We start from the raw sequence: 137,990 nt of genomic DNA on the forward strand, positions 1-137,990 counted from the left end.
AGAGCAACTTCAAGTCCGAAATCCCTTTTGACCCCCTTCTGTGCCTGCTGAGTGATGAGGAAGAAGAAGAAGAGATTTATTGTTAGTACCCATCTGGCTGGGTTTCCCCAGCCACTCTGGGTGGCTCCCAACAAAATTAAAAGCACAGTAAACATACGTAAGACCAGAAGGTCCATCTCAGGCCTGGTGCATCCTTTGCAACGGCTGGGATTCTGTACATGAAGCTGTGGAAAAGTAACCGGAAGCCTAATGAAATTTATTTACGAGAAAATGACAGAAACAGCCAAGTATTACTTAACTAAGTTACGTTAAAGGGAAAAGAACATTTTAGAAAAGCTGTTGGATCCTGGTAATTCCATATGTAAAGAAAGAAGAAAGGATTAAAGCTAAAAAAGCAAATGCAATTCTGGGCTGCATCAATAGGAATATAGCGTCTAGATCAAGGGAAGTAATAGTACCACTGTATTCCGCTCTGGTCAGACCTCACCTGGAATACTGTGTCCAGTTCTGGGCACCACAGTTCAAGAAGGATACTGACAAGCTGGAACGTGTCCAGAGGAGGGCAACCAAAATGGTCAAAGGCCTGGAAACGATGCCTTAGGAGGAAAGGCTTAGGGAGCTGGGTATGTTTAGCCTGGAGAAGAGAAGGTTAAGGGGTGGTATGATAGCCATGTTCAAATATATCAAAGGATGTCATCTAAAGGAGGGAGAAAGGTTGTTTTCTGCTGCTCCAGAGAAGCGGACACGGAGCAATGGATTCAAACTACAAGAAAGAAGATTCCACCTAAACATTAGGAAGAACTTCCTGACAGTAAGAGCTGTTCAACAGTGGAAATTGCTGCCAAGGAGTGTGGTGGAGTCTCCTTCTTTGGAGGTCTTGAAGCGGAGGCTTGACAGCCATCTGTCAGGAATGCTTTGATGGTGTTTCCTGCTTGGCAGGGGGTTGGACTGGATGGCCCTTGTGGTCTCTTCCAACTCTGTGATTCTATGAATTTCGGGGCGAGGTGTAGAATGTGTCTATTTACACGATGACTATTTATTTGTCAGGGAAGGCTGACATGAGAAATGGCAGCTCCTTTGTTGCAGATTTACAGTATGTAATCCCTCCTAAGAAATGCTCAGTCTCTGTTAAAGGTAAGATCAAGTGCAGTGTCGTTTGTTTGTAATATGCTTATAGATTCACAGAACTGTCCCGAGGGTCATCAAGTCCAACCTATCTAAAGGATCTTTTTCTGTTTCAAGGGGAAACTGCAAGGGGGGGCCGCTGTGACATTGCCACAGAGATCCCCAAACAGATGATGGAAGCACAGGTTATTTTATTATTAATTTCATTTCTATATTGCTTTATATTTTTAAGGGAAAAAACCCACAAAGCAGAGAGAACACAACATCAAATAAAACAGTCCAGACAAAACAGAAGGAAGTCAACTATAAAGTATGCAATCAAAGCAATATAATTGGCAGCAAACTAAATCTAATCTTAAAGATTAGAAAATAAAATGTTACAAAGGGGGTGAAGTACCGAATGCAGGTTGATGCAGCAAAGTTAACCCAAAAAATTATCTTAAAGATTTCGAAAGAAAACTTTACTAAAGGGTGTCAAATATAAAATGCATGTTTAAAACAGCACAGTTGGCAAGAGAATAGAAGGGTACCATAAGCGTCGACCGTTTCCGCTGCTGCCAATCCCGCCATTGGTGGCATAAGTAGAAGCTTTGCATCTGCACCAAGAGGCAGCCAAGATGGTCTCTGCCTCTTCAGCACTCGGGGCATTGTTTGGAGAATAGAAGTTGCTATATTCCCCTGTTCTGCACCCCGTTTCCCCCTTCGACAAAGGGGGTGTGGGGTCATGAACTGCATTGCAATGCTAATAAACGCCATTTATTCAACTCTGACTGGTGTCTGAAAATGGTTTGGCCGAACTGAAGGGGGTACCAAATGTCCGTGCTCTCCGTCAGCATTGTTTAGGGTTCCTTTTGCAGGCGGCAGAGTCACCCAGAAAGTCTTCCAGGGTCTCCTTTCTCAGTTCAGCTCACCCACGTGGAAAGAAACACCTCACACATTCCAGCTCTGCTTAAAGGGTTTATTGAAGAATTAATATTGCAGCTGATAAAATGGCTAGACTAGGGCAGAGTAACAGCCAGACCCATTCTCGCCTTCAGAGCCTGTCTAATAAAGAAGTCTGTCGCTAAGGAAACCCTGTTGCTAGGGAAGGAAACTGAGAGGAATCTGGTTGCTAGGGGCAAAAGGATGCCCGGATCCTTTCAAGTCTCTCTTTAGACCACACTAACCCCAAAGGACTTCCTGGTCTTTAATGCCGGTTGCCAAGTGGGAGAGCAGCTGGTTCTGCAGAGATCCCAAACAGTCTCCGGAACCTGGCCCAGGTGAGGAAAAAACTGGAGCGTTGCTGGCAGACATGATTCCTGCTCTGGCACCCCAGGGAGCAGCGTGAATCCCTGTTTCCTTCTTGCAGGCCGGCCTAGGCCACCTTGCGGCTGGCAGTCTCCCTTCCGCCATCATCCAGGCCCACCAGCTTCTCCGAAGCCTCCCAGAGTTTGCGGCCGATGGTGGGGTCTCGGGCGAGGGGCGAGGGCGATGCCAGGCTGCAGTCGCTGTCAAAGTACTTGCCAGAGATGCCCTCCACTTCTTCGGACACAGCGCAGTATGTGGTGCTGAAGGAGCCCTGCGTTGGCGACTGGGGAGGAGGCAAAGAAAGAGGGTCAGCCAGCTCCACAACACAGAATCGTAAAGTTGGAAGGGACCCCCAAGGGTCATCCAGTCCAACCCCCTGCAATGCAGGAATCATCACAGCGGAGGAATCTGCTTGAAAGCCTCCAAGGAGGAGTGGGCCACCCATTTCTGAGGGAGTCCCTTCAGTCGGAATCTCCTCTCCTGCCATTTGGAGCCATTTTTGGGTCCTGCCCTCTGGAGTCGCAAAAAACAGGTTTTCTCCATCTTCCTTGGGGAAGCCCTTCTGATCTTTGGAGAGGGCTCTACAACTTCTCTTCTCCAGAGTAAAAATACCCAGCTCCTGCTTCATATGCTGGGGGGGGGGGGGAGAGACGCCCTGGGTTAGAGGCCCTGCAGCAAGAATGGCAGGTGAGAGCCTGGAAAGAGGAATCCATCACACTCGGGGGCAGGTCCCCCTCACTCACTCATCTCACCCTGTGGCAACAACATGAAGGGGGGGGGGCATAACAGAAAACACGAATAGGAATAAACTGCCTCTTTTGGAAGATGGGATGCAACTTGGCTTGCAGAAGAAGGGTAGTTCAAGCTATGGTTTTTCCAGTAGTGATGTTTGGAAGTGAGAGCTGGACCATAAAGAAGGCTGATCGCCGAAGAATGGATGCTTTTGAATTATGGTGCTGGAGGAGACTCTTGAGAGCCCCATGGACTGCAAAAAGATCAAACATATCCATCCTTAAAGAAATCAGCCCTGGGTGCTCACTGGAAGGACAGATCCTGAAGCTGAGGCTCCAGTACTTTGGCCACCTCATGAGAGGACTCCCTGGAAAAGACCCTGATGTTGGGAAAGATGGAGGGCACAAGGAGAAGGGGGTGACAGAGGACGAGATGGTTGGACAGTGTTCTCGAAGCAACCAACATGAGTCTGACCAAACTGCGGGAGGCAGTGGAAGACAGGAGTGCCTGGCATACTCTGGTCCAGGGGGTCACGAAGAGTCGGACACGACTAAACGACTAAACAACAACAGAAGGCAGATGGAGAGGGGGCTGAGAGCTTAGTGTTTGGACTAGAACAGTGGTAGGCAACCTAAGGTCCGTGGGCTGGATGTGGCCCAATTGCCTTCTCAATCCAGCCCACGGACGGTCTGGGAACCAGCATGTTTTTACATGAGCAGAATGTGTCCTTTTATTTAAAATGCATCTCTGGGTTATTTCTGGGGCATAGGAATTCATTCATTATTTTTTTCCAAAATATAGTCCGGCCCACCACATGGTCTGAGGGATGGTAGACCGGCCCATGGCTTAAAAAGGTTGCTGACCCCTGGACCAGGACCTGGGAGAGACCAGAGTTCAAATTCCCCGCCCCACTTGACACTGGCTGACCTTGGGAACTGGCAAAGTCTCTGCCCTCGCTGACGTTTGCACTTCTGGTTTCCTCGGCTTTATTTATCGTACTTATTTTTACTCTTTTTCCCCACCTTTTTCTCCGAGGAGCCAAAGGTGATGTGCACGGTTCTTCTCCCCCTCCTCCTTCAACCCCCACCATGACCCTGTGGGGTAGGCTAGACCCTAAGGCTCTGAGAGGCAGCGACTGGCCGCCCCCGAGGACCAGCCTCTGTCCCGTCTCACCTTGAAGAAGAGGATGCCCATGACATGGAATAAGAGGCGAGCACACCAGCTGTAGTTCTGCATGATCTCCGTGCGGACGAGGCCTGGGTTCAGAGCATTGACAGTCACTCCTGCAAGGGAAGCAGGTGCTCAGTCACCAAGGGTCAGGGCAGGAGACACGCAGCGCCCAGCTCTGCCAACCCTGGCTGGCAACAGGACAGATCTCTGGCCGGATTATTACAGAGTGAGAGATCTTGAGCAGGGAGCAACCAGCCTGGGCTCGTGTGCAGCGCGAGAAAAGTCCATCATTCGAGCAATTTTGGGCTCCCACGATACATGGTCCAAGGGTGCTGGTGTGATCCACATGAGAAGAGCCTGCTGGATCCAGCCAAAGGAGGCCCACCTACACCAGCCTCACGTTCTCTCAGTGACCACCCAGTTGCCCCAAAGAGAAATAATCATAATTATAATTTATTATTTATACCCCAGCCACTCTGGGCAGCTCCCAACAGATTAAAAACTGAATAAAACATCAACATTAAACATGAAAAACTTCCCTAAACAGGACTGCCTTCAGGTGTCTTCTAAAAGTTTTGACATCTGATGGGAGGGCATTCCACAGGGCGGGTGCCACCACCGAGAAGGCCCTCTGCCTGGTTCCCTGTAACTTGGCTTCTCACAGTGAGGGAACTGCCAGAAGCCCCTCGGAGTTGGACCTCAGTGTCCGGGCTGAAAGATGGGGGTGGGGACGCTCCTTCAGGTCTACTGGGCCAAGGCTGTTGAGGGCTTTCAAGGTCAGCACCAACACTTTGAATTGTGCTTGGGAGTCCACAACACCACCCACCCACCCACCCTCATGGCCTTTTCCAGCAACTGGGGTTCAGAGGCATTGTGGCTTGCAAGTGGGAGGCCGAGCAGAGCCACCCGGGCTGGTAACCCTGGAGAGCCCTCTCCTCCTCCAAGAATTTGTCCAATCCTCTTTTGAAACCACCGAGGTTGATGGCCATCACTGCCTCTTGTGGCTGGGAGTTCCAGAGTTTAACTCTGTGGTGCATGAAGGACTTTCATCTGTTCTGGATCTTCCAGCATTCAGCTTCGTTTGTTGGCCACGAGTTTCTAGTGTGAAGGGAGAGGAAGGAAAAACTCTTCTCTGTCTTCATAGCCCGTTGGCAGGGGCAGGTGGTGATGAGGAGACTCCTAGCCCACTCACACCCATAAAGGGCATTGTGGTCCAAGGGCAAAGGGGTTCATCTGCAACAAAATCTTGTTGTGATATCAGTACAAGCCGAGCTGCGAACGCTGCAGCAGCGAGGTCAGCGTGCCTATGTGTAATGTTTTTCACCCTGTGGGAAATCCAACAGTCTTCCCACACATGTGATGTCATTGTAATTTACTGATGTACTTTACTTTCAGTTCTGCATCAGGAGATGCTGGACGCTTTTACAGACAGCTCTGCAATAATGAGCTGCGCAGAGACAGACTCTGTACTTTATCTACAATAAAGTAGGTTTTTAGCCTTACTGGCTTGTGCGTGTTGTTCTTCAAGCTGGGGAACAATCGCATATTATCTTTGTGCCCCTGGACTCCAGTAGCCAGAGGGCACGGAGGCTTCGTCCGCCTTGGGGGTCAGTCTCTCAACTTGCCCCCGCGGGAAGTTTTCATAACAAATCTGGCCTTCCATGTCCAGGTGGGACCCCCTGAGAGCAGCTCCACGCGCAACCAGCAGCGGCTCCGGGCTGTGAGCCACTGGGGAGCTTTGCTGAGTGCTGCCCCGAGCTTTTAATGCTAGCTTCCTCGCAGTAGTTTTTGCTTTTGTAAAAAAAAAAAAAAAAAAGTGACGGGGTGATATTTCGCAAAAGCAGACCAGAAATAAAAATTGAATTAAAAGTGTTTTCCCAAACATATCCCACAAGGCAAAGTGATGTTGGTGCGATGCTGGAGCTGGGGGGGGGGAGGGCCTACCACCGTTTCGTGGCTGGCAAGCGGGGGGGGGGGCTCTGAGCTCCCTGGAATCGGCCCAAGTCCTGCGGGGGCGGGGGGGGAACTTAATGGCCAACAGAAAGCGCAGCTCAATGTCAGCACCGACCAGTGGGGAAATGGGTCAGAGTTGTGCCGTGTGATTGACACCTAGACGGGACCACCCACCTGTCTGCGTGGTCTGCCAAGGTCAGGCTGGCTGGATGCTGTTGCCCACCTCTGAATTAATTGTGGAGTGGGATGGGGTGCCTTGAAGTCTTTATAGCTATCAATGGCTCTACCTCCTCGGCTGGAGGCAGCAATGCCCTGCCTCCCAGTTGCTAGAAACAGCAGGAGGGGAGAGTGTTGCTCCTGTGTTCAACTCCTGCTTGCAGGTTTCCCATCCTGGGCATCTGGTTGACCACTGTGAGAACAGGAGGCTGGACTCGATGGGCACTGGGCCTGATCCAGCAGCCAGACTCTTCTGATGCTCTTCCTCAGAAGGTAACGGGCTCTCCTTCCTTGGATGCTTTCTAGCAAGGGTTGGGGGGGGGCCATCTCAGAGATGCTTTAGTTGAGATGCCTGCATTGCAGGGGGTTGGACTAGATCAGGCACCCCCAACCTTCGGCCCTCTAGATGTTTTGGACTACAATTCCCATCATCCCTGACCACTGGTCCTGTTAGCTAGGGATCATGGGAGTTGCAGGCCAAAATATCTGGAGGGCCGCAGGTTGGGGATGCCTGGACTAGATGGCCGTTGGAGGTCCCTTCCTACTCAATATTTGTTGGAAGCCGCCCAGAGTGGCTGGGGAGACCCAGCCAGATGGGCAGGGTACAAATAATAAATTATTATTATATTATATTATTATCTACAATTCTAGGATTCCCACCCACGGGGCAGCCCCTCAAAGGTAAAGGTCAAGGACCCCTGGACGGTTAAGTCCAGTCAAAGGCAACTCTGGGGTTGTGGCGCTCATCTCGCTTTCAGGCCAAGGGAGCTGGCTTTTGTCCACAGACAGCTTTCCGGGTCATGTGGCCAGCAGGACTAAACTGCTTCTGGCACAACGGGACACCGTGACGGAAACCAGAGCGCATGGAAATGCCGTTTGCCTTCCCACCGCAGCGGTACCTCTTTATCTACTTGCACTAATAATAATAATAATAATAATAATATTTATTATTTGTACCCCGCCCATCTGGCTGGATTTCCCCAGCCACTCTGGGCGGCTTCCAACAGAAACCAAATACAACAATATCAAACATTAAAAACTTCCCTAAAAAGGGCTGCCTTCAGGTTTTTTCTGAATGTCAGGTAGTTGTTTATTTCCCTGACCTGTGATGGGAGGGCGTTCCACAGGGCGGGCGCCACTACCGAGAAGGCCCTCTGCCTGGTTCCCTGTAGTTTTGCTTCTCGCAGTGAGGGAACAGACAGAAGGCCCTCGGCGCTGGATCTCAGTGTCCGGGCTGAATGATGGGGGTGGAGACGCTCCTTCAGGTATACAGGACCGAGGCCGTTTAGGGCTTTAAAGGTCAGCACCAACACTTTGAATTGTGCTCGGAAACGTACTGGGAGCCAATGCAGATCTCTCAGGACCGGTGTTATGTGGTCTCGGCGGCCACTCCCAGTCACCAGTCTAGCTGCCGCATTTTGGATTAATTGCAGTTTCCGGGTCACCTTCAAAGGCAGCCCCACATAGAGCGCATTGCAGTAGTCCAAGCGGGAGATAACCAGAGCATGCACCACTTTGGTGAGACAGTCCGCGGGCAGGTAGGGTCTCAGCCTGCGTACCAGGTGGAGCTGGTAGACAGCTGCCCTGGATACAGAATTAACCTGCGCTTCCATGGACAGCTGTGAGTCCAAAATGACTCCCAGGCTGCGCACCTGGTCCTTCAGGGGCACAGTTACCCCATTCAGGACCAGGGAATCCTCCACACCTGCCCTCCTCCTGTCCCCCAAGAACAGTACTTCTGTCTTGTCAGGATTCAACCTCAATCTGTTAGCCGCCATCCATCCTCCAACCGCCTCCAGGCACTCACACAGGACCTTCACGGCCTTCACTGGTTCTGATTTGAAAGAGAGGTAGAGCTGGGTATCATCCGCATACTGATGAACACCCAGCCCAAACCCCCTGATGATCTCTCCCAGCGGCTTCATATAGATATTAAAAAGCATGGGGGAGAGGACAGAACCCTGAGGCACCCCACAAGTGAGAGCCCAGGGGTCTGAACACTCATCCCCCACCACCACTTTCTGAACACGGCCCAGGAGGAAGGAGCGGAACCACTGTATAACAGTGCCTCCAGCTCCCAACCCCTCTAGCCGGTCTAGAAGGATGTTATGGTCGATGGTGTCAAAGGCCGCTGAGAGATCCAGCAGAACTAGGAAACAGCTCTCACCTTTGTCCCTAGCCCGCCGGAGATCATCGACCAGCGCGACCAAGGCGGTTTCAGTCCCATGGTGAGGCCTGAATCCCGATTGGAAGGGATCCACTAGTGTGCTTTCAAACTGCTAGGCTGGCAGGAGCTGGGACAGAGCAAGGGGAGCTCAATCCGTCGCGGGGACTCGAACCGCCGACCTTCTGATCGGCAAGCCCAAGAGGCTCAGAGGTTTAGACCACATCGCCACCCGCATCCCCTAACCGCGAGTGGGAAGGGTGGTGGGCTGACCCGTCCCCTGCAGCCTCCGGGCCAGCTCCACCGTGAAGAGGACGTTCATGAGCTTGGTGCTGCAATAGCCCTTGTCGAAGTTCTTGGGCTGCTCCTTTCCGCTCAGGAAATGGACGTTCACCTTCCCCTTGTGGTGTCGGAAGGAGGAGACATTGACGATGCGCGAAGGGGCCGAAGACTTCATGGCATCTGCGGGGTTTGGGGGACACAAGAAGGGTGCACAAAGGGTGACAGGCTGGTAGGTAGAGAAGAATGGCAGATGAAGTTGGTGGATTATGCCGAAAAGGCTAAAATGACTGAAAGAATCAGAAATCAGGAAGACCACAATTTTAATAAGGAATGGGGAACATTGATAATTTATCTTAAAAACCACTGTAAACAGCTAAAATCTTTAGTAGGATTGGAATAACACTTGTAGTTTAATGGTGAATTTTGGACACAATGGAGAGGTAAAAGATTTGGATTATCATGAAAGATGCAGCAGGAAATGATTAATAGCAGGACCCCCAAAGGGGAGGATGGAAGTCCAGGAGATTCTCGGGAATATTGTTTCTGTGTTGTATGTTGGATATGGGACTGCAAAAATTTAATCTGAAAAACCAAATACTGTAAATAAATTTGTGTGCTGGAGCAAAGAACCTCCTCTACCTACCGGTGAATCAGGAGGGATCGAGTCTGGGCTCAGCCCCCAAGCGGCACTCGCTCCTCTTGCGGGGAAGGGTCCCCATAGCTTGGCGGTCTACACCCAAACTTTTTTGGCCCCCCCACTTGATTCCTTAAACTCATCCCCAGCAACCCCTTTGCCACCTACAAAAAACCCATTATTCTTAACATCATTTTGAAATCTGTTTTAGCGTTTTGATTTTTTGCTGTTGTGATTTCTCCTCGATTTTCTTGTTTCCTCTTCTCATAAGCTGCTCTTTTTCTTCTCTTTACAATCCAGTGGGGCCAACTAACGGAGTGCAAAGTCAGTGGGGCATGGGATTCAATACATAAACAAATAGCTTGGAAGATAACGCAATAAAATTCAAAACAGGAACCAATTGATTGCACGTTTATTTGAAATCCAATGAAATCTGCTCCGTTTAATTAATTTAACGAAATGGAGGCCCTTGATCCAGCAATGCCAGCTTTTCAAAACCTGATACTCCTTTACACCTTTGGCGACCCCCTAGCAGAACCCCACCCCTCCAGGGGACGATATCCCCGCCCCACTTTGGGAAACACTGCTCTAGATACCTCCTGAATCTCCACAAATAACCCTGGGGGGTTAAGCTATGGGGCTGGGAGGGGGAAGAGATATGTGGCCTTACCTAGAAGCAAGTTGGTGAGCAGGAAGTGGCCCAGGTAGTTGGTGGCAAACATCAGGCTCAGTCCCTCGGAGGTGACCTCGAACGGCAAACCTGGAGGGAGAGAGAAGATGGGGGGCAGACTGATGGACAGACAGCCCGAGGTGTTCCGCTCCCTGAAATGGGCACAAGTGAGGTCCTTGCCAAAAGTCTCCCCGGGGCAGACACCAGGAAAGGCACCAGCGGGGAGAGAGGCAGTGTAGTGCAATGGTTAGAGTTGGACTAGGACCGGGGAGTCGAGAATCTCCACCATTTGACCATGAAGCTCCCTGGGTGATTTTGGGGGGCCAGACACTACATCTCAGGGTTGTTGTTGTTGTGGGGATGACAATAGGAAGGGGGGGGGGGACGGATGCCGCCTGGAGCTCCGCGGAGAAGGCAGCGGGATAACAACACCAGGAGAGACCTGCTGCTGCTGCTGGATCAAGCCAAGCAGCGTCCCGGGAGCCCAGCAAACCTCTTCGCAATGGCTTTTACATGGGTAAAAGTGCATGAGTCTTTTTGGCAGCACCTGAAAGAGCAGGAAATGTATCTCCGCAGAAGCCAGCTTCTGTGCTCCGGAGAATACACCCTCTTGTCTTTCAGGCGCAGCAAGACGCTTCGCTGTTGCTTTGTGCGGTTTGCAAGAGCGACTGTTGCAGAGGGATGCTCCGCGGAGTCGGGCAGGTGAGGTGCGCCGGGGACGGTTGTCCTCCCGTGCTGCTTGTAACCAGAGGGCTGCCTGCAGTCCACACTTGCCTTGGCGCCGGACGAGCCGTGAGAAGAGGAGGAGCCTCAGGCTGGAAGGATTTCCCAACAGGAGACTCCCTCAATGTCAGAGTGGCAAATTAAAATTTAGATAGATAGATAGATAGATAGATAGATAGATAGATTAGATTTATTTATTGTCATTGTCCGTATATACACAGTATACACAACAACGAAAATCAAACACCCAAAGACCGGATTTACCATACACATTTGCACATATCTCCAACACTCTCATCCTTATTAAAACATAATCTATTAAAACATAACATAATCCAGAGTATAACATAACCTATTAAAAGCATAGCATAACCTAAAAGCCTGTCTCATTCCTTACTACTCACTGCTTACTATTTCTTACTACTGACCCTGAGATCATTATTAAGTGCAATCAAAGCTCTTGGATAGAAACTATTCAGAAGGCGTGTGGTTCGAGTTTTCATTATCCTGTATTTGCGAACATGTTGAACTAGCCAAGATTTCAGCGTCCATTAGGATGCAATCAAAACAAAAATTAAGAAAGGAATGGAAGTGTGTTGAAGAATATATCGTACAAAATTACTTCAATGGAAATTTCTGGATAAGTACTGATTGAGTTCATTAAACTAAGATGCAATGGTTTTAAGTTAGAGGTTTCATCAATCTGATGAAGAATTATGAACACAATGTTAGAGTTTCAACAAAACAGGAAATTCTTTCCAGTAGCACCTTAGAGACCAACTGAGTTAGTTCTTGGTATGAGCTTTCGTGTGCATGCACACGAAAGCTCATACCAAGAACTAACTCAGTTGGTCTCTAAGGTGCTACTGGAAAGAATTTCCTATTTTGTTTCGACTATGGCAGACCAACACGGCTACCCACCTGTAATTAGAGTTTTAAGGTAGCGAGAAGGATATCGTGCATGTGGCTGAAGGAAGTCCCATGGGTATTTGGGTAAATGGTGAGTTGGGTATAGGGTTAGAAGATGTGGGGAACCCGTATATATAATATATGTTATGTATAGTGCTGAAATTGTACCGTAACTAACATGCAATATATATAACATGTAACAGATATATATAATAGGAGATCCCAACAGGAAACCAAGAGGTGCCTTTGCTTAGGTGCTGGGGCGCCCTGCTGGCCGGCGGGGGCCTCCCGGGTTTCCAGAATCGGGGCCAATAACACTTTGGTGCAGGCAGCACAATCCTGCAGAGGCTCTGTGTCTTCCTAGAGGCCCCCTGGAGAGGGTCCGCGGGCGAGCAGGGGTCCGATCCCAGCCACTCCTCTTTCTCCTCCTTCCACCACCCGCACAGCCAGCCCTGCTCGTTACCTGCGCTCCCGGCGTTGTTGACCAGGATGTGCAGCTGCCTCTCTTCCTGCAGGAACTGCCTGGCGAAGTTCCTCACCGACGCCATGGAGCTGGTGTCCAGGATGCGCAGGTGGACGTCGGGGTTCCCCGTGGCTCTGCGGATCTCCTCCACGGCTGCCTCCCCTCTCTCTCGGCTGCGGCACGCCAGGATGGTCCGGGCATTCCTGCGCGCCAGCTCCAGAGCCACGCACTTGCCAATCCCTGCAGCAGAGCCCGGGCGCGCGAGTGTCAAGGACCAGGACCGCGCCGAAGACCCTCACCAGCGCTTCGGGGGTCTTGGCGGGGTCGCGGCTCTCCCCTTGGCCCTGGTCTGGGAACCCAACCTGACTCAGCGGGCGGCAGCAAAAGCAACCAGACTCGTCCTTCTGCCCAGATCCTGCATCCTGCTCACCTGCCACAGGGGGGTTCCCTGCGAAGGCCCCCAGGGGTCAGTGGGGTCTGGCTCTCAACCAGAAGGTCCGTGGTTTTTGAGCTGTGGGCAGGATTCTGGCACTGCGGAGGTTAGACTAGACACTAGATAGAGGACCCTCGGGGTCCCTTCCATCTCCAAGTCCGAAGGCATCAGTCACAGGCCAGCTCATGCCATCCCCAGCCCCATTATTTCGGGGGGGGGGCAGGAGGAAGGAGGGCCCAGCAATCCACACAGCTAAATCAGAAGAGGCTGCTGGATCCGGCCAAAGGGAAGCCATCCAGTTCTGCGTCCAGTTCTCACCTTGGCCAACCAGCCAGGTACCTATTATGGGAAACCTGTAAATAGGATTGCAGCGCCAGAACCCCCTCCCCTCCTGGGGTCTCCAACAACCAATACTGTACTCAGAAACTCTGCTCCCTTCAGCTGTGGCTAGCAGCCCTCGATAGCCCTCTCCTCCTCCGGGCATTTTATTATTATATTTTTTACATAACAATTTATTTATTTATTTAAATTTATGTATTTATTTATTTAAATTTATGTATTTATTTATTTAAATTTATGTATTTATTTATTTAAATTTATGTATTTATTTATTTATTTTTGTTCGTTTGTTTGTTTGAAATAATTTTTATTTGGTTTTACAAGTATAAAATTATAATAATACGAACATCCATATTTACAGATTCCTCCGAATTCTGGACTTCCCACCTTCTCCTCCATGGGTCCTCCAGGCATTTTAAAGCCTTCTAGACTGGGGACCAGGCAGGCTGCCTCCTGCTGTAGGAGCGATTTACATAGTTTAACCAGGCGCTGCATCGTTGGATCGTTGGATCTGTCCTGCTGCAACATTCTCTCTCTTTCACACACACACACAAACCTCAACTAGATCATACACGACAGGTGTCCATCCAGCCTCTGCTTCAGATAATCCTACATGGTGTGATAATAATACTATATTGGGGTGCACGTACTTCATGTGGCAAGGGAAATGCATGTCCAGGCAGACATAACCCACAAGTTCAGAACCACTAAGAACAGGGGTCCCCAAACTAAGGCCCGGGGGCCGGATGCGGCCCAATCGCCTTCTAAATGTGGCCCGCGGGCGGTCCGGGATTCAGCGTGTTTTTACGTGAGTAGAATGTGTCCTTTTATTTAAAATGCATCTCTGGGTTATTTGTGGGGCATAGGAATTCATTCATACTTTTTTTTTTTCCAAAATATAGTCCGGCCCCCCACAAGGTCTGAGGGACAGTGGACCGGCCCCCCTGCTGAAAAAGTTTGCTGACCCCTGACAGAAACATCCGAAACGGGCAGCAACTGTGTGTCGAGATTTCCACATTGCAGCAGGCGCTTGGACTATATGAAACTCGAGGGTCCCTTCCAACTCTATGATTCGATGATAAATGACCCCCCCAGAATCTTTAGCTGAGATTCCTGTCTTGCAGGAGGTTGGAATAAATGATTCTGTCAGTTCCTTCGAACTGCAGTTCTACGATTCTAGGATTCTGTTTTCCGAAGCGTTCAGTGGGACCTTAATCCCTTTGCGCAGCCGCGATAAGCAGGTAAAATCTACCAGGTTGTGGGTTGGGGGTCTGGCCCACTGGCCCCTCAGTCCCAGCACAGCTTGCGGACTCACCACTGTTGGCCCCAGTGACCACGGCGGTTTTGCCACGCAGGTCCACGGGACAAGCCGCAGGTCTCCACGCTCCCCTCCTTGCCCAGAGCACCGCGGACAGGAACAGGGTGCAAGGGACCCAGACAGGGTGCCAAAAGAGGGCGAGCAGCTCCATGGGGGCCCCGTGCGTCTCCCCGAGACAGAGCAGGTTCTGGTGCCCGGCTGCTGTTCTCTGCAGCTATTCCTCCCAGGGGCGCTCCGCCTAGGCGCTCCGCTCCATCGCCTGGAAAGAAAGGGAGTTGCCAAGGTGTGCCAACTCTGCTATTCCGGGCCAGAGTTCTGGTTTAATGATCAGCCAGCTTTTCCACTGGGCTCGGAGCCACAAACACGTTTTAAAAGACACATATCTTGCACACCACGTGCACCAAATGCCACTTGCCCTCTCATTTCTCTCCTGTCTGGATCTCAGCACAGATATCCGGACAGCCCGATTTATTAACATAGGAGCAAATGAAGAGCCAGGCTGCTGGATCAGGCCAATGTTGGAAGGGACCGCGAGGGTCATTTAGGCTAACCCCCTGCAAGGCAGGAATCTTTTGCTCAAAGTGGAGCTTGAACCCACAACCCTGAGAATAAGAGCCTCCTGAGTCCTGCTGCTCCTTCAGCCCCTGCCTCGGATGATCTGGGCACTTCTGGGCATCCCACGAGCAATTCTGGCTTGTTGCTAGGTGCCACCTCTGCCTCCAGGGGGCAAAACACACCCGTAGCCTGGCAAGTCCTCCCCTCATAGAGAAGGCTTCGCGGGGCGTCTGGAACTAATGCCCAATTTTCACCCGTTTTGAGCCCTGGTTGTTAATGCTCAGGAAATCTTTTATTTTCGCATAGAGGTGGGGCGGGCCTGATCAGCGCCCCCAGCCCATGCAGGTGTAGCATTTTGAGAGACAGCCTTTTAAAATTATTATTAAAGATTTTCTTGATTTACAAAGGTAATGCAATGTCTCTCTCGTATTTTTCCATATAAGATTTTTACAAATCGGTTGTTGTTGTTGAGACATTAGGAAGAGAAGGGGGAGAGAGGTGGACGGGATGGGGTGATGGGTGGGGTGGGGTGGCGATATTTCTGTTTTACTTAATATGTGTAGGGTTTGGTGTCAGCGTTGTCTGTGCAGGTTCTCTGTTGTTCCCTTGTGCTCCTTTGGTGGTGAGAGAGGTCGGGGTTGGCGTGGGGCGTGATTGTTCATTTGTGGTTGGCTGTGGTGATCTTTGGTCTCCTGTGTGAGTGGGGTGGGTGAGTGTTTTTGGTCAGGTTAGCCATATTGATTTGTATGCTGTCGGTAGATTTTTGTCATTGTCTTGTTGGGCTGTGTGTGTGATGAAGGGGAGCCATACCTGCGTGAAGGTGTCTTCTTCCGTTTGTCCCCGTGTCAGTTTCAGCTTACTGGTTAGTTTTTCTAGTAGGGCTGTTTCCCATACTGCTTGGTACCATTGGTCCATGCTTACTCCTGACAGGTCTTTCCAGTGTCTGGTTATGACGTTTCTGGCTGCTGAGAGTAGATGGATTATGAGTTCTTTGTGGTGTACATGGGCATTATTGTCTTGGAATATGTTCAGTAAGACCAATTCTGGGGTGATTTCTAGCACTTGCTTGGTTATCTTGCATATTTCTCGTGTGGTTGTTGTCCAGAATGGTTGGATTTTGGGGCACTTCCACCACACGTGGAGATATGTGCCTGTGGTGTTGCATCCTCTCCAGCATTTTGGTGAGGTTCCTGGGCGTATTAACGCTAGTTTTCTTGGTGTTAGGTACCACCTGTGCGTTAGTTGCAGGGCGAGTTTTTTTTATTTTCATAGAATCCTCGAGTTGGAAGAGACCACAAGGGCCATCCAGTCCAACCCCCTGCCAAGCAGGAAACACCATCAAAGCATTCCTGACAGATGGCTGTCAAGCCTCCGCTTAAAGACCTCCAAAGAAGGAGACTCCACCACACTCCTTGGCAGCAATTTCCACTGTTGAACAGCTCTTACTGTCAGGAAGTTCTTCCTAATGTTTAGGTGGAATCTTATTTCTTGTAGTTTGAATCCATTGCCCCGTGTCCGCTTCTCTGGAGCAGCAGAAAACAACCTTTCACCCTCCTCTATATGACATCCTTTTATATATTTGAACATGGCTATCATATCACCCCTTAACCTTCTCTTCTACAGGCTAAACATACCCAGCTCCCTAAGCCGTTCCTCATAAGGCATCGTTTCCAGGCCTTTGACCATTTTGGTTGCCCTCCTCTGGACACGTTCCAGCTTGCCAGTATCCTTCTTGAACTGTGGTGCCCAGAACTGGACACAGTATTCCAGGTGAGGTCTGACCAGAGCAGAATATAGTGGTACTATTACTTCCCTTGATCTAGATGCTATACTCCTATTGATGCAGCCCAGAATTGCATTGGCTTTTTTAGCTGCTGCATCACACTGTTGACTCATGTCAAGTTTATGGTCTACCAAGACTCCTAGATCCTTTTCACATGTACTGCTCTCAAGCCAGGTGTCACCCATCCTGTATTTGTGCCTTTCATTATTATTTTTTGCCCAAGCGTAGTATTTTACATTTCTCCCTGTTAAAATTCATCTTGTTTGCTTGGGCCCAGTTCTCTAATTTGTTAAGGTCATTTTGAAGTGTGATCCTGTCCTCTGGGGTATTAGCCACCCCTCCCAATTTGGTGTCATCTGCAAACTTGATCAGGATGCCCTCAAGCCCATCATCCAAGTCATTGATGAAGATGTTGAATAAGACTGAAAGAACCCTGTGGCACCCCACTAGTCACTTCTCTCCAGGATGAAGAGGAGCCATTGATGAGCACCCTTTGGGTTCAGTCAGTCAGCCAGTTACAAATCCACTGAATGGTAGCATTGTCTAGCCCGCATTTTACCAGCTTCTTTACAAGAATATCAAAATTATTGATATGGATTTAAAGAGGGGTTTGGACCACATTTTGGTCCATTGGGTGGGGTTGATTTCATAACCTATGTCGTCCTCCCATTGTTTTTTGATTGCGTCTAGGGGGTTCGTGGGATTTTGGAGTAGTATTTTGTATATTGCGGATAACATCCCTTTGCCATGTCCCTTTGTCATTAGGATGAGGTTTTCAAAGGCTGTCAGAGGTCTAGTTGCTGCTGTTTTTACTGCTGGATTGTTTAAGAGGGCATGTTGTTGGTGTTGTGCTAACCAGGGTATTTGGGTGTCTTCTAGTTTGTCCTGTATTTCCTGTGTTGACAAAGGTTTGTTGTCTTTATAAAAGTCTGTTAGGTGATATAGGTCTTTGGCTTGCCAGGTTTTTATTTGGAAGTTTTGTGCTGCATGGTGGCATGATGGGTGGTAGGCCAAGGGAATTAGTGGGGATGGGGTTGGGGATAGTTTGCCTGAGAAACAGCCTTTTGAGAGAAGGCAGGGGGAATTCAGCATCACTCTTAAAAAACAACAAGAAGAAGTCTATCTTTTTAAGTAGAAGAATGTGTGTTTGCACACGGTGAAGGCTTGGCGCAGTTGGAGTGGAATCAAGCAGCATCCAGAATTTTGTGTGTGTGTGTGTGCAATGCACGGGGTTGGACTGGATGAGCCATGGGGCCCTTCCAACTTTACAATTCTGAGTCCAATCTGGACAAGGGTGCTGGGAATTGCAGCTCGGCGACAGGTAAATTACAGTTCCCAGCAGACTTTAAAGCATTTACTTGTATGGTGCATTGGCAGGTTGCAAGGAATTTGCATAGGATGAAAGTTCAACCAGTGAAACCACTTAAGAATGGCTTAGGAATGGTGTGTAGATGTACTGGGAAAGCAAAACACCCAAGGGCATGATGTCCTTCCAGCCCATCTAGTAACATGCAAGTGAGATTAGTAAAATTCCTAGTTACGAATCCAAGTCATGTAGCCTTCAGATGGGCAAAGGGGAGCACAGAGCAGGAGGAGGAGGGCCCTCTCAGCAAGAGCCCCCCTGCAAGTAACTAACCCTGGCTCACACTGCACCTTTTATCCATGTGGAATTGGGGGGGGGGGGTTGCTGCTGCTGCTGCTGCTGCACCTTTCCCATTGCTTGCATGAATCATATGGGTTGACCCACATAACACAGAGACCTTTATCTCTCTGGGAATTGGAAGTGAGTCCCTGGGCTCCTTGCTTCATCAGCAAAGCACCCTGATATGACCTTTATCATGGCTTGCAAAACACGACATATTTCCCCTTTGCTCCTGCCTTCATGCCTCCCTCCCTGCTGCACATATCAGGGCCTCAACAGACAGAAGAAACGGAGAGCAGGCAGGCACCTTCCCTGCCCTTTTAAGCCGCTTGCGAAAAACATTTTTCTTTTTAGACAACCCAACCCAGATATCTAGAATGCTGGTTTCCTTTATATATATATATAAAAAATATCGTTGGTTTTCAATTTTTTACCATTAATTTTATTGCTTTCTCTCTTTTTTCGGTATATAATTTTTATTTATTTTTTTGTTTTACAATTTTAAATACTCATTTAACATCCTTAAGATATCGAAGACTTCCTTTCTTCTCTACGGTTCATTTTACATACTATAAATCCCTGCATATTTTACAAAAACTATTCCAATCGCTTTTCCATTATTACATCCACCCAAACTTATTTACACTGTTGAATTTCTCTTAATGCCAACAGTGTTGTCAGCTGTACACAGTTATTTACCATATATTCAATAAACATTTTCCAGTCTTCTTTAAATGTATGTTCTTCTTGTTCTCTTATGCTGTATGTTAAGTCTGCGAGTTGTGCATATTCTTTCAACTTCAGCTGTCATTCTTCTTTGGTTGGGACCTCACTCATTTTCCATTTTGGGGCTAACAAAACAGCGGCCACAGTGGTTGCATACATAAATAATCTTGGACACCTGGGAATTTCAGTATGGATTATCCCCAAGAGAAAGGACTCTGGGTTTTTTTTGGGTGGGGGGGTGGGGTGGGTGGGGGGAAAGTACTTTTAAACATTTTTTTCAATTCATTATGGATAATTTCCCAAAACTCTTTTACCCTTTTACAAGTCCACCACAAATGAAAGAATGTTCCATTGCCTCTTTACACTTATCTGATTCAGAATTATACAACTTAGCAAGTCTAGTTAGAGTTAAATACCATCTGTAAATCATTTTCAGGTAGTTCCCCTACAAAGAATAACATGCTGTAAATGTCAACTCATTTTTCCAGAGTTTTCCACAGAGGTTAACATTTATATTGTGTCCTGTATCTATTGCCCAGTGTGTCATTGAGGCTTTAACAAGCTTGACTTTTGTTTATCAGTCTAATAACAAATTATACATATTGGACAAAGGTTTTTCTTCGTTTTGTGAGCTTTGGTCTGAAAAACCATTTATTTCTATCTAATTTAAACATTACATGTAACTGATAGTATTGTAATCAATCCGTAACATTGCTCCTCACATTCTCCATTGATTTCAGTTTGGTTTCCCCCTCTGTAAAATACACCAATTCCCTGTAGGTTGCCCACTGTCTATCCATATTAACTTTCTTAATAGTAATAGCCTCAATAGGAAATAGCCATAAAGGGATTTTCCTTTCTGGATGATTTTTATATTTCCCCAAAACTCTATACAGATTCTTCCTAAGAATATGGTTCATAAAACTTTTATAAATTTTTGCCTTCCCATACCAAAGCCATGCATGCCAGCCAAATTTTAGGTCATGACCTTCTAAGTCCAGGATGCCTGCATTATCCAATGTAATCAATTCTTTAACCAACACAAACAGGCTGCCTCATAATACATTTGCAGGTCAGGTAAGGCAAAGCCTCCTCTTTCCTTTACATCTATCATAATTTTATGTTTAATTCTTGGCTTTCTCCCTGCCAGATAAATTTAGAAATATCCGTCTTCCATTCTTTGAAGCAGCCTGAATCATTTACAACTGGAAATTATTGTAATAAAAACAGCATCCTGGACAATAGGTCAATTTTAATAGCTGAGATTCTACCAAGGAGGAACACAGAGACCTTTATCTCTCTGGGAATTTCAAGTGAGTCGCTGGGCTCCTTGCTTCATCAGGAAAGCGCCTGATGTGCTCTAAGATAATGGTGGCCAACTCCCAAGAGACTGCGATCTACTCACAGAGTTAAAAACTGGCAGTGATCTACCCCCTTTTGGGGGATTGAGGTCAAAGTTGTTGAGTTTTTTCAGGGAGGAGGTAAAATGTTGAGGGTTTTTTTTAAGCAGAGCCATAGTTGTTCAGCTTCTTTGGGGGGAGCCAATGATCTACCGGTGATCTACCTCAGATGTCCAGTGATCTACCAGTAGATCACGATCTACCTGCTGGACATGCCTGCTCTAAGACGTCCTGGCTTGCCAAAAAATGGCATATTTCCCCTTTGCTCCTGCCTTCATGCCTCCCTCCCTGCTGCACATATCAGGGCCTCAACAGACAGAAGAAACGGATAGCAGGCAGGCACCTTCCTTGTCCTTTAAGCCACCTGTGAAAAACATTTTTCTTTTTAGACAACCCAACCCAGATATCTAGAATGCTGATTTTTCTTTCTTTTTAAATTATTTAAAAAATCATTTTTTGCATGTTTTCAGCAGCAATTTTTTACCATTAATTTTATTGTTTTTGTAAACCACTCAGTTTTCTTTTTCTTTTTACAATCAAGCGGTGTATAAATTTTATGAAACAAATCAATCAATAAGAATCCCAATCGGCTGACACAGAAATGACGCAAAGATGGTTGAACTGATCCACCCCGATGGCCCTGCCCTGCTTCAAACTCACCCCTGTGGAAGAAAACCAATCTGTCTTGCTATGATTACGGGAGAGGAGGCAGCCAGTGGTTTGCTGAGGTCCCGAATGCGGACCACTTCTGACACCAAAACTGTGGAAGAAAACCCAACCTTTGCGATGTGGTTTAGGGTAAAGGCCTGTCCAAGATGGTTTCTCACGACAAGGCCATTGAGCTGGAGAAAAGTCCACCAGCAGGAATCTCTTCTGAACCAATTGAGCCGACAGGTTTTTATAGCGATCACAAAGTTGGCACAGCCCAGCTAAGGGACCGCAAGGAACAAGTTTGGCAAGAAAAGCTGAAATCACCTTTGGATCAGAACCTGCTGTGATCTGACGGGCCAGAGCTCCCATCAGCCCAACCCGGCAGCCCCTAGATTATCTCCTGCACAAATGGCTTCTTCTCCACTGGGAAGGCACAGTGCGCAAGCCACCTGCCCTCAATGGAAGAAGGATTCATGAGGGGCCCCCAGGAAGGAGCTTTCACCCCAGCCAGCCAGCCAGCACCCCCTCTTCCCCCAAAAGCTCTGTTCCTGCCCTCTGTGCCTCAAGGGAAGAGTCACCCCACTGGCAAGGAAAGCTCTTGGCTGAAACCCAACTAGGCCTGCTTGTGTCTTGGGGTCCTCCCCTCCCTGCCTCAATCTGTGGGGGCAACCAGGCAGGAGGGATCGCCCTGGGGCTCCAGGAAAAGCACTGGTGCCTCTGAGCACATGCAAAGTATTTCTCTCTGCAAAGTAGCCCCCGGAGCACACCTGGGACTGGAGGCAGGGCTTCTGGGCCAGAGCATAAGGTTTCCAGGCAGGCCTGGGCCCCAGAGCCACTCCCTTTTGCAAATTAAACACACAACGGTCTGCTTGGGGTGGGTGGGTGCGGATTTGGCTGCTACCCGGAGAACCTGCGGCAGCCAACAATTATTATTTATTAAATTTATATACCACCCTGCACCCAAAGATCACAGGCCAGTTTGGAACGGAAAACCACAAAATGCGGAACAAGATAATTAAAAAACAATGACCATCGCCCCAACCCTGTGGGCAAATTTAAAAGGTCACAGTATAACAGCCAAAGGCTGGTTGGAGAGGAACGTTTTTGCCTGGCACCTGAAGATATGTAGCAAAGGGGCCAGGCGAACCTCCCTGGCGAGTGCATCCCAGAAGTGGGGCGCCACCTCCGAAAAGGCCCCGTTCTTGTGTTGCCACCCTCCGGACCTCTCCCGGAAGAGGCACACAAAGAAGGGCCTCAGGTGACAGGGTGTGGCTTGCTTCCTACGGGGAGAGCTGGATCTTGAGGCATTGCAGTCGTGAGGCAGACAACAAGAGAAACCAGGCTCCAAAAACCTCTCCGTTTATTAAGTTACAAGGAGTTCAAAGGGGTGCAATGGAAGGGGGGGTCAGGAAGGGCAGGGCCGTGCTGATCAGAGGGCAGCTCCAGGGCGCAGGCGGGGCAGGGGCTTGGGCTGCTGGAGGATGTGCTGTCGGCTGGGGGACGGCACCTGAAGGCACATGGGGTGGAGGCTCCCCAGCCCCTCCTTGGCTTCCTCCTGGTGCCCACGGGGAGCGACCTTCTCCCGGACGCCACCCACGCACCGGAGGGTCACCCCCGTGGCCAGCTGCACCGTCTCGGTCAGCAAGTTGGGCTTGACGAAAACGAAGCTGGTGGGCTGCAGGACCCTCCCAGCCGAGCTGGCTGGTTGTCCGGCTTTGCCCAGCAGGCTCCTCCGCACGGCCACCAGCCCTTCGCCATGGGCGCTGCCTGGCTCGGCCGGGCCCCTGGGGAGCTTGGGGGCTCTGCGCCCCGAGACGGTCTTCAGGGCCTCCTGCTGCTGGGACTCCATGTCTGGATCCACCACCTCGGCCGAGGGCTTGACCCAGCGCTTGGGCAGGCTGGCCGGCTCCAGGCGTGGCGCTGTGGTGATGTTGCCCGCCTGGTCGTAGAAAACGTCCCGGGTGGTGGGTGGGCGGCCCAGCTGGATCCGCAGCAGGTTGCTGCAGGAGAGCGGCAGGAGGCATGGGTGCGAGGCCTCCTCCATGGGCATCTGGGAGAGCTGGCGCAGGAGCATCTCCTTCTGTGAGCCGGCCAGCGGCTTCACGATGTCGCTCAGCCGGGACGCCTGCAGGGGCCCGTAGTAGGCCTGGGGGCCCAGCCTGCTCTTGCAGGACGGCATGGGGGACGGCAGGGGGGCGATGGACACCAGGCGGGGCAGCTCGATTCCCGACTTCAGCACCGCCTTGCTGCTGCGGGACCTGGTGGGCCGCACCTCCTTCAAGGACTCCTGGGCCAGCTTCTCTGCCTCCCACCTGGCGGTCCCCAGGGGGAAGCCCTGACCACCGATATCGGAGGGCCCTGCGGACTCCTCTCTGGCAACGGGGGACTCCTCCGGGAGTTGAGGAACTTCCTCTGGGGGTCCGGGAACCTGGAGGAGAGACGTTGGCCAGGTCAGCCGAGGGACCAGAAGATCAGCACCCCAACCTTGAACATTGTCGGCGACCTTTCAAAACGACAATATCCGTCTGAGATAAGAAGGACCCATCGCTCTACTTTCAGGAGACGCCCGAGAACTTGTCGGCCCAAACTGGAAATCTCTGGAACTCTCGCAAAGGTTGCATTGGAGAAAAAAGCTTTCAGGGAAATGGACCGAGGAAGTTAGAGCCTTAAGCCGGGAAGAGACGGTTTCATAGAGACATGGCGCTATGTCCATTACAATGGCATCCATCAGTTGCATCTGAACCTTTGGAAAGATACTTCTCCATAGGGCTCTCTGGTTTGGGGAAATTGGGTGGGGGAGGGGAGCTGCTTACTAAGGGGGGTGGGTTGTAGTCTCATGTTCCTTTTGAAAAACCAATTAAAAACATCTAAATAAAACAAGCCAAGGGGCTAGAAGAAGCCAGCCTGTTGGGCTTGGTAGGGGAAGCTGACGGGTTATAATATCATTACTGTTTATTAAATGTACACACCAGCCTTCCTCCAGAAACAACAGGGCATTTTGCAACATAAAATACAAAATTCATGGTGGTTGTCTTTTTTGCAATGTTCTGAAAGGCTAGGCTTTGCTGCTATGGCAACAGAGCTGTTTTGACAGTGAAACAGTCTCCCTTGGGACTGTGGGCTCTCCTTCCTTGGGGGTCTTAAGCAGAGGTCAGATGGCCATCGGTCAGGGATGCTGGAGCCGAGGGGTTGGACTTGATGACTCTCAGCGAACTCTTTCAACTCTATGGTTCTATGACTCTAAGGTTAGCCTCAAAACTGGGGGTTTGAAGAGCAGAATCAAGGCATCTGCCGCTAAAGCTACTTTTGCTGATCATACCCCCCCCCCCCCGCGTGAGAGCATTCTTGGGAGGATCTCAAATTCATCGGCCCAAGCAGGACGATTCCGCACCTCACCAGCCCCACTGCCCTCCTACCTCTGGCTCCTCCGGGCGTGGCATGGCTTGCAGCACAGGCACAGAGCCCTGGGCCCAGGAGTCGGTGATGCCGGCAACAGGCTCCTCGTCCTCCTGCCAGGTGGGCTCTATGGGCACCCCGGCCTCGCCCTCGTCTCGCACCAGGAAGCGCCACTCGATGATCTGCAGCATGGCGTCCCGGGCCTGGGTGATGACGTAGGGGATGCACTGGGGAGGGGGCAGAGCGGAGGGTGAGCAGGAGACGGGGGGGGGGGGGTAGAGTCCGGCAGGGTCCCCTCCAAGGCTCACGGCCTCACCCCACCCCCAGCCAGTCTGGAAACCCCAAGGAGAGAAAGAGAAAACACACACACACACACACACACACACACACACACACTGCGCTCTCCACAAACAGCCCAGCTCTGAGCATCAGGCAGGAAGCTCAGGCTGAGGGGCGAGATTTGCACCTGTGGCACATGCACACCTGGTTGGCCTCTTTCAAAAGGCCACGCCGTCAGGCTCCTTGATACGGGATGGACACCTTCAGCCTACCCCTTTCGGTGCCTGCAAATAAATGCTGGGATTCCTGCATTGCAGGGGGCTGGACTAGATGGCCCTTGGGGGCCCTTCCAACTCGGCAATTCTCTGATTCCAAGCTGTTTGCAACGGCTGGGCTAACAACCGAAACATGCCAGATGCCTATTATTCTGATTCCGATTCTGTTAGATAGAATCACAGAATGGTGGAGTTGAAAGGGACCCCGAGTCATCCGGTCAATGCAGGAATCTCCACCAGATCACACACGACAGGTGACCATCCATTGATACAGTGTATCTTGTGTTTTTCAAGTGTGCATGCACACGAAAGCTCATACCAGGAACAAACTCAGTTGGTCTCTAAGGTGCTACTGGAAAGAATTTTCGATTTTGTTTTGTGTTTTTCAAGGGTGGCTTACAGAGAGAGCTGGAGAAAAAACTAAAAGCATAGAACGATACTCATTAGGAAGCTACTAAAATGCAAATGGCATTAAAACAACATATATATATATATATAAAAGACCTATTAAGAACAGAAACAACGGCAACAATTCTGCCTTCTCCGAAGGTGAGCACAGCTGCTGGACAAAGTGGGCCATCTCTGAGAAATAAGGCAGAGGAAAATCAACCACACCCTCCATCATTTGAAAGAGAAGACTTGCCCCAAAATGCCTCCTGGCTTATATATCTGAGTTTGTAACGCTGCTCAGGCCTCCTCTCTTTCCTAGAAGGTGACGGGCCTGGAGTTGGAAAGCAAAGGGATTATGACACAAAGCCAAGGCCTTGTCACCCTGGAAGGCAGCCCTGCCCAAAACACGACTCACCTGCCGCTCCAAATAGACCTTGAAGCACGCATCCAGAACCTGATCCATCAGCCCCGCCAGGATGTCCCCCACATGATCTTCGGCTTCCTCAAAGCCCAGCAGGGAGAACCAGTCTCCTTCCGTCAAGCGCCCCGGGACAATGTCGACCTGGGGGATGGGCACCGTGGGAGGGCGCGACCTCTCCCCCCGGGACTTTGCCAGGGTCACGCGGGACGACATTTTCTGCAGGGGAAACAGAACGCACCTCTCAGAGTCGGAGGGGGGGGTGAGCAAGGAACAGCCCCCCCCGGGGACGCCCTGCGGCCCAGCTCTGCCCCTGGTCCTCAGGCACGGCGCTGGTGCCAACGAACACGACCGTGCCCTTGCCCTCCCTGATCCCCCCCAAAAGGGTGCAGGGGGACCGGAGCTGGGGTGAGAAAGGAGGGGTCTTCCTTGGAAGGAAATGGCGTGCAGCGGAGCCAAGCCAGAAGCTCTGGGTCCCAGCACCAGCTCTGGGAGGAAATGATACTCAGGACCCAAGGCTGGCATGGGCTGCAGGGACAAGGTGAAGGGTCCTGCCTGCAGGCCGGCGTAGCTTCGGGAGCCGGTTCCCCGCAGCTCACACCATTGGTCCATCCAGCCTGGGACACCTACTCTGGGGGTGGGGGCGTGGCAGCAGCTTCCCAGGATCTCCAAGGAGCAAAAGATGCACACACCATAGGATGCTTTATGAGTTCTGGGCCCTTTCCAGCTTTGGGCAAAGGAGATCACAGCTCTGTAGGGTCCCTGATGGGCGTTCTGGCCTCTTCTCACCTCTGTCACACGGACTCCCATCAGCGGAGCATGGATTTAACAGCATGAGAAGAGACCACCAGCAGCAGCAGGATCAGGCCAAAGAGGGGGCATCTAGTCCAGCACCCTGATCTCACAGTGGCCGACCAGATGCCCCAATAGGAAACCCGCAAGCAGGATTCGCACACAAGATCCCTCTCCCCTCCTGTGGTTTCCAGCAACTGGGATTCAGAAGTATTGCAGAGCAGAGGCATATTATGGCTAGCAGCCATCCATAGCCCTCTCCACCTCCACAGATTTGTCTGATCCTCGTGACGCGAGGCAGGGATTAATTTAATTAATTACATAAATTAAAAATGTCTAAGCTGCTTTTCATTTATGAAAGGAAAGCGGCTCACGCAACGATAGCATGTAGCAATTGGCAATGAAGATAACCATCAACAGAGTCACCCTTGTGACTGAAGACACCAGAAACCAATAAAGAGGGAGAGGCTGTGCAGCGTAATGGTTAGAGTGTCAGACTCTGACCTGGAAGACCAGGGATCAAGTCCCCAGTCAGCCAGGAAGCTCAGTGGGTGATGTTGGGCCAGTCTCTGACTCTCCACCTCACCTACCTTGCAGGATTGTTCCAGGGATTCAGTAAGAGGAGAGCCAGGCACACCCCACGGACCTCCTTAGACCAAAGGTATAACCAAGGAAATAAATAAGAGAGGGTTAGGGAAAGTCCGAGAGAAGAGGGAAGTTTTCCATGGGTGGTGAAAAGGTCCTCCAGCTTGGTGCCAGCCTTATCTGTGCAGGAAGAACATTTGACAGGATGAGGGCCGAGGACTTTAATGGCAGGAAACCAGAAGCAGAGCAGCCAGCAGGGGGCCGGGTGTCCCTGATGTGACAGCTCAACCTCAGGCCCAGAGAGGGAACCCAGGCGTCTGGCCGTGTCTGCTTGCTGGTCAGAACTGGAAGCGCCTGAGTGGGGATCGCAAACGAAAGACGAGAAGAAGTAAGTTCTTACAAGAAATCGCACCCGGAATCCTTGGAAAATGCAGGTCACTCACAACTGAGGCCTGTTCACCTGCACGATTTCAACTTGACGCAGCTGACAGCTGGTTTAAATCGTGGGCATTAAAGACATGGGTGGCAGAGAGCTTAAAAGAGGTTTCAACCTTGTAGTTTTGGGGGTGGGTGGGCAGGTGGCATGAAACTCATTCCGCACAGGCAACACCTCCATGTTGCAGGAGCGGCTTGAATGGGGCAGCTCAACTATGCGCACTTCTGCGTTATCTGTACCGTCCCAGAACGTAACCCACGTGCAAGATGCAAGTGACCTTTAACCTGTTACCAACTCCTCTGCCCCAACCAATTCAGCTGTGATGAAACCACCAGGACTGAAGACCCCCCCCCCGAAGCACCTGGGTCACCCTGCACCTCCTCCAGCACCTCTGAGTTTCCACCCCTTTCATTGTGCTGGCAGGGCACTGCCAAATTTTTTTACCTGCTCTCTCCTTAGGGAGGGCCACACACCTGGTGCCCACCTGAGGGAGGCTCACCTGCGGCCGCTGTGGACCGCAAACTCTGCAGAGTCCCAGAGCGGAAGCCTAGTCCACCAACCGTCAGACCATTCCAAAGAACCCACAAAGCTCATTGTTCTGAGAACAGTGAGAACAGAGAGGAGTTGAAGGGAGAAGCCGCAAGAGCACCACAGCGGCGGTTGCCATGGGGCCAGCTAACAGGACTCCCTCCAGGGGATCTGCAGTCCAGCACCCGCCATCAGCAGGACCAATGGTCAGGGAGGACAGAAGTTGCAGGCCATCGCCAGGGGAAACCCCAAGGGTGAAGGCCAAGGGGAGAGCAGGGCAGCTGGAGCTCATGCGGAAGAGACACCCAGGCAGCTGGAAGATTCAGGAGAGATGAGAGAAAGACCTTCTTCATGCAGCGGGGAGGTAAACCGCGGAACTCGCTGCCACAAGAGGCAGCGATGACCACTAATCGAGATGGCTTTAGAACAGGGTTGGACATATTCCAGGGGTTGGACTAAATCACCCTTGGTGTCCCTTCCATTTCTGCAGTTCTGTGTTACCGGGAACAAGTAAGAAACCAAGAGGAAAGGAATTTCATCAAGGAATGGGGGGAATTTGTGGGATATTTTTAAAGATTTTGTATGCATAGAAGTTCATTAGCAGGGTCAACGTAAAACAAGCAGTTAAATGTAAAGCTATAGAAATTTGTTGTTGTTGTTGTTGTTCAGTCGTTCAGTCGTGTCCGACTCTTCGTGACCCCATGGACCAGAGTACGCCAGGCACGCCTATCCTTCACTGCCTCTCGCAGTTTGGCCAAACTCATGTTAGTAGCTTCAAGAACCCTGTCCAACCATCTCATCCTCTGTCGTCCCCTTCTCCTTGTGCCCTCCATCTTTCCCAACATCAGGGTCTTTTCTAGGGATTCTTCTCTTCTCATGAGGTGGCCAAAGTACTGGAGCCTCAACTTCAGGATCTGTCCTTCTAGTGAGTACTCAGGGCTGATTTCTTTGAGAATGGATAGGTTTGATCTTCTTGCAGTCCACGGGACTCTCAAGAGTCTCCTCCAGCACCATAATTCAAAAGCATCAATTCTACGGCGATCAGCCTTCTTTATGGTCCAGCTCTCACTTCCGTACATTACTACTGGGAAAACCATAGCTTTAACTATACGGACTTTTGTCGGCAAGGTGATGTCTTTGCTTTTTAAGATGCTGTCTAGGTTTGTCATTGCTTTTCTCCCAAGAAGCAGGCGTCTTCTGATTTCATGACTGCTGTCACCATCTGCAGTGATCATGGAACCCAAGAAAGTGAAATCTCTCACTGCCTCCATTTCTTCCCCTTCTATTTGCCAGGAGGTGATGGGACCAGTGGCCATGATCTTAGTTTTTTTGATGTTGAGCTTCAGACCATATTTTGCGCTCTCTTCTTTCACCCTCATTAAAAGGTTCTTCAATTCTTCCTCACTTTCTGCCATCAAGGTAGTATCATCAGCATATCTGAGGTTGTTGATATTTTTTCCGGCAATCTTAATTCCAGTTGGGGATTCATCCAGTCCAGCCTTTCGCATGATGTATTCTGCATATAAGTTAAATAAGCAGGGAGACAATATACAGCCTTGTCGTACTCTTTTCCCAATTTTGAACCAATCAGTTGTTCCATATCCAGTTCTAACTGTAGCTTCTTGTCCCACATAGAGATTTCTCAGGAGGCAAATGAGGTGATCCGGCACTCCCATTTCTTTAAGAACTTGCCATAGTTTGCTGTGGTCGACACAGTCAAATGCTTTTGCATAATCAATGAAGCAGAAGTAGATGTTTTTCTGGAACTCTCTGGCTTTCTCCATAATCCAGCGCATGTTTGCAATTTGGTCTCTGGTTCCTCTGCCCCTTCGAAATCCAGCTTGCACTTCTGGGAGTTCTCGGTCCACATACTGCTTAAGCCTGCCTTGTAGAATTTTAAGCATAACCTTGCTAGCGTGTGAAATGAGTGCAATTGTGCGGTAGTTGGAGCATTCTTTGGCACTGCCCTTCTTTGGGATTGGGATGTAGACTGATCTTCTCCAATCCTCTGGCCACTGCTGAGTTTTCCAAACTTGCTGGCATATTGAGTGCAGCACCTTAACAGCATCCTCTTTTAAAATTTTAAATAGTTCAGCTGGAATATCATCACTTCCACTGGCCTTGTTGTTAGCAAGGCTTTCTAAGGCCCATTTAACTTCACTCTCCAGGATGTCTGGCTCAAGGTCAGCAACCACATTTCCTGGGGTGTATGAGACCTCCATATCTTTCTGGTATAATTCCTCTGTGTATTCTTGCCACCTCTTCTTGATGTCTTCTGCTTCTGTTAGGTCCTTTCCACTTTTGTCCTTAATTGTGGTAATCTTTGTACGAAATGTTCCTTTCATATCTCCAATTTTCTTGAATAAATCTCTGGTTTTTCCCATTCTGTTATTTTCCTCTATTTCTTTGCATTGCTCGTTTAGAAAGGCCCTCTTGTCTCTCCTTGCTATTCTTTGGAAATCTGCATTCAATTTCCTGTATCTTTCACGATCTCCTTCGCATTTTGCTTGTCTTCTCTCCCCCGCTATTTGTAAGGCCTCATTGGTCAGCCACTTTGCTTTCTTGCATTTCTTTTTCATTGGGATGGTTTTCGTTGCTGTCTCCTGTATAATGTTACGAGCCTCCATCCACAGTTCTTCAGGTACTCTATCCATCAAATCTAAATCCTTGAACCTGTTCTTCACTTCAACTGTGTATTCATAAGGAATTTGATTTAGATTGAATCTTACTGGCCCAGTGGTTTTTCCTACTTTCTTCAGTTTAAGCTGGAATTTTGCTATAAGAAGCTGATGATCTGAGCCACAGTCAGCTCCAGGTCTTGTTTTTGCTGAGTGTATAGAGCTTCTCCATCTTTGGCTGCAGAGAATATAATCAATCTGATTTCGATGTTGCCCATCTGGTGATGTCCATGTGTAGAGTCGTCTCTTGTGTTGTTGGAAAAGAGTGTTTGTGATGACCAGCTTGTTCTCTTGACAGAACTCTATTAGCCTTTGCCCTGCTTCATTTTGATCTCCAAGGCCAAACTTGCCAGTTGTTCCTTTTATCTCTTGACTTCCTACTTTAGCATTCCAATCCCCTATAATGAGAAGAACATCCTTCTTTCTATATTAATTTCTATATTAATAGAAATATTAGGAAGTAATTAATAGATGGACTAACGGAGGAAATGCAGTATTTTCAAATCAAATTCTAAGAATCTGCAAAAGCAGTGAAGGGAAGTCAAAATATATATGCTTAGTGGGAAAATATTTGATTTGCATGCCTCTGGATCCCAGTTGCTGGAGCCACAGGAGGGGACAGTTGCTCTGGTGTTTGTGGTTTTTCCCCATTTAGGGCATCTGGTCGGCCACAGGGAGACCCAGAGGCCTGATCCAGCCAAAGGCTCTTCTCTGCTGATGTTCTGATGTCCAAAGGATAATTTACCAGGAACGTCAGAGGAGTCTGCTGGATCAGACCGCGAGGGATCCCGGTGACCAGTCCAGCCTCCTGTTCTCCAGGGTGGCCAGACAGAGGCCCAGGGTGGGAAACCTGCAAGCCGGCCGCCGGCCCCAGAGCCACCCTCTCCCCTCCGGCGCTGCAGGGCTGCCTCTGACCTGGGGAACCAACCGGGCAGAGCCATCGGGGCCACCGGAACCTTGGAGTCGGAAGGGGCCCCGGAACCATTCCTTCCATCCTCCTGCAAGGCAGGGACCTGTGCTAAAGATCCCGGGTGGCCATTGACCATAGGACCAGAGGCCAGGCGAGGGGCCCCCAGAGGTCATCCAGCCCAACCCCCTGCCGTGCACAGCAGGGATCTCAGCTCCAGCATCCCTGGCAGGGTCAGGGAAGATCTTCCTGCCTTGCGGGCAGCGGGTTGGACTAGATGGCCCCTGGGGGTCCCTCCCGCCTCTGGCATCCCGTGCTTCTGTCCCGGCCGCCTCCTGAAGCGGGGAGTTCCGCAGCTCCGGAGACACTCACGCCCAGCATGGCGGCCCCTCCGCCCCCCCCCCGCGGGACCCGGAGCATGCGCAGTGCGCCCCTCGCGCCCCTCACCGCCAAACTCATGAAGGTCGAGGAAACTTCCTTCAGTGATGGGCGGGCTCCGCGAGCCGCCGCCGCCGCCAGCAGCCGCGTCGCCATGGCGATTCCGTCTGGTCTCCACTCGCCCGCGCCCTGCCGGCCCCCGTCGTGACGTCAGCGCGCCCGTGCGTCGTCTCCATGACAGCGAGGCAAGCGGGCGAGAGGAAGGGACGCCGGAGGGGGAGCGGCGGCGGCGGCGGCGGCGGCGGGTGAGGGGGCCGCCGCGGGCCGGGGAGGGGGTCGCGGGGGCCGGGAAGAGCCGGGACCCTGACTCGTAGCCCCGGGGCCCCAACTCGCCTGGCCACGCCCCCCCCGGAGCCGGAGCGCGCGCGCGCATGCGCCCTGCGCGGCGGTGACTTGTTCCGTCCCGGCGGGAGGCTGGCCCTGAGGAGCTAGTTGTCGGAGTGCGGGGAGGGAGGGAGCGGAGGGCCCTTGGGAAGAGGGAGGGGGCGAACCCGCCTTTCTCGCCCCAAGGAGCTCCAGCTGCTCCTCTTTGAAGCCCCAGCACACACACCCCCTGCGAGGTAGGTCGGGGCCCAGAGAGGCAGCCACGCGCCCGCGAGGTGAATTTGAACCCTAGTCTCTCTCCGACACCCCACGGGCTCTTGGCCCGACCTCAGGCACCGGCGGCGGCCGAAGAAGAGCAGCTCCCGAAGGCACGGAGGGCCGCCCGGCTGCACCTCCGAGGGCAAAGGGGGACCCGGAGGGAATCGCCAGCAGCAGGAGCCCCCTGGCCCATCTCTCTCTCTCGCTACACCAGGCATAAGCCGAGTTTGCCTATGTCTGCAGCACACCGCCCCCCCCCCCACCCATAGCTGTCAACTGGAGGCAGAGCAGAGCCAACCTGGCCAGAAGCCATCAGTGGTCCTCTCCTCCTGCATGACTTTGCCTAATCCTTTTCTAAAGCCATCCAAGTTGGTGGCCATCGCTGCTCCCTGTGGCAGGGAGTTCCAGAGGTTAACCGTGTGCTGTGTGAATAAGTTCTCTTTCCTGAGAGCTCTTTCCTGGTGTAAATTAATTTGTAGCCTGGCGGGATTACCGCAGCGTGGACTGTCCCTGAGAACCGTAGACTGAGGCTGCTGATCCCTTATTTTCAAATCCGAAACTTGACAGCTATGCCCCCGCCCCCAAATAAACCCACCCTAGAGGCTGGAAGTGTTCCTGAGGGGTGCTCAGGGTGCCGGATGTAGAGGTTTGGAGCTTTTAGAGTTAACAAGCTCAACCGGTTGTCCCACCCACAGGAGGAAGAGCGTCACCGGATGCTCTGTGTACTGTTGTACTTTGTAATGTGATACTTTCTGTTTCTGTTTTCCGGAGAACGGAGAGAAGGGAGTAGCCACCAACATGGCTTGCGACTCTCCCGGAATGTAATGATTTATGCCTTGTAAAATAAAGCTTCTAGATTAGAAAGAAGCCGGACTCTGTTGTCTGTAATATGCTGGCATGCACACCACCCGTTGCGTGAGAGAAGATAAGAAAAGAAAACTCTGCTGAATAGCACAGGAGACGGCATCAAGGAAAAGCGCTTCAGCAGGTACGCGCAGAGGAAGTGTGCCGGGCTCCGTTAGTGTGCAGAAATTGGTTTGAAGCGTTTCCAACAATCAAAAACACTTCAGGTTATGGATCCAAGCTTTTCCCGATTCTGGACTGATTCTGGAGCAGTTCCAAGGATCCAGAACGTGTGTGCCAAGCTGAGAAGTGCCTCCCTGGCTTGGACTGTGATGGAGCATCCAGGAAAGTTTGCTTTGCCAGCAGGAGCATTCAGCAGTCTGCTGAATGGCTCAGGAGCCTAAAACCTGCTGCCAGAGGTTGGAAGGCAGCAGGGAAGCCCAGATCGAGGGCTGCAAAAGCAGTTGTACCTCTCTGGTGAAACCCCCATCTGTGGAGCCGGGTAAGAAGCTACAGATTCGTGAGTACGCTACCCCTGGGCAAGATGGAGGGAGTCATAGCATTCCCAGCAAGGAGGAGGGAAGCTTTTGTTTGCAAGCACCTCCAGCCTCACAGCTTCAATGCAGAGGGCTGTTCCCTGAGAGCGTTGATGTTTTGGCCAACGCCTGTGAGGAGGAAGGTCTGGCCAGTGCTTGTGAAGCCTGGAAGAAGACCCTAGCCCAGTTTCACGGGGCTGAGGGACTGGCTGAAGTGGCTTTGGAAGGCTTGCCCCCAGCTCGGCTTATGGCTGTTGAGAAGCAACAGTGCCATGGAAAGCAGGAGGGGGGCCAGATCGCGTGGGCTTTGCTCCCAGAAAGGGAGGGGCTGTTTCCAAGTCTGAAGCCAGTGTAAAGGCTGTGTTTTGGCACGTAGCCTGCACCTGGTCTTTTGTTGACGTGCATGGCTGAAGATAAGGCCAAGGACATGACGTGTGGTACTGGCTATGAGAATCGCAACAGCTCTACCACAGCCCAGGCGGAAGAGGATGCCTATTGTTGTGATGCAGTCACCGAGGCAACGCTGAGAGAGGCCAACCCTGGTGGGCTGCGTGTGATGGTTGCCGTCGTCGTCGTTGTCGTTCCTCCTGGTGGACATGTGAGGAACTGCGAGTCTCCTACAGAGCAGTTTGAAGAACTGACTGTTGGATGCCAGAGACAGTATGTCGTGTTCAAAACAGTCAAGGGACAGATCCAAGGGACAGAACTGGCGTTTTCTTTGGTTGTTGACATAACTGTGTATCTGTTTATATCAAACCTTCTGTCCAATGTTTTTGCTGTTTGTTTTGTGATTATCACCTGTTCTGCTTGCAGGGGCCAGAAGATGCTTCTACGCGTGAAAGGCAGCCAGGACGGGCTGTTTGCTGTTAAGAAGTCTCAATCCAGAACAGGGGGAGGTGGCACTGATGGAATGTTTGCTCAGTGCACCAGTGTGCCCGTGCACCACTTATGTTTGTGTCAGTGGTACCAAAGGCTGGCACGTCGCCACTGGGACAGTGTGCTGAAGCAGCCTGAGTTCTCTGAAGGGTGCAAGTTAAGGGCATGTAACAGCTTTCTTGATTGCAGGGTTTGCAAGGTCGAGGAGTCGACATCCTGCTACCCCACGTCTGAAAGGGAAACCACGCGTCCCTTTTCCCTGGTTCATGTGGCTGTTTCTGAAGGGAAGCCAGAAGCTAACCTGGGGGGAGCGTGTTGTTCTGAGTGTTTGGCTGATGCTTTCTCTCACCACATGTGGTCTGCGTTGCTCAAGGAGGCAACTGAGGCAGCACCACTGGTTGCAGTGGAACAGCAGGTTTCTACTGGAGTAGGCTGTTCCCAGGTCCTCAGTGAGAGGGGGAGTAAGCACAGTGTGACTAACCTGCTTTCTTCACAGGTATGTGGTCTTGCAGAGAGGCAGCAAAGGATGCTGCATGCTGCCACTGAAGACATGCTCTTGGATGCAGAGTTTCCACAAGTGTTCTGGGTGGAACTGGGTGGTACCAAGGTTCTGAAAGTGTCTTTCTGTGGGTACGAACCCAGCTTGCGTAGCTGGAGGTTAGTTAGCCCAGATAGTGACCAGACCCAGGTTCTAGTCAGCAGGAGTGCTGAATTCTTTGAGCAGAATGGATTGGAACACATCCCTAGAAGCCCTGATGTTCTGGATGGTCCTGTCAGTGATGGACAGGCAGATACGCCACCTGCTGGTGGCGGTGGTGGTCCAGGTGGATCAGCCCCAAGAGGGGGTATTGCCGTGGTTTTGGCACCTGCTGGTGGCTCGGGCCGAGTTCCCGGTCATCACCAGGGTGCAGCGCAGCTAGTGGTGACTCCAAGGCAGCAGCCTGGGAGTGCACCCGCAACTCCTATGTCACGGACTAGGAGGCAGGCCACGCTTGGCGACTCTTTGTGTGGCAACTCTTCTCCAGGAGAGCCTGGCGCAGGTCTCGTCCTGGGGCAAGAGGGGGGTTCTTTGGGAGTGAAGCAGGAGCCCAAAGGCGCGCCAACGTCATCCTTGGGTGGTTCAGTTAGGATGCACAGGCGCAGCAAGTCTGTAGGTGAGATGCCTGACGTCAAGGACGTGCAGGTGGAGTCCAGTGCAACTGGAGCAGAGGGAGAATCTGAAGTGGTATCACAGCAGTATGCACGATTCACTGAAGGGATTCTGCCCGAAAGGTTCACGGCCACTAGCGTGAGTGCTTGTTTGGTTCAGTGTGAACCGGAGAGCCTCGTGAAGGTTCAATGGGTATCTCAAGGTGAGGCCCAGAAATGGCATGATGCCATGGTAGAGCAGGTAAGCTCAATGAGGTCTTTGGGTGTGTGCACAACCACGACGCTGTCAGAAGGTTGTTGGGTGTACAGACTCAAGACGGTAGCAACTGGCGAGTTGCAGTGCAAGGCTAGGTCAGTAGCCAGAGGTTTCACTCAGGAGGAGGGGGTCCATTGTTACGAGGTACTGGACGCGCTCTCTCTCAGAAGCGAAACCACGCGCATGCTGTTAGCGGTCGCGACTCAAAGCAGCTTTGAGGCAAGCCACTTTGGTTTGGATGCCTGTTTGGATTCCGACCTGGATGAGGAGAGGTACGAGGTACCTCCGCCAGGGTTCGAGGACAACGGGCCAAATCAGGTGTGGATTTTGCACGAGGCAATCACTGGCTTGAAGGAGTCAGCCAGAGATTGGTCCTCAGGCGTGCAAGAAGCTTTGAGAAAGCTAGGTGTCAGCCAGAGTTGTGCTGATAGCTGCCTGTTTCTGGCAGGAGTAAGCCCAGAGCAGGAGCTAGTTCTGCAGTCCAGTGCGGACATGCTTTACCTGGTGGAGACCAGGGGACAGGTGCAACGGTTCGCAGAGGAGCTTGGTCAGTCTTTCCAGCTCAGGAACCTAAGCCCTGTTGGTGTTTACCTAGGTGTGCAGGTAGACAGAGCCGAAGACGGTAGTGTCTTGCTCAATCAGACTGGCAAGGTAGTGCAGTCGTTGAAGAAGTTCAGAGTGTCTGAATGTGCTAGTGTCAGAACACCCATGGAGACGTGTCTAGGTGAGGACAGTCAGACCGGGGAACACTCTGAGTTCGAGAGCCCCGAGGTGTTTAGGTCAGCTCCTGGGAGGCTGTTGTTTCCTTCATGGTTGAGCAAACCTGACATAGCAGTTGCTGTGGATCTGTTCAGCAAGGTGGCTGCAAATCCCAGCATGCATGCCTGGAATGGCATGGTGAGAGTGCTCCAGAGTTTGCAGGAGACTAAGGAGTTTTGCCCGGATTTGTCAGCTACCGGTGAGCCCCAGCTCACGCGCTGGTGCGACGGCGGTTGGGCAAATTCCGAGGACAGGAAATCTGTGTCTGAAATGGTTGTACAGTGTGGAGGAGCTCTAGGCGGGCTGAAGTCCCGGTGCCAGAGCCTCATTGCTCGTTCTCGTGCAGAAGCCAGGTACAGTGCGTTGTCAGTGCTTTGCAGGGAACTGGAGTTCTATAGGTGTTTGGTCCAAGAGATCTGCGTTCAGAGTTGCCTGCCCGTGATGGTTTGGGAGGACAACCAACTCTGTTTGTTGGTGGCAGAGTCTGGACAAGTCAAGGCCAGACCCAAACACCTAGACGTTCTCTTTCGAGACGTGTGCGTTCAGACCGGCTTGGAGAAGCTGAAGTACTGTCCTGGTCAGGTGAACCAGAGGGTTGGGTTCACGAAGCCCCTGAGCTTCTAACGTCATGGGGAGTTCTGTGAGGGTTTGTGTGAGGTAAGCTGCAAGCTTACAACGCCCCTGTGTGCGGGACAAGAGGGGGTGTAGAGGTTTGGAGCTTTTAGAGTTAACAAGCTCAACCGGTTGTCCCACCCACAGGAGGAAGAGCGTCACCGGATGCTCTGTGTACTGTTGTACTTTGTAATGTGATACTTTCTGTTTCTGTTTTCCGGAGAACGGAGAGAAGGGAGTAGCCACCAACATGGCTTGCGACTCTCCCGGAATGTAATGATTTATGCCTTGTAAAATAAAGCTTCTAGATTAGAAAGAAGCCGGACTCTGTTGTCTGTAATATGCTGGCATGCACACCACCCGTTGCGTGAGAGAAGATAAGAAAAGAAAACTCTGCTGAATAGCACAGGAGACGGCAGCAAGGAAAAGCGCTTCAGCAGGTACGCGCAGAGGAAGTGTGCCGGGCTCCGTTAGTGTGCAGAAATTGGTTTGAAGCGTTTCCAACAATCAAAAACACTTCACCGGACCCAGGTTCAAATCCTCCCTCAGGCATGGATTTTGGTGGGCAGACCCTGAGCCAGTCCCACCCTCTCTGCCTCGCCTCCCTTCGCAGGGTAGCTGCGAAAACACAACAGGGAAGGGGAAGAACTGTGCATACGACCTTGAGCACCCTGCCAGCGAGCTGGTGCAGAGGGACGTTCTGGTGGATCAGGCCCTGCTGAGTTAGGGCAGGGAGGGGGCAGAGGGAGGCAGCTGGGCTTCTGCAGCTGATGAAGCCACAGGAAGGTTCCCGTCTGGGCTTGCGTGCAGCTGAGCCTGAGCCAAGAATGGGTAACGGATCCCAAGGGACAAAGTGCGGGGCACCCAGAGTCATGGCCTGTTCTCTCCCTCCCTCCCTCCCTCCTCATATGTGCGTGCAGGCGTTCATTTTTTGTTAACGCATGCATATTTAAGACAAAACCAGTGAAGAATCTTGTGCATGTCCAGCAAATTTATTATGGTGTTAGCCTTTGTGGATCCTGAATCCAGCACCTGACGCTTGATGTGTAATTCTGATGCCACACGTGAGTGTGAAAGGTTTGGGGAGGGAATGTTGGAGTGAAATGGCAGTGAAGTGGAAATTGGAACCGCCTGATATTTCAGTTGGAGCTTAAGTGTATGCAAAAGAAGCACAGGGACGCTTTGCCTGGAAGGGAGTCACAAAGATAATAAATAATAATAACAACAATAATAATAATAATAATTTATTTATACCCCGCCCATCAGGCTGGGTTTCCCCAGCCACTCTGGGCAGCTCCCAACAGAATATTAAAAACAGAATAAAACATCAAACATTAAAAAATGGAGTCTCAGGGCACCTCTCAGGGGCCAAGGCGGAAATTCCAAACTCTGCAGAAGATGTCAAACGCAATCCTGGCGGCTCAGGTGGTAGTGGTGGTCCAGGGCTGCAGAACCTGTGGAGGGGAGGACTCCCCAGACCTTCATAGAACTGAAGAGTTGGAAGGGACCCCAGGGGCCATCTAATCCAACCCCCTGCAATGCGGGAATCTCAAGCATCCATCATAGTGTGGAGAGTATCAGAGCCTAAAAGAGTTAAGTGCTCTGCTGTGACGCACTGGTCACTGTGTGGGCAGCTCACATTTGGTCTTTGCCTGTGTGTGCTGTTTTTTTTGGTTTCGTTTTCACCGACCGGACCAGTCATGGAACTGAGCACTCCGGGAGAAGATTTATTGTTTTTGTAAATAAACTCGGCTCGTTAAGAAGACAACGCTTCTGTGAATTATTGCTGTGCTGCCTTGGCAGTTACACACAAGCTTTCGCTGTGGCTTTGAACTCTGCTAATAGCCAGGAGTGGGCAGGCACAGAAAGCAAAGCAACGCAACGCAAGCCTGCCGGACCCTGGTAAACGCTACAAATTGTGGAACACCCAATTTCACAATCTAGCAGGTTATGGAAGTGATTTATAGCACAGTGTTAGCTGCAAGGCGCCCACGCAGCCAGCTGGAGAAGCCTGCTTTGATGCAGTCGGCATAAGGCACTGGAACTCGCTGGCAGAAGATGGACACAGAAGTGAAAGCAGCCATCGTTCCAGCCCAGGAAGGGAGCCAGGAGAGCTACTGAGTGAGTACGCTAAGAGCCCCAAAGGATCTGGGAGATGGATGGCAATAAGGACAGCTTTGCTCCACCTTTTGCACCCTTGAATGGCCAAAATTGGGAAGAATGGCATCAGCGTGCAAGGTTTTGGCTTTTGGGGATGGATCTTTGGGATTGTACATTAGCCCCCCCAGCGCCTGCTCCTGATGGAGCCACGCAGGCAGAGCTAAATGCAGCTGCTGCAGCAAGACGCAAAAATCAGAAAGCGCTTTGTGCCATAGTGATGAGCTGTGATGTTTCTGAGTTACCCCACGTCCAGCAAGCTGCATGTGCACATGAGGCTTGGCAAAATTTAGTACGTGTGCACCAGAGAGAAACAGCTGGAGCAAAACTACATGCTATGAGGCATCTGTTTGAGTTGAGGCTGCAGCCTGGAGAGAGCATGAAAACATGTTGCTAGCATTTTGGCTGCATTCCATAAGCTGTGGCAACACCAAATTGAGTTTGCAGAGGACGTTATGGTGTATATTCTTTTATCCAGCCTTGATAAGAGTTTTGAACATTTATGTCTCACGTTTGAGGCTATGCCCACTGCTGACCTGATGCTGCACTATGTTTCGGGGAGACTTTCAGATGAAGAGCAAAGACGCCAGAAAGAAGCAGCTGTTTCTGTTTCTAAGAGTGGCTGTGCTCGCAAAGAATGCAGTTTGGGAAGAAGCAGTGCACGCTTATGTTGGAAGCACTGTGTTCCTCCACTGTGCACGCTTATGTTGGAAGCAGATGTTATTGCTGCAACTCTCCCTCCCACTTGGCTAGAAACAGCACCTGGCAAGAGACATCAAAGGCCAGCCAATTAAGTTCCCATGGCAACCAACCCAGAAGGGGGAGAGGAGGCCAGAGGTCGTGGCAGAGGCTTGGAAAGAGACAAGGTTTTTCAGAACTTGTCTGCTGCCATGGCAACAGTCCGGGGAGGACAGAACAGCAAAATCAAAAAAAGCTCATACCAAGAACAAACTCAGTTGGTCTCTAAGGTGCTACTGGAAAGAATTTTTGATTTTGTTTTGACTATGGCAGACCAACACGGCTACCCACCTGTAGACAGAACAGCAGTTTATCTTGGATCATCAACTCGGGAGCCTCAGACCATCTATGCCCTGGTGGACAGTTACAGAACTGCAAAGAAGTTGCTGACAAGAAGCAAGTCAACTTGGCAGATGGAAGCACCAGGACACTTTCTTCTACTGGTTCTTATTTTATGCAGTGCTTGCATGCACAGCTAAATGTTTATGTGTTACCTGGCGTGACAAGTGGTTTGTTATCAGTGTCTGCATTGCTAAGAGATGGCTTTAAGGTCTGTTTTGAAGGTGACACATGCTCTATCTCCAAAGAGGGGGTAGTGCTAGTTAGTGTGAAAAGCCGAAGCAAGGATGGGCTGTTTGTCCTAGATGGGAGGGGGCAAACAGAAAGGAGTAACCCAGATACAGCGCAAGCACAGTGTGTCAATGCTCCTGTGCATGATAGGTGTCAACATCTCTGGCATTGAAGAATGGCGTATGTATGCTGGAAATATGTGAGCAAAGTACCAGAATGTGCTCACGGGTGCAAGTTAAAGTCATGCTCTAAATTTCTCGACTGCAGAGCATGTAAACGAGCTAAAGTCAAGAAGTGTAGCTACCCAAGGTCAAAACGGGTAAGCACACGGTCTTTTGAGCTTGTTCATATGGATCTGAGTGGTCCAATGGCTACCGCCAGTCTTGGCGGATCCCATTATGCTCTAGTTCTTGTTGACGACCATTCCAGAATGTCGTGGTTGATCCCATTGAAGGACAAGAGGGAGGTGGCCTCAGTGATAAAGGAATGGGTCATTGGAATTGAGCTTCAATTTTCCCTAAAAGTGAAAAGCTTTCAAAGTGACCGAGGCGGGGAGTTCCTAGGGTCAGATCTGAGGAATTTCTTTCGAAAAAAGGGCATTAAGCACAGATTGACCTATCCTGACAGTCCACAGGAGAATGGTGTTGCAGAACGCCGCAACCGCACGTTAGGGGAAGCTGCGGACGCTATGCTTTTTGATGCTAATTTACCCCAACGCTTCTGGGTGGAAGCCTGGCGGACTGCCAATTTTTGTTTGAATAGGGCCTACAATTCTGTTGTGAGGGACACACCCTATTTTGTACTGTATGGCAAGAAGCCCAAAGTGCATTTCTTCCGAATTTTTGGTTGTGAAGCCTATGTTCTTTTTCCCAAGTCCAAGAGAAGGAAGGGAAGCCCCAAATCAAGGAAGATGATTTTCTGTGGCTATGAGCCAAATTGTAAGGGCTGGAGATTTGTGAATTCAGAAGGGGACCAGTCACGTATCTACATTAGTAGAAGTGCTGAGTGGATGGGTGGAGGCGTGTTCACGGGAATCCTGATATTCTCCTAGACAGTCTAGATATGTCTGTTGATGAGGAAGGAGAAGTACAGGAACCTGAAAGAGTACCTAGCCCGGTAACTCCAAGAGCAGTGAGACAAGAAGTAAAAAGTGAGCCTACATCACCCACATCCAGTCACGAGGTGACACGGAGACGCAGTAAGTCACTGAGTGAGATCTCTGACACGAGGTCTGACTCTGATGTAGAGAAGTCAGAGGGGGTACCTGACGTTGTGCTAAGATGGTCAGCACTCACAACAAAAGGTAAACCACCCGAACGGTTCACAGCAACCAGTGTGTGGGCTTGCATGGCTCAATGTGAGCCAGAAAGCTTTGAAGAGGTTCAGAGGTTACCTCCAGAGGAAGCTAGCAAATGGCAGGAAGCGATGGAGAAGGAATTGAACTCCATGAGATCGCTAGGAGTATATAGTACCACACCTCTGCCAGAGGGCAAGCGAGCTGTTGGCAGCCGGTGGGTATATAGACTCAAACCCACAATATCTGGTGAACCACAATATAAGGCAAGGCTAGTCGCAAGGGGTTTCACACAGAAGAAGGGGTTGCATTTTACAGAAGTTTATGCTCCCACTTCTCGCATGCTTCTAGCATCAGCTGCTCAAAGAGGTTTCGCTGTGCATCATTTTGATATAGATGTATCTAAATGCAAATTTGGAAGAAGAGTTGTATATGTTGCCCCCACCAGGTTTCGAAGAGGAAGGTACAAATCTAGTGTGGAAGCTCCACAAGTCAATTTATGGTCTGCGACAATCGGCCAGAAATTGGAATTTGTATTTCAATTATGTCTTGGAAAAAATGGGTTTCCAGAAAAGCTTGGCGGATAGCTGCCTGTATCTGAAGGGCTCTCAGGAGCAACAGGAGCTACTGCTAGTTTTTGTAGATGACATATTTCTGGCAAGGAGCCAGAAACAGGGGCAAAAATTTGCTAAAGAGTTGGGCAAATACTTTAAACACAAGAACCTAGGACCGGTAAAAAACTACCCAGGAGTACAGGTTAACAGGATTGAAGATGGTAGTTTCATGCTCAGCCAGGAAGGCAAAATTGAGCAGATACTAGGAAAGTTAAGGATGTCTGACTGCAAGGGTGCTAGAACACCCATGGAAGCAAGTTTCATAAAAGATTCCCAAGTTGGGGATAAAGCTGTTTTTGAAAGCCCCAAAGTCTTCCAGTCTGCTTTAGGAAGTTTGTTATACTTGTCCCAGTGGACTCGACTAGACACTGTGTGGGCAGCTCACATACGGGCTTTTGGTCTTTGTCTGTGTCTGCTGGTTTTTTTTGTTTCGTTTTCACCAACCGGAGCAGTCATGGAACTGAGCACTCCGGGAGAAGATTTATTGTTTTTGTAAATAAACTCAGCTCGTTAAGACGACAACGCTTCTGTGAATTATTGCTGTGCTGTCTTGGCAGTTACACACAAGCTTTCGCTGTGGCTTTGAACTCTGCTAATAGCCAGGAGTGGGCAGGCACAGAAAGCAAAGCAACGCAATGCAAGCCTGCCGGACCCTGGTAAACGCTACAGATTGTGGAACACCCAGTTTCACAATCTAGCACATAGGTGGACCTCCCTCATGGCTGAACTGCAGTTCCCATCATCCTTGACCACTGGCTGCACTGGCTGGGCCTGATGGGAGTTGTAGTCCAGTCCTGGAGGCTCTCAAGTTGTGCTGCTGCCTGTCTCGGGCTCCTTCTTCTGCCTCTTGGCCTCATGCCCCTTCCCCCCCCCTTTCTCCTCCAGTCTCCCCCAAGCAGGATGTATCGTAAAGAGAAGAGCATCTTGCTGAAGGACAGCAGCCTGGCGCTGTACAACAACATGAGCGTCCTGCCCCTCCCAGCCAAACAGCTCACCTACTTTGCCAGTGTGCATGGCAGCACCGTCAGCATGGTGAGCGCCTCCGACGACGGCCTCAGCTTCTCCCACCGCCAGCTGCAGGCCAAGGAGGGCAGCCTGAGCGTCGGGGCCTCCATCATCACCCAGGTAACGGGGCTGGCAGGGAGGGAGGGAGGAGAGCCCGTCCCCAGCCGATCAATTCCCCACAGGGCAGCTGCTCTTCTGCTGTCACTGAGAAGCCAATATCGGCACCCTGAGGCGTCAACATTGGTCAGCCCAGAACATGCTGATCGAAAGGGTGATCGGAACAGGCTGGGGCGGAGAGGAGGCTGCCTGGCCAGAAGTGCAGGGCTTTATTTAAACTCAGCCACAGATCTTTCTATCAGAGTCCCAGTCCAGAATGCACAAAAGGAACAACAGAGATGGCAGTGCCTCTGAGCCCGTGCAGAATGCCTTTCCTTCACTATTGAGCCAGTCGCTGGCACTTTTCTAGGCCTGCTTTTAGCTCTGTGGTGTGGCTTGTGGGCGTGGTGGCATCTCAGGCAGCCTCCTTGGATCTCCTTGCCTTGCTCCCCACAGACGTAGAATCATAGAACTGTAGAGGTGAAAGGGACCCCAGGGAGTCATCTAGTCCAGCCCCCTGCAATACAGGAATCTCAACTAAAGCATCCCTGGCCAATGGCTGTTCAACTGCTCTGCTTAAGCACCTCTGAGGAAGGAGAGTCCAGCACCTTCCGCTGTTGAACGGCTCTTGCCACCAGCAAGTTGAGTCCTCCTCTGTCCCTCGAGGACCTGGTGTCCTTGCATTCCAGCTTTCGTGGAGCAGGCTGGCTCCTCACCCCAGACAGGTGACATGAGGAAGTCCACGTAAGACCCCTTGCCCAGAGCTTGGGAGAGGAGAAGGTCTCTTTGGCCCCCAGGTGGACAGCTCAGTGCTTAACAGGTGATGGCAGCCTGGTTGCCTTGGCTGCATTTACTCCACAGGGAGGAAAGAGTTGGAAGGCGCTTTGCACGCACTCTGAAGCATTGCCTTCCTCATTCAATCTCTGTGCTTTGCTCTTTGGCCAAGGGGAAGCAGGCAGGGGGCGGAGAAGGGAACCCTGCGTCTTCCTGCTTCCTCTATTTGCACCCTTGTCTTCCAGGCTGCCTGGTGTGTCCTCCCTTCCCGGGTCCTCTTGGTTCTGACTTCACGGAAGGGGATCCAGGTGAGAAATGGAGCCGGGTGCCACGGAAACCACTGCCCTAGAAAGGCCCCAAGCCAGTGACCTTCCAGACCCCGTCTTCTGGGATGCGGACCAGCCCCTGGGAACTGCCTGCTGGATTCTCCAGCGCCTCTTACCTTTCTCTCTCTGCTCTTTCCCCCTTCCTCCAAGATGTACGAGTCGGACGGGTCCATCATGGTCTACTGGCATGCCCTGGAGGGCTTGGAGTCACCCCCAGGTACCCTTTCTATTCCTGGCAGGAGGATCTCTTGGGAAGGGCACCTGTTTGCGAGTGCAAAAGTGGGCTTGCCATATTTCAAACAGTGAAAATCCATTGAGCTTTCCTATCTCAAGCAGCAGCAATAGCAGGTTCCACCTTTTTTGTCCAAGACAGGAGATATTCCCCTCCCTTTAAAAAAACACAAAACATTTCAACAATAAGTACAAGTTGTCTCAGTACTGTGGAACATGCCGCCACTAGAAATTCAGTGGGCGCCTTCTGTGCCAACTTTTAAACACCTGCTGAAAGCCTTTCTGTTTTGCCAGGCCTTGTTGTTGTTTAGTCGTTTAGTTGTGTCCAACTCTTTGTGACCCCATGGACCAGAGCACGCCAGGCCCTCCTGTCTTCCACTGCCTCCCGCAGTTTGGTCCGACTCATGTTGGCAGCTTCGAGAACACTGTCCCACCATCTTGTCCTCTGTCGTCCCCTCCTCCTTGTGCCCTCCATCTTTCCCAACATCAGGGTCTTTTCCAGGGAGACTTCTCTTCTCATTGCCAGGCCTATGCAGTCCATTAAGAAGTACAACTTTCCACAGTGCTCTGATGATGTTTGTTTTTAATGTATTTTTGCTTTTAACTTTTTATTAATCTATTGCTTGTTTTATGTAAACCACTGTGAAATATTTTTTATGATGCAGCAGTATATAAATACTTGTATAGATAAACAAACATCACATTTCCAAAACAGGAGCTATAAAACACCCTCTTTTCTTAACACTGGAGACCAGTTACCAGTGGGGCAGGCTCTCCCCTCAGATACAATTTGTAGTTTGGAATCCTCCTGTCTCATATTCCTGTAGGCTCCTTCTCTTTCCCTCTAGTCCTGATGTCTTCTCTGAAGTTGTGTCTCAGCAGGTCTGAGAAGAAGCAGAGAATGGAGGGGAAGAAGAAGAGGCCTTGGAGCTGAACTTTTTAGAAGCCCATCCCTTTTCTGAATTTGCATTGATTCCTCCTGCTGGGGACGTGGCAGTGCACCTCCCTGGCACATGTCTCCTGCCCACTTGGAGGGGTGCACTTTCACCCCCAGGGAGCTCTGGGGCAAAGACCCCCAGCCAGCCAGCCCTGGGCCTCTGCAGCCGCCTGATCTCTGCATTTTTTCCTTTCCAGGGAAGGCCGTGTTTGCTCGAGGGATCGCGGCAACCGGACAGCGCTTTGTTTGTGTAGGTGAGGAAGCAGGAAGGAAATGTGGGTGGGTGGGGGGGAAGGTCAGGGGAGGAGAGCTGAGGACAGGCAAAGGCACTGCTGGGCAGGGGGGTAACCCCATTGCTGTGGGTGAGAGTAGTCGAGCCTCTGAGAAGCGCAATGCCTGGAGCCTCAGTTTGCTGTGTCAGTGGCAGCAGTTGCAGAAGGGATTGGCGTCATGGCTGAATTTCACGGAGACACGTTTGGCCAGCGGCCGGCAACCTAAGGCCCATGGGCCACAAGCAGCCCACGGGGGTCGTTTAACCTGCCCAAGAGCCACCCCCGAACCGAGCCGCCCACTCGGCGAGTCCCCAAGTGCTGCACTAAACTGGCGCAGCGCGGCACAGGGACTCGCTTCCGCGACACCGGAAATCGCATCTGCGCAGACGCCAGAAATCACGATCCGGCTGACGGAGGGATCTCCGCTGGAGTGAACCGGCCCAAGCGAGGTAAACCTTGCTGACCCCAGCGTTTGGCGGTGGGAATGGAAAGCTGGTGGCACTGTTTTGCGAAGTTAGCCAGGATCGCCAGATAACTCCAGAGACTTGTTCGCCCTGCGTGAAGGCAGATTCCCCCGGGAGAGGGCTGCAAGGAAGGTTGGTGCGGAACGGGTTGCCACGGTGAGCTCACCTGGGCAGGTGGGAGGTTGCTCCTGCGCAGGTGAAGTGACTGCTGCTTCAGAAACCCCTTGCCTGCCTTCGCTCTGCAGGGACGTCCCTGGGGTCCGTCCTCGTCTTCGATGTCCCTGCCAAAGGCACCAACATCACACTGAGCGAAGTCCTCGAGAAGCATGGCGACTCCATCACCGACATTGGCGCCGAGCTGTGCGAGCAGCCGGTAAGGAGGAGCCGGGAGCTGCCGGGTGGGTGCTGCTCCCACAGGGCCCCCAAAGCCCCCTGCTCGGGGGGAGCTGCTGCTGCTTCACCTGGGCGTGACCTCACCTTGCCTTGGTTGCTGCTATCTCCTTGGGCTCGTTGGGAAGCAGATGGAGTCCCATTTTGGCCCCAGGCGCTTTGCACCCAGTCCTTTGGCCTGAGTTAACAGCTGGCTTTATTCTCCCGGTCACCCGCAGAGTGTGCCTGGGTCAGGGGGTGCTTTGGTTGGCGCTGCCAACCCCTCTCCGCAGTCCACGCGACTGGCAAGGCCTGGTCTGAAGTCTGCACAGCTGGCTTTCCAGGTTCACTGCAGGGGCACCCTAGGAGGAGGATCATTGCAGGGTGCTTCTGTGGCAAGCCAAGAGGCCATGGGCCAAGACATGGGTCCCCTGTCTGCATCCTCCGTGCGGCAAGGGATCACACCAAAGAAGTCATAGAATCCTGGAGTTGGAAGGGACCCGAGGGACATCTAGTCCAACCCCCTGCAAGGCAGGAATCTTAGCTAAAGCATCCCTGACAGGTGGCCATGCCATGTCATGACAGAAGTCCTGCAGACTTTTAAGCACCACCCTCAGCAGTGCATGGTACCCAGCTATGCATCTCCTCCTCATGGGCTTTGCACGGGTGTGTGGCGGCCAAGCGTCGTGGGGGCAGTGAGCCGATTCTGCCCTTTCCTCCCGCTGCAGGAAGGAGTGCCTGATTTGGTGACGGCAGATGACTCTGGAGCCTTGTGCGTCTGGTTTTCTGGAGAGAAGTTCACACTGGCCAACAAGATCCCAGCTTCTGAGTAAGCGCGGAAAGAGAGGGGCCTGCTCTGGGGACAAGAATTTGGCTCTCCTGAAAGCACTCGACCCCAAGAGAGATGGAAACTAAGCCTTGACCGCTCTGGCCATGAAGGGGGGGGCAGGGGAGAAGGGAGGAGCAGAGCACACTGCCCTGAACCCAGGCCAGCCCTGCCCCACTCCAGGGCCTGAGCAGAAGCAGGCTGGCCCAACCTCTTTGCCAGTCCTGTCCAGAGGTGCCCCTGGGGGTCAAGCCTGGGGGCCCCTGCATGCCCAGCAGTTGCTCTTGCTGCCCCCCCCCCCCCCAAGCAGCAGCCTTCCCCCTGGCACAGGAGCCTCACCCAATACCCACCCCACGTCCAGGTGCACCTGCTCCTCCGTCAAGCTGTGGAACGGGGTCATCGCGGCTGGTTACGGCAACGGGCACATTCGCCTGTACGAGGCAGCAAGCGGGATCCTGCGAGCGGAAGTCCGCGCTCACGCCCGCTGGATCTATGCCCTGGACGTGGCGCCCCTCTCGGGGAAGGTGAGCCCATCCTGCGTTTGAGGAAGTCGGGATCTCTCAGGAGGGTTGAATGGTGGGGCAGGGTGGAGCCCTGCAGGTGCAGTAGATCAGGGGAGAGAGAGTCATGGAAGTGTCTGCCTTCTGGGAGAAGCACAGACCAGTTGCATCTCCTCTCCTTCCGGCTCCATCGCATGTGAAAGGCGTCCTCTGACTGGGCCACTGACAAGCCAGACAGCAGGTTTGGGCAGGAGTGAGCCTGCACCAGTGGAACTCCTTGCCCCAGGATATAGCAAAGACTAACAATTCAGTGGCTGAATGGGGGATCCGTACGACCTGTGCCAAGGGGCCAGGAGCTGTGGTGACAAAAGTGCCACCGCTCATCTCAGAGAGAGGCTCTCTCCAGCGCCTGCTTGCCTGCCCTTGGCCTCGCTGGGCTTCTGCTCCCTCTGCCTGGCAACAGCCACCCTTTGCTCATGCTCTCGGTCGCTCCACCCAGGAGAGCTGCGCCATGGCCAGGCCAGGGTTCCAGAACACAAGGGGGTTATTGGGGGTGTGTGTCATAGGGTTGTTGTTTTTATGTTGATTTTGTGGTTTTTATGTTGATCTTTTCTGTGAACCGCCCTGAGACCTCCAGGTATAGGGCAGTATATAAATTCAATAAACAAGAATAAATAAAGGGAGGCCCGAGCCCCACTGACTCCTCCTCTCCCCGCACAGCTCCTGTCGGCAGCAGAGGACTCCTTTGTGCAAGTCTGGAAACTGAGCCCCAGCCATGACACTGAGGGCATTGAGGTAAGGCTAGCTTGCCTGGTTGGATGGCCACCTGTCATGGATGCTTCAGCCGAGATTCCCGCATTTCGGGGTTGGACTAGATGACCCTTGGGTCCCTTCCAGCTCTTTAGATTCTAGGATTCCTCCAGGCACTCCTCCCAGGGGCATATCTCCAATTGCTCGCCCACCCCACACTCCGCCTTGGCCGAGGACTCCACATCGCCCCCTGGATTGTGTTCAGTGGGGATTCTCCACCACTGGATGTGGCTCCCGGGCTCCGCTGGGGGCTCATCCATGCAACCCGCTTCCTCCTCCCGGGCCTGTGATTTGGAACTTGGCGGAAACAGGAGCATCCACACTGAGGGGGGGGGGGGCTGGCGCTGTTCCCTAGTAGAGTTGCAGACATTTCTGACAAACCTTAAAGGAGGGACAGAAGCCCTGTGGCTGGATTGGGCCAACGGCTCTGCCTCTCTGTTCCCACAGAATCATAACCTTGTCGAGTTGGAAGGGACCCCCCAGGGCCATCTAGTCCAACCCCCTGCCATCCAGGAACATTCCTCTCCTAGGAACCCAGGAAGTTGCCTAAAAGTCTACCATCCCGAGTGCTGTCAACACTGGCTGGCAGCAGCTCTTTGGGATTTCAGTCAGGGTCCCCTCCAAGCCTGCCTGCGAGGTGCCATTCGAGATTGAATCGGAGACCTTCTACCATGCCGAACAGTCTCTCTGCCCCTGAGCTTTAGCCCTTCCCATGGCAGCCCAACACCCCCCTCAAAAAACAACAGGGTGCTTCCTCCCCAATCGGTTTCCAAATGAACCGCACAGCCTTGAAGCGACATCCTCGTTTGCTTTAAGCTGAGCAGCCGGTCTAGAGGGCAGAGGCTGCGGGAGCCCAGGGCCTCCCAAGGGCAGCGGGGCAGGAGGAGGATGAAAGGGATTTGGGTGGCTTATTCCCTCTCCCCCACCCCCACCCCCAGTGCCCCAGTCAGAAGAGGAAGAGTTGCAGCAAGCCCACCGCTCTCTTCCTGGCCCCGCCAGAGGATGGGGGTCAGGGAGTTCCTCTATGGTAGACGCCCAGAATGACGTGCCGCCCCCCCCCCAAATCTCTCCGCAGATTCAGCACTGCCACGCGGAATGCGTGACCGACACCATGATCTGTGGCGCCCGCTTCTGCAACCCTGAGGGCAGTGCCTTTGCGGTCACCGGCTTCGAGCTCAGCGAGATAATCCACTATGTCCTGGTGTAGCCCTTCCTGGCCGCAGGAGAGGGGACCATCTGGAGGCAGGTCTGATGGGGACAGGCGGACGGACGAAACAGGCTCTCTGGGCATCCTGCAGAGGGGAACAGGCATCAGGGGCCCAACTTGTCCCCCTTTTAGGGCCACAGCCCCACAAGCACTCCCTTCCACTGTCTGCACTCCGGGCGAGGCAGGGAGCACAACTCCTCATGTGACACACACACCCCTTGCTCTCACCGTCATGCTATTCAAAGCCCCAAGGAGCTGCTGTCTCTGCCTTGCCCCCCCCCAGCTGACCACTCACTCTGGCTCCAGAACCAGGGACACCACCATCCTTGCCCAGCGGATGGGGGAGAAGAGCCGAGAATCATTTCCCAGGGCCCTCACACTCACAGACCCAAAGAACTTGAAGGGGGAGAGAGAAGAACCTGCCCAGGCACGCTGGAAGGATGATTGCTTCCCCCATCTGCCCCCCCCCCCAAATCTTAGTAATGTATCCTCTTCCTCCTGTTAGAAAGGCACTTGTCAAGGGTGGTGCTGGGCCCCAACCAGGCAGATAAAAGTTGGCCGCTGTCTCTGATGGAAGTGGGCTCCCATCGCCCAGCCCCATGGAGTGCTGGGATCCAGGCTGAAGTGGCGCTTGGCCCGGAGGGGGCACAATTCTGAAAGGACGGCCAGGTGCAGGCCTGCCCCCCCCCCACCGCCAGGCCTGCCCCTCCTACAGCTTTTCTCCCGGATGCAAAGGGCCAAGTGCTGGTGGGAGTCCCTGGCCTTGCCCCCCCCCCCGCCCTGCAGCTGCCTCTTGCTTGGGATGGGGGGGGCACTAGTTTTTCCAGCTAGGCCACAGCTCAGCCCTGCTGCTCTCTGCCTCCCACCAGGAGAGGCTACACAGGAGGGTTAGCCTACCGATGGCCACATTTATTTATTTTTTACATGTATTGCTGTAGCAAGAAACGGAAAGTTAAGGAGAATCTGAGCAACAGCTCTTCAAACCAACCATGCAGGGGGCAGGGAGCCATGTTAGGTTGTTTCTAGCGCCAGGTAGAGGATCAGCCCAGCACCAGGACAGGACTAGTCCCCACCCCCTTTCCTGGCACCTGGCGGACTGGAGATTCGCAGGTTCCCCTGGCCCAAGAGCAGCGAGAAGCCCCCAGGAGTTTTGCGTCCAGAGTTTTCGCCATTTCTGTCTATGAGCTGAAGTGTGTTTTGCTAGATGAATAAAGATGTTAACTGCTAGCCACCAGCCTGGAAGCATTTGTCTGATTTTGGAAAGGGAAAATGCCTCTTGCTTTTCCACCTCGTGGCCACAGCGTGTGTGTGGATACGGCGGTCTCACAACTTGTGCGATTGCAGCTTTGCATGGGAGGCAGGGAAATGAATGAATGGAGTCAGAAAGGGCAATTTGAGATCTCACACCCTCCTCCCAGAGGCCTGTAAGTGAGGCAGAGGGCAAGGCCCGCCCCAGACCTGTTGGGGGGTTTCCTGGCTATGCCCCATTTTGCATGCGCACCCCCAGAACCAGACCCTGGCATAAGGTGCCAGCCCACTGGAGTGCGTGCCGAGTGGGTTTCCATGACTTTGCCCAGCTCTTCCTTTAAAAGGGTAATCCTTTACCCTGCTGCAAAATGGGAATGCATAATATAACGGTCCAAGCCAGAAAGAAAACAGCCCCCTCCACGTCCGACATTGCTTTTGGCAGGATGGGCCCTTCTGCCCTGTGGCTCCCTTAAGCAACATCGCTGCCTCTCGGGTTACAGTGGGGGGACATCGAGGCTGGTCTTGCTGCTCCGCTACCCCAGGGGAGAGACTGAGGGAAGGAGCCGCCGCTCCAGGGACGTGCCCCCCCCCAGGTGACCTCCGCCTGTAGTCAAAGGGGACCAAGGGGAAGGGGGTCCTCTGAACCCAGCGCTTCCCTCTTGACTGCACAGAAGAGCAACAAAGAGCCTCTGGGCCAAACTCCAAGGCCAGCTCCTGCTTGTGTGGAAGTGGAGGAATGCCAACTTGGGCAGCCGGCGGGGGGTGGGGTGGGGTGGGGGGTGGCTGGAAGCAGCCAGGCCAGCTATAAACAGGCTCCGATCACATTTCTCCCTGCCCGGGCAGGGCAGCCTTCTCCCTGTTTGGGCAGCCTCCTCCTCCAGGGCTCTTCTAGAAGCGGCCAGGCTGCTGCCCTGCTCATGGCAGCAAAGGATTCCTGCAAACCAGGAGGCCTCTCGCCTCTGCCCACATCAAGGGGCCTGGGGGCAGGGGGTGGAGGGAGCTGCTTGGCGGAGCCTTGGGGAAGGGGCTCCTCTCTGGGCTGTTCTGCAGCTCCAGCCCAAGCCCCCCAGGGCCAGAAGGCAGCTGCAGGCCCTGGAAGAAGACGGGGCTTGCCAAGGGAAGTCAGGCGCTCCGTGGAGCAGCACACTCATGACTTCAGCCCCAGCCAACATTTCTCTCTTGCCTCCGCCACTGAGCCTGCTGCAAGAAGGGCTTCTGGAGAAGGCAAAAGGCAGAGACCCTGCTCCCTAGGAGGACTAGCAACATGGGGAAGTGCAGGCAGGTTCAGCCACTCCTGCTGTTCTGTGCACAAGGAATATCCTCTCTCCTCTTCTGCAGTTTCTAGCAGGTGATATTCAGAAGCGTGGCTGCCTCCAGCCGCCAACAGACCTCTCCCTTTTGTAGAACCACCCAGGTCAAATAACACCCAAAAGAACCAAGGTCACGACTGACGTTATGCCAAACACACAAAGATCGTAACCGGCTGATAAAGTAATCACAATTCTCATCAATTGCACATATAAACAAGTGTAATACAAATCTCAAACATAATAATAGATAGGTACGATAGGCCTGCCTTGGGACCTTGATCTGTAATATGTGGATCCCATGATACTTATGGACACATGTTGATGGCATATATTTACAGCTGAATGGTTGTACCTATCTATTATTATGTTTGAGATTTATATTACACTTGTTTATATGTGCAATTAATGAGAATTGGAACCACCCAGGTCGCCTGCCTCCTGCAGGCAGGAGTTCCACAGTTCCTTTCAGCCATCCTGACTCTTCCAGCATTCAGCTTCCTTGGCTGTCCAGGAGTCCTGGTCTTCTGAGAAAGGGAGAAAACCCTCCCTGCATCCATTTCCCAAATAAGCATGCGGAGGGGAAGAGGGAAGCAGGAATGGCTGCAGGGGGAGATGACCCCTCCCCTGCCACTGCATCCTGCTCCTCTCAAACATGGCAGAGCTTCATCGCCTTTGGGGGCAGCCTCACTGCATGGCTCTTAAGCGAGATGGAAGACCCCCCCAGCTGCCACCCCTTCCTCCATCGCCAGCAGGACATTCAAGACCAGAGCTGCAAAGGCCTCCATTCACCTGCCTTCCCTCCAGCAGCTGGAAAGGCAGATCATGGCCGGGACACCCAAGGCTCCTCTAGTCCAACCCCCTGCAATGCAGGAATTGTAGCTCAAGACCCGGCCTCTGCTTAGAAACCTCCGAGGAAGGAGAGGCCGCCACCTTCCTTCCTTCCTGATGTTTCGTCGGAATCTCCTTGTAAGTTTTAAGCCAGAGCTCTCCAAACTTTTCACGTTGGCGACACACTTTTTAGACTGACATCATTTTGCAATAGCAAAATGTCAGGTGACAGTCAGGTTAACCAGAGGTTAAACTAACAGATATAAAATTCACTGCTTGTTATTCCCCGAGAGAGAACATTCTTAAAATGATGTATAGGTGGCACCAAACACCAGAAAAGCTATTTAAAATGTATAAAAACAGATCGCCCATATGTTGGAGATGTGAGAAGGAGAAGGGAACTTATATGCATATGTGGTGGCACTGTACAGAGGTTGGCACATTTTGGAATAATATATATGATGAATTGAAGAAATTGTTAAAATGTACTTTTAAGAAAAAGCCAGAAATATTTTTATTAAGCATTGTGCCAAACGAATTGAAAGAAGCAAAAAGAATGTTACTATTGTATGGGATAACGGCAGCCAGAGTTTTAATAGCCAGGAACTGGAAAAATAAGATACTGACTAATATTACAGACTGGCAAAATCTAATGATGGAATATCTACAGCTAGCAAAAGCTACTGGAAGGGTAACAGAACAATCAAAACAAAAAGTCCATAAAGAATGGAAACTGTTTAAGAAGTATATGGAGAATAATGGTATAGGAAACTTTCTATTAGCAGAATTAGACTGAACCAAATAAGATATTAAACCAGAGTAAGTTAAGAGATAAAAAGAAGGGAATAAAAAGCTTATAACTGTGCGAGAAATTTGGGTAAAAATTAATATATACAGCGATGATAATTGGAAGTCCTTTTGTTTGACAAGTATGTTCTAAATTTTGGAAACTGTTGATTTTTTGTGTTGTCTTGTTTTGTTTTTGAAATTTTTTGAAATTTTGTATAATATTTGTTGGATTTGTGAATTGTGTGAATGTCCTTTTGTTTGACAACAAGCATGTTCTAAATTTTGGAAACTATGTTGATTTTTTGTGTTGTCTTGTTTTGTTTTGTTTTTTTGTTTTTTTGAATTTTTTTGTAATTTTGTAGTAATATTTGTTGCATGTGTGAATTGTGTGAATGTTTTTTTAAACAATAAAGTGTTATAATATATTTTAAAAAAACAAACAACAACAACAACAGAGGTTAAACTAACAGCTTTCTTCTGTTTGTGTCTTTTCTGTCCTCTGCAGAAAGGCTCCAAGTCACACACCCCCTGCCCGCCACACTTCTTCCTATCCGTGTGCCCCTCCACCAGAAGCCCGGAGGGTGGCATCACCAGAACAGGCCTTTTCTGCAGTGGCTCCCCATTGAGGGGACGCTCTGCCCAGGGAGACTTGCCTGGCACCAGGCAAAAGCTTTCCCAGTCTAGAGCCAGGCCTGTGACCTTTTAGAAGGGGGAGGTGTTTTTAATGCATTCCCCCCCCACCCTTGGTTTTACTACATCCACAGCCTGGATAGAGGTTTCAACGTTTGATGCTTTGCAGGGTGCAAATATTAAATATTATTTCTTTGTTCGTTCAGCTGCAAGGCCAGATAGAGGGAGTGCCACCAACGTAATAAATACTGCTACAGCAGCCGTCTCTCGCAGGAGGAGCACGATACAAAAGGCTTTTATTAAAAGGTTAAAACAGTCCAATACTGAATTGTGTAAGAAAGGTCGCAGCGTCAAGGCTCAGCTCACAGTGGTTAGAAACGCAGGTGCAGCGCAGGCCGCAAAGGACCCCCCCTGCATCGCCAAAGCCCTTCTGTACGGTGAGTGCCAGAGGCAGCCCCACCCTGGGTTAGGTTTGTGCTTGGCTGAGGTTCGGGGAGAAAGGGGGGGGAGAAAGGGAACACGTAGAAAAAAAGTATAAAAAAACCTTTGTTGTGCAGGTTTGCCGGGTGGCAGTGGGATGGCAGCCCCTCTGACCACAGCCCTCCCTAAATGCACCAGGCTGGACAGGCAAAGGGGGGGAGGGAGTTGCAACCTCACCCCCCCCCCAGTCCAGAGAAGAGGCTCGTGTTGTGTCCAAGGCACAGGCCTGGGGAGGGGGCCAAGGCTCCCCCCGCCCGCATCCCCCCACCCAGCAGACAAGCACAGACAGGAAGCAGCTCCTACAACTAGAAGAAGAAACTCTACCCCCGCCCCCCGTTACACCCCACGCAGGGCACACGGCTCCTGCCACCCCCTCATGCACCCCACCCTCCTATGCAAATCTCCCACCCCCCACTATTCCCTCCCCTCTCAACCTACAGCCACCTGGCTCAGAGAACCCCCCCCCCCCAACACAACAACACCCTGCCACAAAAGCCCAGGTCCAGCCGGCCCCGTGTGGGGTGGGGTCCAGACCAGCCCCGATTCGTAGCAGCTCTGGCGCACCCCCTCCTCCTGCACCCACAAACCTCCCCACCGCCCCAGAATACTGCAAAGGTCAGAGGTAGCGACTGGAGAGGCAGCCGGTTCGGGGCCCGCCTGCTCTGTGGGGCAGGGCAAAGGGCGTAAACGAGAGAGAGAGAGAAGGCATGGCAGCCGTGGCAAGAGGCACAGAGCTGGCAGGAAGGCTGGGGGGGGGTTGTAAACAAGGCAGAGGCCCTCCCCTCGCGGCCGGGAGCCCGGGCGAGAGCCAGGCGGCCCGGCTGATGTCCCCTGGGAGCCCGGGCGGGGTGGGGAGGGGGCTCAGGAGACGTGGCTGGTGTGCTGGGGGCGCCAGAAACACCACTTCCGCCGCGGGTTCTGCTTCTGCAGCATCTCCTCCTCCAGCTGACGCTCTCTCTGCAGGCGCAGGTAGCGGTCCTCCTCCTTCAGGTACCAGATTGGGGGCCAGCGGTGGCGCTCAAAGTGGGCCTGGTTCTCTGGGGGGGGGGGAGAAGAGAGAGACAGGGAGATGGGGCATCCAACACAGACCCCACCACCTCCACAATTCAACACCCCCCAGAAGGGCAGCCCCAGCCCCACCATCCCTTCCCTCATCTAGTGCCCACCCCCCCTGCAATGCAGGAACCACCACTCCAGCCTCCCTGGGCAGAGGAGCTGTGGTTCCCCCGTGCCCAGGGGAACCTGCCCCACACCCTCCTGCCCTACCTGGAGACATGCACTTCATCTCGCGGGGGAAGCGGCGGCAGACGCTGTTGTAGTTGGTGCAGAGATAGTGGAGGCACCAGGCAGCCAACTGGCGGGCATTGTGGAACTGCGGGGGGGGGAGGAGGGCAGCTGTGAGGGGCACAAGAGCAAACGCACGGCCCCCAACCCATCTCCAAAGATCCCTAGACGTGAGAGCCCTGAAGGGACGCCGGAGGTCATCTGGTCCAACCCCCTGAGAGGCAGGACTCGAACCAGCAGCCTGGGAGCACCAGGCTCCAACCAACTGAGCTCCAGGTGTGGTCCGACCGAGGCAGGAGAGAGCGTCTCTTCCCTGGATCCATCCATTATTATCTTGATTTTGAGAATGACTCCCAAGCCACAAAATTCACCATGCCCCCCGGGGGGGTGGGGGGGAGCAGTGCTGTGAATGCAGAAGGCCCAGTCCTGGCAGCAAATACATCGGGGGGGGGGCAACTTCAGACACCCCATGTTCCCAGGAGCAGAATCCAGAAGCCCCCCAGGGCAGACACCCACACCCAGGTCTCTACCCCACCAAGGCTGGGTCTCGTTCCATCTTCACTGCAGCTGCGACTACTAAAGGGCTTCAGCTCTCAGGAACCCCCGAATGGATTGGCAACTTGCAATTTGTTATTAAAAAACACGCAGAGTTTAGCAACTGTGATCTCTTTCGGGTCCCCTCCAATTCTGCACTTCTGGGGTTCCAAAGGATTCCCTCTCCGCAATCCAACGCGACATTTGATTTCTCCTAATGGCCTCAAGAACTTTACCAGCCTAACACTGTGCTGTTTTTTTCCCCGGGGGAGGGAGAGAGTTCCCTTAATTCTGTCGTATTCATTTGTTTAATTTACTTCGATAACAACAATCCTACTAATTAGAGAGGGAGCTTGTGGGGGCCGATGAATACCTGCGTCATCTCCAGGTAGAGGATCACCTGGGCGTCAATCTCCACCTTCTGCAGGCTGGCATGAACCAGCTCATCCACTGCGTACTGCTCTGGGGAGAAGACCAAGAAAGGGCCTCAGACTGGGAGAGGCAGCCTCACCCCCAAGAAAACACAGGAACGCACTCTGTGTGCGCTCAGGGGCTCCACTGCCGCTCCCCAGAACCCACCCAGGCATTCCCAGACAGGACTCAAAAGGCAGCACATTCTCCCTGTGAAAAAGGTCCCTGGGCTCCTGTCCTCTCTTCCCCGCTACCTAGGAATGCACTCTGTGTGCGCTCAGAGGCTCCATCGCTGCTCCCCAGAACCCACCCAGGCATTCCCAGACAGGACTCAAAAGGCAGCACATTCTCCCTGTGAAAAGGGTCCCTGTGCTCCTGTCCTCTCTTCCCCGCTACCTAGGAATGCACTCTGTGTGCGCTCAGAGGCTCCATCGCTGCTCCCCAGAACCCACCCAGGCATTCCCAGACAGGACTCAAAAGACAGCACATTCTCCCTGTGAAAAAGGTCCCTGGGCTCCTGTCCTCTCTTCCCCGCTACCTAGGAATGCACTCTGTGTGCGCTCAGAGGCTCCATCGCTGCTCCCCAGAACCCACCCAGGCATTCCCAGACAGGACTCAAAAGACAGCACATTCTCCCTGTGAAAAAGGTCCCTGGGCTCCTGTCCTCTCTTCCCCGCTCCCAGGAATGCACTCTGTGTGCGCTCAGAGGCTCCATCGCTGCTCCCCAGAACCCACCCGGGCATTCCCAGACAGGACTCAAAAGACAGCACATTCTCCCTGTGAAAAAGGTCCCTGGGCTCCTGTCCTCTCTTCCCCGCTACCTAGGAATGCACTCTGTGTGCGCTCAGAGGCTCCATCGCTGCTCCCCAGAACCCACCCAGGCATTCCCAGACAGGACTCAAAAGACAGCACATTCTCCCTGTGAAAAAGGTCCCTGGGCTCCTGTCCTCTCTTCCCCGCTCCCAGGAATGCACTCTGTGTGCGCTCAGAGGCTCCATCGCTGCTCCCCAGAACCCACCCGGGCATTCCCAGACAGGACTCAAAAGACAGCACATTCTCCCTGTGAAAAAGGTCCCTGGGCTCCTGTCCTCTCTTCCCCGCTACCTAGGAATGCACTCTGTGTGCGCTCAGAGGCTCCATCGCTGCTCCCCAGAACCCACCCAGGCATTCCCAGACAGGACTCAAAAGACAGCACATTCTCCCTGTGAAAAAGGTCCCTGGGCTCCTGTCCTCTCTTCCCCGCTCCCAGGAATGCACTCTGTGTGCGCTCAGAGGCTCCATCGCTGCTCCCCAGAACCCACCCGGGCATTCCACACTGGGCAAGCAAGAAAGAGGCCCCTGCTTCCATTTCCTCTCTTCCCCACCCCACCCCCAGCGCTGCTTCCCGAGAGGTTAATGCCCCCACCCACCCACCCACCCGCTGCTGGCCAGCCATCAAGGCTCGGGGACTCATTGATCCCAGGGACGCTGCGTCCCCAACAAACAGCCTCATTATCTTATCGGCAGCTTACATAAGAGGCCTCCAGGCAGGAGGCAGCGGCCAGATGGGGGAGCGGGGGGGGGAGGAGCCTCTCCTCCTCCTCCCCCCCCCCCGCATCCGGGTCCAGCCCAGCCAAGGACTCACCGGTCAGGGCCTGCAGGCGGGTCAGGCAGAGGCGGTTGGTCAGCACCAGAAGCTCCATGGCGTCCAGGTCTGGCGTGGGGACAAAGAGGCCCGTGTAGAGGAACTCCAGCACAGCCCGCAAGCAGGCGCAGTTGGTGCCCGGCAAGGAGACCTGGGGGGGGGGGGAGAGGCAGAAGGGTCTCTGGAGGAGCTGCCTTGGCCTAGCCCCCTACCTACCCTCCGGCTTGGGCCTTTGACCCATAGATCTCAAGCAGGCGTCTTCGCCATGCAAGACCAGCTCTGCACATATAAGAACTGGAGGGGTGGCACCCGGAACTCCCTGCCACTTGAGATCAAGCAGGCGCCTCCAGGGCACTCTTTTTTGGAGCTAAACATTCTGGTTTAGAAGACAAGCCTACCCAGATGCCGAGAGAGTCCCTGTGAGATGTAATGTTATTATTTTAGCTTTGCAAAAGTCTCACTTTCTCGTTCTACCTTTTTTGCTTTTTTGTTTCGTTTTACAATCAAGCGGTGTATAAACTTCATGAAAAGAAAATAATTAAGCCTCTGCTCTCCTGTTGCCCCCAATCCTGGGGGCAAAGTCACGCAAACCCCACCAACCCAACACTTTCCCTCGCTACCCCCCAGTTGCCCCCCTTTACAATTAGCTGGGGGGGAGGCTGAACCCACCCCCTCCCCAAAGGGGAAGAAAAGAGCCTCCGAAGCCCAGACAAGACGGAAGCAAGACCAATTTGGGGAGGCTGGGGGGGGGGGCAGGGTGGCGCCAGCAGGGCCTTGGCTCGTGAGCCCCGTGACCCTTTCTTTTCGAGATGCCCGATTTATCTCAGGCCCTGGAAGCCGGCAGCTCCTGGCTGGGGGAGCACATTCCAGTAGCCAGCTGGCTTTCCTGCTGCCAAAGGGGTCGGGAGTGGGAGGGAAGGAGGCCTGGGCCCAGCTTTGGGGTCGCTGAGCATGGGATGGGGGTCAGGACTCGCCCCAGGAAAGAGAAGGCACCAAGAGGAGGGAGAATGGAGTTTTGCACCAGCTCAGGCCACTTGCATGGAGCTTCCCAAAGGAGCTCTGACAAAGGGACGGGGCGAGACTTGCACCTTCCGGAAGGGGCCCCCCCCCCAACCCTTAGCCATTGCAGCCACAGGAGAGCCGAGGAACAGAGATCACTGCATCGGCTCAGGTGCAAGAGGTCAGCTTGCTCCGGCCCCCCCCCTGCCCCCAGAACCATGCCAGCTGGTCTTTTGGGGAACAAGGCGCTCCGTGTGGGCTGGATCAGGAAGCTGCAGTCCGGGCAGGATGCTGCAGAGCAATTGCTGGCCAGAGCAACGTCAGGTCACTCCAGGGCACCTGTGCGCAGAGATCTGCCCTCCTTGCCAATCTGCTTCCCGGCCAAGTCCAAAGCGATAATCTCGGCATATAAAGGAAGACTGGGACCCGTTTACCCGTGAGATCGTCTTTCCCCACATCTGCCCCCTTAGATCGGTGGAACTGGCACTTTTACAGGTGCCACACAATATCCCCACTGCATCTGTGAGAACATTTAGTGTGGCAACACAAACAATTTGGAGCTCCCGGCCTGTTGATATCAGGCTTCGCTTTCGGCTTTGGCCTGCTTATTTAGACCAGCCTATCCAGATGTTTAGAAAGTTTGCAGGAGTTTTAATTGGTTTCTGTCTGGTTTTAACTGTCCGCATATTTATGGCTGTCAATCTTTTAGTGATAATTTAAGGTTTTTTTACAGGTGGGTAGCTGTGTTGGTCTGCCATAGTCAAAACAAAATAAAAATTTCTTTCCAGTAGCACCTTAGAGACCAACTAAGTCAAAACAAAATAAAAATTTCTTTGCTACTGGAAAGAAATTTTTATTTTGTTAAGTTTTTTTGTAAACCACTTATCATTCCCCCCCTACAATCAAGCAGCATATAAGTTTCCTGAAATAAAATAAATAAACAAGCTGTTTCGAAGCTTTGGTTTTCCTCCTCTCCCCTCCACGCTCCTTCCTCTTTGTGTGTCGTGTTTCACTGGTTATCAGCCTGCAGGGACGGACTCTTGTTCTGACGGTACGGAAGCTGCTCGGGGAGCCTTGGGAGCTGAAGCGCGGACGATACCCAAAAATGGCCTCGGAAATCCCCCACCCCAAGGATGCCCAGCCAGCGGCCTCCCTGAAGGCTCAAACCCCCACCCCAAGAGGGGCCCCCACCCAGTGCCCTTTCCAGGCCTCCCCGCTGCCCCCCAGTCCTCACCTCCGCCGCGCAGCTCTCCCGGAAGGTGCTCCCAAACATGGCGACCATGAAGTCACAGCCGGCCAGGAGAAGGGGCTTGTGGGCCGGCACCAACCCGTCGTCGACCACAAACACGACATCTGGCAGCAGGGAAGAGAAATCGGGCCGTCAGGGGGGGCCTTCCTCTCGGAGAGTTGGGAAGGGACCCCCCGGGAGTCACGGCTAAAGAACCCCCCGGCAGATGGCCCTCCAACCTTGGCTGAGAAACCTCCAACCAAGGAAAGCCCATCTCCACTGTCACACAGCTCTGATCCTCCGAAGGTTCCTCCTAACATTCGATCGGCCATGGATTTGGGGTCCCCCGCTCTGGAGCGGCAGAAAGCAAGCTTGCTCCATCTTCCATGGGGCACCGATTCAGATATTTGACAGTGGCTTGCTCCCCCGTCTGCCCTGGGACCCGTGACAGATTTACGTATAAGCTAAACAAGCTCTAGCCTAGGGCCCCCCTCTCTTGGGGACCCCCCAAAAAATTAAAGGGAAAAAACCTGGATGTACATTTCCACAATATAAGATAAAAAACAAATAAAATAAAGCCTACATACAGAGACAGTGTTTTGTGTTGTGTCGGCTCCTATGATGTAAATCATGGGCCCCGCCTGCTAGCCTGCTCCCTCAAATATCCCTGGCTCTTAACTGTATTTCAGTTCAACAACTACTTTGATAAAAATACATATTTTGTTATGTGCAAATGGCTTCCATAGATACCTATTAGGTCCATAAATATATACCATATATTCAACCAAAAACAGCGACAATTTGTTGTAGACAGCTGGACATATAAAGGGGCCCGTTACCTTCAGGAGCTGAGGGCTGCAGCAAACCTGAATCCAGCCCTGCCTGGGACAGCCCTTCATGGCTGTAACAGCCGTCACGTGACTTGCCAATGTCGGGGGTTAGATTGGATGACCCCCAGGGGTCCCACTCCACAATTCTGCAATTCTCTCCTCTGGGTTAAGCGCCCCCCCCCCCAATGCCTCCAGCGCTCCTCCCCAGAGACTAGCCTCCCTTCCCCTCATCCCTTCATGCCCAGCTGAGCCCCCTTGCCCCCTCCTCTACCTGCAAACGTCCCCTTGCTCAGGCACTCCTTGATCCGGTTGGCGCGACGGACGTGGAAGGCCTTGGTGATCTCCCGGTTCATGAAGCTCTCCTTGTTGAGGATGTTGGCCACCATCATGCGCAGGTCAAACACCTCCAGCAGCTCGGCGATGGCCGCCACCTGCATCAGGTCGGCGCCGTGCTGCGCCAGCTGCCCCGTGTACAGGTACTCCAGCACCACGCAGAAAGGCCCCGCCTGCACCTGCCCGTCCAGGTAGACGGCCGCCATGGGCTTCTCGCGATGCGTGATGGGGTCGCGCACCGCCTCCTGGCGCAGGCTGACGAAGCCCCGGCCCCAGCCGGCCAGCGCCCGCGGTGCCTGCCCCAAGCGCAGGGGGTCGTCGCTCTGCGAGGCCCGGAGAGAAGCTGCGGCCGCCGAGCCACACTGGATGTCGGCATCCAAGCTCCTAGTCCTCGCCGCCGGTTCCTTGGCCCCCGCGGCCTCGGCGGCGGGAGAGTCCAGGGCAAAGAGGTCGTAGAACTTGGAGCAGGACGTGGCCAGGTAGACGCGGTGGGCAAAGACGCGGTGGCCCCCCTGCAGGCAGAAGACCACGTCGGCGCACAGCGGCTGGCGGAAGAGGGCGTCGGGGCCCCGGCCCTCTCCGGGCGCCGGCTCGGGGATGTGGATGACGGGCGGGGGAGGCTTGGGGGGCAGGAAGGGCGCCTGCAGGAGGGGGCGCTGCACCTTCCTCAGGTGGGACTTCCAGAACTGCAGGTGCCGGCGAGAGACGAGGGCGGCGCGGATGGCGTTGTCAAAGACGTCCTTGATGCCAAACTGAGCCACCATGCTGGTCTCGTAGTAGGGGATGCCCAGCTCCTTCGCCACCTCGTGCCCACACTCGGGGGGAAGGATGTCCGACGGTTTAATGGGCCTGGGGGGGGCAAGGAGAGGTAAGGGCAGGGGGTGAGGGGGGTCAGGACAAAAGGATGCCAGGCAGAGACGGGGGAAGCGCCAAATCTTACTCAGTTTTTACATTTCTAGGCCACCTTTTCCCCCCAAGGGGGTGTGCATGGTTCTCCCCCTCCCCATTTGTCCTCAGAGCAACCACCACCCTGCAGGGATTCGAACCCTCGTCCAACTCTAACCGTCACCCTGCACAATTATTCTAGGGGACAAGGCAGGGCAGGGGCAGACCTATATTTCGGGGGCCCTGAAGCTTGAACTGTCGTGGGGACGAGGTCTGGGAAGCCCCTGCCATCATCTTCAATGGGGTTGTTCCATGACAGACCACTACCCTTTTAAAGAAATGCTACTATTGCTTTTCAGATTTTGATTCAAAGTGCTGTCCTGGATTATCTCACATGTGTGAGTAAAAGCTTCCTATGCCCCATAGTTTTCAAGTTATGGGGGCGGGGATGAAAATCAGGGAAACGTTATATATGTACATGCTGGACTTAATTAAAGTAAAATTGTTAAGCCATGTGAACTAAACACTTCTGGAATTAATGGCTCTGAAGCTTAAACTTCCTTATTTTCCTAGCAGACCCACCCCTGGGGGGCATCTCTGACCAGACCCCCAAGAACGGGGGCTCTCGTTTGGCACTCAGCCCCGAGAGCATCATGGGGGGGGGGTGTCGTGGTGCCCCTACTTGGCCAGCGGTCGGCGAGCGCGGTTCACAGCCTCCAGGTCAGCGTAGCGCAGGTCCAGCTGGCAGCCGACCAGCACGATGGGGGTGCGGGGGCAGAAGTGCTTGATCTCGGGGTACCACATGCTCGTCACGTGTCGCAAGGAGTTGGGGTTGGCCAGGGAGAAGCACAGCACCACCACGTCCGACCTGCGGGGGGAGAAGGCGGGCGGGTGAAGGCCCCCCCCCCACCGCTGAGCCCCGTGACAACACGGCTCAAGGGCCAGAGAGCCAGGACTCAGCAGGATAAGGGGCAGAGAAGGGGTCCAGCCCGCCTGGCACATCACCCAGGGTGCCCGCTTCCAGCTGGTCTGGCCGGGAGACCAGATCCAAAGAGAATCCGAGTTGGAAGGGACCTCGAGAGTTTGCAATGCAGGAATCTTTTGCCCACAGTGGGGCTCCGACCCACGAGCCGGAGATTCAGAGCCTCAGGCTCCACCAACGGAGCTGTCCGAAGAACAACAAGGCCAGGTGGCCCAGCCAACTTGCAGCTGCCAGCCTGAGCCAGGGAGCCCAAGGGTGAAAATCCCCAGAAAGTGGAGAAGGGGGTCTTTCTCTACACCTGGGGAAGGAGGTTGCCTTGCGAGAAAGAGGCCCCAGTCTCTGGGACAGATGTGAAATAGGAGATGGCCTTCCCCCCCCCCACACACACACCCCGCTTCAAGAATTTTGGAAGGCTCAGCAGCCAAGTTGTGAACATGGAGAACGTGAGTCGGAGGCAGCAGGACACCAGGCCGGGTTCCAGGGCCAGAAGAGGCCTGGCAGAGAACGGGGGGGGGGGGGGGTTAAACACCAACCCCCCCCCCCCAAGCCCAACCCAGGAAGGCCAAAGGACAGCGCAACCTGCCTGGAAGTGGAACACACAGGACATACGAAGGGAGGGGAAGGGGCCTTCCTTTCCAGGCCTCTTTCAGGGATGCTTCCCGTTGCAATTCCTGCATTGCATGGGGTTGGGATAGATGACCCTTGGGGGTCCCTTCCAATTCTATGATTCCATGCAAGCAATCACAACCACACCCAGCCAGCCCCCTCGGACCCTTCCCCAAGAGGGCTGCAAGACCCTCCTTCCCCAGACCCCTGCCTGCCACCCCCAGGCTGCAAATCTTGCTGCTCATGCCTGGCTCCCCGTCCCCACCTGCCCTCAGATGAAGTGGGGGGGGGGGGGAGAGAAAGAGAAGCCCAAGAGAGGGACAAAGGGAGCCCAGTCACAGGGAGGGTGCCATGCCCACGGACCCCGCTCTCTCTGCCCAACCCCTCCTGCAAGGGAGACCAGCTGCAGCAGATGCAGGGCTCAGCCTGGAGCACGTGCTTGGCATGGCGAAGGTCCCAGGTGGGAGGAGGCTGGAATCAGGCAGCCCTCTGTTTGGGCTCCACCTCCCGTGGGTCACCCTATCTCCTGCCCTCACAGTCCCAGGGGGCACAGAGGGCACAGACCTGTTCCCTCCCTCCCACCCACTCCAGATAAAGCTGTCGCCCTGGAGGACTGCTGCCAGTCAGAGTAGGAGGGACAGAGCTAAACAAGGAATGTGGCAGGCTCTCTTACATCGGAGCTTTCGCTGCAACCCCTACATTGTGTGGGGTTGGTCTAGATGAGCCTTGGGGGGGGGGTTCCCTTCCAACCCGGCCATTCTAGGCTCTCACGAGACTTGTCCCTGCCCACCTGGGGAGCCGCCATCCCCCCCCCTTTGCCTCACCTGCCATAGGCAAAGCGCCGGTCTTTGTGGTGGTCCCCAAAGGTGTCCCAGAGCCGCAGCGAGATGCTGACCTCGTCCACCACGTCCCTCGAGCGCTCCAGCACCTATGGGGGGGCATGGGGGGGCGAGGAAGAGAGACAGGTGGGTGGGGGGTCCATCACAAAGGAAGTGGCGGGAATGGAGGGGAGAAGGGAAAGGTGCTCCCTCGCCACCCTTCCTCCCTCACCTCCTGGCACACTCGGTACTGGTCGATGGCCCAGACGGTGGGCACGTGGGTGGCGAGCAGCTGGTACTGGGTGAGCGTGGCATTGCAGGCCCTGGCGCAGATGAGGCGGGTCTTGCCCACGGCGTTGTCGCCCACCACCACGCACTTGATAGTCTCGACGTTGGGGCGCTCATAGTCCAGGTCCAGATCCATGGGGCTGCAGCTGAGAAAGGCAGAGGGGAGGGGGGGGCAGGCGGGTGCCCGTCAGGTGCAGCAGCCCGGAGGACAAAGACCCGCGCGGCGGCGACGCCCCGTCCCGTCGGGAGAGGACGGCGGGGCGAGCGGGGGTCCCCGCGGCAGGCAGGAAGGGCGGCCAGTTCCCTACCCCCAGCACCCCCCCCCCAAATAAGCCCCCGACGGCGGCAGGGCGGGGTCGTGGGGCGCTCCGGGACCCCCGACCCCCTGCCCGGTCCTTCCCCCTCGGCTCACCGGCGCCGCCCGGCTCGCCTTCGGCTTCAGGGCCCCCGGGGCGGAGGGCGAGGCGCGGCCCGCCGTCGGGCTGCCCGTCCGGGGGCGTCTCCTCCGGGGCCCCATCCCATCCCTGGCGCCGCTGCTGCTGCTGCCGCCGGCCGAGGGCGATCGGGAGGCGGCCTGCTGGGCGTCGCTCTCCTCCCGCCGCCCGTCTGCCCGCGCCCCGCTTCCGACGGCCCGTTATCCCCGCGCCCGGGCGGCGCCGCCCCCTCCTTCGCCGGCCACGCCCCCCTCGCCCCGACCCCGCAGACACGTCCCGCGGCCACGCCCACCCCGGCCGAGCCCCGCCCCGCCGCGCTCAGCCAATGGCGAGACGGCGCCGCCCCCTCCGCCCGGACAAAGGAGGCGGCGGGGAGCCTCGAGCGCCGCAGCGACGCCCGGCCACGCCCACCCCTCCCTCCCGCCACGTGACCCCCCCTAGCCACGCCCACTGCCTCTTAGAAGCGTCAGCGGAGCTCTCTCGCCCTGCGGGAGGGGAGGTGCGCTCTGCACATGCTCTTGGGCACGCCCGCCTGTCCGCCGCGGGAAAGCTCTCCCTGTGCTGCTGCTGCTGCTGCTCCCTATTCCTATTCTTATTATTACTATTAATTATTATTATTTAAATGCATGCGCCGCACTTCGCCTGAAGATCACAGGGCGATTTGCGGCAAATCCTCTTCCCGTTTGCTTCCTGCCCGCGAATTCTTGACTTGCTACGGAGGCTGCGAATGCGTTTATATTTATTTGGGCGTTTATATTTCCAGAGTGGCTGGGGAGACCCGGCCAGATGGGCGGGGTATAAATAATAAATTATTATTATTATTATTATTAAGGAGGGGTGCCACAGCGAGGGAGACGAGCGATTGCCCCCCCAAGGGGAACTTCATGGCTGAGGGGGCGGGATTCGAAACCTGGTCTCTCGCGGGTCCTACTCAGGCCCTCGAACCCAGAGCTTTCCAAACGGTGTGTGGCGATGCGTTAGTGTGTCGGCAGCAGTGTGTCAGGGCACGAAAAGGGTTCTTTTAACCTCCGGTTTGCTAGGAAAACTGAATTACTGTGGCATGTCTAAAAAGCTTGTCACCACCATGAAAAGTCTCTGCTCTAACCACTAGGCCACACTGACTTTGCATGCAGTCAATCTCAGGTTTACAAGGGTTTACATAGTGGCTTGCTTGGCTTTCCTCTTCCCGCTCCAGCAATGTGGGGGTTAAATGATATTTTACCATTTATTTTTAATGCCAGTCTCAACTATGGGGCCGGGGCCCACTTTGCCCAGCTGGGCCGCCACCCCAACCTCCTGGCCGTCCGGTCATCCTAGACTTTGAGTTGAGCGACTCTAGTGTGCCGCGAGATGTTGCCTGGTGTGCCGTGGGAAAAATTGATTATAAAAAATTAATTATAAAATACTTTCTTTGTGTTTATTTGATTCCTATTCAAGAGAATTACTTTATATATAGTCAATATAGGCACAGAGTTAAATTTTTTAACATTTTCTAGTGGTGGTGTGCCTCGTGATTTTTTTCATGAAACAAGCGTGCCTTTGCCCAAAAAAGGTTGAAAAACACTGGCTGAGAGTGCTGCCTGCGTCTCTCTTAGTGAGCAGCCTCTGAGGAAGTGGCCTCCCGAGCCCAGGGGTTCCCCAAGTGGGGCAGGGGATTCCCCAGGGGGTGCCAAGAAGAATCAAGGGGGCAGCGGGGGGGGGCACCGGAGGTGGAAAAGCTGGTCTCGCCAAATCAAAGCCATTGGTTTGGTTGAATTAATTAAACGCAACTGTTTCGATTGGATTTTGAAGACGCGTGCAATGAATTGTCGCTGTTTGGAATGTTCTTGTGCGCCTGTGCAAACCTCTCTTCTGAATGCTGCTCTGTGCAGGCTAGGGGGCACTGGGATGGGTTTGTGGATCCAAGGGGGCAGGCGCCAAACTTCTCTTGTGGGGCCCAATGCCAAGACCCGTCTCTTCCTCCCGAAGGAGCCCAAGCGAGGCTCTTCTCTTGCTCCCCAGAACCTCCTTGGCCTGCTGCGCTGAGCCTCCTCCTCCTCCCAGTTTGCGCTGCGACTCGGACTTTGCCTTCTCCCTGGGCGTTGCCAGGATTCCTCCCTCGCTTCCTTGGCCCCGCCAGGCTATCCAGAGGGGCAGGGAGAGAAAGAGCTCCCTCCTTTGTTTGTGCAAGCAAAATGGCGCCTGGAGCACCTGCTGGTGGGGGGGGGGGCGGGCGGTGTCTTGCCTCTGAGCAGGGGGGGGGGGCGGAATCGCTCAGGCCACCTGCCCCACTTCCTGCTTTGGGGTCTGGAAGCAGAAACACGCTTTGAAGAGGGCCTGTGGGGAAAGGTTCCTTCCCTCGGCTGGGGCGCTTTGTTCTCGGTGCCACAGCAAAATGCGCCCTCCTTTGTGACAAAGCGCTGCTGGGAGGAATTTGTGAGAAGGGAGAAGCGGGGGGGGGGGCCCTGATCCTTAGAAGTGGGGCAGGCGATGGATGAGGCCTCTCTGCCCACTCCCCACCCCCCTGCCCACAGCTCACGGGGCTGGAAGGCCCTTTTGCAGTCCAGCCCCAGACAAGCGCAAGGGGGGGAGCAGGGCTGGCAGTTTGGGGGAGAAGAAAGGGGGGGGGAATTGTGGTGGGGGAGCAGAGCCACTTTGCAGCCTGGAGCAGCAGCCCTGCCTGGTCAGCAGGAGAGTCTGCAGCACGTTTGCAGCAGGACAATGCAAAAGCTGCCAGCGCAGCACAGCAGCTGCCCCCCCCCCGTTCCCCATGTACTGGGTGCGCTGGGGGAGGAGAGCTCCCTCCAGCAGTCCTGCATTGCGCTATATCAGGGGTCGGCAAAGTTTCTATGGCTTGGGCTGGTTCACAGTCCCGCAGACGCCTGAGTGGGTGGCGGGGGTCCATGGGCCGGTTAGGCGTCAGGTTGCCGACTCCTGCTCTATCTCCCAGCAGAAGCCCTGTTGGCCTCCACAGTGTGAGGCAGAGGGTAGCTAACCGTGACCCCACAGGACGCTGCTTGGCCCCCAAACAAACCTTTGCTCTGCCTTTGGCCCTTCGGGGTTCATAGAATCATAGATTTGGATGAGACCCCGAGGGTCATCCAGTCCAACCCCCTGCAATGCAGGAATGTTTTGCCCAACGGGGGACTCGAACCCACAGCCCTGAGATGAAGAGTCTCCTGCTCTCCCCGCCAAGCTGTCCAGGCAGAGGATGCTGTTTCTCCACCTCGCCTGGAGATGCTGCCATTGGGGACTGAAGGCAAGAGCAGGTCCAAAGCAGGACATCGGTCAGCCACTGATTGGTCCGGACCCCGCTGTGCGCTGGCTCGACTCTGGCCGGCAGCCGTCAATGCAGGTCACCCCACATCCCTGGCTCTTCTTGGGTGCTGCCTCTCCACAGGCAAGGCAAAGGCCTGCAAGGCAGGGAGCCCGTCTTCCAAGACTCGCAGCCAAGGATCCGGCAAGCCGGGGAGGGGTCTTTCGCTTCCCTTCCACCCACCCAGGGTAAGAGGGATGGCTGGCCCTCGGTCCTCTCCAGACAGGGACCTGGCGTAGTGGTCATCTCCATCGCAAAGTTGACTCCATGTAGCATCAATGTCAGCACCATTCTGAAGCCTCGGGCGAAACAATACTTCCACACACGCCCAAGCAAGTCAGTATCTCCGGGGCGTCCTGTTTCCTTTGGATCAGGGTGCGAGGCAGAGTTCAGGAAGGAGGCAAAGGGGTTGTTTGTGAATATAGGAGCAGAGTGGGGGCTCCTCCGCCCTCGCCCAGCACGTCCTCTGCACTGACTTTGACCCTTGTATCCCATTTCAGACAAATGCACCCCATTTAAAATATAATTTCAGTAGCAAAAAAGCAACAAGATAGCTGTTTTATCTTCCTTCCCTGTCCTTCCTCACAAGGCCTCAGGGAGGGTTGCAGCTCAGGGGACCCTTCTGCCAATTTGAACACCGGAGAGGACCTGTAGGGAAGGAGGTGGCCTTTGCAATATTTGGGCATTTCATATTGCGCCCGGAAACAAATTGCCAAGCAGTGCAGCTCTTTTGAAACAAGTTATGTGTGGCTGCTGCATTTTGGACCGGCTGATGTTCCTGAGGTGTCTTCAAGAGCAGCCCCATATAGAGAGTTTTGCAATAAAGGCCGCTTTGAGGTCTTATAGAATTGTGGAGTCGGAAGGGACCCCCGTGGGTCATCTAGTCCAACCCCCTGCAATGCAGGAATCAAAGCTCAGCAAATCCCTGGCTCTTGGCCACCCACCCTCTGAAATGGATCCAGAGAATCAATTTCCCCCAAGCAGGACTGAAGCTGGACTGCCACCTCTGAACCACCTTCCCCCCCCAAGGGCAAGATACGTTTTGACCCAAGGAGGTCATCCTAAGGAGGGTACATACCACACACCCCCTTCTAAGTGGAGGGGGCCTCCCCTTCCTCATTCCCTGAGCCTACCCAGCCAATGCCCTTTGCCAGCTAAGGTGGGCATGGGGCAGGGGGTCAGCAAGACTTCTCCAAGCAGCTTGTCCACATCCTCAGACTAACTGCAGGGGGTTGGACTAGATGACCCTTGGGTGTCCTTCCAAATCTAGATTCTATGAACTCTTAACTCTCTCTCCCTACCCCCCCCCCCAAATTCCAGCTGCCATCTCTTTCCCCAGCCCCCTGCAGAGCTCTCTTTGGCCTCTGTCAGCCTGCCTGGTCAGGAAAATATCCGCAGCAATTTAAGGGTCAGCAATTCTTTTGTCAAATGCCTGCGTCTCATTTGTCAAAGCCAGAATGAAATCCGTTCACAATAACCAGATAGCTAAACAGTTAAAAATAAAAATAAAAAGACTCATTCAGATGCAAAGCCAAAAGAAAGGCAAGACATTCAGGAATGAGCTCTATTTAAAAATAAATAGCTTGGAGCACATTTTTGGTAGGTGCATCCAGGACATCAGGAAACCTTATTTGGGGACCACATTTAGCTTATGAGCCACTTCCTGATCATTCCTGGAGTTGGAAGGGAATCATAGAATCATAAGGTTGGAAGGGACCCTGAGGGTCATCCAGTCCAACCCCCTGCAATGCAGGAATCCCAGCTCTAGCATCCACGACGGATGGCCGGCCAACCTCTGCTTAAAAACCTCCAAGGAAGGAGAGTCCACCGCCTTCCGAGTCCGAGGAAACTTTGAGATCATCTAGTGGAAACTCCCCCCCCCCCATGCTCAAAGCGGGGTCTGCAATACAGGAGAGCAGCTGCACGGCCATCCCAGGCAGGCAGCCGCCCAGCCTCTGTGTGGACATCTCCAGCAAAGGCAGGTCTACCAGCTTCTCAGGGAGGAGTGGTTCTTCCACTGATGGGCACATCCTGCCTTCAGGAAGCTCCTCTTCACCTTTTGCCAAAATCTGCCGTTTCCCACCTGCTGGTCCTAGGCCTGCCTTCAGGAGCCATGGAGAACAAGCTTGTTCCACCTTGTATGTGACCCCCCCCCCCTTCAGAGGTTTGCTGTGATGTCTCCCCTCCCTGTTCCCTTGGAACATGCCATTCTCTTTCACCCATTCCTCACAGGGCCTGGCTTACAGACCCCACGCCGTCCTGGTTGCCCCAATAAGGAAGGGGTCTGCTATCAGGTGAGCTCGCTGGTCCATCTTGTTGTTGATGTTGTTAGTCATTTACATTTAGTCGTGTCCGCCTCTTCGTGACCCCATGGACCAGAGCACGCCAGGCACGCCTATCCTTCACTGCCTCTCGCAGTTTGGCCAAACTCATGTTAGTAGCTTCGAGAACACTGTCCAACCATCTCATCCTCTGTCGCCCCCTTCTCCTTGTGCCCTCCATCTTTCCCAACATCAGGGTCTTTTCCAGGGAGTCTTCTCTTCTCATGAGGTGGCCAAAGTACTGGAGCCTCAACTTCAGGATCTGTCCTTCTAGTGAGCACTCAGGGCTGATTTCTTTAAGAATGGATAGGTTTGATCTTCTTGCAGTCCATGGGACTCTCAAGAGTCTCCTCCAGCACCAGAATTCAAAAGCATCAATTCTTCGGCGATCAGCCTTCTTTATGGTCCAGCTCTCACTTCCATACATCACTACTGGGAAAACCAGAGCTTGAACTCTGCGGACCTTTGTCGGCAAGGTGATGTCTCTGCTTTTTAAGATGCTGTCTAGGCTTGTCATTGCTTTCCTCCCATCTAGTTCTGGTCCATCTAGTCTGGCTTAAATGATGAAGACAAATTGGGGTCCATGCCTCCATTAGAACCAGGCAACTAAGTTGGACTGGCAGACGAAAATGCTTGAATATGCTGGACTAGCAAGAATGACAGGAAAACTTTCAGAACCAACATTTAATTGAGCATGGGACACTTACAGAGTTTATCTAAAAGAACATTGTAAAAACTCAAATTCTTTGGTAGGTATGGATTGACACCTGCATGACAGTAGGAAATGCTGTAGTACAAAACTAATACAAATGAGACAATAGAGGAGAGACAAGGGAAAGTGCGCAGTCCAAAATGTAATGTAGGAATCACATTGGGGTGACCGGAAGTCACAAGGGAATTTTTTATGTATGAATTCAATTGATTTCTTTTAGTAATATGTATCAATTTTGGACGCGGGTGGCACTGTGGTCTAAACCACACAGCCTAGGGCTTGCCGATCAGAAGGTCAGCGGTTCAAATCCCCGTGACGGGGTGAGCTCCCGTTGCTCGGTCCCTGCTCCTGCCCACCTAGCAGTTCGAAAGCACGTCAAAGTGCAAGTAGACAAATAGGTACCACTCTGGCGGAAAGGTAAATGGCATTTCCGTGCACTGCTCTGGTTCACCAGAAGCAGCTTAGTCATGCTATCCACATGACCTGGAAGCTGTACGCCGGCTCCCTTGGCCAATAAAGTGAGATGAACGCCGCAACCCCAGAGTCGTCCGCGACTGGACCTAACGGTCAGGAGTCCCTTTACCTTTACCTTTTATCAATTTTGGATTGTTTTTCTTTGTTAAACTAATAAAGCATTAAAAAAAAGAACCAGGCACCCAAGGGTGGATTCCGTGGCGAGCCTGTGTTGTGTGGTGTTTTGGTTTCATGTGCATCCTGGGAACATTTGGCATGGCACAAGGTGGCACACAACGGATGTATAGAGGACGGGAAAGGGTATGCAAGGGCATTTGTCAGTTGCATGGCCATGTGACATGGAAGATCTAGTTGAGATTCCTGCGTTGCAGGGGGTTGGACTAGATGGCCCTTGGGGGTCCCCCCCAACTCTAGAATTCTATGCTTTGATGAGGAGCTGGTGTGGAAGGTGATATCCAGCCTGCAGCCTGGAGGTTCCCCCTGCTCTGCCCTTAAGGACCGAGGGCTGCCTCTTGAAAAGAGCCTTCTTGTTCTTGCTAGAGGTCCAAGTGGCCTCTTGAGCCAAGGGTGGGAGACATTTGCAACGCAGCCAAAGCAACAATGCATGTTTGCAAGAAAGGCACCTGACAGGAGCTGAAGCTCAGAGCTCCTCCTGTAGGTTTCCTGGAAAGGACTGAGAGACCCTCCCGTCCCGGGGGGGGGGGCTGTTAGGGGGAGGGGAAAACGTTCCCTCTTCCTCCTTCATTCCCGCAATGCCAGAACAAGCTGCATGTCTGAGCTCCATTTTAAGCTAGACTAAAGGATGTCTTTGCCATTTTAATCCTGCCAGAACAAAGCTGCTGTCTCTGTTAATCTCCAGCAAGTAGCCTGAGTGAGTAAATGCTATTTTTACCTTTTGTGATTATTGTTTTGAGGGGGAAATCCCAGGAGAACGCAGACAACTGCCTTGCAGCACCCTCGATTACTTAAACTGAAAACTAGCCTCAACTTCCTTTTAAGCTGCAAAGGGATGCACTGCTGACTGGGAGGAAGGATAATTCTCTCGTGGCATCCATACACATCCCTGCAAAGTTTATGGGACCCAGAATTGATTCTTTCTCAAGTATTTTGGTGGATTCTCTTAAGAGAGAAGAAAGATCCAAAACAGACGTTTTTCTTTAGTTTTCTGGTGAGCTCCTGGTGACTTCCATTGTCTCCATTTAAGAGGGATTGATACCCACCTCCCTCACAGAGCACTAGCTAGGCAGTGAAGACTTTTGATTTTAGCATTTTTTCCTTTTGAGATTTGGTTTTGATTTTGAATTCGGCACATTTTCCTCAAATTTTTGAATTTTGGACTTTTTTTTCCAATTTTTGATTTTGAGATGGCCTGTGAAGTTTTCTTCAGTGATGCAAGTCTTAACATGCCTAAATTAACCGAAGATGATTTTATTCAGTGGAAAAAACGTCTGGTGGTCATACTTGATGATACAGGAATACCAGATGGCCTTAAATGTCAAAGGCCTTCTGAGGAGGATGAAGACTCCATCGCTGCTGTCAGGCAGAATAAGCAAGCAAGAGCCACAATTTTAAGCGGCATTTCAGATGCCCAGATGCTGCATATTAATGGGACTGATACCACAGCCCAGATATTGAAGAGTCTGGAACTTACATATGGATTTGCAAGCAACAGAAAATGGATGAGAGATCTACTCAAGTTTAAAAAAGGCAGATTGTGCCAAAGATGTGACTGAGTTTGCAACACTTCCTGAGAAGAAATCTGAAGAAGATATCTGAAGAAGTGTGCATTCACACGAAAGCTCATACCAGTAACAAACTTGTTGTTGTTCAGTCATTCAGTCATGTCTGACTCTTTGTGACCCCATGGACCAGAGCACGCCAGGCACTCCTGTCTTCCACTGCCTCCCGCAGTTTGGCCAAACTCATGCTAGTTGCTTCGAGGACACTGTCCAACTATCGCTGTCGTCCCCTTTTCCTTGTGCCCTCCATCTTTCCCAACATCAGGGTCTTTTCCAGGGAGTCTTCTTTTCTCAGGAGGTGGCCAAAGTACTGGAGCCTCAGCTTCAGGATCTGTCCTTCCAGTGAGCCCTCAGGGCTGATTTCCTTCAGAATGGATAGGTTTGATCTTCTTGCAGTCCATGGGACTCTCAAGAGTCTCCTCCTGCACCAGAATTGAAAAGCATCAATTCTTCGGCGATCAGTCTTCTTTATGGTCCAGCTCTCACTTCCATATATTACTACTGGGAAAACCAAACTTAGTTGGTCTCTAAGGTGCTACTGGAAGGAAGGTTTTTTAATTTGTTTCAACTATGGCAGACCAGCACGGCTATCTACCTGTAACTTCCTGAGAAAATCCAATTGACTCAGTACCCGTTGCAGGAAGAGGAGAAGATCTGCTGTTTCCTAGGATCCAAGCTTGAGACGTTTGCAACTCGAATGTATGGGAAAGAGGAGTTGACTTCCAAAAGATTAGTTTACTGTTTAGGAGAGGAATGCAAGCAAAGGAGATAAGAGTCTCCAGTCCAGGGTGCAGAGGTCAATCATTCTAGTTTGGGGTCTAAATCTCAAATGAAGTCCGGGGCCACACCTAAGAAAGTTGTGTGTTTTAATTGTAAGAGGGAAGGACAGAGAAACAAAGTCATAAAAAATTATTCCTTTTAAGCAGGAAAAGGAAAAAAAGGGGAAAGTTGTGAAAGTAAATCCAAATCGTCCAGTCATTTCTCACATAATAAGGATTTTAAAATATATATATTAATAGCATTGATGAACCACAAAGTGTCCATATTCAAATTGCAGAGGGCACTGAAACTGAAGTTCATCAAGTGGGTTCAGGAATCCTGGGGTGTAATGTAAAGTAGGAAGCAAAGTAACAGAGCCTGTCATGGACAGAGCTGTCTCCGTCCCAAAGTTAGACTGCAACATGCTCAGTGTATCTAGAAAAGGTTTTGAAGTCTCCTTTGGAGGTGGTTGTGTGCCAAGTGTCTAAAAATGGAGAGGTGGGTGTTGAAGGCAATCTAGGAGGTGGTGTGTGTGAGATTAATCTTTCAGAACCTCCATCCGCTGAAGTGGCTGATCAGCCAAGAAGGAAGAAGCAGATCTGGAACTTTGTCATGGGAGACTGGCACGGAGACACCAATGTCACACGGGACCTAAAAAGGAAAGAGCTTGCAAGAGGACCAGGGGCAACACAGAACACCTCAGCGCCAACAAAGCGTGTAAGCTGTGTCGCCAAGGAAGCCGCCAAGCCTTCATTTCCTCCTTGCACTGAGCAAAGAGGCACAAAAGTGCTTGGCTGAAGTTGACCGTGACTTACTGTATGTGGTCCAATGAATGTTCCCTCACAGGGGATGAAAAGGACAAGTCAGCTCAAAGCATGTGGGTTTTTTTTATGAACCACCCGGAGGCGCCCATGCTGCCCCGTACCGACAGCGCTTGAGCGGTAGCCTGTACGGACGGAGCATGTGCGGCAGCCCGTATGGGTGTTGCGTGTGCACCCTCGACCGCTCGAGGCAGTGGGCCATCTTGTCACCCCTCCAGAGTGGCACCCAGGGCGGTCCACCCCTGCCCCCCCCTTCGTATGCCCCTGCCCCTAAAGACAGACCAGGAGCCTGCAGGTTCTCGGCCGTTGCTGTGTCCAGAGTCCCCTGGCGATGGAGAGCCCCTTTTAGCGGTGCTGGGGTGCAGCCAGAGGTGCTGAGCCCTGTTTAAAGTCCTGCGTGGGGAGAGGCCTTCCCTGACTGCCTCTGGAATGCTTTCTCCGGGAGACTCGCCCAGCAATGGAACCAGTTCTTGGTGTCTTTTGAGTGCCAGACAAATCCCGTTTTATTTTCCCAGGATTTGAAACTCCTCTGTTGTTTTGAGCCACTTCTGAATTCCGGTTTGGACACTTTTTGCTGGACTCTGTAATTTAGAGCTGTCTTTCGCCCCTGCCTGGTCCCACTTTAATTTCCTGGTGTCGGCTGCCTGGCATAGCTGTCAACTTTCCCCCCTTTTTAAGGGAAATTCCCTTCTTCCAAATAGGATTCCTCACAAGAAAAGGGAAAAGTTGACAGCTATGCTGCCTGGAGAGCCATGAACTGAAAGGTGGGGCGCAAATCCATTAAAGAAATCAGTCATGATTCAAAGCATCTGATCGCCGTCCTGTTTGGGCTGGTGGCAATGGCTCCCTGGTGAAGGTAATCCCTTCAGCTCTACAGGTTCTATTTGTCTTGCCCATGGGTAGGCAAACTAAGGCCCAGGGGCTGGATCCGGCCCAATCACCTTCTGAATCCGGCCCACGGACAGTGTGGGAATCAGCGTGTTTTTACATGAGTAGAATGTGTCCTTTTATTTAAAATGCATCTCTGGGTTATTTGTGGGGCATAGGAATTCGTTGATTTCTTTTCTTCCCAAAATATAGTCTGGCCCCCCACAAGGCCTGAGGGACAGTGGACCGGCCCCCTGCTGACCCCTGGTCTTGTCCATGAACCATCAGAAAAGGAAGAAACCTCTGGGTTTTTTGGGGGGGGGGGGGGCTTTGTCCCAAGTGGCTCCTGCGGCTGGAGATTGTAAAGATGCGAGAGATTTCCCCCCCCCCCCACCTCGCAGCCGCTGCCTGGCTTGTGCACTGCCCCCTGGTGGTGACCGCTGGTGCAGCAGGCAACCTGGTCACAAACATGCCCTCTTTTGCTTTCCTTCTCATTTGGGGGAGAGAGAGTCAACTCAGGCAAAGAGCTGCTCCCTGTTGGGGGGGGTCGATGCTTTGTGCAAGACTCCCTCTGTCTTTGCATGCAGCACCTGCGTCTGTAAAGCAGCAGCTCTGCTGAAAACGCCTCCAGCTGCTCCCCGCCGCCACCCTGCAGAAGGCTACCCCCGGAACTCCCTGCCCCTTGAGAATGGAGAGCATGGAAGAAGTGCAAGTGAGAGAGAAAAGGCCGCCTTTGGAGCTACTCCCACGACTCCTCGCCCAGCAGCCCGTGTTCCCCAAGGTCACTTGAGTAATGTCAATATTGACGGTGCCGGAGAGGGGCGGCTCCACCCCCGGCCCCCTCGCACCCACGGGAGCAGCGAGGCTGCAAGACCAGCTCTTGCCAGAAGCTACTCTTGGCCTCAGAGCTCGGTCTCCTTTCGCACACACAGGGTTCAATATAATATAAATTATTATTATCATTAATAATAATAATAATAATAATAATAATAATAATAATAATAATTTAATGTATTAATGTATTTTTAATCTTCTGTTGGAAGCCGCCCAGAGTGGCTGGGGAAACCCAGCCAGATGGGCGGGATATAAATCATAAATAATAATAATTGTGGTTGTAATTGTTGGCGGGGGGGGCAGCATCTCCCCGCGACACACGCGCGCCCCGGTGTTGCAACTGTTTCCTAGGATCGTGGGTGCACAACATGTTGCGGGAATCCTGGTTGACTCCGAGGCTGCCCATTGCCATTGCAGGGATGTGTTTTTTTTAGGCTGAACATTAGGCAACCCTGCTGTTCAGCGGAGCAGCTGAGCGCAGCCTGCAATGGTGCGCCCCACCTTCCTCTCTGCCAGCCTTTTCATAAGACGCTCCCAGGAAGCAGAGCCCCCCCCCCCCACAAAAGCCCTTGCAGAAGAACTGCCTTATGGGAGGTTGTCTTTTTCCTAGATCTTTCTTAAAAAATTATTTATTTGGTCTTTCAACTTAAAATTTTACAGAGATATATCAAAGATAAATAATCAAAAACAAGATTGCAAGGAATCTCCTGGACTTCCATCCTCCCCTTTGGGGGTCCTGTTATTAATCATCTCCTTCTGCATCTTTTGCGGTAGTCCAAATCTTTAACATCACCGTCGTATCCAGAAGTCACCCTTAATCTGCAAGTTCCAGTTACAGGTAGGTAGCCGTGTTGGTCTGCCATAGTCAAAACAAAATAAAATAAAAAATTCCTTCCAGTAGCACCTTAGAGACCCACTAAGTTTGTTCTTGGTATGAGCTTTCGTGTGCATGCACACTTCTTCAGATACACAAAAGCTCGTACCAAGAACAAACTTAGTTGCTCTCTAAGGTGCTACTGGAAGGAAAAAAATTTTTTAATCTGCAAGTGTTATTCCAATCCTCCTAACCAATTTAACTCTTTACAATGGTCTTCAAGATAAGTTATACATTTTTCCCGTTCCTTATTAAAATTTTGGTCTTCCTGATTTCTGATTCTTCAGGTCATTTTCCTAGATCTTATTTATATATAGCTCATAGATCTCATTTTCATACATCTTATCTATGTACTTATTCCTTTATGGCATTTGGGAAGTTTAGGGAAGTTTTTAATGACTGGTGTTTAAATGTATTTTTAATCTTCTGTTGGAAGCCAGCCAGAGTGGCTGGGGAAACCCAGCCAGATGGGCGGGGCAAAAATAAATTATTATTATTATTATTATTATTATTATTATTATTATTATTATTATTATTATTATTATCATCATCATCATCATCATCATCATCAATTTTACCCCATCTTTTTCTCCCAACAAGCTTGAGGCGGTGTACATGGTTCTCCCCCTCCTGAATCGATCCTCACAACAACCCTGAGAGGTAGGTGAGGCTGGGAGGCAGGGACTGGCCCCACCCAAGGCCACCCAGTGCACTTTGTGGCCAAGGGGGAATTTGAGTCCTGGCCTCACCCAGGTCCTAGTAGTTCCGAAGCTCTAACCACTGTACGACACTGTCTCTTGACTCACAGCTAAGGGATCCCTGACAGATGGCGGTCCAACTTCTCCTTTAAGTAGGTTACCAGATTTTTTTCAATGAATCCAGGGGACACATTAAATAAATAAATGCTACACGTTTGGGACGTTGAAGTTGCAGTGATGGCGGTGGCAGAGGGGAGTCTGCCACCTTGACCTCAACCACCACGTTTCCCCTTCCTCTGAGGCTTCCCTCTCCTTTCTCCATGAGCCTGGGCAGCCCCTGAGTTGTTGGTTCTTTGGGGGGGGGGAGCGGTGTGCGGTGGGAAGGCAGAGAAGGAGGTCCGAGGGTGGCTGGGGCAGCACGATCCCTCCCTTCCCATCGGAGCAGCCCCAATCCCAGTTTTTATTTATGGATGGCGCATGAGAGCGGCGACCGTACGGACTGGGCGCGCCCTCAGCCACTCTACAGCTGGAGGGAGGCAGGGGCCATCTTGTCACCCTCCCCCCGAGTGGCACCCGGGGCGGTCCACCCGCCACTTCGTACGCCGCTGGGCCAGAGGGACTCCAAGGCTCATCTAGTCCAACCCCCTGCAATGCAGCTGATGTCTTCTCATTCCGTCCTCCTTGGACAATGAGCATCTCCCTCCTGAGCTCTGAAACCGGCCAGCCTCCTCCAACCTGCTGCCCCCCCCCACACACCCTAAATGCTTCGGACTGCAACTCCCATCAGCTCCAGCCAGCCTGGCCGTATGGCGCCGCGCCTGATGAGAATTGTAGTCCAAAGCAGCTGGAGGGCATCCAGTTGCAGGAGGAGGCGGGCAAAGCCTGTCCTCTCCTTTTTGACTGTGCCTTGTTGTCAGGAGCAAACGGCCAAGCGCTCTGCTGGTTTCTGCCATTTGGGGGAGCCGAGGGGGGCCACCCCGACCCCCCAGAGAGGACAGGCAGGGGGGGTGCATTAGCCTAGCGTCGCCTTGGAAGCCAGCAGGACCCTTGCTGCGTTGAGCCTCTTTGGCCTGCAGGGGGCGCTACCGGCTAAACTGAATCGGGAGGAAAGTGAAGGCGGTGGGAACCGAATTCACGGTGGAACAAACAAACAAACAGCACTTGGGCGGCCTCTTGATTTATTAACAAATTTGCGAACACCATCGGGTTCATAAAGCCAGGAAATACAAGGAGCGTAGGAAGGAGGGAGCCATAGGAAGCCAGCAGTTCCCACACCTCCCAGTGCCCCCCCCCACCCTGTAAAAAGCATCATTCAGAATATCTTCCCAGTAAGGGAAACAATAGCACAATCAAATGCAAAACAGCAACAGCCAATTGCACATTTGAAAAACCCAACTGAAATTATCTATTTTAATTAATTTGACAAAATGTTAGTTAATTGGCTGAATTAATTTCGGCAAGAAAGGAGGTTCTGACGAAACATCAGGAATAACTTTCTGACAGCAAGAACTCTTCGACAACGCAATGCCCTCCCTTGGGAGACGGTGGCTCCTTGAGCTGAGATTCCTGTATCGCGGGGCGTTATATTAGATGAGGGGTCAGCAAACTTTTTCAGCAGGGGGCCGGTCCACTGTCCCTCGGGCATTGGGGGGCCAGACTATATTTTTTTGGGGGGGAATGAATTCCTATGCCCCACAAATAACCCAGAGATGCATTTTAAATAAAAGGACACATTCGACTCATGTAAAAACACGCTGATTCCCGGACCGTCCGCAGACCGGATTTAGAAGGCGATTGGGCCGGATCAGGCCCCCGGGCCTTAGTTTTCCTACCCATGCATTAGATTATCCTTGGGGTCCCTTCCAACTCTAGGATTCTATGATCCTATGATATTTGGCCTGCTTTTCAGTGCTATGCTCCTCATTTTTTATTCTTATTAATATTTGCGCATCACTTACTGTCGAGTATTACCCTATTACAACCATTCCCTCAGCACTGCTTGTGCACTGGATAATCTCCCCCTGCCCAGCACTCTGTTCTGGGTTCACCTGGGGGGGGGGAGAGGAGGGAACCCCCATTGTGCTAGTGAAACTCCTTGAGCTGCCTCCCATTTGCACAACCAACTGCTTAGCTGAATCTGGCTCTCTGTTTGCATTTCTCTTGCCAAAGTTCCTGTTTATCCTCCTCATTTGGGCATTTTGTAGAGAAAGAAGCCCTTTTTGGTCTTGCAGATTTGTTGACTTTTCCTTAACCACTCTGGCATCCTGTCGGGCTCGGTGGCACTTTTCCCAATGAGTGACGGCTGTTCCAGCTGAGAGCCTATTGTGGTTTTGAAGAGATTTCCCCTTTCTCATTCCTTCTCGACAGTCTTCTCCTTGGGGGGAAATGTCCTGTTTCAGAGTCAAACCAGACCGTGCTCGCCTGCATTGAACTTGGCATTCAGGATCCTGGGTGCCACTTCTGGACATGGGGTGCCCCCCCTCTGGTGGGTTCCTTGGCCAACCAGCCTGGGGCAGAGCATTTTAGGGCATCACAAAAGCTTGCCTCTTTGTCACAGCTGGCACACATCTGTATTTGTCCAGCGTCTTGGCACGGCACGGTGGAGAGAAAGTGGACAGAGGAACATTCTTCTCCCTCTCGCCTCACACTAGAACTCATGGGCAATCCATGCTGGAAGATTCAGGACAGATAATAATAATAATAATAATAATAATAATTAGTATTTATTGTATTTATACACAGTACTGCCCTACACCTGGAGGTCTCAGGGAGGCTCACAGGACAAAATCAAAATATAAAACCACAAAATACATAAAATAAAAACAACAACCAATAACACCTCCCTCCAAAACCCCACATTTTAAAGGAGCATAGGATGTCAATCAAATCAACCAAAGGTCTGGTTAAAAAGGAACTAAAGGTGTATAATGAAGGTGCCAGGCGAACTTCCCTGGGGACAGCATTTCACAGGTGGGGAGCCACTGCAGAAAAGGCCTGTTCTCGTGTTGCCACCCTGTTCCAGTGTGGTGTAGTGGTTAAGAGCGGTGGACTCGTAATCTGGGGAACCGGGTTCGTGCCTCCACTCCTCCACATGCAGCTGCTGGGTGACCTTGGGCTAGTCACACTTCTTTGAAGTCTCTCAGCCCCACTCACCTCACAGAGTGTTTGTTGTGGGGGAGGAAGGGAAAGGAGAATGTGAGCCGCTTTGAGACTCCTTCGGGTAGTGATAAAGCGGGATATCAAATCCAAACTCTTCTTCTCTTCTTCTTCAAGGAGGAGGCACATGAAGAAGGGCCTCTGAAGATGATCTCAGGGTCTGGGTAGGTTCATATGGGAAGAGGCAGTGTTGAGGTTTTGCGGTCCTGAGCAGTTTAAGGCTTCAGAGGTCAAAACCAGCACTTGGAATTGGGCCTGGAAACTAATTGGTAGCCAGTGCAGTCGGACCAGGATTGGTGCAATATGGTCAAACCGTCTTGCTCCGGTGAGCAACCTGGCCGCTGAATTCTGCACCAGCTGAAGTTTCTGAACTGTCTTCAGAGGCAGTCCTATGTAGAACGCATTGCCGTAATCTAACCTTGAGGTTACCAAAGCATAGACAAAAGTAGTTAGGCACCATAGTTAGACTGTAGTTAGACACCCGTCTTGAAAGACCTACATTGGCTCCCAGTACATTTCCAAGAACAATTCGGGGGGTTGGTGCTGACCTTTCAAGCCCTAAACGGCCTCTGCCCAGTAGACCTGAAGGAGCGTCTCCACCCCCATCGTTCAGCCTGGACACTGAGGTCCAGCTCCAAGGGCCTTCTGGCGGTTCCCTCCCTGCAAGAAGTGAAGCTACAGGGAACCAGGCAGAGGGCCTTCTTGGTGGTGGCACCTGCCCTGTGGAACGCCCTCCCATCAGATGTCGATGAAATAAGCAACTGTTTTACCTTTAAAAGACATCGTAATCACCAGATTACAAGTTTACCACTCTTATAAACAATAAATAATACCAAATAATTTATAAATAATACATTTATTATTATTATTATTATTATTATTATTATTATTATTATTATTAGCTATTCCTGTCCAGATAGGGGCGTAGCTGAGCCACCAGCCGAAGCTGATGGAAGGCACTCTGGGCCACTGAGGCCACCTGAGCCTTGAGTAACAGCAAAGGATCCAGGAGGACCCCGAAGCTATGAACCTGCTCCTTCAGAGGAAGTGTAACCCCATCAAGAGCAGGCGACCTCCCAGCCATCTGGTCTAAAGCCCTTCTTAGCACAGCACAGAGTTAAACCATGGAACTCCCTCCCACAAGAGGCAGTGATAGCCAGCAACACAGATTGCTTTTTAAAAAGGATTAGACCAATTCCTGGAGGAGGAGACGACTACTGATGGCTCTGCTCTGCTTCCAGAGTCAGAGAAACAATGCCTCTGAATCCCAGTTGCTAGAACCCACAGCAGCAGAAAGTTGCTCTTTTGCTTGTGAGAACAGGATGCTGGGCTGGGTGGGCCATTGGCCTCATCCAGCAGCCTCTTCTTCGCTTCTCTTTGGAGACGCTCTGCTACAACTCTTCCTTCTCTGTACGGCTCTGAATGGACCCACTGAGGTTCTGCAGGCTTTTACCGGTCAGGGGGCAGGCAGGTTGGACACCCCCCAGCCCGGTCCTCAGGCCTCACCCCACCCTCTTCCAGCACAGAGACTGGAGTCTTGAGGGGCGAGATATTTTCTCCTCTCCTGGGGTTTGGAAGCGGATTTCATTGCCAAATAAGGGAAGGGGGAAGAAAGCAGTCAACCCCCCCCCCCCCCGTCCTTTGCCAGGCCTGGAGAAGAAGGGAGGAGAGGAGAGCCTGTCTGGACAGGGATGGGGGGAGGGGAGGCCACCAGCAGGCAAGAGATGGAGGGGGATGGGGGGGCTCATAGAGTGCCTGTGGCCAACTTCGGGAGGGGGCTCCATGGGTGTGCTGACCCCTGTGTCTGAAGAGAGGGGGCAGGGGGCCTTCTCTCCCAAAATACCAAAAAGTGGGATCATTCCCCCAAACCTGACAGGCAGTTTTGCTCAGGACCAGCAAAAAAGGAAAGCGACTGAAGCCTCTCCTCTCCTGCGGTTTCCAGAAACTGATGTTCAGAATCATTGCCACCTCCGCTCATGAGGGCAGAGTAGAGCCCTCCTGGCCAGCCGCCTTCCACAACTCTCTCCCCCTCCAGGAATTTGTCTAGTATTCTTTTAAAGCCATCTAGGCTGGTGGTCATCGCTGGCTCCTGTGGCAGGGAGTTCCATAGTTTGCGTTGCGTGAGAAAGTACTTTATCTGTCCTGAATCTTCTTCCAGCATTCAGCTTCCTGGGATGCCTGCAAGTTCCAGGGTTATGAGAGAGGGAGAGAAACTGCTATGGCAGGATTAGATTGGAACCTGCCCCTCTCTCACCCCTCCCACACCGCTGTGCCCAGGGCCGGATTTAGGTTTGATGCGGCCCTCAGCTACTGAAGGTAATGGGGCCCTTGATATGTCCAGCTGTCCTTGTCAACAACAAATTGTCACTGTTTTTAGTGTTGAATATATGCTTCATGGCAATTCACGGACCTAAGAGGTATCTCAAGCCATTTGCACATGTGGCCATGCAACCAGTCCATGCAGAATGTAGGCACCCTATATATAGAAAGGAGCAAACCAGGGATATTTTAGGGAGCAGGCTAGCAGGCGGGGCCCATGACTTGCATCATAGGTGCCTACACAACACAAAACACTGTTGCTGTATGTTGGTTTTATTTTATTTGCTTTTTATCTTATATTTTGGAAATGTATATCCAGGTTTTTTTCTTTAATTTTTTGGGGGCCTGCAAGAGAGTGGGGCCCTAAGTTATAGCTTGTTTAGCTTATACGAAAACCCAGCACTGGTGGGGGGGGGGCTTTGCCAGCCCACCTATCACACCAGAGGCTTCTTCCTTACACAAATCATAGAATTGTAGAACTGGAAAGTACCCAGCGGTCATCTAGTCCAACCTCCTGCAGAGCACAGGAATAGCCAGATCAAAGGACCACCGTATGTAGGTCTTCACGTGCGCCCCCCCCCCTCCACGCCCAAGCTTCACGTGGACAGCAAGCGGCTGAATCGCAACGGATGTTTATCAGGACCACAATCACTATTTGTGCTCGTTGCGAGTCATCTGGATTCCTGCCTTGCAGGGGGTCAGACCAGATGACCCCTGGGGTCCCTTCCAGCTCGGCAATTATTATGAGACTTTATGAACGTGCGGACACGGAGCCAAAATACTGGAACCCAGAACCGAGGCGCGGGCAGTATCTCCCGCGGGCGCTGGTCCAGGGTGCTGAGACCCAGCTGGAAAGGAAGGCTGGCGCAGCTACTCCACTAACCACCCTCGAGGGGGCCGGCGGCAAAGGCGTCGGCAACCGAGGACGAGATTCGCCTGGAAGTGGTTCCCGGCTGGTTCTCCTTCTGCGCCCCGACGGGGCGGGCCAAAGGGAAGCTCCGGGCCGGTCCCTCCCCGCGGTGGGCTGGGGCCGGGGCGGGGCTCGGCTCGGGGGGGAGGGAGGTCCTTCCCTGCCTGCCGCCGCGCGGGGAGTCCGGCAGGCCGTCTGTGGGTTTGCCGTCGGGGGCGGCGAGATGGGCAGCGGCGGCGTCAACCTGGAGAAGCACAGCCTGGCGCTGCTGGCCGCCAAGGGCGACGTGGCGAGCGGGAGAGCGGCCGCTAGCTGGTGAGTGGGGGGCGTCGGAAGAAGCCCCGCGGGCCCCACGTCTGGGGGCGGCTGGGCTGGGGAGGAGGGGTCCTTCCCAGGGCGCCCCTCTGGGTCCCAGCCCGCCCTCGGGTCGCCCGGTGAGAAAGAAGGATGGCCGCCAGGCGCGGGCCTGCTGGCTGGGCACCCGCTGCCAGGCAGCCATGGGGAGCCTTTCGGGACGGGAGGAAGCCGCGAGCCCCGACGGGAGATCTGCACGCCCACCCAGCAGCTTCAGAAAGGCAGGGCTGCTGAAGTTGCCCCCTGGGATCGGGGCCCTACACTCTCTCTCCAAGAACGAGAAGGAGGCAAGGCCGCCCCCTCGATGAAAGGCAGCTGGGCGTCTCCCCAAAGATCCGTCCAACGGGGACTCGGCAAAGGCAGCCTGGGCTCCAGCCTCGCTTTAGGCCGGGAGGTAGGGAAAGCAAGAGGTCCTTCGCCAGTTGCTGGCCAGCGTTTGCCAACCAGGTGCCCTCCAGGAGTTTTGGAACCTCCCATCCCAGAATCACAGCATGGCAGAGCTGAAGGGGATCCCCAAGGGTCATCTAGTCCAACCCCAACCAGTGTGGGAGTTGTAGTCCAAAGTGTCTGGAGAGGCTCCCATTGGTTGGCAAAGGCTGCAGTGGGTAGTGGCATATTGGCTAAATGACCTGAAATCAGGACTAAACCCCCCCCCCCCAAATGTAGCTGGGTGTATGTTCTATTCTGAGTAGCATCCAAGCTGTCCGGAAAGGGTTAATTCTCCCCCTCCTCTGGGCTCCCCCAGGCTGCTTTTTATTTTCAAAAGACCAAACCAACAGACACACCCTCCCCACAAACAAACCCCAAGCAGAGGAAGGTCAGAGTGTCCTGGCTGCTCCTTGCCCACCCCCCTCCCCGAATGGGAAGGGGGCGAGGAAGAGGGAGCCCCAGCCAGGCTGCATGGGGGGTGCCATTGGCAATGCAGGATTGCCTAAGGGCCCCTCTCTGCCAGGATCCTGTTCTTCTCAGGGCGGCCACCCGGATGCCTCTGGGAAACCAGAAAGCAGGATCCGACCACAACAGAGCCCTGCTGGCTAGTAGCCATGGGTAGCCTTACCTGGGTCATCCGGGACCCCCCACCTGCGCTGACTGCCTAGCTATCCTGCCCCCAGCACACACAGCCAGTTCAACCAGTTCAGTTTTACTCACCTGAATGGCATTTTGCCTCAAATGTTGGTGGGCACCTTATAGCTGCTTATATCTCCCTGGACCCTGTCAGGATGCCCCTTTTGCACCCGGGGCCAGGAGCACACCCCCACCCCCTCTCAGGATCAGGCCCCTCAAGGACTCCTGGCACCTCTTGTTTTGGGTAAATGTCAGGTGCTCTTTGTCACCAGGTGATTAATCCCGCTGGCCACCTGCCCTCACCTGGCAGCTGCTTAACTCTTCCCTTCCCAGCTGGCTCTGGCTTAATCCTGCCTCCAAGGACGTCCCTGGAGGAGATGGGGCTGAGGCAGCAGCAGCAGCCGCTGTGGGGCTGGCTGGGGGGGGGAGGGCAAGAAGGACGCGGATTATGAAACGGCTGTGGATTTTGGACTTATTTTCCAACCTGCAGAAACCAACAGAACTGGGAGAGGGGGCAGGAGAGGCAGCTGGATCAGGCCAGATCAGTCTCATGTCCTCCAGGCAGCACAGTTATATAATCCTGGGGACTGATGGGAGTCTTGGGGGGGGGGGTTGAGGGAAGGCTGGCTGGAGAACTGGAGGATGTGGTTTCTGCAGCTGGAGCAAAGATGGCTCTCCCAGCCCCTTTTCCCACATCATTTTTGGGGGTAGCAGTGCGAGGTTTTCTGGGGCTCCTGGGTCCTACATTTATGTGTGTCTTGCATTTGTGGACTACCTTTTACTCCAAGGAGCTCCAGGTGACATACATGGTTCTCTCCCCCCCCAAAAAAAATTAATCTTAACAACAACCCTGCAAGGTAGGCTGAGAGGCAGGGACAGGCTTCCAAGGTCACCCAGTGAGCTTCCTGCCTGAGTGGGGGATTCGAACGCTGCTCTCTCCCGTGGCATCGCACTGGCTTGGCTTTCCTGAGGCTTCCGGGCAGAGGCGCTGTGTTTGCCTGTGCATGTGAGCGCATGTTGGCCGTGGCGTCCTCTGCAGATACTCACCCCCCCCCATGCCAGCGAAAGGGGGTGGGAGTCTTTGGGAAGGAGAGTGAATCAGGAGGAAAGGGCAGCCAGCCTAGACCGAGGCTCAGCTTCAGAATGGGGCTGGGCTTGGGGGGAGAGGGAGAGGGGATGCCCAGGGGGAGGCAACTGGAACCCCCACCAGGAAGTTCTTAGTGGTGGAATCCAGCCAGGCTGGTTCTGGTTCTCAGTAACAAAAGAAGGCTTGCCTTACCTGCCAGGACAGGTGTTCCTCAGGTGTGTGGATGTGCCTCTCCTGAGGAGGGCAGGGGTTCCTCTGGGTCTCCGTGAGGGCAAACTGCCCACTTTCCAGACCAGTGACCGGCAAGGACCAACCAGTCCGCCTTGCCTCCTCCCACCTACCTGAGAGATCTGGACGTACCCTTCAGAGCTCAGGCCGCCAGCCCTGTTTGTAGCACCAGGGCTCAGGAAAGAGTGCCCCGAGCATGTGCAGAATGCCTTTCCCTTTGGAGCATGCTGAGGGAACCCCTGGGCTTGCTGCCCTTCCCTTTGCAAGCCTCTCCTCCTCCTCCTCTCCCTCCAGGGCGCTCTCAATGCTGTGGCGCAGGCAGGCGGTCTGGCCTTGTGGCTTGCCTGGGGTGCCAACATAGGGAGGGGCGTGCAGGACCACAATGGCCCCTTCGAGGCATTAGGTGCCCAGTCTCCTCTCACCAGCTGTGTTCGAATCCTGCTTGGGCATCTAGTTGGCCCCCAGGAGAACAGGATCCTGGACTACTTGGACCACTGGCCCGATCCAGCAGATTCTCCTTACGTTCTTATGCTGTTCCGCCGTCTTCCCAGGCAGACCAGAGGGCCGCAGTGCCATTGCCCCCGCTTCTGGCTGGGTGGGGGCTCCAAGCGCTTTTTAGCCTTTCCCTTGAGGCTTCATCCTGCCTCAGCCAAGCCCCCCAGCACCCTCCCATTGCAGCATCAGTGACACACGTCTTATTTCTTTATTGCAAAGAGCTGAAGGTGGCACGCACTGTTCTCCGTCCCCACAACAACCCTGTCAGGTAGGTTAGGCCGGGAGCTGGTGGCTGGCCCATGATCACTCAGCGAGCTTCATGGCCGGACGCAGATTTGAACCCAGGCCCCAGTGCAACACTCCAAGCATCGTTGAAGTGGCAGACCTCAGCCTCTGTGCCGCCAAGGCCTCTTGCTCCCATGCCCTCCCCTTCCACAAATGTTTCCGTGTCTGAGTGCCGAGTGCCTGGGCTGGGTGTGCAGGCTGTAACAGGATCCGGCGCAGACAGTGAAGGAGGGCCGCAGGGGGGGTTGGCTTCTCGAGAAGGAGGAGAAGGAGCCAGAAAGCCTTTCATCCGCTGCCAACCCCATCACCTCACCCTGATGCCCTCAAGGGGAGGCTGCACCCAGTTGCAGAATTATTGTCAGCAGTAGGAACTGTAGGGTGTGTGAAGGATCTGGGTCTCAGTCAGTGGAGGACATAACATTAGCCTGCTGGAACAGGCCAATGGCCCACCTAGTCCAGCATCCTGTTCTCACAGGGGCCAACCAGATGAGGAACTCGCAAGCAGGATTCGAACACAAGAGACCCCTCCCCTCCTGGGGTTTCCAGCAACAGGCATTCAGAGGCAGAGCACAGACATCTTGGCTAGGAGCCTTCCATGGGCCTCTCCTCCTCCATGAATTTGTCTAATTGTCTTTTAAAGCCACCCTGGTTAGTGGCCATCCCTGATGCCTCTTGTGGCAGGGAGTTCCACAGTTTAACTCTATGCTGCACGAAGAAGGATTTTCTTTCATCTGTCCTGAATCTTCTAACCTTCAGCTTCTTGGGACGTGCACAAGTTCTGGAAAGTGTTTCTCTCTGCACTCTGTCCATGCTCCTCTCCTGACTCTTCCTCCTGGCCTTTTCCCTGAGCTAAATAAACAGCCCCAAGCTTTCTTCATGGGGCTTCTGCTCCACCATTTTCACCTTAGAGGGGGCTGGGAGGCAACTGTGTGCCAAGACCAGGACCTGGGCCTAGGGAGGGGGGCTTGGGGGGGGCTGGGTCCCAAGTGGCTCCTTCCAGAGACCAGGCAGGCCTGCTGGGCTTCCCCTGCCCCCCTGCCTGCCCCATTGTGCTCCTGGGGGGGCGGAATTGTTCTGGAGAGGATGGACTTCCTCTCATTCAGGTCCAGATGCTGGGAGGGGGAGGGGGAGGGGAGGGAGGGGCTGCTCCCTCCAACTGTGAAGCTGAGACCTATAGGAAGTCAGGGCAGGGGGGGCAGTTAATTGGTTGATTTAATTAATTAAATTGATTTAATTAATGAATCAAGGTGGCGTGCACGCTTCTCCCCCTTTTTAATTAACCCTCACAACGACCGTTCGAGGTAGGCTAGGCTGAGAGAGGCAGTGACTGCCCCCCCCCCAAGGTCACACCCAGGGAGCTGTGTAGAGATTTGAACCCTGGCCTCTCCCAGGTTCTAGTCTGACACTAACCACTGTGCAACACTGTCACAGACTTTTGTGGGTGCCAGCCACCCCCAGGTGGTCTGAGCAGAGAGGGAAGGGGAGGAAGCTCAGCCGAGACGGCCTCTGGGAGAGACCATTTCGGAGCATGCATGGCCACAAAGCTATCCTGGCTCAGAGCTGTGGCCTCTCCCCTCCGCAATGGGCTCATCCTTTGGCGAAACTGTCGTTGCAACATCCTCCTGCGATGAAATCCGTACATTAATGATGTGCTGGTTGAAAAGGGATTTCCTTTGCAAGCTGGAGGCCGGCTGCCAGATTCTTTGGGTACCCCAAAGCTCCTTGAGACTTCGCCCGCTGCCTCCCCCCTTGCTGGGCTCCATCTGCGGCACAAAGTCGCATCAGAAGAGCCCGCTGGATCCTGCACCCTCTTCTCACTGTGGCCAAGCAGAGGCCCCCATGGGAAGCCCGCAAGCAAGATTTGTCTTTTGTCATTCATTTCTCCTCCTTCTCCTCCTTCTCCTTGCAATAAAATTTTATTTGATTTTCCGAAATATAAGCATACAACAAAAACAATTCCCCATCTATTTATTGAGATTACTCTGAATTGCCTGACTTCCCCCCATCCCTTCCATGGGTCCTATTTTGAATTTATTTTCAACTGCATATCAATACAGTACTTCTCCAATTTTTCATCTTCCTAAATTATCTATATGTTCCGTTACATTACAAGTGTGTTTAAAATCCTGCTAACGTTTTGACCTGTTGACAACGATTTTGTATATACATTATAAACTTTTCCCATTCTTTTTTTTTAAAATTTCTGGTCTTCTTGATTCCTGAGCTTCCCCGTTAATTTTGCCATTTCGGCATAGCCCTTCAACTTGATTTGCCATTCTTCTCTGGTCGGGGTTCTCTCTTCCTTCCATCTCTGGGCTAATAGCATCCAAGCAGCCACCAACAGTTTCCTTGGTTTGTCTTCTAAAGCTATCTGAGTCGGTGGCCTTCGCTCCTGTGGCAGGGAGTTCCATAGCTTAACTTTATGATGCCATGCCATTGCTGCCTGTTTCATGGGGTGTGTGGGGCTGGCTTCCTGGACACGTTGCTTTTTTGCCACATTTCCCCACGCATCCCCTCCCCCCACCCCTGCCATGTCCCTGAACCTCAGTCAACCCCTTTAGCCTGCCAACCTGGGCACTGAGATGGGCCGGCCAGCTGTGTGGGTTTGGGGCTGTGGGTTCCACTCTGCAGGGGTGTCGTTCCTGTTCCCTTTCTTCCCATGCATCCACCAAGAAGGGCTCTGGGTTTGGAACGAGCCTGGCTGTAGTTTCCCAAGGAAACCTCGAACCTGCCCCCCGGGGGGGGGGTGGCTACAGTTGGAGCCTGGACTCTCAGGAGGGGGGGGGGTGCAGGTAGAAGCTCAAGCCAAGGTGAGGTGACACTGGTTGTGGGGAACCAAAGAGCTGGGGGGGGGGGGGTTGCAAAGTGGCTTGGAGGCCTTCCTCACCCAGGAGGTGAATGCCGCCATGGGAGTGTCCCTGTGCAAGGGGGAGGCAGAGAGGAGAGCCCCCCGCCCCAATGCCCTCAGCTCCTAAGGTGGCAGTGGGCTCTCCTTGCTTGGAGGTTTTTAAGCAGAGGTTGGGTGGCCATCTGTCATGGATGCTTCAGTTGAGATTCCTGCATTGCAGGGGGTTGGACTGGATGAACTTCGGGGTTCCCTTCCAATTCTGCAATTCTATGCTTCTATAATGTTGTTGTTTAGTCGTTCAGTCGTGTCCGACTCTTCGTGACCCCATGGACCAGAGCACGCCAGGCACTCCTGTCTTCCACTGCCTCCTGCAGTTTGTCCAAACTCATGTTAGTAGCTTCAAGAACACTGTCCAACCATCTCATCCTCTGTCGCCCCCTTCTCCTTGTGCCCTCCATCTTTCCCAACATCAGGGTCTTTTCCAGGGAGTCTTCTCTTCTCATGAGGTGGCCAAAGTACTGGAGCCTCAACTTCAGGATCTGTCCTTCCAGTGAGCCCTCAGGGCTGATTTCCTTCAGAATGGAGAGGTTTGATCTTCTTGCAGTCCATGGGACTCTCAAGAGTCTCCTACAGCACCATAATTCAAAAGCATCAATTCTTCGGCAATCAGCCTTCTTTATAGTCCAGTGTGGTGCACTGGTTAAGAATGGTAGACTTGTAACCTGGTGAACCGGCTTCGCGTCTCCGCTCCTCCACATGCAGCTGCTGGGTGACCTTGGGCCAGTCACACTTCTCTGAAGTCTCTCAGCCCCCCTCACCTCACAGAGTGTTTGTTGTGGGGGAGGAAGGGAAAGGAGAATGTTAGCCGCCTCCACTTCCCCCTCCATGATGTGACTCATCACAAGCCAAACTATCCACTGTTCACTCTCCATGCATCTCTCTGCTTTCCTGCATCACTGCCTTAGTGTGACAGCTCACCATTCTGTCAGAGGATGGGATTTCATGCAAACCCCAGAAACACAGCTGAGTTCACAGAGAACAGCCAGTAGAGTTGCATCCCATGCCCTTGCAGAAGCTACAATTTGCCATGATTGTTCAATACCACTGATGGCAGCGCTCCTGCCCTTTGAGAAACATACCGGTACATTTTATTCTGAATTAAAGTAAAAAAGAAGAATTGTTGTTGTTGTTTCGTTGTCTAGTCGTGTCCGACTCTTCGTGACCCCATGGACCAGAGCACTCCAGGCACCTCTATCCTTCACTGCCTCCCGCAGTTTGGCCAAACCCATGTTAGTAGCTTCGAGAACACTGTCCAACCATCTCATCTTCTGTCATCCCCTCCTCCTTGTGCCCTCCATCTTTCCCAACACCAGGGTCTTTTCCAGGGAGTCTTCTCTTCTCATGAGGTGGCCAAAGTACTGGAGTCTCAACTTCAGGATCTGTCCTTCTAGTGAGCACTCAGGGCCGATTTCCTTGAGAATGGATAGGTTTGATCTTCTTGCAGTCCATGGGACTCTCAGGAGTCTCCTCCAGCACCAGAATTCAAAAGCATCCATTCTTCGGCGATCAGCCTTCTTGATGGTCCAGCTCTATAACGGGACATCCTTATTTCTGTCTCCTACCCAGGGCCCTCTTTTCGTACGAAAAAGCCAACGAGCTGAAGCTCCTGGACTCTGGAGGTAAGACTTGGAAGCCCCTGGATAATTCTGCAACCCGTGGCCATTCTCCCTTGTAGGGACCTGGGAGGCTGTCTCTCAAGGGCTTCTCTGCGAGGCCCTGGCCCTGGAGCCGGGCTGCACTGGGTTTCCTCTGGCAGGGGCCGGGGGGGGGGGTACAAACCATTGCAGAGCTCCTGGGTCCACCTTGGAGCAGCACCTCTGGCCTTGCATTGCGGCAGGGAGGCCCTAGGGCCTGCTCAGCAATCCTGCCCTTTCTTCTCCTTCTAGTGGCAGTGAGTTCCGCAGGACCTGTTGCTCAGAATGCCCGTGTCTCTTGGGGGTGGGGCATTGCTGAGGTTGGTTTGGTTTTTTGTTGGGATCAAGATTTAATCTTGCAGGTGCTTAATCTTTTGCTGTTATCGGTATTGACTTTTCTGTATTTTTAATGCTATTTTGATTTACGCGGGGATTGTTTAATTTATATTGTATAATTATTTATTACATGTATATCAAACGAGGCTCACAAAGCATGTATACTTCTTGGGATGTTTTTATTTGCTTATGGCTACTTTTGTTATATTTCTGAAATTACGTAACTGAGCGTGGTTTAAGTATGGAAAGGCGACTTGCAAAGAAGTGAGGGTGATTTTGATGCTCGCTCCATCTCCTTTTCCAGCCGGGGGCCCAGATGAGCTGGCCAGGCGCTTCCAGAGCGGGAGCGTCATGTACGGGCTGTGCCGCCTCCCAGGTGCCGCCACGGGGCAGCAGCACGTGGTCCTCATCAGCTGGGTGAGCCAGGGGTCTGCCTGGGCAGCTCCAGGGGGTCTTCTGCAGGAGGCCGGGGGGGGGGGGTCCCTGTTGCAAAGCGGGGAGGAGAGGCTGCGCAGAAAAGGGCTTTTCAGCTTGGGAATAAATGACTTGAGTGTTCAGGGTGAGCCAGGGGCGCCAACTTGCCCCCCACATTGAGGGGTCCTGGCGCCACGTGAGCCAGCATGCCAGTGCTCCCCCAGGGACATCCCCCTCAATATTGGGAGGGCTCGGCCCCCTGCCCTGAAAGATTGAGAGGACTGAAGCCCCTTCTGCCCCCCATAGTTGGCGTCCTTGGGGTGAGCAGTATGCTGATGGCACTTCTTCACGCGGTTAGGCTATGGAACTCCTTGCCACAGGAGGCAGTGATGCCGCCAACGTGGCTGGAGAGAGCCATCCAAGGAGGGGAGAGGGTTGCTCTTGGGCCTGGATCCTGTTTGCCTGCAAGTTTCCCACCGGGGCATCTGCTTGGCCACAGGATCCTGGACCAGCTGGTCCCCCATGGGCCTGATCCGGCCGGCTCATACTGCGTTCCCCCGTTCCCCTGCACAGCCTCTGCCTACGTTGTGGGAACCACAAAGCCGCTCTCCTCCCCAGTGGGCTCAGAGACTGGGGTTGTGGGTTGTGGGTTGTGGGTGGGGTTGCTGGGATCTGGCTGGACTCCCAGGGGTGACAACCCCCCCCCCCCTACTTGCTACTTCCTTCCAGGCTCCTGGGAGGGGGGGTGTCTCCTGGAAGGGAGCCACACAAGAGCCAGGAATTTGGCTGTTGGGATGGAGGGGGAAGAGGCTCCAGGCAGCTGGGAGAACTTCTCCAATGAACCTGAGCTCATCTGCGGAGGAACAGGGCTAACGGGCATGTGCAGAGCGCACGCACCCCTTCACGGTTGCGATCAGATTCCAGGTGCCGCCAAGGGAAACCCCCGAGAGCAGCTCTTCTCCCCTCTTTCAATTTCCGGAAACTGGCATTCAGAAGCATTGCAGAGCACAGCCACCCTGGCTAGGAGCCCTTAGTAGCCCAAACCGCACAACCCTTACCTGATCCAAAATGTCCTGGATTTTATGAAGGGACCTCAAAGGCCATCCAGCCCAACCCTCTGTGGATGCAGGAATCCCCCTTCCTATGCCAGCCTACCTGAGAGGCGGGCTCCCTTGAGAAACCTCCGGGCGAAGCAGAGACCCCCCCACCCCGTTTCCCTTCCCAGCCCCCTGCCTTGCCAGGAATTTCTCTCTCTGTGCAGCTGCAATGCGGGCGGCAGGCCAGCTCCCTAGATTTGGGCCCCCCTCTCTTTAAAATGTGGTGGCGCCTCCCCTGCCGCTTTGCCCCAGGAGCCTTTGGGGAAAGGGGACTGAACTTCTGCCCCTTCTGTTTGGCACCAGGTTGGCGAGAAGGTCTCGGAGCAGCAGAAGCAGGCCTGTGCCGGGCACCTGCCCGCCATCCGAGCCTTTTTCAAGGTGAGCTGCCAGCACCCACCGGAAGTGGCCGTTTCCCCTGGGGGGCTGCCCTGGGCCTCCCTGCCCTCCCCGCTGCCTGCCAGAGTCAGTTTTGGACACTTCCTCTCTCTTGTGTCCCATGGAGGACCCACACACCCCAGGAGTGTGGGGAGGGAGAAGAGCTTGCCCCCCCTTTTGATCCTCAAGAGGAGGCAGCTGCTCCTCCTCAGCTTCCTTGCTCTCTCTTCCCTCTCCCTGCCCCCCTCCCCGCCTGCGTTCCTCTCTCCCCCCCCTACCCCCAGCTTTGCCTCCCAGGCTTCCTTCTTGCAGCCGGAAGGACCCAGCTGCAAACATCTGGTTCCCAAGAGGTTCTACATTCCAGGAATGTGAGGCTGGGGGTGGCTGGAAAGAGTTTCCTCCCAGGCTGCCATCCCAGACTCTCCCTCCATCGCCCTGGCAACTGTCTGGGTGGGAGGGGCCTGGGGGAATTGGCAGGGCTCAGTGGCAAGAGGGAGGTGGGGGGGGTTCCCCATGGCCCCTCTCATGCTACACCTTCTAGGCACTCCCAAAATGTTCGGGGGGGGGGAGGGATCCTCAGTTAGAATGCGCTTGCTGGGCAAAGGCTCCCCTTGCCACTTCATGCTTCCTACGAGAACCATGGAATCGTAGAGTTCAGAGGGACCCCCAAGGGGCATCTAGTCCAGCCTCCAGGAATCGCAACTAAAGCATCTCTGACATGGCTCTCCATCCTCTCTTTGAAAACCCTCCAACAAAGGAGAATCCACCACCTTCGGAAGGAGTCCGTTCCACTGTCTCTTACCATCGGAACGTTTTTAATATTGAGTCGGAATCTCCTTTCTTGCAATTTGCATCCATCAGTTCGGGTCCTGGCCTGCAGAGCAGCAGAAAACCTGCTTGCTCCATCTTCCACGGTGTTCAGCGCAAGGAACACACTCTGCACATGCTCAAGGGCACTGCCACCTTCCCGTTTTCAGGGCTGAGTCTTCCCTGCTCTCTTCTCGCTGGGCTGCCTCCTCCTCCTCCTCCTCCAGCAGTTTTCCCTGGCAACAGAGACCTGGATGTGCTGGCTGGGGGCCCCCCACTTGGGGGAGGCTGATGCTGTGTGCCCCCCCACCCCCGGGTGAGAGTGCCCAGTGCTTCCCCTCTGCTCTCCCCCTGCAGGAAGCCCGCCTGGTGGTGAAGGCGTCTCGAGCGGAGGAGGTGACCCAGGACGGGCTGAGGCACTCTCTGTCCCTAGTTGCCCCGCCAGGGGGTCCCGAGACCACGAAGAAGGTGCCACTCGGTGACCCTCAGGAGCTGGTGGTAAGGAGGAGCCAGGGGCGGGTCCTTCGGGTGGGGAGGGGCAGCCAGCACCCCGGGGGATCAGGCCTGGCAGCTGGGTGAGCCTGAAACACCCAGGAGGGTGGCAGGCAGGCAGGCAGGCAGGGGAGGGTGGGTTTCAAAATGGCAGTGCCGATTGTCGGGGGATAGACAGGCCGCCTGCCCCCGCCCCTGGAGCACTGTGTGGCCCATTGGCCTCCAGACGCTTCCCTTATATCAGCCTCCCAGGCAAAGAATTGCAGAGTTGGAAGGGGCACCAAGGGTCATCTAGTCCCACCCCCTCCAAGGCAGTTGATGGCACTTTGCCTGGCATGGAGGAAGTTTTCCTCCCTCTCGAACTGGCGGGCAGCCAAGGCAGCTGAATGTTGGAAGGTTCAGGGCAGATGGAAGAAAGGGCTTCCAGAGTTAAACTGTGGAACTCACTGCTACAGGAGGCAGCGACTGGCACCAACCTAGGGGTTTTTAAAAGAGGATCTGACAGATTCATGGAGGAGGAGACGCCTATGGAGGGCTCTGCTCTCTGCCTCCCCTGTTGAATCCCAGTTGCTGGAAGCCACAGGAGGGGAGGGTTGCCTTGTGTGCTCCTCTGCCCAGAGCCTTGCAGCCTGAGGGGGGTGGATTCTGGTTGCAGCCCCCTCAAGCCCAGAACCCCTTGGATTGGGCTACAGGGATGTGTTGGATGTACGTATATTGGCACTGAGCTGGGGGGGGTGCCAAATGGGTGCCAGTCTCCCTTGACTCTCCTTCCTTGGCGGTTTTTAAGCAGAGGTCCTGCATTGCAGGGGGTTGGAATAGATGACCCTTGGGGTCCCTTCCAACTCTATGATTCTATTTAATCTGCACGACAACCCTGCAAGGTGGTTTTGGCTGAGAGGTGCTGACTGGCCCCCCAAGCAGGATTCAAATCCCCTCCAAGTGGGGATTTGAACCCTGGTTTCTCTCAGGTCCTAGCCCAGTGCTCTAACCACTGTGCAACACTGCCTCCCCACCCGTTCTTTTATCCCAGGGCACCAACTATAAGAAGACCAACCCAGCGCTGGAGATCCTCCGTACCAAGAGGGACTCGTTCTGGGCGCAGGCAGAGGTGAGGAGGGTGCTAGGGGGAGGGAGGCTCTCCTGCCATCTGGGATGGCCCCCCCCAGATGCAGGGGGGGTAGGGGTGGCCCCTCCTGCCTGGCCTGCCCCGACCACACAGCTGCTTGCGCGTCTCCCGCCCCCAGAGGGAAGAGGAGCAGAGGCGGGAAGAGGAGCGCCGCCGGGCGCAGGAGGAGAGGCGGCGCTGGGAGCGGCAGCGCATGGAGGAGGAGCGCCGGGAAGCGGCCGAGAGGGAGCGTCGCGTGCAGGAGAAGGAGCAGCTCGTCCAGGAGCAGAGGTGGGTGCTCAGCCTGGGAGGGTTACAGGGGAACGGGGGCCCTCCCACCCTGGTATCGGCGGGATGGAGGTGGAACACAGTGCGGGTGAACTGTGGAACTCCGTGCTGCAGGAGGCAGCGACGGCCACCAATCTGAATTTCCTTAGCAGAGGATTTGGGGAAATTCACAGAGAATAAGGCTAGCAATGGCCACAAGCCGCGATCGCTCTGCTGAATTTACGCCCCCCCCCCCACAACCCTTCATTTTCCTGCAGGAAACAACAGGCCCAGCTGGAGGCAGAGGAGCGCAGGAAGGAGCAAGCCCGATGGGTGAGTCCCTCCCTCTCCAGGACGGCGGCAGAATCCGCACCCGTGGCCACAGCCTATTGCTGGCTCCGCTTCCGTGGCTTGGCAGCTGCCTGGCTCCCATGGGGAGGGTGGAGGGGGGGTGAAGCCTGCCCTCTTCCCATGGGGCAGGAAGGTGACCCCTGAGGGCCACGGTGCAGCTGCATGATCAACAGGTGGGGTTTAGTAGCTGCCCGGCTGGCAGGCAGGAATCCCACAGGTGACATCTCCAATTGGGTTGGAGAGGGTTTTCCTGTTGGACAGGGGACCCTGGGGGCCCCCTGACACCCTGTCTCCCCCAACCAGGAGCAGCAGCAGCAGGAGCGAGAGAAGGCGCTTGCAGAACGGGGTCCCCTGAGCGGCTCTGCTGAGAAGGCCACTGTGAGTGGACGGTTTTTTTCCTCCCTTTTGCTGAAGATTCAGGGTGGATAAAAGCGCATAAACTGTGGAACTCCCTCCCACAAGAGGGCACGTTGAATTTTTTCACTCTCGATTTCCAACAATGGGGGTTCTCAAAAATTGTAACATGACTTGGGAATTCAAAAGATATTTTGCTTAAATTAATATATTTTAGTTTTGCTGGGGAACTCAAATGCAGATACAATTGCATGGGATTCGTTAAAAATGATCACCAAGTACTAGTTATATTATAAATATTTATTATTATTATTATTATTATTATTATTATTAAGCATTACCTGGCATTTTTGGAAGGTAAGATTAAAACTTTGGTTTTCCAAAAGCAGTTTACGTACCTCTTCATCAGACGTCGACATACCAAGCTAAATATTGTCATAAAGTAATTGCAAATTTGAATTCCTAACTCCCAAAACATCTATTTTAAGATCCCTCAGTGAATAAATTTGCAAAATAGTAACTTTCACTCCCTAAAATGACACAGAATGCTTCTGAATTGGAAAGCACAGGAGAGACTTGCTCTGGTGCTGATTCCGCCGGCGGCTTTCGCATTCGGGTCCCCTATTTGGCCCCTCCGAGACCTGGAGTTCTGGACTAGATGAGCCACTGGCCTGATCCAGCAGGCTCTCTTTCTGTCCTTATGCAAGCCGGAAGAGGGGCTTCCAGGGCACCCAAGCACTGGCCTCTCCTCTGCAGGCCAGATCCTGCGCTGGCCCCCTCCCTGCAAGAGCCCCCCAGCCAGTCCTCTTCTCCCCCCCCCTTTCCCGCAGGAGGCGGCTGCGCTGGCCTCGCAGCGCCCCCACGACCCCCGAGACTTCTTCCACCAGAGGGAACGCTCAGGCTCCGCGGTGGGTGTCCCAGAGTCGCCGTCTCCCACGGGAAGCCGGCCAGGTGAGTGGGGAACCCCCCCTAAAAACCTCCCACCAGCATTTATTGGGGTGCTTCCTTACAAAGGGGAGGGAGGGAGGGAGGTCCTGGGACATCCTTGAACGGAGAGGTAGCGGGGGCTGCAAAAATGCGTCAAGAGTTGGGTGCGAAATGCCAAGCTGTGGCTGGGTGGGAGGCCATCTGCCAGGGATCCTTTAGCTGGGATCCCTGCATTACAGGGGCTGGACTAGATGGCTTCTGGGGGACCCTTTCAACCCTATGGCTCTGGCTTAGGGACCAGGAAAGTAGGAGGTTGGGGGGGGGGAAGAGCCACAGGGGCTTCTTCCGGTCTCCTTTCTGGCTGCTGCTGGTTCTCCTGATCCTCTTGCCCCAGCATGATCCAATAATAAAAAAAACAAAATAAAAAATTCCTTCCAGTAGCACCTTAGAGATCATCTAAGTTTGTTTTTGGTATGAGCTTTCGTGCATATCTGAAAGAAGTGTGCATGCACACCAAAGCTCATACCAATAACAAACTCAGTTGGTCTCTAAGGTGCTCCTGGAAGGATTTTTTTATTTTTATTTTGTTTCGACTACAGCAGACCAACACGGCTACCTACCTGTAAAAAACAAAAACTTTCCTGCTTTTAACCGAAAGTGGCATCTCTGGCCGCCTTTGCAAGTTGCAGCTCTCCCTCATCTGGGAAATCTCCCTCTTGCTTAATTTAAACCAGAAAACACAGCCACATTTCGGTTAGGAGGCATAAATTACTTTTGCCCACTGCATCTGCCCAGCACCTGGCCGGAAATCTTTTCAGAAAGAAAGAGCAAAGATTGTGAAGAGCGAAAAAGAGGGTGCTATGACGACTCTCGTTTTAAATACCCCTACTATATATAGGCCATAGAGCAGGCACCCCCAAACTCAGACCTCCAGATGTTTTGGGACTCCAACTCCCATCATCCCTAGCTGGCAGGTCCAGTGGTCAGGCATGATGGGAACTGTAGTCTCAAAACACCTGGAGGGCCAAGTTTGGGAATGCCTGCTATAGAGGCTGTGATATATTGCTGGGGGTGGGGGGAGAAGAGAAGAGAAGAGGGAAGCAAGTCTTCAGCCACCAGTTATGTCTCATCCAAAAAGTTTAAACAGAGACATTTTGGCAAATTTTAAAAATACGCCTGAAAAGGAGGGAGTGTCCTGGAAAAAGAGGACACATGGCAACCTTATGACTTTGTGTCTCTTTTTTCCTTCCGCACCCTCGGATCAGGACCGCCGCGACGCCCTTTTCTCCGCCACCAGCGCAGCCTGACGGAATCGGCCTACATCTTCCGGGGGCCGGATCCTGCCCCTGCCAGGCGCCCGTCGGGAGACTTCTTGCCCTCGCCCTCCCCTCGCTCCCCGCAGGCGGCCCCTCTCCCGAGCCCCCGTCTCGCCAAAACCCCACCCGTCAGAAACCAGGACCCTGAGCCCAGAAGCCCCCCACCTCCAGCCCCTGTCCCTGAGAGGACCCCCGTCGCCCCTTCCCCGACCCCACTCCTGGCATCTGCCCTGCTGGACTCAGGGGACCCTGCCAGGACCCAGCCGCTTGCTGAGGCTTTGGCCCCCCTGGAGGCACTCAGGGGCCCCCCACCCCACCCTCTGCCAGCAGAGTCTGGCCCCAGTCCCCTTTCACCCCGCATGGGGCAGAAGGGACCCCCTGCATCAGCCACAGTGCTGGCACGGAGTCGCCCTCCCCGGGCAACGCTCCCCTGGCAAAGTCCCCACCTCCAGCCCACGTGCCCCACGGCCTCCCCACAGAAACAGGCTCAGCGGAGCAAACGGAGCAGCTGTCCCTTCTGTACGAAGGAGGGTCCTCTGTCCTCAGCAGCCCCCCTGAGGAAGCCCAGCCCCACGCTGAGGTCAGGGACCCCGCCTCCTTCCCGCACCCAGATCTCGGAGGGCCCCCCACGGCCGGTGCTCCTGAAGTGGTGGGTGGACGCGAGTTCAGCAGGAGCCCCAAAGCTGCGGCTCCCCCACTGGGAAAGGATCCTGCGGCAGGTAAGAAGCCATTCCCACCCCCCTGCATAGGGGAGCAATTGCTTGCAGGGTGCTGGACTAGATGGGCCACTTGCCGGATCCTGCAAGCTCTTCTGCTGTTCTTAGGAGAACCTTCTCTGGCCCAAACTGGTTGGAGACCCAGCCAGATTAAGATCCAGAGATCCTTGTTTTCTCAGGAGTGGGGCAGGGCCGGATTGAGGTTGGATGAGGCTCTACGGAGCTCCTGAAGGTAACGGGGCCCTTGATATGTCCAGCTGTCCTTGGTCACAACAAATTGTCGCTGTTTTTTGTGTTGAATACATGCTATATGGTCATTTTCGGACCTCATAGGTATCTCAAGCCATTTGCACATAACAAATATGTATTTTATCAAAGTAAAAAGCTTTTTATCTGATATTTTGGAAATGTACATCCAGTTGTGTTTTCCTTTAATTTTTCTGGGGGGGGGGAGGCCAAGAGAGTGGGGCCCTAAGTATAGCTTGTCTTAGCTTATACGTTAATCCAGCACTAAGTGGGGGTGCCAAATTGGTGCATGGCTTTTTGTGGGGGGTGGGAAGGATGGACGGCAGCAGGAGCACTCTTCAGCCCCCTCTCCCCTTCACAGAACCTGACTCAGCCCCATACTCTGGGTTCAATGGGACGTCAGCCTTGGAAGAGGAGAGCTGGCCCCGAGGGCAGGTAACGCACCTGGGGGCAGGTGGGACGGGCGGAAGAGAAGGGGGCTTGGGGGCTTTCTGCTCAGTGAGTCTCTGCTTCCAGGGGACGCCATCCGTCGAAGCCAAACTCCCCGAGGAATCAGCCTGGGATCCCAGAGCAAGTGAGTCTCATTTCTTTCTTTCTTCCTCCCACCCCCTGGGCAGGAAACATGATCTCAGTCCTACTCCCCCCCCCCCATAAAATTAATCGCCACTTGTCTTTCCGCAGGTGGCAGCCAGGCCCCCCGTGGCAGATTCCGGAGAGGAGGGAGAGGACCCCTCCCTGTCCACAGGAAGGGCTGGAGAATACTAGTTCAAATACTCCTGTGCACCCCCCATGGACCACCATTCCCCCCCCCACCTGCTTGCTTTTGCTTGGATGAGCCCCTTCTCACCTGCCTGCAGCCATTTTCTGCCACCCCCCCTTCGAGAAGCAACTCTGCCCCTGCTTTTGTCTTTCCCAATAAAGGAAAAGTGGGAACAAGGTTTTTGTGGGTCCTCTGTGGGGCAGGACTGAGGCACACACACCCCTGAGCCCACAGGCAATGAATTGGGTGGAGGGAGGTTTTGCAGGGCTCCCCCCAACCCTGAATGGCATAGCCTTAGAGGACGCCGGGGGAGAGCAGTGGCTCTTGCCTGTGGACTGGAGGCTGTAAGCATCCCCCCAGGACTGGGGGCTGGGACTGTTGCCCCTCCTTGCCTGACCCTGTCTCCCCCTTTGACCCTGTGATGCAGCAGCAAAAAGGCTAATGCGATTCTAGGCTGCATCAACAGAAGTCAGGGGTCTTGAGATCGAGGGAAGAAATAGCATGCTCTTCTCTGCCTTGGTCAGACCACAGCTGACGTTCTGGGATGTTGACAAGCTGGAAGGTGTGCAGAAGAGGAAAACCTGGATGATCAAGGGACTGGAAACCATGCCTTATGAGGACCGGTTTGAAGGAGCTGGGTATGTTAGCTTAGAAAACAGGAGATCTGATAGCTGCCTTCAAATCTCTGAAGGGCCGGCACATGGAAGATGGGGGAAGCTTGTTCCTCCTGCCTCTGGAGGCAGGACCCGAACCATGGCTTCAAGTTACAATAAGTGTTTCTGACTAAACAGCAGGAAGAGCTTTTTGGCAGTGGAACGGGTGTCCACAAGAGGTGGTGGTCTCTCCTTCTTGGAGGTTTTCGAGCAGAGCCACCTGTCAGGGATGCTTTCGCTGAGATTCCTGCATTGCAGGGGGTTGGACTAGATGACCCTCAGGGTCCCTTCCAACTCTACGATACAACAAAAAGCAGAGCAGGCAGTCCTGGCTCAGAGATGACAAAAGTCCTTGCTCTGCTCCCTCCATCCCTACTTGAGGGTCTGCCATTCCTCTCTGCTGCTGGGCATGCTGCTGCACATCACAGACCCATCCCTGGATACTCGACCCACCCACCCCAGCACACCTCATTGGAAGGAATGAGCCAGGGGTCCCAAGCCGAGAGATGTGGGGCTAGCAGTAGCTCACCCGGCCTCTGCAGTGGCGGTTGGGGGACCCCCAGAAAGCTCCTCTGAGCAGTTGGAGGGAGCAGGGAGCTCAACTGCCTCCAAAAACCCCCAAGAAAATTGTTGTTGTCGTTTAGTGGTGTCCGACTCTTCGTGACCCCCATGGACCAGAGCATGCCAGGCCCTCCTGTCTTCCACTGCCTCCCGCAGTTTGGCCAAACTCATGCCAGTCGCCTTCGAGAACACTGTCCAACCATCTCGTTCTCTGTCGTCCCCTTCTCCTTGTGCCCTCCATCTTTCCCAGCATCAGGGTCTTTCCCAGGGAGTCTTCTCTTCTCATGAGGTGGCCAAAGTACTGGAGCCTCAGCTTCAGGATCTGTCGTTCCAGTGAGCACTCAGGGCTGATTTCTTTGAGAATGGATTAGGTTTGATCTTCTTGCAGTCCATGGGACTCTCAAGAGTCTCCTCCAGCAACATAATTCAAAAGCATCCATTCTTCGGCGATCAGTCTTCTTTATGGTCCAGCTCTCACTTCCATACATCACTACTGGGAAAACCATAGCTTTAACTATACGGACCTTTGTCGGCAAGGTGATGTCTTTGCTTTTTAAGCAGAAAATACTTATGTTTATTGGGGTGGGGGAGAATGTCGAACAGCTCTACCCCTGCACCCTCACCCCAGGTTTTTCAGGCTTATAAAGTCCACCAGGCATTGGAAGGAAGCAGGATGAAGATGGAGAATTGGGGGGGGGGGACACCTGGCACTAAAGCCTTCCAGCCTCTTATGAGCCCCCCCATACACATACACAGTGCAGACCCCCCCCACCCACCTCTCGCATTGACAAAGGAATCGTTTAAATACATTTTAATGCATATTAAGGAAGAGGCAGGGTTGCCCCCGCCCCCACAGATGCGGAGGGGGGGGGGTCACGCCTGCCTACTGGGCATCAAGCACCACCCCATACCTCCTGAATTGGCACATATCCCTGAAACTCAGGGGGAGCGTTAGAAAAAACGGGGGGCTATTGGAGGGCAAGGTTGGCGGGGTTGATCTTTGGGGCCACTGCTGGGTGTGGAGAAGCTGGGGGGGGGCCTTACACAAAGGAACCAGTATGAATGAGCTCCTGCTTCTGGCGGGGGAGATGCCAACCGGACCCCCCCTCCCCTTTTACATTTATTTCCCCAAATTGTTCCAGTTTCTCAAAGGAAAAAGGTGCTTTTCTCCCCTGCTGAAGAGGAGACTTGCAGGTCAGGATGGATGCACAGACACCCCCCCCCCCCAATTGGGAATCAGGCATAAGAGCGCTTCAGTGCCCCCAACAGGCCATGACCCCCAAATGGGGGGGCAGCTGATCAGAAGTGAGGAGAGGGCCCTGATGGCTTGTTGGAGGGTGGCGGGGAGGGGGGCTGGAGCTTGTGGGGTGCTGGCCCCACATCAGGGCACTCTGCTCCAACCTCCTGTGGCCCCCTCCCAAGGCCCCTGCTTCCAGTCTAGCGGACCCTCTGGAGCCCCAGCGCCCTCCATCCTCAGACCTGGGACTGCAGCCACAAGCGGGGGTCAAACCTGGGCCGGGCGTGGGGCCTAGGGGGGCGCTCGGTCTCCGGAGTGGGGCTGCCGCTGCTGCTGGAGGAGCTGGAGCCGGAGGGGCCCCTGGCCCTGGGGGGCGGAGGGGCCCCCGGCGGGCGCCCCGAGCGTCCTTTCAGGGTGCGAGCTTGGCATCCAGGGAGAGGGTGCGGGGCCGGCCCCAGGGTGGGCGCGGCGGGGGCACGGGACTGGCGCTGGAGCCGCTGTCGCTGTCGGACGCCGCGCTGCACGACGACCCTTCGAAGAGGGGACAGCCACGGCGGGGGGCCCAGGCCGAAAAGCGCCGGGCAGGATCTCCGTCACGGCCTCAATGTCGTCTGCCGGCTCAATAGCTGGGGAGGAAAAATGGGGGGGGAGGAGGAGAGAGATAGTGGAGGGGCCGTGCGAAAGAACCCCAGAGTGGCAGGAGTCCTTCCCATGCGCCCCCATGAGGATCTCCAAGGGAAGCCACGCCCCAAAGCAAGGAACACCTGGAGCCTGTCGGGGCCACTGGGAGTCAGGCTGGGCTAGCTGGGAACGGATGGAATGTGGCCGGAGCTTCGCCTAAACTCAGATCCGCCTCCCCTTCCGTCCCTAGTGGTGCAAGATGGTCACAAGAGCGCCGGGATTAAAATTGTCTATCAGAAACTTCACTTGTGGTTTATCCCCACAACAGCTACTCACTTTGGGTTATAGCAAAGCAACTGTCAGTGCCTAAATCAGGCATTGGCAAACTCCTCCAGATGTTTGGGACTACAATTCCCATCATCCCTAGCTAACAGGACCAGTGGTCAGGGACGATGGGAACGGTAGTCCCAAACATCTGGAGGGCCGGAGTTGCCTATGCCTGGCCAAAACGATATCGAGCGTCGGAACAACTTGGCCACAATCAGGAATTTTGCCCGTGGCGTGACTATTTTCCACCTTCCCATTTCGACTCTCTGGCACCCTATCTGCATAACCGAGCAATTCTAAAATATAGACGCACTTTTACTCTCGCAAGATTGAATGTCTTGCCCTCGGCTGGACTAGAGGGATGATTCCAACCGATTCCACATGAAAGACGCTTATGTCCCTGTGGAGATGGCAGTACTGAATCGGTGGCACATGCCTTCTGGCTTGCACACTTTATAAAGACTTGAGGAGTGAGATTATCACCCTCTTTTATTGTCCATTCCGGGTTGCCCGCAAGGGCGGAGCAAGGGGGCGGGAGGGGGCGGGCCGCCCCAGGTACCACCCTGGGGGGTGACACTTGGGGTGGCACCCTGCCCCCATGATCGGTGCCACGGCACACGGCAAATTTTAAGGCTGCAGTGCGCGAACAGCAGTGTGCGCTGCAGCCTTAAAACTTGCCATGCTTTCGCCACGGTCGGGAGGGGTGCCAGCCGCTCGCGCCCGCCATCTTGGGTGGACTGAGCATGTCTGCACATGCGCAGGTCCATAGGGATGCTGCGCACACTAGGGAGCGGCGCCCCGCCCCCAGGGGGGTGCCCCCCGCGTTTGCCACCCTGGGCAGCAAGCGGCTCCCTACGCCCCTGGTGGCCCAGCCACTGCCCCAGTGTCCTTTCTCCTGGCAGATCCAGATGAGCAGGTGACAGCACAGGTTGCAAGGTTTTTAGCTGGGGCAATCAGAATAAGATCCACTATTTGACTCTTGATTCTAAACCTAAAATGTATTCTATATAATTGACTTTTTATTTCTATTCTTTGTATATCATGTTGGTGTTTTATTGTATGGCCGATGGCTGACGCATTCATTCAATTTGGCAGGAGCTGGAAAAGTAACTCCTAATTTATCTGGGAAAACTCTCTTTCTCTTTGGTGGGGTTTATCTCGCATGCAGCAAATAAGCCGTAATTCAGCTTTGCAGGGGGTTGGACTAGATGACTCCTGAGGTCCCCCCTACAGCTCTGAGATTCTAAATAGGGGCACCCCGGACTCCCTTCTCCATGGTGCAATGTGAAATTTTGCATTCTATCGGTCTTGAGAGCACTGCTCTTTGGGGCTTCTGTTGTTTCCATTGCATCGATTCTCTTGATGTGCTTCAGTAAAATCTTTTCTTTTTAAACATAAAAAATACAAAAAGGGGGGGGGGAGGAACCGTGATCCGAAATACTCGGAGCGTGCCCGGTTGGCAAAGGCTGCCCAAGGACGGTGCCCTCCTAAGGCTGCCGTCAGAGGGGGCATGCCCTCCCTGCAGAGTCTGGACTGGATCGTCTCAAAGGGCAGAAGAGGGGGGGCATGTCTGCCCACGGCCCCCGCCAGCCCCCTCCCCATCAGTGGGAGATCCCAGGGTTCTGCTGGTGCCTGCGTTGCCCGCCCCTCTCTACGCAAGGGGGTACTCCTGCCCCCTTCACCCCCCTCCCACCCATAAGACCTCCCCATCTTGGGGACCCAGAGGACCCCCCCCCCCGCAGCATCCAGCTTTGGGTGGGGGCTTACGTCACCTGTCGCTGTAATACGAGGAGAGGAGAGCCCGAATCTCGGCAGAGACAGCGTTGTCCTGCAACAGCAGCCCCTCGCAGTTGGGGGGCGGCCCCCCTGGGCCAGGGAGAGCTGGGGTGGGGGGCAAGGGGTCGGGAACAGGACAGAGAGGAAGAGAAAGGGAGACATGCAAAGAAAGAGAGAGAGAGAGAGCAGAGGAGAGCAGAGAGTTACAGACACAGATACATCTGGGCGCAAGCAAGGTGTGGGGCAGGCCCCACAGAAACCAGGGGGGCAAGACGGAGCCCCAGAGACAGGCAGGAAGAAAAGGGCAGAAGAAGGTGAGACCCCTCTTGCCTCCTGGCCCTGAGTTCAGGGGGTCCCTAAGCCACCAGGCCCACCCTTGAGAGCCCCCTCTGCTCCCTTCAGTGCTGGGGGGAGCCACAGCCCCCCCCAACCCTCCTCCCTTCTCTGGAGACTCACCCATCTCGTGGTAGAGGGAGCCTTGCTTCTGCAGGAGGGCCGGAGGGCGCCGTGGGGACGGGACCTCCACCTTCATGAGCTCATCGCAGCAGTGCTTCCACTGGCCTGGGGGGGGGGGGAGTGATTGCCGGGGGTGTCAACTTCAACGAAATATGGGGGGGAGTTAAGCCCCACCCCACATAATTGATCAGAAGACACGGCACACGTTCACTAACTAAAGCCCATCAACCTTGGGGGGGCTGCTACTCCAATATTTTAAGGGGGGCTGAAGGAACCTCAGCCCCCCCCTGAGTTGGCTCACATGCCAGGGACCCCCTCCCACATTTTCCCTTCGCTGCCGTCTGTGGGGCAGGCAGGGGACAGGATCCCCTCTGGTTGACCCAGCAGGCCTGGGGTCAGCAAACTTTTTCAGGAGGGGGCCGGTCCACCGTCCCTCAGACCCTGTGGGGGGCTATATTTTTTGGGGGGGGTTGAACAGATTCCTATGCCCCACAAATAACCCAGAGATGCATTTTAAATAAAAGGACACATTCTACTCATGTAAAAACACGCTGATTCCCAGACCATCTTTGGGCCAGATTTAGAAGGTGATTGGGCCGGATCCGGCCCCCTGGCCTTAGTTTGCTGACCCCTGTTTTAGGGGCAGCGGCTGTCCCTCTTTAGCGCCCCCCCATCTCCTGGGAAGGGCAGGGCTTCTCGAGAGCCTCCTCCAGGAACAAACCTCCCTAGCATGGGGGGTTGGCTGGATTGGGGCCTCCATGATCCAGCTCAATTTCCCCTCGCCTCCCTTGTTTTGCCACGACCCCCTTGCGAGGCAGGACAAGGATGCAGCGGGAGGGGAGAGCAAGGGAGGGAGAGCAAGAGGGGGCAGTGTTGCCCCTGCTCTCTCCCCACACGTGTATCCACCCCCCACTGCCCCCCGTCTCGCCTCCCCCACTCACTCATGTCGTAAAAGTGCTGCCAGAAGGCTTCCATCCAGCGCTGCGTCTCGGAGCGGGACTCGGCCAGGAGTGTGTGGTCACCTCCTCTCCCCCCCATAGCGGATTCGTCACGGGACATGGTGTGCAATTGGTTTCTTGGGGTCCTTCTCTGTGGCCTTCGGATGCGCGTCTCCTGGGGGGGGGGGGAAAGGGGCCTCAGGCACGGAATGTGCGCAGGCGCAGACACACCCCGATGCTCCCAGGGAACCCCAAAGGAAGCGGAAGGTTGGAAGATTCAGGGCAAAGAAAAGAAAGCCCTTCTTCGTGCAGCACAGAGTTAAACCGTGGAACTTCCCCCCCACAGGAAACAGGGAGGGCCACCAACCTAGGTGCATTTATAGAGGACTAGACCAGGCACCACCAACTCGGCCCTCCAGATCTTTTGGGACTACAACTCCCATCATCCCTAGCTAACAGGAACAGTGGTCAGGGATGATGGGAATTGTAGTCCCAAAACATCTGGAGGGCCGAGTTTGCCTATGCCTGGACTAGACAAATTCAAGGAGGACTATTGATGGCGACTAGCTATGTTGGCAACGCTCTGGCCTTCCCAGCTGGAACCAGCAAGGCTTCTGGATACAAGTTCGGGAGCCACAAGAGGGGAGAGTCGCTCTTGCGTGCGAATCCTGCTTGCTGGTTTCCCATTGGAGCATCCAGTTGGGGGGAAATATTCAAAATAACAGAGGCTTTTTTGCTAGTACAGAGATTTGGAGGGAGCAGAAACAACTATTTATGTGCGTGAAGACAGCAGTGAGGATACTACTGGCCTAGAGAAGGAAAGAAGAGAAAGTTCCAGCCAGAGAGGAATGCCTGATGAAGAGGGTGGACTAGGAGGAAATGGCAAAACTGACTGGGAAAACCAGAGATCAGGGAGAGAAAGGATTTGAAGAAGGAACGGAAAAAAATTATAATGTACTTCAGAGAACATTGTAACAACTAGAAACTATGGCCGGTTTTGGGTAATGTTGTAATGTACAAAAAGCTATGGAAAAATGGATTATTAGTCTTAACAAATTAGAGAAAAATAAGATAAGCAGAAGGCGGGGGGGGGGGTGAGATTGATGATGGTAGCCATGGAATTGTGTGTGTGTGTGAAACTTGAAAAATCAGAATATCGTGGAAAAGGTTCATTTCTTTCAGTAATTCAACTTAAAAGGTGAATCTAATATATGAGATAGACTCATGACATGCAAAGCGAGATATGTCAAGCCTTTGCTTGTTATAATTGCGATGGTTATGGCGTACAGCTGATGAGAACCCCTAACTCACAATCTCAACTTTGGGGTTTCCATAAGCTGAATGCCAAAATCATCACAATTATAGCGAGCAAAGGCCTGACATATCTCGCTTTGCATGTCATGAGTCTATCTCATATATTCAACTCCAGTAGCATATACATATATATATACATACATACACACACACACACACACACACACATATATGCATCCTGTTGGCCTGATCCTGCAGGCCTCCCCTCTTGTTCTTCATTTGGTTCCACATTCAGAAAAGGAGGGTGCGCGTCTTAAAAATTTATGGCCCCATGTGCCCCCTCTTGCTACACACTTGCAAAATTGTGTGTGTGTGTGTGTGAGAGAGAGAGAGAGAGAGAGAGAGAGAGAGAGAGAGAGAGAGAGAGAGAGAAACCATGTGTGTTTAAGTGGGGGCGCTTTGGACGATGTCCCTGCAGGATAATGGAGAAACAGGTACATTTGTTCAAAACCAGAAAAAAACACACAACTGAAATAAGGACTCTGCGCATGGTGACTGGCCAAAGGCAGACATGGGGAGATTAATGTGTGCTTTTTTACAAATGGGAAGCAATGTGGCTGGGGGGCTGGGGGTGAAGTGAGCTGCATAGAGAAGAGCCATTGTCAGCCACAAAGAGTGAGTTTCAGAGGATTTAACCACATGGCGAAGTCCCCATGTTTACATTGACACCCCCGACACACGGCAAGGATAGACAGACCCCAGACTGGCTGTGCTGTCAATTGAGAGCAGGGTGGATAAAAATCGGATTTTTAAAGATTTAAATCAGATTTTTAAAAATCAGATTTTTAATATAAAATGTTACAGGTAGGTAGCCGTGTTGGTCTGCCATAGTCGAAACAAAATTAAAAAAATTCTTTCCAGTAGCACCTTAGAGACCAACTGAGTTTGTTCTTGGTATGAGCTTTCGTGTGCAAGTTATATAAAATGGTTTTAGAGTAAAAATATTTCTAAAGATAGTTTTCTGTTTAAGTTACATTATAGTCCAAAGGCTATTCATCAGAAAATAAGGATTTGTTTTAAGTTTTTCATGTGTCCTAAATAAGTTTTAAAAAAAGAAGTTTAACCATATCAGTTAACAAACATGGACACAGTACATACACTATAATGTTACTGTTTTAGTTAAATAAATTGTTCAAATTGTTATTAAGGAAAAGATTATTTTTCTCCTTCCAATAAAGTACAGCAGAAAAGCTGCCCAAATATAAACAGTTAACTTATTAAACCTCACCATAATTTCATAATTATCTGTCAATGTATTTCTAATAGTAGAACCAAATCAGTAATTTTTGATATAACAGTAAAAACTACCCTGAAAATGTATTATTCCAAAAATGAAACCTTCATCAGGTTGTAAATATTAAGATTATACCAGCAAGAATGAGTCTTTCTGTTTAAAAAAAAAGGATTTAAATCAAGTCTTACTGACTTGTGCTTTAAATTGATTTGATTTAAATCAAATGCACCCTGATTGAGAGTCATAGGATGGTAGAGTTGGAAGGGACCCCCCGAGGTCATCCAGTCCAACCCCCTGCAAGGCAGGAATCGCAGCCGAAGGCGGAAGCAGCAGCTGTTACATTGAAGACTGTGGATGAGAGGGGCGGAGCAAAAGCTATGGTGGGGGGACAAGACCCCAAATGTTTTGCCTCCCAACCTGGTCTGAGACACCCCCACCCCCCCTCCCGCCCGCCCGCCTCCAGCCCCTACCTTGTTGATAGCAATGGTGAAGGCCGGCTCCTCCTGTGTCTCGACATCTTTGGGGTGCCGGTAGCAGAAGAGGTTGGAGCCCCGCAGGAGGCAAAAGAGCCTCAGCCAGCCCTGCTGCTCCCCCTGCTGCACAAACTGGGGGGGGGGGAGGGAGAGGGGGGTGTTGTGTTTAGCAGGAGGGAGACCCACAAGCCAGCTTTCCACGGTCTTCCCTGCCTGCCCCCAAATGCCTTTCAGCCCCAGAACAGAAACACTAAACTGGAAATGGAGCTCCGTTGGAAGAGAACAAGCCTCACGGCAGCACCGACTCTCAAAACAAAAGGAAAACAATAAAATAGTAAAATAAAATAAAATAAAATAAAATAAAATAAAAAATAAAATAAAATAAAATAAAATAAAATAAAATTGTATAGCACCCTATACCCACAGGTAAAAAAAAGTTGCTTGTGCCACACCGAATTTTTACTGATAAGAAATACATTGGAAAGCAAAAGAAAGAACTCTGATTTATAACACAGAACACAACTACTTGACAATATGATGATGGGACACCCAGAAAGCATCAAACAATGCAGCTAAGTATATGAATCATTCCCAAAATGTAATTATAAACAAGCCTCTTCCATATGTACCCTGAGTATGTATATGATCTCATTGAGAGACACGAGCTTCCTTTTGCCGGGTAATCTCATTTATATTCAGTCTAATTTGAGAAAAGCAAGATCTCATCTCCTCACTGACACAAAGAAGCCTTTCTATCCATATTCTGCAAATACAAAAAAATCATTCTGACCCTAAACTACGCTGCCCTGAAATGCTTAAATGTTTCCTGGCATCTTCCTGCCACAGCCTTGAGAGCCACAGCACTACAGCGTAAGGACCGAAGATGAGCCTGCAGGATGAGGCCAGAAGGGCCCACCGAGTCATTCAGCCTCCTCTTCTCCCAGGGGCCAAGCAGATGCCCCAAGGGGAAACCTGCAAGCAGGACCCCAGTGCGAGAGCAGCCCTCTCCCCTCTCTGTGTCCTGGAAGAGGATGCTGTGAACTAGCTCTACCTCTCTTTCAAATCAGAACCAGTGAAGGCGGTGAAGGTCCTGTGTGAGTGTCTGGAGGCGGTTGGAGGATGGATGGCGGCTAACGGACTGAGGTTGAATCCTGACAAGACAGAAGTACTGTTTTGGGGGGACAGGGGGCGGGCGGGTGTGGGGGACTGAATGGGGTAACTGTGCCCCTGAAGGACCAGGTGCACAGCCTGGGAGTCATTTTGGACTCACAGCTGTCCATGGAGGCGCAGGTTAGTTCTGTGTCCAGGGCAGCTGTCTACCAGCTCCATCTGGTACGCAGGATGAGACCCTACCTGCCCGCGGACTGACTCGCCAGAGTGGTGCATGCTCTGGTTCTCTCCCACTTAGACTACTGCAATGCGCTCTATGTGGGGCTACCTTTGAAGGTGACCCGGAAACTACAACTAATCCAGAATGCAGCAGCTAGACTGGGGCCTGGGAGTGGCCACTGAGACCATATAACACCAGTCCTGAAAGACCTACATTGGCTCCTAAACGGCCTCGGTCCAGGATCCCTGAAGGAGCGTCTCCACCCTCATCGTTCAGCCCGGACACTGAGGTCCAGTGCCAAAGGCCTTCTGGCGGTTCCCTCACTGCAAGAAGCAAAATTACAGGGAACCAGGCAGAGGGCCTTCTCGGTGGTGGCACCCGCCCTGTGGAATGCCCTCCCACCAGATGTCAAAGAGAAAAACAACCACCTGACTTTTAGAAGGCAGCCCTGTTTAGGGAAGCTTTTAATGTTTGACGGACTATTGTATTTTAATATTTTGTTGGAAGCCGCCCAGAGTGGCTGGGGAAATAAATAAATAAATAAATAAATAATAATTATTATTAGGTGTTTCACGGACATAGCCAGCAATCAGCAACTTTTCTGTCCGGGCTTCTTGAAATTGGGCAAACCTACTGTGAACGAAGTTGGCTGCACACAGAGAACTCGGTGGCAACACCAGCAACTGGTATTTTTTGCTGCCTCTGCTTGTGGAAGGCAGAATGTAGCCATCAATAGGCCTCTCCTCCAATCCTCTTTTAAAGCCATCTCGGTCGGTGGCCATTGCTGCTTCCGGTGGGAGGGAGTTCCAAAGGCAAACTGCAACAGCAACAAGTTGGTGATGGGCACCAACCCAGGGGCTTTCAAAGAGGATAGGACAGATTCACGGAGGAGGAGAGGGCTATTGGTGGCTCTGAGCCAGAATGGCTCTGCTCTGCCTCCACAGTTGGGGCAGCGACGCATCTGAATCCCAGTTGCTGAAAGCAACAAGAGGGGAGAGGGCTCTTGTGTGCGAATCCTGCTTGCAGGTTTCCCTTTGGGGCACCAGGACTAGAAGGGCCATTGGCCTGATCCAGCAAAACTCCACACAGATGGAGAATCCAGCAGAAAGAGAGAGACAGAGACCTAGGGTGGATCTAGACACAAGAAAACACACACGCTATAAATAAGTCAGAAATTGGATCGCTCTAACGAAAGAAAGAAATCTGTATGAAAAACCGTGTTTCAAAATTCCCTGCTCTCTGCCGCCATCTGGTGTGGCATGTTTATAGCGCATCCAAATTGCTGCATCTTTCCTAATGTAGCTGAGTTAGAGAGACAGAGCGAGAGAGAGAGAAGGGGCGGAGGGGATCAGCCCATCTCCTGAGCACATGGCTCTCAATGCGCCTCTGCCCAGGACTGTGGGTGCAAGAACATGATGGGTCCCCTGCCTTCTCAGCCCCTTCCCTACTTACAGCCCCCCCCCCCAGCACTTACCTGCACCTTCAGGAAGCCGCACATCACCTGGTGGAGCATGCAGTTGGGCTGGGCTGCCAGGCGACAGCAGACGCTGCCATACAGGGGAAGCCAGAAGGAGCTCTCCTCTGGGGGGGGGGGGGAGAGAGAAGAGGAGGGGGTCAGGCGGAGGCAGATCTGAGCCCCAAAAGAAGGACGAGGGGGCAGGGGGCTGTGTCCCTCCTGGGAAAGAGAGGCCACTTGCCCACCTCCATTGGCAGAACTGGCTCAGTGGCAGCAGCTCCACGAAACATCGAGACACGTCGGAACTCCCTGCCTCTTGACATCAGGCAGGGACCTTCCCTGGACTCTTTCGGGGGCCTCCTGAAAACAGTCTTGGTGAGAGAAGCCTGCCCAGGTGTTAGAAAGACGACAGACATTTCAGTCCGTTTTTAGCCGATTGTCATTTTAAACTTTCGAAACTCTTTTTCGAGGGGAGGGGGAGAGACTTCACCAGGCAAGGCCTCCTTCCTGCTGCCTTGCTCCCCCTCCAGCCTCTGCTTCTCAATTTGTGTCGTATTCTTTCAGGCACTGCGGCTCGCCGTTGTTTTCTCGATGGTAGTTGAGAAAATATTTATTGTAATTGTTAAGAGTACGTTTCTGTTTAATTTTCATATGCTGATATTATTATTCTATATCTATACTATTCTCATGATTGTTGGAGGTGACATTTCTGATGTAGGTTGCTAATTTTAAAGTTATGTTTTATCATCACATTTTTGTCCTGCGTTGATTGTTATAAGATGCACATTCCTTGTTGCTTTAACCCGTAAACCGTCTTGAGTATCGTAAGATAGAAAGACGGGGCACAAATTAAAAGCGATGATGGTGGGATTCTGGTTCGTTTTTGTCATTGCTAATTTAATGTTTTATAAACCGCTCTGGTGTTTGTTTTACAAAAAAGTGGTGCATAAATTTCAGGCGATGAATAAATAAAGTCTCCGAGAGGCTATGGTGCCCACCTAAGGGCCTTCTCTGTGGTGGCGCCCGCCCTGTGGAACGCCCTCCCATCAGATGTCAAGGAAATAAGCAGCTGTCTTACTTTTAGAAGACATCCGAAGGCAGCCCTGTTTAGGGAAGCTTTTAATGTTTTATTGTATTGTTAATATTCTGTTAGAAGCAGCCCAGAGTAGCTGGGGAAGCCCAGCCAGATGGGCGGGGTATAAATTATTATTATTATTATTATTATTATTATTATTATTATTATTATTATTATTATTTCCAGCCCCAGAAGCACCCAAAAGCAGCTCTTCTCAAAAGAGCACATTCCCCCAGGGCTTTTGAGGTGCGCCATGATGACATTTCATGTGCGTCTCAGTTGCACAATACCAACCAGACGCAGTTGAAGGAGGAATGCTTGAAACGGCGAGTTCAATGCAAAGAAGGCGGAAAGAGCTTCCAGGCTTGGGGGGACCTTTTCAGCTCTCTGCCTTGCTTTCTGGGCAAGGCCGGCTCAGCGTGCGGGTTCTGGGATGCGTGTGCGAAATCCGAGTCCCCACAAAATCTCACAAGGGCACCCCTGGCCTCCCAGAGCCCATGCGCTGAGCAGGCCTTCCTGGCAAGCGAGGCGAAGAGCGTCACAGCTCTCTTTGTGCCGGTCCGGCGCAGAAATTTATTCTTTACTTAGTACATAAAATCCACACACTGCTTAAAAACTAACAAACAAACCTCAAAGAGGTTTAGAGAAAGCTAAAACAGAAAATCCAGAAAATACTTTAAAACAGTGGTTCCCAATTAGCTAAGTACTGGGGAACGCTGGTTTTTTCAAAAGTCAAGCCATGGACTTTTGAAAATGTTGGTATCTCTGTGGTAGTTTTTGCTATGTGAATGATGCCCACGGACCCCCTGGGTGGGTTATGAGGACCCTCGGGAGTTTTAAAACTCCAGATAACCAGCCAGCTGGGTGGGATATAAATATTTTTTTATTTAATTTAATTTTTTATATTATTATTATTATTACTATTATTAAACCACCAGTTTTTAAACATACAAAAAGTTGAAACACTAAAACAGATTAAAACTCGCATCGACTTTCTAAACTTCTAGACAGACTTGTCCAATCAAGAACGTTCTTAGCAAGTGCCAAAAATAGGCAGGGAGTTCCACTAGCTGGCTCCTGCAATTTGGGTCTCTATGCTTTCCGTGTCTGCGCAAAACCCTCGGAACCAAACTGCACTCAGGAACGTTTTGCTCCCGCAAACCCAAACTCAACCCCCCCCCACAAAAAACCCTGCTTCAAGTACCGTTCCCGGTGACGGCGAGGTCGTGGGTGCGAAAGGAGTCCTGGACGTGGGCCAGGCGCAGGGTGGTGCAGGCCAGCAGCTGGTATTTGGGGCCCCTGGAAGGAAGCAGAGGCGGGTGAGCCCGGGGGGGGGCAGGCAGCGGGTGCGAATGCTGTGGAAAACGGCCGGGCGGAGGGCCCAGGATACTCACGCCACGCTAGGGGCCGGCAGCTGGAGGGGGCTGCTTCCCCCGTTGGTGACGGGGCTCCCAGGCACCCCGTCCAGGGTGGCTCGGACCCTCTTCCCGGACGAGCGCCCCAGGGAGCTGCTCAGGCGGCTGGCCAGCTTCTTGGGGGTGCTGCCCAGGACAGAGTCTTCCTCCAGGCCGGCGCTGTACAGCTCCACCTTCAGCTCAAAGTCCGGGCCGGCCTCCGTGCTGGGGGGAGACAAAGCGGGGGGCAGCCCAGAAGGTCACCCGAGGAGGGACTTTGGATATAAAATACGGACAACTTACAGCATGGGAGAAGTGGAAGTTGACAGCATGTTATACTTGGAAAGAAAATTATATGAAAACTCCTCAGCTGACCATTGCAGTGGGTTGGGCTTCAGCATGGGTAGGCAGACTAAGGCCCGGGGGCCGGATCTGGCCCAATCGCCTTCTAAATCCGACCCACAGACGGTCCGGGAATCAGCGTGTTTTTACACGAGTAGAATGTGTGCTTTTATTTAAAATGCATCTCTGGGTTATTTGTGGGGCATAGGAATTCGTTCATATCCCCCCCCCCCAAAAAAATATAGTCCAGTCCCCCACAAGGTCTGAGGAACAGTGGACCGGCCCCCTGCTGAAAAAGTTTGCTGACCCCTGGCCTAGATGGCCCCTGGGGGTCCCTTCCACATAATGCGTCGCTTATATTCCTGTTTGAGCCAGCCAACCCTTCCTGCGGTCCCTTCCGCAGATCTCAGGCCTCCAAACAGACAAAAAAAAACCACCCCCTCTCTCTCCCCAAGAACGCAGAGCCCCCAAAATCCACTTTAAAAAAGCCAACACTTGTCACATTGAAAGATTCCGCGGGAAAGGAGAAACACCCCTTTCTCCGCACGGATCCTTTTTCAAGAATTGCCCCCTCCCGCACGGCCTCGGGGACCCCCACGTTCCTGCCCAAAGGGGACTCACAAGAGGATGGTGCTCTCAAAGCAGATGTCGGTCAGGGTCCGATCCACCAGCACCATCTCCGTGTCGTAGATTTCCGGGCCGATCTGAAGCAGGCAGAAGACGGCGCAGCGATGCAGCTCTGCCGAGGAACGAGGGGGCATTAAGGGGGCACCTGCGCCTCTCGGACCCCCCAAGCTCCAGCCAGCCCCACAAGGCCCAGGGAGGGAGAAGAGTTGGCTTGGAGAGGAGACGCCCAGCGGCTTTTGAAGTGGGCGCCCGGCTCAGATCGTGGGGCGTCCAACACCGCCAGAGGCGCCATGCGCAGGAGAGAAGGGCATGTGCCATCCGAGGGGCCACCCCCAAGAAGGACTCACCGCCCTTGTTCTTGAAATATTCCGTGTCCTTCCACATCAGTGGGATCCGGAGGTCTGGAAAGAGGAGGAGATAAAGAGGGTTTGCTTGCATCCCCAAATGCGTCCAGGCAGGCAGAGGGGAGAGGTCTCCAGGTAACAGACATCTAAGCCAAGTGGGGGGGCACTAAGGGGCAGGGAGGCCAGGGGGGCGCTGACGATAATACCCATGTGGTGGAATGGGAGGAAAATAAGGGGATTTTGGGACTCAACATACAGGTGAAACTCGAAAAATTAGAATATTGTGGAAAGGTTCATTTCTTCAGTAATTCAACTTAAAAGGTGAAACTAATATATGAGATAGACTCATGACATGCAAAGCGAGATTGATATGTCAAGCCTTTATGTCCTATAATTGTGATGATTATGGCGTACAGCTGGTGAGAACCCCAAATTCACAATCTCAACTTGTTCCGCTGGGAACAGAGGGGGGGTGGGACCCCCAAAATGTCTGGTCTCCTCCAGAACATGCCTCAAGTATTCTTTACAAATCAATAACAATTCTTGGGAGCCAATCGTGGGGTGGGGATCTTGCTTCTTGAACCCCCCCCCCTGCCTTATCCAGAGGGACAATAGAGACTCACAGAATCAGAGAGCTGGAAGGGACCCCCCAGGGTCATCTAGTCCAACCCCCGGCAACACGGGAATTTGGGCAGAGGGAAGGCCATTTTTGCTCCCCAAAACAGCTCCCCTTTGGGACTGGGCTGCTCTGCATGCCTCTCCCACTGGGTTCTGGGCCTGGAAGGGGGGGTCAGACTGGGCTGCTCCCTCCCCTTCCAGGTGGGTCACGGGATCCTTACCTGAGATGCAGACTCTGCCTCGGCAGGGCAGGCGGTCGTCCGCAGGACCAGCGTCTGAAGGGCTGATGGGGGGGGGGGAGAAAGGGCTGTCAAAGACACAGGGAGAACCCCCTCCCACCGCCTGCCCCCCAAAAGCCCCACTCCAGCATCACGGGAGAGTTCAGGCTACACTCTTGATTGACAACCCCAAGGATGGGGGAAAGCAGAACAGCTGCATTCTTCATTTTAAAATTTATTTTAGAAGATTCATATGCTACTATTTATTTTTAAAAATTTCATGGCAGCATGCAGATTTTTGATGATGATGATGATGATTATTATTATTATTATTTATACCCTGCCATCTGGCTGGGTTTCCCCAGCCACTCTGGGCAGCTCCAAACAAAATATTAAAAATACAATAAATACAATAAAACATTTTTGAATATGTTTGACATTGTCAATTGCTTTACTGCAATACTGTTTTTTGGTTTGCGTATCACATTGTGGTCTTTTAATCCAGTACTGTAGTAGTAGTAGTAGTAATAATAATAATAATAATAATAATAATATTTATATACCCCCCCTCATCCATGAATCATACCCACACCATTAAAACAGATTTAATAGCCCAAGTGGTGGATTAAGAGACCAGCAACGCCTCGTTCAGAAAAGAGGCAGAAGTAGGTGGCAGCAGTAGGAATGGATAGTAAGAATGAAAATAGCAGTGATCATCTCATGGGAGTGTAGGGCTGGAGGGCACCCAAAGGGTCATCTAGCTCGCCCTGCTGCAACGCAGGAATCGCACCAGGATCCAAAACTCTTCTGGGAAAGGCCAACTCAGCCGCTCTCAAGAGGAGGCTGGGCAAACTTCCCTCGCCCATAGAGGGTCCCCCACAGGCTCTTCTGCCGCAGGAAGCCCCCCCCCCCCGGAAGAGGCCAGCCTAACCTTGAATCTGGCCCCTTGGGACAATCCAGGAGGCGTCAAAGGCCACCCTGAGCTCTTGGGGCACTCCTGTGTGCGCACAGCTCCTCTCCATGCTGCTCCCCCCCAGCTCTGCCTCCAGAGCCAGAGCTCAGTCCCAGAGCGTTCCTGAGCATGTGCAGAGCGCTGGCCCAGTACTGAGGCTCTTCCTCCTCTTGGCCCAGGCCCCCCCCCCGCCCACCGCCTCACTCACCGCCTGGCCATCCGCTGCATGACTTGCGCCTCCTTCATGTGCTGCAGCTCGGCCATATAGGCCAGGATGCGGCTGTTGCAGACCAGCAGGCTCTTGGTGACCTCCAGGGCCTGCTGGCGCTGGGTGCAAGCCGCCAGGAGCTTGCAGGCGCCTTCGCGCATCCGGATCTCATGGTCGATCTTCTTCTGGATGTCGGTGCCCTGCGGGGCGGAGAGAGAGATGAAAGACAGAGCGGCGGGGGGGGGGGGGGGTAGAGCATGTGAATGAAGCTGGGGAGGGGAGTAGGGGGCTCCAGTCCAGGAATAACTGGAGAGCTGGGAGGGAGCCCAAGGGGTCATCCAGTCCAACCCCCCGCAATGGGGGGATTTGTGAATGCGGCTCCAATCCCCTCATTTATTATCGCAGGCATATCCCATTTTTCCTCCAAGGAGCTCAAAGCTGCTTGCCCCCCCCTCCAGTTATGATGCCTGCTGGGGCAATGCCAAGTGTCGGGGGCTCAGGGCAAAGGGGGTGGGGGGGTCCCAGAAAGACCTTCTGGGAAAGGACACCAAATGGCTTGGGGCAGGATTGGAAGGTGGGGGGAGGAGAGGGTGTCCCACAAATGAAGAAAGAAACACCCCCTGGACTCATCTTCAGTGACAGCTGTGTGTCTTTGTTGGGGGGGGTGAGAGGAGAGAAGCAGCACCTGTTCTCAATGGCCAGAGTGCTCTGAGCATGTGCAGAGCGCTCCCCAACTCTCACAGGCTCGAAATGTTGGGCCCTTTCTGTGGGGCAGGAGAAAGCTAACCTGCCCCAGTCTACAGCCTCTGGGGAGGCAAAGTTTTATTTTTGGCGGGGGGAGGCATCTCCAAGCAGCACCCCAATAATAATAATAATAATAATAATAATAATAATAATAATTTGTTATTTATACCCTGCCCATCCGGCCGGGTCTCCCCAGCCACTCTGGGCGGCCTCCAAGAAATACCAAAATACAATACAAAGTCACAGTTTAAAAACTTCCCTAAACAGGGCTGCCCCGGAACGATGCCTGGGGGTGTTCCGAATCAACCGCCTTGCTGACTGTCCATTTCCCAAACATTTTCCTGTGGTTGGTGCCCCCCCCCAAAAAAGAAAAATACCAGGCATCAATACTGGGAGTCCCCAGGCTCCACAGTCTCCCACCCGCCACCCCAGGAAGACCCCCGGTCTTTGAATGAGAATCGATAACCCCCAGAACCCATCGTCAGGGCGAGAGCTCAGCCTTAGAACATGCAAAGCGGCGCTTTTTTAAAAGGAGAAAAGTCCCTGAGCATGTGCAGAGTGCATTCTCCTTCCCACCATTCAAGCAACGGCTCGTGCTCTGGGGTGAGGGAGCAGGGCTTCACAACCCCCTCCTCCCTCTATTCACCATCCCTAAGCGGGGCTGCAACTCCCGCCAGCCCTAACCATTGGTCCTGCTGGCCGGGTCTGCCAGGAATTGGGGGTCCATCTGGATAGCCACAGGGTTGCCGCCACACCTGGATTAGAATGGAACTTCCTTTCTCCCATAAGAATGCCCTGAAGTGAGGGGGGGGTCGCTGTCCAGCCAGGGCCCCCCACTGTCTGCCAGTAGCATTGGAGGCCCCCTGCCAGCACTGATCCCTGCAAAGCCCCCCCCCCCAAGTTGGCATCCACAGGACAGACAGCTCAGGTTGCCGCCGGACCAATGCAAGGGCGATTGTGCCCAAGAGCTCGTGCAGAGTGCCTCCCCCATAACATGCACAGTCACAGTAGACCTATCGAATTCCAGGGACCCCGAGGGTCATCGAGTCCAACGCATGAATCACAACTAAAGCACCCGTGGCAGGGGGCCACCCAAGCTCTGCTGAAAAACTGGGGTTCAATAGGCAAAGCTCTGGGGGCAGAGGCTTCCAAGGGGGGGCCTCTTGCCCTTGCGCAATAGACATTATGTGTATGGTGGGGTGGGGGGTGGGGAGAGAGATCTGAAAGGATGGGTACAATTTGGGGGTGCCAAATTCCTTCCTTCTCCCCTGCGTTGCAGGGGGCTGGACTAGATGTCCCTTGGGGGGCCCCTTCCAACTCTACAATTCTCAGCTTCAGGCTCTGCAGCCTTTTGCCCAGGCCAGATGAAATCCCATCAGCATCCATTTTTGCCTCGGAGGCTTTGGGTATGGGTGAGGGGTGGTCCTCTCGTGACTGACCCCCCCCCCACAATGCCCCTGGCAGGTGCAAAGGACCCCCCCTTGTATCTACAGCTACGTTCCCCCCCCCTGCCGCACCAGCCTCAACCCCCTCCCTCCCCCAGCCTGGCACTAAAGGGCCGTGAAGCAGCAAAAAGAGCCAGCAGCTTCTGGGGGGGGGGGAGAGACCCACCCTTGTGAGAAATGCCCGCCATCGTGCCAACCGCAGAGATGGGCGCAGGGGTCCCGCCTTCTCCAGGCCTCTCCAGCTTGAAGGGGAAACCCCAGCCTGTTCCTGGGGCGAGGGGGGGGCCTTCACCCCCCCCCAAGGGTCCCTCCCTCAGCCACTCACCTTGGCTAGCCTGCCGCTCTCCATGCCGGCGCCCCCTAACTAGCTGCTGGCCCCCCAGCCCATGTCTGCTGCGGCAAAGGCGGTCCTCCTGGCAACTGGCAGCGTGGGGGCGGGTGACAGCTGAAGGGGGAGGGACGGAGGGGGGGGGCACGAAAGAGAGAGAAGCCGCCTGGGCAGGGTCGGCGCAGCAGCTGAGGAAACTCTGACATCACCAGCTGCCTATTTATAGCCGGGTGGGGTGGGGGCAGCTGTGCTGGGGAGCCCACGGCCTCCTCTGCCCCCCCCAGAAAACGGGGAGGGGGAAAGCAGGGGTCTGCTGGGGAAGGGGAGGGTGGGGAGCTGCTCCCCAGGCTGCCTGGGACACCCCCCCAAAAAAACCTACAGTATTTGGGAGCCCCTCCCCCTATATGGGGCAGCTGAGAAAAGGGAAGGGGTCCCGTTAAGAGAGGTTGCATTTCTTTGAGAGGGGAGGGAGGGGGCAGGTCTATGGGGGGCAGATGGGGGGGCCATCTGCTCTACATCCTTTGTGGCGCTGGAGGACACAGCACCCCAGAACTCAGGGATGGAGCGGGGGGGGGGCTCTCCTAGGCAACCTGATGGGGGCGAGGAAGGGGGGCAGGTCTTAGGAGGTGGCCAGAGGGTGGGGGGGCAAGGAGTGGGGCTGGCATGAGGCTCAAAACTCTTCCCCCCCCCCCACGCACCTCCAGCCTGGGCTAATCAGCTTGTGGCGTTGGCGGCTGCCGGGAGATTATGGCAGAGATGCTGAGGATTTAGCAAGGCTGGGAGGAAAATCTGGAGTGGGGGGAGTGTCTGGCCAATGCCTCCCCCCCCCACGCCCAGGCAGTGGAGTCTGGCCAGCCAGGATTCTCCGCCAAAACCTCATTTCGGTGCCGATCACAAAATCATCAAACTGCAGAGTTGGAAGGGGCCCCACGAGTCATCTAGACCAACCCTTCCACAATGCAGGAATCACGGCTGATCTCAACAGAGTTCCTCTGAGCACAAGCAGAGTGCCGCAGCAACAGAAACCAGTCCAGAGCGACCCACTCAGAGGGGTGGAGAGAGAGAGAGAGAGAGAGATGGGAGTCAGGGAAGGGGCTCCCTGCGCCTCACATCCCGCCCCCCCCCCCGGCCGTTTGTTGGAGCCACACGAAGGCCAAAATCATTACTATTATTATTTATTGCTATTTATGAGCATTTATATCCTGCCTTTTTCCTCCAAGGAGCCGGAAGGGGCGTGCAGAGTTCTCCGACTCCTCCTTTGACCCCCACAACAACCCTGCGAGGGAGGTGAGGCTGAGATGCAGTGACCGGCCAGAGGTCACCCAGCGAGCTTCATGGCTGAGTGGGGATTCGAACCCTGGCCTCTCCCACGTCCTAGCCACAATGCACACCTGTCTGGAAGCCAAGCAGAGGGAGCCTGGGTGTCCCCCCTCCCAACGGCGCTGGGAAGCTCCTGCCCCCCCCCAGGACTGATGCAACCGCACAGCCCCAGGAGGCTCCTTGGAAAGCGGCCAAGGAAGCAGCAGGTGGACTCAGAGGGGCAACCTCAAAACTTTGCCCCAAATGCGACATCAGGAGGGCAATGCCAGGGAAATTTCATTGGCGCGAGGTGGAGACACACAGCAAGCGAGTCGAGGGCACCCACTACACTCCTCATCGGGTCCTGCACAGCCTCCTGCTCCAACCCCCCCTTTGCAAATGAAGGTGCCTGCCCCCTTCCCTATTCAACTCGGAGACTGGTGCCAGTAGCCTGGTTACAGGGGAGAGTCAGGCAAACATCCAGGAGATCCCAAGCTGTACAGACAACCTGTTCGCTTCTACTCAGCTGAGCAAGGCGGGCGCCAGCTTCTGAGGTCCACAGCACTCTTCCCTAGGCATCGCTAAATGTGCAACTCGAGTTCAGGAAACTCCAAACTTTGCACTCTGAAAGATGGTCCGAGGATCTCTTTTCTCGGCTGCCCGTGGGGACCAAAAGGACAATGCGCTCCCTACTCGCACAGGTCTCCGGCCTCCCTTCGGAAGGAGCCCCCCTCCCTGAAGCAAAGCCCCTCCCAGTGGGGTCACAAGGACCTGCCCAGCTGCCCCCTTACCTCCAGGCTGAGGGCAATCTGTCGGATGTAGAGCATGTTGAGGTCCTCCAGGATGCGGAGTTTGTCCTGCATCTTGGCAAAGCACCCTCTCCCTCACCGATGCCTCCTCTGGGGGGTGCAGGAAGTCTGGGGGCACTCCTACTGCCCCAGGGCAGCATGGCCAGGGGCCCCTTGCAGGGCCCCCATCTGGGCACGGCTCGGGCCGCTTCTGATGCCAGGAAACACCGTGCCGTCTGCACCCGGAGAGCTGGCGCGGAGCAGCGGAGGTCTCCAGCCTGCCTGTGGGGTGGGGTGGGGCGGGGTGGGGCAGGGAGCCCCCCCTCAAGCTCCTGGCCTCTTGCTGCTGCTGCTGCTGCCCAGGCCTCCGTCAGCAGATTCTGCGCCCCCGGCCGAGCTGCGGAGAGAACAGGGCCGTCCTTTCATGCCACACTCCCACCCGCAGAACAAGCAGCCTCTGTGCCTGAAAGGGCAGCAGCGCTGGCTGGGCCCCCCATTTCACCAAGCCGGGGAACCTGCCAGCCAGCTGGCACCCCGCCCCCCACAAGTAGGCGAGCGGCCCATGGTGGCCTGCAGGCAAGGAGCCCCTTGGCCTTGGGGGTCCCGTGCCCCCTGGAAGGGCAGGGGCTGCCCCATCCCTGCAGCAGCACCTGCCTCTTCTCCCTTGGGTGCCACCCATGCCCTGGCCTGCCTGGTGCTGCCCCCTGCCTGCCGCCCGCTCCTTGCTCGCCTTCTTGCCCAAGCCTAGGGAGCGTGCCCCACGTCACCCCTCTGCTGCCCCTGGGCCCGGCTCTCACCTCCTGCCCCTCAGCGGGGCTCCTTCTCCCTCTCAGGCCCCCCATGCGCCTCTGGGCGTCCTATGCTCCAGCTGCAAGCGTCTTCCCCCCATAGACAGGAAACTGCCTGGCCCCCCGCCCGCCCGCCTCTCCCCTCCAGCCCAGCATTCCTCGTTGGGCTCCTGTTACAAGAGCCGCCCCTGCAGGCTCCTCCGCCTGCTCCCTTGCGCCAGGGGCCGCCTCTTTCCCGGACCCGGCCCTCCCACCGGCCAGGAGAGGGAGGGAGCCCGGCTGCCAGCCCCTCACCCCAGACTGAGGAGGGAAGAAGGGGGAGGAATCGGGGCCAGCCCATTTCACTCTCGCACAAAAAACAGGCACACTCCGGGGCCCACGTGGCAGAGAGCTGCCCAACGTCCCCTGCTGCGCTCAAGGCAGCCCAGGGCCACATGCCCAACGAGACACACCCGGGCGGAGCTTGGCACCAAGGCAGACATCGCAGCCAACCTCGCCGCCAGGCAGCCCTGAAACTGCTCTAGAGGCCGCTCTGCCTGCCTGTCCCTCGACCAAAGCAGTCCAAGACTGGCGCAGCTGGTCCCCCCCCCCCAGCAAAACCCCTCGTTGTGCCCGCAGAAAAGTCTCCTTCTCGCAGGACCCTCCAGGATGGGCTCGGAGACCACGGGGTCCAAGCAGAAGAGCACCCGCCCGCTCTCTCAAAAGTCTTCAGGGCTCTCGGTGCCAACCGGTTACGCACACAGCACCAGGCACGGTTGCTGCCCACCTACTTTGGGAAACTTCCAGGGGTCAGAATCACAGAGCTGGAAGGAACCCTGAGGGTCATGCAGTCCAACCCCCTGCAATGCAGGAACCTTTTGCCCAAAGTGGGGCTCGAACCCACGACCCTGAGATTCGGAGCCTCACGCTCCACCAACTGAGCCATCTCGGCATTCCCAAGGCGGAGCCAAGCCCTGGCCATGCAGCTCCACCTCTCTGTTGGCCGGGAACTGGGGGACACGGCATAAAAAGGGGAGGGAGGGGGGCTCACCCCTCCCTGCCTTGGCCACTCTCTCCAACTTGGAAGCCCAGCAGTGCCGAGAGGGGCGACTCACAGAATCAGAGTGTGGAGTGTGGAGTTAGGAAGGACCCCCAAGAGTCATCTAGTCCACCCCGCGATTCTATGAGTCTATGTCTGAAATATCTAAACGGCTGCCAAATGGAAGATGGAGCAAGCTTGCTTTCTGGTGCTTCTCCAGAGGGCAGGATGCAATGGAAGGAAACTACAAGGAAGGAGATTGCTACTAAACATCAGGAAGAACTTTCAGGGGGAAGAGCTGTTTGACAGAGGAACGGATTCCCTTTCAAGGTGGGTGGATTTTCCTTCACTGGGTGTTTTGAAGGAGAGGTTGGGTGGCCCCCTGTCAGCGGTTCTTCAGCTGGAATTCAGGCACTGTAGGGGGTTGGACTAGATGCTCCTAGGTCCCCTTCCAACTTTACAATTCTGTGCGAAGGTGAGGGACAAGCTAAAGTTGAACCATCACCCCAAGGTGCAAGGTTTGCTTTTGGGTGGGAGGCCGTAGCTTGAAAGAGCTGTGCTTGTTTTGTTTTTTAACCGGGGAGTATTTAAAATGGGACTTCCTCCCCTGCAACCCAAAATGGTACTGTCCACTCTCCTGCTGCCTCATTCTGCTGGGGCCAATGCAAAAAAGGCCCCGCGTGGCGCCGCTTGAGGGTGCAACTGCCAAGAACCTGGCCAGACTCACGAAAGACAATACTGGATGGTGCCAATTGCTCAAATGTGTCTGCCTGTGAGGGCCTTGTATTAGAAAGCATAGAAGGCTCCTCCCTTCGCACCCCCAGAATATCTGTCAATCAAGGAGAGCTGGGCAGAACCCAGGAGTCCCGCCTGCCCCTCCCACCCCGCAGCACCAGGAATACCCACCATAATAATAATAATAATAATAATAATAATAATAATAATAATAATAATAATAATATTTATACCCCACCCATTTGGCTGGAGTTTCCCCAGCCACCAAGACACAGCCCTGGAATCTTTCAAGTAAGAGAGCACACAGAGTCTCTGGGCATGGGCAGAGTGCAACCTGAGGCTGCGCTCTGAGACAAAGAGAAAGAGGATTTCTACAGGCGCCAAGGCAGCTGCCCTTCCATGGGCACTCACACACACCCCCACCAAGAGGGTGGCAGCACCCACCTTTGTCAGATACAGCCTCCGCTGAACAGCACAATCACTTTCTGTTTTCCAGCAGGGCTCTTGTGCTGCCTTGGGGCTCCCAGCACCCTGAGGTGCTCTCCCCCCACTAGATTCTTTGTCCGCCTGCCTGCCAACTTTGGGGCTCTGCCAAGCCTGCTAATACTTCCCTCTTGTGAGTGGGTGGCAATGGTGCCCTTTTGGCTGCAGAAGCATTGCCACTCGCTCCTGAACATCAGAAATAGAGAGAATTAAGGTGAGCTGCATGGCGGATTTCCTTTTGTCTGCCCTCTGTGGCTTCAGGTGAACCCAAGTCCTTGTAAATCTATTACGAGAAGGCCCAGGCGTATCCCTGGCTACCAGCCTCCAACGTTTACCAAGCCGGTCGCAATTCTCAAGCAGTTGTTTCTTTCCAGGGCCTAAGAATAATTCTGTTCAGCTAAAATGAAAGCTCTACTGTGGGGGCCACATGAAACAGAGCAAGGGAATGACACGAGAGAACGCTGCCGCACAATTGCTGATAGGAGTGAGGCCTTGTCGGCACAGAACACCTGCGCTCAGAGGTCTGCACTGGCGGACAATTTGCTACCGGGCCCGAGTTCGAGGAATTACCACGAGTATAAAAAGCCCTTAACAACTTGGGACTGACCCCAAGGTGCCCACTCAGCCACTTTGATTGGCGGAATTGGCCCAGCTACGGGTGCCACATAACACACCCAATTGGGTATTTGTAAGGACTCGACCATTTATGGTAGCAGTGCCTACCCTTTGGAACTCCCTGCCAATTGATACCCAGCAGACGCCTTCACTGCATCCTTTTCGGCACCTGCTAAAAACACCCCTTTTTAGTCAAGCCTACCCAGATGCTGAGAAAGTTGACACAAGTTTTAACTTGTTTCAAAGTATTTTAACAGTTTGTATGTTTTGAATTATCCCTGTAATTTTTTGTTGATTTTATTGTTTTACCTTTCTGTAAACCGCTTTGAGGTTTGTTTGTTTGTTTTTAAACAGTGCATAAATTTTACAACTTAAATAAATAAGTCTTAAACAGACATGCAGGGAAACGCCAGCCCTGCGGTGCTGTCATTCCAGGGAGTTATTAGCTGAACCAGCCATAATCTAATGAGGAAATGCCTAATCACCTCGAGGGAAGCATTCCACTTGCTGGGAAGAGGAGCACAGCCTAGCTCCTTGTTCCAGGCTAAATGCAAGTCCTCCCTCAGGACTTGTGTGGAGACTTCCCCAGAACACCTTAAACTTCTGCTGTTGCCTCTAGGAAAGAAGGCTGCAGTGTCTGAGCAGAAAGGATCCGTGAGAGCTGCAACAAAATGTTGCAGCGTGAAGTGCTCCAGCTCACGGTTCCAGACAAAGAACCATGCCCTTCTCCACCACAAACACACACCTGGCTCTCTCCAATGAGCATGCTCAGTCCTCATAGAATCACAGAATGGTAAAGTTGGCAGGGATCCCCAATGGTTGTCTAGAGGTAAAGGGACCCCTGACTATTAGGTGCAGTCGTGGACGACTCAGGGGTTGCAGCGCTCATCTCACGTTACTGGCCGAGGGATCCGGTGTACAGCTTCCGGGTCATGTGGCCAGTATGACTAAGCCGCTTCTGGCAAACCAGAGCAGCACACGGAAACGCCGTTTACCTTCCCGCCGGAGCGGTACCTATTTATCTACTTGCACTTTGACGTGCTTTTGAACTGCTAGGTGGGCAGGAGCTGGGACCAAACAATGGGAGCTCACCCCGTTGCGGGGATTCGAACTGCTGACCTTCTGATCGGCAAGCCCTAGGCTCTGTGGTTTAACCCGCGTCCCTCAAAGTAAGGTTCTCTAGCCCCGTGCAATGCAGGAATCACAGCTGATCACAGCAAGCTGATCACAGGGTTTTGGGGAGACAGCGGCTGTGAGCTTCTGCCCTTCTGGCACTTCCACAAAGTGGCAGGGCCCCATCCAGCCTGCAGACACCTCTCCTGCCCTTTGGTGCACAGTATGTGACCCTCTTTTGGCTGCACAAGCAACAACACACACAGGCTGGGCGCTGGAAATAGAAGGAACGGTTATTTCAGGCGGGTTAAAAATAAAAGGCGGTACCATGTCTGAATGCAGCACGCCTTCATTCTGGACGGGACTGAAAATGCTGCCCGGCGGCTGCGTGCAAAAAATAATTGCAACGCAAAGCAGAGGATGCAAAGTCTTCAAGCCTCACTTTGGGGATTGGGTAGAAGTCCAGGCTTCCATCCCCACCCCTCTGACCCCAACAAGCATTGGCACCCAAAGACCCTGGGTGGGCTTGGGCCTGGGCCATGGGAAGCATCTGAAGAACCTAAGGAGAGGCTGCTGGATCTGGCCATCTAATTCAGCCGCCTGTTTTCACAGTGACCAACCAGCAGGGGCACTGACTTGGGCACCCGGTTATGGGCACCCAATGGCACAGGCAACGGAACATGATGGCATGATGTCACATTATGTTGGCTGCAGTGCAGTGGCCCTTCCAAGGCCTCACAAGGTTTCGGTCAGGTCTAAGGCCTCACGAGACCTCAGTCACAACTCCCAGTTTAGACCAGAAGTCGTGTTGGGAGGCCTGACACGGCCTCAAACATCGCCAGGGAGGTTGAGTCGGGGCTCTGCAGTGTGGGTGCTGAGCACCCACCACCCCCAAAAAACTGTGGGTACCCTGGCACTCAGGGCCCCCTAGAGTTGGCACCTATGCCCACAAGCAGGACCCAAACACAAGAGCAACTCCCCTCCCCTCCTGTGGCTCCAGCAACTGGCAATAAAAAGAACGGCCATGCTGGCTAGCAGCCCCCAACCAACAGCCCTCTCTCCTCCATCCATTTGCCCATCCCAGGACAGTGACCATCTCTGCCTCCTGTGGGAGGGAGTTCCGTAGTTTAACTCTGCACCTCATTATGCAGAGTCATAATAAGCCCACCCAGCTCTGTACTGTCTGCACGGGCTGGCAGTGGCTGTTTGAGGTCTCAGACGGAGGCAGATTCCTGCATTGCACGGGGTTGGGATGGATGACCGTTGGGGTCCCTTCCAACTCCACAGTTCTATAGTAAGCCCTGGCAGAAGAAAGGAGGGCAGCCCAGAGCGGCTGCAGGGGTCGGTGGCCACCGCAGACAGCCCCAGCTCCAGAGGCCAGGACCTGGGCGGGGAGTCCCATGTGTGGCAAGGCTGGGCTCAGTTCCAGGAAGTCTGGCCAATGCAGGTGCTGCTGGGTCTCTTTCCTCATACGGAGAGGGAAGTCCCTGGCTGGGGAGAGAATAGAGCCTTTGTTCCCCTTCGCTGGGGGGGGGGGGAATCTGGCCACAGGGCAGGCCCCAAACCCCAGCCCCACACTTGCCATACCCCAGCAGAAGCAGGCAGCAGAGGGGCTGGAGGAGGGGCAGCCCCCCTCGGCCAAATGCTCTCAAGGGACAGGGTTCTAGCCCCTGTGACTGGCTGGGGGCACTTCCCCACACCTAACACCCCGGGCAAGGCATGGCAGCCGGGCAACAGTGGCTCCTGGAGACCCCCAAAGAGGTGACCCAGTCATCTGGGTCAGGCATGGCTTGGGAGGGTCTTCGGTGGTCCAGGGAGGGACAAAAATCCTCCAGAAGATGATGATGATGATGATAATAATAATATATTATTATTTATACCCTGCCCATCTAGTCAGGCTTCCCCCAGCCACCCTGGGTGGCTCCCAACAGATTAAAAACAAAATAAAACACCGAACATAAAAAAACTTCCCTAAACAGAGCTGCCTTCAGATGTCTTCTAAAAGTCAGATAGTTGCTTATTTCCTTGACATCTGATGGGAGGGTGCCACCACCAAGAAGGGCCTCTACCTGGTTCCCTGTAACCTCGCTTCTCGCAGGGAGGGAACTGCCAGAAGGCCCTTGGACCTGGACCTCAGTGTCTGGGCTGAATGATGGGGGTGGAGACGCTCCTTCAGGTCTACTGGACCGAGGCTGTTTAGGGCTTTAAAGGTCAGCACCAACACTTTGAATTGTGTTCGGAAACGTACTGGGAGCCAATGTAGGTCTTTCAGGACTGGTGTTATATGGTCTCGGCGGCCATGCCCATTCACCAGTCTAGCTGCCGCATTCTGGATTAGTTGTAGTTTCCGTGTCACCTTCAAAGGTAGCTCCATGTAGAGCACATTGCAGTAGTCCAAGCAGGAGATAACCAGAGCACGCACCACTCTGGCCAGACAGTCTGCAGGCAGGGAGGGAGGCTGAAGGCATGACCTCAGGGGCGCAGGGGCGTGGAATGAACAGGGGAAGCTGCAGCAATGTCTGCACAGACTGGCAGCCCCTCTCCAGAATTTGGGTTTGGGGTCTCTCCCATCCGCACCTGGAGATGCCAGCGGGGATTATACCTGTGACCTTCTGCACACAAGGCAGGTGCTCTGCTGCGGAGCCACAAGGCCTGGTCTGTGGGGAAAGGCCCCGACTCTGGACTGAAAACTCTGGTTCTGTGCCAGATTTAGGGAGGCGAGGGTCCCCCGCGTACAGTGCGGAGCCAAGGGGGTACATAATAATAATAATAATAATAATAATAATAATAATAATAATACCTATATTTACACAGGTACCTCCTGAGAAGATCCCTAAAAAAGCAACTAAAGCAAAAAGGAATTATTGTGAAAATAAATATTGGGGGGGGGGTCTTGCCCTTGCTCTGGCTTCTCCCATCCCAGGAGGGGCTGGGGTAGAGGGAGGCCACTTGCTGTGTGGGGTGTCCCTACTATAGGGGATGAGGAACGTGGCAAGCGAGGAGACCTTCCCGAGGGGTCCTTTGCCTACAGCTCAGCCCGACCAGCCTGGGGCTCTGTGGGGCACGGAGCAAGGGCTTCTGGCACCTCAGACCTCAGTTGCCCCCTCTGCAAAACGGGAAGAAGTGGCCTCACAGAACTATTGCAAGGAGGAGCTTTGCTTTGCTCAAAAAGTGCAACTCACTCAGCCATACAAGCCGCTGTGCAAGTAAGTACAGATTTCTTTCGTACCTGTTACTCCCAGCCCAAAAGGGGAGAGTGTTCCCCAGGAGCAAATCTCTCCCCCACTTCAGATTCAGCCCTCCCACTGGAACCCCCTCCCCCCATCATAACCATCCTCCACCATCACAAAGAAAGCCAGTGTGGCCTAGGGGTGAGTGTTGGGCAAGGACCTGGGTGACCCGCGTTCAAATCCTACCCCCAACTCAACCATGAAGCTCCCTGGGTGCCCTTGTGCCCGTCACTGCCTCTTTGCCTCCCCCACCTCACAGGCAAATTTATTTATTTGGTCTTTCAACTTAAAATTTTACAGAGATATATCAAAGATAAATAATCAAAAATAAGATTGCAAGGAATCTCCTGGACTTCCATCCTCCCCTTTGGGGGTCCTGTTATTAATCATCTCCTTCTGCATCTTTTGCGGTAGTCCAAATCTTTAACATCACCGTCGTATCCAGAAGTCACCCTTAATCTGCAAGTTCCAGTTACAGGTAGGTAGCGCCGTGTTGGTCTGCCATAGTCAAAACAAAATAAAATAAAAAATTCCTTCCAGTAGCACCTTAGAGACCCACTAAGTTTGTTCTTGGTATGAGCTTTCGTGTATCTGAAGAAGTGTGCATGCACACGAAAGCTCATACCAAGAACAAACTTAGTTGGTCTCTAAGGTGCTACTGGAAAGAAAATTTTATTTTGTTTTGACTATGGCAGACCAACACGGCTACCCACCTGTAACTACCTCACAGGGTTCTTGTGGGCGTTAAATGAGGACTAGGCACCTGGAGACCCCTACTGGATTTGAATCCGCTTTATAAACTGGTTCTCAGCAGTGGTTCTAACTTTAAGCTGCTGTACACCATTATTATTAATTTATTATTAATTATTATTAGCATTCCGCCCTTCATTTGAAGATCACAGGGCGGCTTTCCCAACAAATGACAGACTAGATGATATTGTTGGTGTTTACTGAATCTTAAATTAAGTTTATTACATGTGACTAATAAATTTATTGATTTATTTAAAATGGCGACTAGGGCCTGGGAGTCCAGGTTTCAGATCCGCCCGCTCAACCATGAAGCTCACTGGATGCCCTGGGGGGGGCAGCCCCTCTCAGCCTAATCTATAGCCTCCCTCGCAGGGTTGGTGTCGGAATTAATCAAGGGCAGGTGGGAGGGGGGAACCGTGTACATGTAAGTCACTATGTGCTCCTTGGAGAAAAAAAAGTGGGATATAAATAAAGGCAGTGTGGAAAAAATCTCCCACGGTGGTGGTAGTGGGTCGCAATCTCGTCTCCTGCCCCTCCCCGTCGAAAAGGGACCCCGAGGGCCATTTAGTCCAGCCCCCTGCAATGCAGGAATGTAGCGTTCCCTCCCCAGCCTTAACCATTTCTCAGCTGCTCCGGCGTGGCGCTTCTCTTCAGCCCCTCCCGCGCCAGGTGCCTGGCTCGCCTCGACGTGAGCGCGTCCCGCAACCCTCGTCCCCACCCCACCCCACCCCGCCACGGCCACGCGCAGCCTCGCCTCCTCCCGGGATCTTCCCTCGCCACCCGCGTGGCCATGCGCTCCCTCGCCCCCCCCCCTTCCAGCCCGCGCCTACCTGGTCCGTGTCGCCGACGAGGCTAAGGCGGAACCGGCCCCGTCGGATCTCCATCTCCAGGGCTGAGCCCCGCGCGACCGTCACTCTGCTGCGGTGGTGCCGCTGGAACATGGTGGGGCCGGAGCGGGGTGGGGGAAGGATTCGCGCCTGGTCTGGTCTGGTCTGGGCAGCGCACCGGAGACCGTCGGGGAAAGTTGGGTGGGAAGCCTCCGCAAGGAAAAGGGACTTCGGCTCCGACGGCGGGCGGCCCTGGGCTCGAGTCCCACCTGGGCGGCCTTTAGAGGCGGGGGCGGCGCCGCTGCTGCTTCCGCCTCGCCCCGCCCCGTCGTGGGAGGCGAAGGCCGCCCAGCGGGCGCGGAGATTCAGCGGCTGGACGCGGAGAGGACGGGGCAGGGGCGGGACGGCGGGGCAAGGAGGGCGCGGGGGTCCTTCAGCTCCGGTCGGGACGCGCGACCCCCGACGGCCCCGCCACGTGCCCCTCGCACCTTCCGCCGGAGCGGGCGACCCTCCTCGGTGCCCCAGGCCCAAGCGTGGCTCTCCAGAAATGCTAAAGTTATCAATTAATAAAATAGCAATAATTAAAGTTCAGAGGAAAAGAGCTCTCCTGATGGCAAGAGCTGTTCCACAGTGC

The 137,990-nt window shown here is 53.5% G+C and overlaps 7 protein-coding genes and 1 non-coding gene across 8 annotated transcripts; 3 read left to right on the forward strand and 5 right to left on the reverse strand.

Annotated features, from left to right (window-relative positions):
- Positions 1-2,371: 2,371 nt before the first annotated feature.
- On the reverse strand, positions 2,372-14,672 carry LOC117053436 (retinol dehydrogenase 11-like). The gene is made up of 6 exons (XM_033161153.1): positions 14,416-14,672; positions 12,329-12,568; positions 10,234-10,323; positions 8,921-9,109; positions 4,318-4,427; positions 2,372-2,695 (listed from the first exon to the last, which is right to left on the reverse strand). Exons 1-6 carry the CDS (start codon positions 14,567-14,569, stop codon positions 2,480-2,482), a joined length of 999 nt encoding a protein of 332 aa, XP_033017044.1. The 5' UTR covers positions 14,570-14,672; the 3' UTR covers positions 2,372-2,479.
- Positions 14,673-22,498: 7,826 nt separating this feature from the next.
- C9H2orf81 (chromosome 9 C2orf81 homolog) lies at positions 22,499-32,390 on the reverse strand. Its single transcript, XM_033161155.1, has 4 exons — positions 32,307-32,390; positions 25,931-26,152; positions 24,592-24,798; positions 22,499-23,603 (listed from the first exon to the last, which is right to left on the reverse strand). The coding sequence occupies exons 1-4, from the start codon at positions 32,316-32,318 to the stop codon at positions 22,605-22,607; spliced, it is 1,440 nt and encodes a 479-aa protein (XP_033017046.1). The 5' UTR covers positions 32,319-32,390; the 3' UTR covers positions 22,499-22,604.
- A 124-nt stretch (positions 32,391-32,514) lies between these two features.
- WDR54 (WD repeat domain 54) lies at positions 32,515-51,169 on the forward strand. The gene is made up of 10 exons (XM_033161156.1): positions 32,515-32,532; positions 44,168-44,408; positions 45,404-45,466; positions 45,635-45,701; positions 46,850-46,906; positions 47,634-47,761; positions 48,486-48,586; positions 48,945-49,107; positions 49,804-49,878; positions 50,969-51,169. Exons 2-10 carry the CDS (start codon positions 44,184-44,186, stop codon positions 51,098-51,100), a joined length of 1,011 nt encoding a protein of 336 aa, XP_033017047.1. The 5' UTR covers positions 32,515-32,532; positions 44,168-44,183; the 3' UTR covers positions 51,101-51,169.
- Positions 51,170-57,228: 6,059 nt separating this feature from the next.
- On the reverse strand, positions 57,229-67,343 carry LOC117053439 (rho-related BTB domain-containing protein 2-like). The gene is made up of 9 exons (XM_033161157.1): positions 67,152-67,343; positions 66,926-67,029; positions 65,196-65,381; positions 63,567-64,477; positions 62,472-62,590; positions 60,239-60,389; positions 58,577-58,665; positions 57,652-57,757; positions 57,229-57,422 (listed from the first exon to the last, which is right to left on the reverse strand). The coding sequence occupies exons 1-9, from the start codon at positions 67,341-67,343 to the stop codon at positions 57,247-57,249; spliced, it is 2,034 nt and encodes a 677-aa protein (XP_033017048.1). The 3' UTR covers positions 57,229-57,246.
- Positions 67,342-68,072, forward strand: LOC117052635 (translation initiation factor IF-2-like). Its single transcript, XM_033159604.1, has 2 exons — positions 67,342-67,490; positions 67,541-68,072. The coding sequence occupies exons 1-2, from the start codon at positions 67,342-67,344 to the stop codon at positions 68,070-68,072; spliced, it is 681 nt and encodes a 226-aa protein (XP_033015495.1).
- Positions 68,073-87,567: 19,495 nt separating this feature from the next.
- On the forward strand, positions 87,568-105,209 carry LOC117053440 (drebrin-like protein). Its single transcript, XM_033161158.1, has 14 exons — positions 87,568-87,735; positions 95,409-95,461; positions 96,117-96,229; positions 97,627-97,701; positions 98,863-99,003; positions 100,028-100,105; positions 100,242-100,393; positions 100,648-100,702; positions 101,024-101,098; positions 101,905-102,025; positions 103,267-104,036; positions 104,641-104,714; positions 104,796-104,853; positions 104,961-105,209. Exons 1-14 carry the CDS (start codon positions 87,644-87,646, stop codon positions 105,042-105,044), a joined length of 1,941 nt encoding a protein of 646 aa, XP_033017049.1. The 5' UTR covers positions 87,568-87,643; the 3' UTR covers positions 105,045-105,209.
- Positions 105,210-107,500: 2,291 nt separating this feature from the next.
- RTKN (rhotekin) lies at positions 107,501-127,991 on the reverse strand. Its single transcript, XM_033161159.1, is given in 14 exon segments — positions 107,501-107,905; positions 107,908-108,075; positions 108,078-108,116; positions 110,671-110,775; positions 111,612-111,783; positions 114,627-114,752; positions 117,434-117,540; positions 119,695-119,789; positions 119,885-120,109; positions 120,848-120,965; positions 121,201-121,254; positions 122,037-122,098; positions 123,194-123,393; positions 127,801-127,991. Coding segments are annotated over 14 exon segments (1,722 nt in total). The 5' UTR covers positions 127,873-127,991; the 3' UTR covers positions 107,501-107,726.
- Positions 127,992-129,443: 1,452 nt separating this feature from the next.
- TRNAR-CCG lies at positions 129,444-129,516 on the reverse strand. The gene has a single exon. It is a non-coding gene; the product is annotated as a tRNA-Arg (tRNA).
- Between the last annotated feature and the right edge of the window lie 8,474 nt (positions 129,517-137,990).

Source organism: Lacerta agilis, chromosome 9, assembly GCF_009819535.1.
Source record: "Lacerta agilis isolate rLacAgi1 chromosome 9, rLacAgi1.pri, whole genome shotgun sequence".
In the NCBI taxonomy this organism is placed as follows: domain Eukaryota; kingdom Metazoa; phylum Chordata; class Lepidosauria; order Squamata; family Lacertidae; genus Lacerta; species Lacerta agilis.

Excerpts from the sequence above, each read along its gene's own strand:
- WDR54 (XM_033161156.1), top strand. The coding sequence starts at position 44,184 with ATGTATCGTAAAGAGAAGAGCATCTTGCTGAAGGACAGCAGCCTGGCG. Across the intron at positions 48,587-48,944 it reads AACAAGATCCCAGCTTCTGA|GTGCACCTGCTCCTCCGTCA; the intron begins GTAAGCGCGGAA and ends CCCCACGTCCAG. Across the intron at positions 49,108-49,803 it reads TGGCGCCCCTCTCGGGGAAG|CTCCTGTCGGCAGCAGAGGA; the intron begins GTGAGCCCATCC and ends CTCCCCGCACAG.
- LOC117053436 (XM_033161153.1), bottom strand. The coding sequence starts at position 14,569 with ATGGAGCTGCTCGCCCTCTTTTGGCACCCTGTCTGGGTCCCTTGCACC. Across the intron at positions 9,110-10,233 it reads GCTCACCAACTTGCTTCTAG|ATGCCATGAAGTCTTCGGCC; the intron begins GTAAGGCCACAT and ends CAAACCCCGCAG. Across the intron at positions 2,696-4,317 it reads TGGGCATCCTCTTCTTCAAG|TCGCCAACGCAGGGCTCCTT; the intron begins GTGAGACGGGAC and ends CCTCCTCCCCAG.
- LOC117053439 (XM_033161157.1), bottom strand. The coding sequence starts at position 67,343 with ATGGATCTGGACCTGGACTATGAGCGCCCCAACGTCGAGACTATCAAG. Across the intron at positions 62,591-63,566 it reads GAGCAAGGGGACGTTTGCAG|ATGTCGTGTTTGTGGTCGAC; the intron begins GTAGAGGAGGGG and ends CCCTGCTGCCAG. Across the intron at positions 57,423-57,651 it reads GATGAAGTGCATGTCTCCAG|AGAACCAGGCCCACTTTGAG; the intron begins GTAGGGCAGGAG and ends CCCCCCCCCCAG.
- C9H2orf81 (XM_033161155.1), bottom strand. Across the intron at positions 24,799-25,930 it reads AGGTCTATTTGGAGCGGCAG|TGCATCCCCTACGTCATCAC; the intron begins GTGAGTCGTGTT and ends CCCCCTCCCCAG. Across the intron at positions 23,604-24,591 it reads CACGCCCGGAGGAGCCAGAG|GTTCCCGGACCCCCAGAGGA; the intron begins GTAGGAGGGCAG and ends TCTCTCCTCCAG.
- LOC117053440 (XM_033161158.1), top strand. The coding sequence starts at position 87,644 with ATGGGCAGCGGCGGCGTCAACCTGGAGAAGCACAGCCTGGCGCTGCTG. Across the intron at positions 100,394-100,647 it reads CAGCTCGTCCAGGAGCAGAG|GAAACAACAGGCCCAGCTGG; the intron begins GTGGGTGCTCAG and ends ATTTTCCTGCAG. Across the intron at positions 104,037-104,640 it reads GGGAAAGGATCCTGCGGCAG|AACCTGACTCAGCCCCATAC; the intron begins GTAAGAAGCCAT and ends TCCCCTTCACAG.
- LOC117052635 (XM_033159604.1), top strand. The coding sequence starts at position 67,342 with ATGGGGCTGCAGCTGAGAAAGGCAGAGGGGAGGGGGGGGCAGGCGGGT. Across the intron at positions 67,491-67,540 it reads AGCGGGGGTCCCCGCGGCAG|CCCCCGACGGCGGCAGGGCG; the intron begins GCAGGAAGGGCG and ends CCCCCAAATAAG.